The sequence below is a fragment of the Seriola dumerili genome, unplaced genomic scaffold, assembly GCF_002260705.1.
Source record: "Seriola dumerili isolate Sdu_G_001 unplaced genomic scaffold, Sdu_1.0 BDQW01000025.1, whole genome shotgun sequence".
Classification (NCBI taxonomy): Eukaryota; Metazoa; Chordata; class Actinopteri; order Carangiformes; family Carangidae; genus Seriola; species Seriola dumerili.
Genome location: NW_019174280.1, coordinates 15,286 through 148,936, shown reverse-complemented (window position 1 = coordinate 148,936; position 133,651 = coordinate 15,286). Strand labels below are relative to the sequence as shown.

At 41.6% G+C, this 133,651-nt stretch overlaps 1 protein-coding gene across 1 annotated transcript; it reads left to right on the top strand.

Annotated features, from left to right (window-relative positions):
- The first annotated feature begins 17,777 nt into the window (after positions 1–17,777).
- Positions 17,778–89,572, top strand: LOC111239764 (potassium channel subfamily K member 10-like). The gene is made up of 7 exons (XM_022769673.1): positions 17,778–18,077; positions 24,004–24,389; positions 56,580–56,697; positions 62,571–62,731; positions 86,223–86,415; positions 87,490–87,632; positions 88,604–89,572. The coding sequence occupies exons 1-7, from the start codon at positions 18,023–18,025 to the stop codon at positions 89,267–89,269; spliced, it is 1,722 nt and encodes a 573-aa protein (XP_022625394.1). The 5' UTR covers positions 17,778–18,022; the 3' UTR covers positions 89,270–89,572.
- Positions 89,573–133,651: the final 44,079 nt, after the last annotated feature.

Below are 133,651 nucleotides of genomic sequence, written 5' to 3'. Positions count from 1 at the left end.
ATACTAATAGTAATAATGCTCTGCTCTGTACTGTCACTAAAGATCTGGTTGGTCATCAACCATTCAAAGCAGTGGAGTGTGTGTGTGTGTGTGTGTGTGCGCGCGCGAGCGCGCGCGTGTGTGTGTTCCTTCTTTCATTCCCTTGGGCATTGTGGACAGAAGCCAGCTAGCTCATTATGTCTCCTTTGGAGGATTTTAATTGTTAATTCTGAACAAAGATTTGGCTCAGTAACCACTTCTGTGCTACATCAAATGGTGTGTGTGTGTGTGTGTGTGTGAGTGTGTGTGTGTGTGTGTGTGTGTGTGTGTGTGTGTGTGCATGCGTGTGTGTGTGTGTGTCCTGTATATATTAAGTTTTATCTGTTCTGTTTGTCCTATTGTTGGTAGGAAGGAGTGTATGTAAAGGATGACCGGGTTTTAAATGAAGCTGTAAATCAAAGATGGTCAATATAACTTCATTAGACACGGTTACATCATGTTGTAAAATTATTCTTTTACTGACACAGCACTTTAGACAATTTGATGACACCACTGTGAACAGTATAAATACAATGGACAGAATAATTGATTTTGGTCTGGTCAATCACACCGTTAAAGACAGGAGCAGTAAATGTCATTGGCTCAAAGTAACATACTTAAAACCTCATAATTGTTTTGCAGCCTCTGGCTCAGAGCTGGACATAAATTCAGTGCTATCACAACCTGACTTGTGCCATGCATCTTAATGGGATAAATGTACTGTATGAATCAGCTCCACCATGGGCTGGATTTTGTTGGCTCAACTGCTAACTAACGTTTCTTGACTAAACACAGCTCAACATCTCCATCTACTGGACCTACAACAATAATACTGGTCATTAGGTATTCATGCATTTATCTCTTTTCTACATTGATCCTATCAGATGTTGAAACTTCTCTCTGAGACTCTGCTACATGTTGACATGACTGCATCACATCATTTCTGCTGAAGGGGGTACTGAAGTTCACTGAACTCACTGTAATGTTGATGAAACCAGTTTGAGATGTGGAGCATTATTCTGCTGGAAGTAGCCAATAGAAGATGGTTAACTGCGGTCATGAAGGGATGAACATAGTCAGCAACAATACTCAAATAGACTGTGAAATTCAGACCATGATTGATTGGTATTAAGAGGCAAACATTCCCCACACTATTCAGATGGATACACACTGTGTGATTTTGGGCTGTCCCAGATGAAAGACACATGGAGAGATCTTTGGTCGTGGCTCCACGGTGGACCTACATTACACCACGAGAGAGGTTTGATGATGGCCATTGTCATGATGGCCATTGTAACGATGACCAAAGAGCCTGAGACAAAACTCTGACAGTGTCAGAAATTTAGGATGACCATCTCACAATGTAGCTGCTGCTACGACCCACGTCTAGGAAAAGGAAATAAAGCCTGATGTGGACTTAGACGTGTTGTTCACTCTAAAGCTTTGATAAAGAGTAAAAGAAATTCATGGTCACTAATTGTGAAAAAATAATGTACAATAGTAATGAGAGATATTTTTCCTGCAGTGTGCAGGTTGATTTTTTTTGGAGACTGAGAAATCTTTCTAAAGAGGAGGTGATCCAGTTGGCAAGGCTGGACCCAGACCAGGGGTGCAGGGAAAATATTCAGCCTTCCCTGACAACCCAGCTTTCCCTGACATCACGCCTGGAGTGACACCCTTGTTCAGGACAGATAAGCTTTTGAGATCTCAACATAACATTCTACCCGGGTAGCAACGGGAAAAAACATATCACACACCATACATCTAACTGAAAATAACTTTTGAACCTTGGAAGACTGAACTATATGCAGACTGACAAAAACACTAAGGGAACAACATATTGCTGTTGGGAACAAATTGTTATTTCATCCAAATGTTCTTTTTTTCTGAATGTAATAATACAATTGGGGCTGCTTTAACCTCAAATTAGCTATGTGTCATTCACTCCTGAGTCAAGACCTAGAGGAAATAGGCCCAAAGATCATACAGAGTTCTTAGCTCACATTTAAGTCATTGGTGGTGAGTGCACCATGTTACACCATGTCTAGTTTTCTATGGTGAGGAAGGGCACCCAGAATCTGTAAATCTGTACTCCAGAGATTTGATAGATGAATAAATAAAGATACATTTAATGGTGGTCTATCCTTGCCAAATTTTCAACTGTATTATCGGGCAGCGCATATACAAAAAATTGCATTCTGGTCTATGTCAATGGAACTGCCCTGGTATAGATTAGAAGCACGGTCATGTATATCGTCCTCCCTTGTAGCCTTAATAACCTCTCCTGTCCCAACCAGTCCCTCTGGCTTTACAAATAACCCAATGCTAAGTTCCACTCTCAAAATATGGTTTCAGTTCAGGAAGCATTTTAAAATTCTTCTTCTTTAATTCCATTATTGGGAAACCATTTATTCCAACCTACATTTACAGACTCCACTTTTACTTTATGGCATGGTAGAGGCTTGAAACTTTTCAGGGACCTGTATGAGGATGATGTTTTTTGTACTTTTGCTGATCTGTCAACTGAATTTCGTCTTCCACCCTCTCTTCCAATATTTTCAAGTTAGAAATTTTGTTAAATCTCTGTTTCCTACTTTTCCTCTCCCACCCCTCAAACAGGTATGGGATGAGCTTCTCCAGTTAAATTCCCTTCAAAAGTCACTTATCTCAAAAATGTACAATAACCCCCTATGCTACAGCTCTATGATTACGAAAATCAGGGAGGCTTGGGAGCGTGAGTTGGGATTGACCTTTGACTAGAATTGGTAGGACTCTGCTCTCAACAACTTTCACAGGAGCTCAATTTGTGCTAGTCTTACACTCATATAGTTCAAGGTACTGTTCAGGATTCATTTTTCCAAAGGTAGATTATCATAAATATTTCCTAACACTGCAGATATTTGTGAGAAATTTCATGGTTCACCTTGTGATCTTACTCTTCTTTTTTTTATTCTTGTCCACTTCTGGTCAACTTTTGGCAGAATTATTTTAATGCCATCGTCGAAGATACTCTCGGTCTCTATCAAGATTTCCCCACATATTGCATAGTAAGATGTCATCTTCTTCTCCACTGAATGTCAACTAAAACTCCCTCCAGTACTCAGTGGCTCACTGATGTCATGTCCTTCTTAAAGTTAGAGTAAAGTTAGAGAAAATAAGATAGATAGAAGATATTCAGCAAGAGCTAGTCCAAATAAATTCTACAATGAGTGGCAATCTGACATTTGACATTTTTCAACTCTCTTTAACTGTCATGCGTTGTGACGAAACCCCCCCCCCCCCCCCCCCCCCCCCCCCCCCCCTAATTTTGTCCTTTTTTTGTTTGTTTTGTTTTATTTATGTATCAGTTATGTATTTAATATGACTGGTTATTTGTTTTATGTGTTTTTTTTTTCCAATTATTTTTTTTACATTATTTGAAATTATTTCACTGTTGGATATTTAAAATTGTTTATATTTCAGATTGTACAATTTAAAAAAAAATTTAATTTTTTTTGCCACATACCATGTTTTCTATTAAAAATATTAAACAGGAAAAAAAATCCAGAGGCAGGAGAGTTTTGTGTGAAACCAAAGATCTGTCTCTTTCATACCAGGAAGGAACAAATGAGACAGACAGAGCAGGTGTCCTCCCCAGTTGGTCACACTCTTGATACAATGATGACAGTGATGAACTCTGTGTGACATACTGCTTGTCACTATGTATCTGAATGTTAGTGCAGTCATTAGGGCCAAAGCAGTAGGTAGGTTTAAACCTGTTGACTTTTATTTTGATGCATCACTTCTGGTTCCATATTGTCACATGATGTTCACGTAAAAGTGCAAAGGCACATAGTTAATGTCTCCAGCAGCAACAGCAGTGTGTTGTTTGCAGTGATAGGCCATAATATCAAAGGTCAAAGGTGAAGTCATCAAGACATTAAAGAAATCTCTGTTTGTTATACCTCTGTGCTGGCAGAGCTTTAACAGAACTTCTTCAAATTTGGCACAAACCTTCAAGGTAAAAGGTCAAGGTCACAGTGACCTCACACAACATGTTTTTGGCCTTGTGAATGCAATATCTCTAGAACACCTCAGGGGAATCCCTTCAAGTTTTGCAAAAATGTCCACTTGGACTCAAGGACAAACGGATTAGGCTTTGGTGGTCAAAGGTCACGGTGACCTAACAAAACACTTTTTAGCCATTACTCAAGAGTTCACACGACAATTATGACAAAATGGTGAATATTTTATATGACTCTGAATAAAAAGTAATGTAATCTGAAACTAGTCTGAGTGGAGGAGGCAGACAACCACAAGGAGATGATTCTAGTTTGTTTTGTTTTTACTGCCAGGACAGTTTGATTGACAAGGAATCTATAGATGTAGTGCAGTGTGGAAACTTTTTATTCAAGATTGTGTCAAAATAAATACACATTAAATAACACCTTCATCATCGTCTTCATCATCATTTATCTCTTTACTCAAGATTCTGACATTTCTCAGGGTCTGGTGGAGCTGCCCTGCTGATACCAGTGGGAACAATCCAGAGCTGTGGTGAGCAGCAGGCCCACTGCTGCCTCACTGCTCATGGTACTGACACATGGCCTAATTAGGTAAATAGGAAGCACAGTGTAACTATCCTGCCATGTTTCACTGACGCAACAAGCGGAAATGGTCTACATGTTAACATAAAGAGGTGGAGTCACCTGACCTCAGCTATGTTTTTTTAATGTGTGTGTGTGTGTGTGTGTGTGTGTGTGTGTGTGTGTGTGTGTGTGTGTGTGTGTGTGTGTGTATGTGTGTGTGTGTGTGTGCGTGTGTGTGTGTGTGTCAGGAGGAGTCTCAGAGGAATTGTCTCTGCTGGTTGATTATTACAGATAATTAGTAAAAAGTAGTTTTTACCTGATTACACCTCAGTGTAGTCTATCGTTTATACGTTTATAACCATCCTATAGGTATAACACACCTGTAGGACAACAGGTGGAAATCTATGCTGTTTGTTTTCAGCACTGACAGATATAGCTGCTCATACTATGACGTGGGTAATGTTAATGTTAATCTAAAGCACAGGATTGTGGTTCACTGTAGTTTAGAAACCAGAATGATCCCAGATAGATAGATAGATAGTGTAGCGTTAACGCTATAATTTAGAATTTACTCTCGTTGAAATGGGGCACCAGTCCTCTGGGAGGACAACAATGAATTACTTCATGTATAAATTTATCAATCTCATATCAGAAGCCATGACTTCTCGATTCAATGGATCTCTGGTCTCTACGTCAAAAGAACAAAACAGGACAACAGCTGAGTGTAAATAAAGGAGTTTATTAACTAAACTACTATCTACAGAGTAAAAACAAGGTATAATAATCTTATAGATGAAAATAATAATGAAATGAGCGGTGTGATGAGTGGGCAATGGTGGGAGAGAATATGTTATGGCTATACACTGTGGCTATACAGCTAATGATACTATGTCTATGAATGAGATTTGGTAATTAAATATTACTATATTTCGACATCAACCCAGTCATGAGCAGAGTGTTAAGACCAGCCTACTGTGAGTTGTGCTGTAGCTGAGGACTCTTGGCTGGGACCCAGGTGGCTGTGGTTGCAATGGTAACCCTGGAGACATGGGATCCAGGTGGATTCTCCTGGAGGTCGTGTCCCGTTATCACGGTGACGGATTCTGCTGGTGTCTCAGTGATTCAGCTCTGGTGGAGTTTGCCAGGAGACTTTCTGTCTCGGGCACTCTTGATTTCTGGTAGGCTTCTCTGCAGGCAGTCGTGCAGATGTATTATCTGCCGGCATCTCTTGCAGGTTGATGCGAAATAAACTCTAAGGCACTTCACTCTGGTTGGATAACTCTAGAGGAGACTGGCGTTGACCAGATGACTCTAATGTTGTCAAAATCTTCAAAAAGGAGAAACTTGATGATAATTAAAAGTTACAAAATTACTCTGAGGCACTTCTATTGTTTTGGTTCAGTTGGTCTTGGCTTATAAAAATAAAAGATTGCGCATGTACACTAAAAGAATGTTACTTGGAGCCTTTGGCAAAGAAATAATAAAGGACGTGGACAAAATGATCAAGTGCAAAAATGGCCAAGAGCCATGAGATTGTGGCTAGCAGCTTAGAGCTAAGAATTTACATAGCTACAGAGCCGGGCTTTGAGCTGGGACTCTGAGCTTTGAGCAAAGTTCTCAGCTTCTAGTTTCTGCATCGTTTTTCTAGTTCTAGCTTTCTGCTTCTAGCATTGTTTCTCTCTTCTAACTTATCTTGTCTTAACCATTTGTGAATTGATCACAACTGTTTTATCTCCTGGGGGCTGGTGCATGTTTCACGGGTGTCACCTGTCTTCTCCTGTGTTTCAACTTGGAGAAGAGAGTAATTTTCCGCTGAACTTTTGAATAGTTTAATTCTACAGTTTACCTATAAACTCACACGTGTCTTCCTCCATGACCATAAAACATTAAATGAAATATAACATATAAACCTAATGGCACTAATAATGACAGATAGGAGTAATACAAGTGTGGATTTCATATCAGATCATTCAAACCTGGAATTAATCATAATACAAGTGGTTAACTGATCAAACAACAATATAAACATTTCCTAAAGCTAATGGTCTATAAATGTGGATTACACAGCAGTTCTTTGATGGTAATAATAATAATATGGACATTCTGAATGTCATGTAGTGTGTGTTACCTTGTGTGAAGGATGCTGATAGTATGGTCACATGAAGCACATTGTCTTAAAGTCTACATGTTACATTTCAAACATTCTATTGGATAGAAGTTTGGGATTGACCTATTACATAGGAACATCTCATGAGTTACAGAACAGTTAGATATTTCATTATATATTCTTCCTCAGATCTGTGCCTGTGAAGAGTGTTCTGCTGGTCACTACTCAGGGTTGGAATGTTGGTTGTAGTTTATGACTCTTATCTTGCGAGGGACAGAGGAAGGGAGGTTGGTGTGTGTGTGTGTGTGTGTGTGTGTGTGTGTGTGTGTGTGTGTGTGTGTGTGCTCATGCATGGCACAAATAGGCCAGGATTCACACTTTAGTGATAATCAGACCTTATGATGTTACTTGTCCTATATAAGAAACAATCAAATATCATTAGAGCTGACCCTTTGACCCTTGGTCTTGTTCTGTGTCTCTCTGACATGCTAAAAGCATGGTCTGTTTGTGAGGGAAGGGTCCTTTGTCTCTGCTTCCAATCAATTTGATAGTTTGATGGTGGGAAGAGTAACAAAGTGTCAATTTTGGGTCTGTAACTCTGCATGTCCTTAGAATGAACTTCGTTAACGGCTTGTGATTGATGCCAGGCCAGGTATGTACGCTACAATAGATAGATCATCAGTCATGGGTGTCTGTGTGGGACAATGTAGAAATGTAAAAACATGACTGGGACATCAAACCTTTCCAGTCAGTGTTCAATCACAGATCACATGATGTGGTCTGCCTGTGTGTCTACTAATGAACAAAAGAATAGTCCAGCACTGGAAAATGAAGTTCATGAACAAGAGTTGCAAGAGGGCTGCCTCTACCTGAGCCTCTCCAACCACTATGTGGCCCTGTCCACTGAAGATCCGGTCCATCTAGTTGATGCCCCCGCGGCTTAATTTTCTTCTTGAATAAGCTCTCTGGACTGCTTATTTCCATCCTCCTAAAACCAGGTGATGTCCATATAGGGTGTAACAACAGTGGTCCCCTCCCAACAGTAGTCTGTAGTGTATTACATTTAGCAGAATCCTCAGTCTCAACACCTGACTTCCTCATTCCCCCCTCTTCAGCACCAACAGAGTCCACCCCAACTGGAAGGGTAGCTGAATGCTAGCAGCTAACATGCAGCACACTGTTCAGTCTGCCCCACTGACCCACATCCTGTCTCTTCCTCCTACAGTGACAACTGCTCAGGGGTGTGGCTAGGATCTCAAGAAGCCCAAATGAAAGACCCTAACGATGCCACTGGTACTGTCATTCATGCCTCCAGGAGCTACCTCCAAGCAACCTCTGGCCAGCACTTTCTACACTAGTACATGAAAAGCCATCTGGAGTGTTACGCTGCTTTACTGGATGTTGGGAGAACACATAGTGGAGTGGATGACATGAAGGGCCCTGTTGTGTAAACTGGCTATAAAATACACATTTCTGGTTGGAAAGAGATGGATTTAAGGTGCAAGATCAAAGCTGGCCCTCAAAGAAAGACTAATACAGCCCTTATTGAGGGCCACCTGTCCCTGCACCTCCCCCAAGACCTCCCAGTTGCTAAAGTGCTGGCTGATGTTAAGAGAGACTGCGCCCCTGTCAGAGTGATGAACCTATCCCAACATGCTATTACAATCAAGCCACACTCACATTTGGTCAGTGCTTTCCTGGTTGACAGAGTTATGGAATTCTCAGACAAAAAGCAGGGCAGATATCACCAGGGTGGGAGCACAGTCTGGATCAGGTGGTGGCAAGTTGTGCAGTCGACCTGAGTGAAGCAGCAGTCAAGAGTGACTACCAGCACTCCCTTCTTAAGGAACTTGTGAAGAGAAATGCAAGCATGTTCTCCCAGCACACCATGGACTATGGCCACACAAAAACAGCGCAACATGATATTCCCCTGGTCGATTCCAAGCCCTTTCGGCTCCCATACCGCCAAATTGCCCCCTTTTATTAGCAAGATGTGAAGCGATGGAGTCGGCAGGCATTATCAGGCCTAGTAAAAGTCCATATGCTTCAGTGGTGGTGATTGTAACCAAGAAAGATAGGTCACTTAAACTGCTCCCTAGGTACCAGGGTTGCAGAGGGATGTGGCCTTCACGGTCTTGGGAGATTACTTGCAGGTTGTATGGTTATGAACAAGTTCATACAATATAGCTTATATGGATTTCCCCTAGTTAAGGCTAATATGCCTTAAAATTTTTTGGGGATCCTAGTTAGGACCCCAATTTTACCGACTGACTCTAGGCCGGCAACAAAATAGGAGGCCACACACAGACACTTTGATCAAGAAATTATTTATTTAACTCAAATGCATAAACAAAGTAACCAACCAAATTGTGTGTGTAAGTAAGAAAGTCATCAGTCATGTCAGAAGTGTGTGGATGGGTGAAAATATGGTGTAGTGCACGTTGTAAGATGCAACAAACCAAACAAAGAGACAGGCCGTAGTGGCTGAAGTAGGCCCAGCTGAGAAAGACCGAGACTACCTGAGGGGCGGACCTTTATGCCTTTTGGGAGGCCCTACCCAAATGGTATTAACTAACCACCCTCCAAGCTCTGCCTTCCAGCCAACTCCCATAACTGCAGGAGAAGAGTGAGGCAACATGCCAGGAGAATGGAAAAGGGTCATCACAAGCTGTTACGAGTGGCCAAAATAACCTCACACTGATGGTTTCAAACCCAATTTTGTCCCCACAACCAAGACATGTATACACAATATATATGTACTGTATATAGTATTTGCTCTAACAGAAGTTGATCTGCAATAAAGCTATTCCGCTATGTTGTTTCTGTCAATATACCTTTCCTATATACCTGTCATGGCAGACACTTTTTGTTAGTTTGTTTGGACTTTTGTCACTTCCTGTTTTATTTTTGTAGTTGGTTTCCTTGTGTGTCTCAATGTTTTTACTTCCTGTCTTGGTCCTGTTTCTCTGTGTGGTGATTGCCTGCCCTGCCCTAATGTGTTTCACCTGTGTTCAATCAGTTCAATGTAGTCTATGTGCTCCCCTTTGTCTGGGTTGGTTTGTCTGTTCATCTATGGTTTTTCCTCAATCTGTTCATGTCTGGTTGGTCCTCGAGCTGTTCATGTCTGGTTAGTCCTCAGTCTGTTCTTGTTGCCAGTTCATGTCTCCTGTTGTCATCCCCTGTGGTTCCTTGTGTTTTGGCCTGCTGTTTAAGTTCTTGTTTAACCCTTGTGCTTCGTTTTCCTTTTGTGGTTCACCAGCAGGTTCTTAAGTTAATAAACTTTTTGCACCTCATTCCTCTGTGTTGGCTGCATTTGGGTCCAGCCTTACCCGCATCGTGACAGAACGTGACAATACCGAAGGAAAGTAAAGGTTAAATTCAATATGTCTGCTGTTCTGTCCAGTCTGAACGTGTGTGTGTGTGTGTGTGTGTGTGTGTGTGTGTGTGTGCGTGCGTGTGAGAATGACAAACTGAAATTAACTGCCAAATGCTTCCTGATTACAACTGGACTGAAACATATTTCCAGTGAAAACAGTTTCGAGGTGTGTATTTAGTGTTTGAGCAGTCTGTAGTGGGATTTTGAAAGAAACGTCAGTAAAGTGGTTGATAAACACAACAGATATCAGAAGAGTCTGCAATCAGGTAATTTGACCTAGCTGTGTATCCCCTCCCTGCACTCAGAGGTTGACATGGTGACAATGCTGTCTGTCTGGCTGCCTACCTATCTTTATCTCTGAAAAATTTAGCACCTGGAAAAACACTGGGTAAGGTAAAACAAAGAGGCAAAACTTTAGCTTCTTTATAGCTTGACTGCAAGATTTATTCTTTTCCTTTAACACAGAAAAATAATCAACAGGTCACTCGCTTAGCATAGCAGAGTGTAACCAAACATCTTCACTTATACACATTACATCTGAAAAACCACTTAGTTCCAAACACGACACATCATCAGAAAGAGTTATGACACTCTTATATTCCTCACTGGGCTGCCAGCACGTTATTCAGAGGAACAATAACCCACCTGTATGTATAAAAAAAAGAGGCAAAACTTTAGCTTCTTTATAGCTTGACTGCAGGATTTATTCTGCAGCACTGCCTCTATGGGGTTTCTACGTTCCTCAGGCGATATGCTCCACCTACTGACCTGTTTAAGTATTGCACTAACAATAAGTGAATAACAATGAAATTGGTATGGTCCGTTTTTAACATTTAAGTTATTTAACTTATCTTTTCAATCTTATCAATTAACTATGCTCTAGTCCCCTAATTAACTTTTTAAACACATTTTAACCCTTTACATCTGTGTACCTGTCAACCTGTCTGTCTGTTGTGTGTGTGTGTGTGTGTGTGTGTGTGTGTGTCCTGAATGAAAGTGTGTCTGTCTATCTTTCTATGTTTCCATTTAAATGTCCACACAGTTTAAATTCCGTTAGGCTCTTTGCTAAGGTTCACTTTATATGAAACAGGACAAATTTGTCTACTAACGAGGAAGAAATGATGTGTCAAGATCGAAATATGTGGCCATAAAGACGAGTTGCACAGATTTTTTTTTTAGAGCTTCTCCCACTCTAGCAATGATGTCATCTACTCTAGCCCTGAAGATTCCGTGCAATACACACCCATTATACACTCAAAAATGTAATGAAAATGGCATGAAACTAAAACTGTGATAATTCAAAAACTGTACAAGATATCAAAAAGTTGAATACAAGTCTAATAGATGAAAGTCTTGTGAACATTTTAATGTTTGAAAGAAGTACTGTATGTAGCTGAAAGTATGCTGAAGTAGTTGAAGCTCAAAAAGGCTGAAGATTTCAAGGTTGAACAGGAGTTGGAGTTGAACAGTCTCTCCATTCATTTGAATGGCAAAAATATTGCAGAAAAGCTTAATGTTTTGAAAATTATAAATAGTAGAAAAAAGTTGTATACATAGATAGATAGATACTTTATTGAAATTCACGTGTCCATTAACTCATTGTTGATAATAATAATAATAACGATAATAATAACAGTTAACAATAAATAAACAATAATAATTAGATTAGTCACCTTCCTTTGGCTGAGGTGTTGTATAACCAGATGGCAGTGGGAACAAAGGATCTCCTGAACCTCTCTGTTCAGCTGCGCAGTGAGATGAGACGTTTGCTGCACCTGTAGCTACTTCTCTCTCCTGCCAGAATGTTGTGGAGAGGATGGTTGGTATTGTCTAAGATGGCCTCCATCTTACATTGCATGCGTCTCTCCACAAGATTCCTGAGTGAGTCAGGAAAATATAGAATTGAGTATGAGGTCAGGAATTTAAGGTTATCTGTTTTCTCCTTTGTTAAAAACAAAGGAGAAAACAGCAGCCTCCTTGGCAATGCAGTAGCCACACAGCCAGACAGGACTTCAGTCCACCAGGAAGCTACCCAAATCAATGGCCTCTTCAACAACATTGGACAGGACCTTTGTTGCTGATCTAGCAACAGTGACCAGAAGAGATGTTTTCATGTCAATGGTGTCGAGCGTGATGCCTAGAAACTTGAGATTTGTCGCTGGACCGATGACAGAGGAACGCCGAGATGACTAGACAAGAGTTTTAGTTTTGACAAAGAAGAACCAGAGCTGTCATTTGGTGGGTTGATTAGCAGAATATCATCGAGGAGATGAAGCACGGATGGCAGTATAACATTGTTAAGCAGGATCCAAGAGTGCCCTTCTGGCAAAGAATTAAAAATGCATGGACTACAACCAAAAGTTAGTCTAACAGCCAAATAAAGCTTGGAGTTCCACAAACACCGAAGATGATTTTTGGTGATGATTTTGAATGCATCTGTGATGTCTGCCTTGGATAGCAATGCACCCTGATCTGCTACTTTGATTCATTTTTTCACATTATCCACTGTCTTGTAATGAAGAGAGAATGGGATTGAATGGATGAGACTGTTAATGCTGACAATGGGACTGGAGAGATGAGCCGATAAATCAAAGATTAGTCTTTTCTTGCCTGAGTATTTTCTAGTAGCTATGCCTACAGGACTAGTGCGAAACACTGGGAAAGGAGATTAATCAAAGTGTAAGGCTTTCAAACACACCAGGAAAAGACCCAAACGCACAACTCAAACACAGTCAGGTTTTCCAAAAATCAGGTCCTTTAATCCAAAACAGGTTGGGAACACAGCAGTCAGTCAGAAAAAGGCAACCATATCAAAAAGGGCTAGGCTGAGGCAGAGTAAAGTTCAGAAATAGGATTGAATAACATGAAAAACTAGAGGGTATAGGCTGGAACGCTCACAACTACAGGCAAAGACAGACTCGCAAAGGGAGAAGTGAGCACAGGGACTAAATACACAAGGAAAGCAGGGAAAATGACACATCAGGCAGGCAGAGATATTTATGGCGGGAGAGATGTATGGCCTACCTAGTAGAAGCACAGGGATGGCAGAGGCCAGAGAGTGATGAGAAGGCTCGAGTATGCTGACGGCGGGCAGAGGGATAAGACTGGGCGGAAAATTGGAGGCACAGGCAACGGCCGCTGAGGTTGATGCATTTTCGAGCACCTGAAGATGCAAAACGATGGCTTGAACTGATCTCATCAGGGATGCATAGTGACCAGTAGGGCATCGGAAAACAGAGGAGCCGCAGGAGAAACGGAGACACCCAGGTTAAAGGAAGGAGCCGAACTTGATGGCCTTCTCTTTTGTTAGGAAGTAGCTGACTTCCTGGTGCGTTTACAGCTGCGCTGGATTTCGGCAGGAACTGGAGGCTATTCTGCAGGAGTTGGTGAGGCATCGGCTGAATTGCTGCTGGTGATTAGGCTTGCCAGCTCATGCAGTTGAGCTAGATTGAGCCCTGGGGCAGGAGAAACGCCTTGGTCTTGTAGCTGGGACTCAAGTAGCTTGGCTTCTCTTAAGGCTAAAGCTGATTTGGTGGATGCAATGCGGGCAAGGAGAGAGTCTTTCTGACTGAACATTTGCTAAGCTTCATTTCAAATGTTTGCTGGTGTTGCACCTTTTATGATTAATGGACATCTCAGCCACTTGATAAAGTCTTAGAATATAAAAGTTTCAGTTTTAAAAATCATTGCTTTGTTTTATGAAATGCAAATACACTGTCCAACCTTAAGGCACAGAGCTGAGGTTAAATCCATCCTGCTGGAACCACACCACCAAGGACAGACACTGATTCTACAGTGAAGTTCCAATTGGTTGAGTTGTGATAAGAGGAACATTGTGTATCTGAGACACCATCATCCTTCTTATAGCAATTTTTTATACCATGAAGTAACTCCAGCAGCATCAAAATCTGACCTTATGAACTCTCCTTCATGTCCGTCCTTGACCTCATGACATTTTCCATCAACGTCAAAGAAAAGCGGTTCAAGGACCATCTGGCAGTAAGCAGGTGGAACAGGCCTGACAGCTGAGAAGATATAAATGCAGGGACTCTGACGGGCAGACAGGTCAGAATCCTGGCCTCGCTGTGCCACGCATGAATACCCACACACAAACTAGTCTTTCTCCCCTTTCCCTCTGTCCCTCTTTAGGGTTAGGGTTAGGGTCTTCAACATGATAAATGTTTCCTAAATCTAATAGTCCACAAATGTGGATTACACAGGAGTTCTTTGACTGTAATAGTAATAATATGGACATTCTGGATGTCATGTAGTGTGTGTTACCTTGTGTGAAGGATGCTGACAGTATGGTCACATGAAAGACATTGTCTAAAGTCTACACATTACATTTCAACCATTCTATACGATAGAAGTTTGGGATTGACCTATTACATAGAAACATCACATGAGTTACAGAACAGCTGTGTCTGTGAAGACTGTTCTGCTCAGGATTTGAATGTGGGTTGTAGTTTATGACTCTTATCTAGAGAGAGACAGAGAAAGAGAGATTAGTGTGTGTGTGTGTGTGTGTGTGTGTGTGTGTTTGTGTTTGTATTCCTGCATGGCACAGAGAGTCCAGGATTCACACCTTAGTGATAATCAGTCCTTTGGCGTTACTTTTCCATTATAAGAAACAATCAAATATCATTAGTCTTATTGTTACAAAATGGAGATTTTGCCTATGCTCTCCAGTTGCCTGGTGTCCATTCATTAATTCTCTGGAACTGACCCTTTGACCCTTGTTCTGGTTCTGTGTCTCTCTGACATGCTAAAAGCATGGTCTGTTTGTGAGAGAGGGGTACTTTGTCTCTGTTTCCTATCAATTTGATAGCTTGACGGTGGGAAGATTAATAAAGTGTCAGTTTTGGGACCATAACTCTGAATGACTCTGCATGTTCTTTCAATGAACTTCTTTAATGGCATGTGACTGATGCCAAGCCAGGTATGTACGCTACACATGTGATACTTCTATGTAATAAATCAATCCCCAGATCTTATAGAATGGTCAAAATGTAACATGTAGACTTCAAGGCAATGTCTTTCATGTGACCATACTGTCAGCATCCCTCATACAAGGTAACACAAATTACATGACATCCAGAATGTCTTTATCATTACTATTATAGTCAAAGGCCTGCCGTGTAACCCATATTTATTAGCTTTAAGGAATGTTTATTATTTTGTTTGATGTTGTATTATGTTAACCACTTGTGTGATTTTTAATTTACATTTTTGAGGGATGTAATATGAAATCCACATTTGTATTGTTCCTTCCTGTCATTATTAGTTCCATTAGGTATACATGTTGTTTCATTTAATGTTTTATGGTCATGGTGGAAGACAGATGTGCGAGCTTTATAGGTAAACTCTAAAATCTAACAATTCAAAAGTTCAAAGGAAGAAGACAGGAAATGCCCTTGAAACATTTATTATTTATTCATTTTTATTTTACCTTTATTTAGCCAGGCAAGACATTAAGAACAAATTCTTATGTTACAACCCGGCTCACATGGGAAAGGGAAGCAACACAAAACCCAGTTGTTCATAGGTATGAGGTTGTTTATTGTAACATAAATTTATAAAAATAATGGTTTACATGGACAAAACAAACCAAGGAACGGGGCTGGTGGGTGCTGTTCAAAGCAAAAACAGAATATAACAAAAGGAGGACTCTCTAGGAGCTAATCAGTAATATTATTTAACTAATTCAAAGTAAAAGGAAAAACAAGGCTGGCTACCAAAGCTAACTAAGAACCAAAAACACAACAGGAACAGCACCCCTGCATCTAGTGTATATAACAAAAGTAATTTCTATAGGTGGAGGAATCAGCAGAATCAGTCTGTTAGTAAAATCTAAACCTGACCCCACTTCCAGGCTTCAAAGACTACCAGATTACCAGGAGTACACAACACAAAACACACAACAAGCTACCAATATCTGCTATCTTGGCTTTTCACAAAAAACACTTCCAACAAAGAGGTGAGCTGCCACTAACAGTCAGCTGCCTGGACTGACAAGCTGGCAGGAGTTTTATAGCGCCTGGCTCCTGATTGGGCGGCTGGGATTGGCCAGCTGCAAACAGGCCGCACCAATCAGGAACCCAGGTGAGCTGAAGGCGGAGCTGGCAGGAGCCTGGAGACTGCACCAATCAGGACAGAGAGGGTGGAGCATCTGGGTGGACTGTGAAGGCAGCTTGGCAGACAGGGGAAAATTAGGCACAACAAAAGTGGACAGTGCGGCGGTGGTAACATCTTATTTAAATGGCGGCCTGGCTAAAGGCAAGAGCCTCTTGAGGAAAAGGGGGTAGGGACTAAAATGGGAAAAAGGTAAAAGACAGCAACACACAGAACAAACATTAGATAAAATAAAGACAGTCTAAAAATAAGCATGGCTAAGTCGCAGACTGGAGGAGCTGGGGATCGAATCACCGACCTTCTAATTAGTGGATGACCCGCTCTAACTCCTGTCGCCCAAGTAAGATTCCTTTTGTCTACATGCGCAATCTTTTATTTTAAAGTCAAAACCAACTGAACCAAAACAGCAGAGGTGTGTCAGAGTAATTTATGTGACTTTTAATTTCTATCACGTTTTCCTTTTTGAAGATTTTTGACAGCTTAGAGTGTTCTGGTCAACACCAGTCTCCTCTACAGCCAAAGTTAAGTGCATCAGAGTTTTATTTTGCGAAGAGACAGGCAGATCTGCCCATCAGCGCCTGCAGAGAAGCCTACAAAAAATCAACAGTGCCCAAGACAGAAAGTAACCTCAGCCACCTGGGTTCCAGCTTACAGCACAACTCACAGTAGGCCGGTCTTAACATTCTGCTCATTGATTGGGTTGATGTCAGAATATAACATTTAACCATCAAATCTCATTTGTAGGCGTAGTGATCATTAGTTGTATATCCATAACATATTCTCTCCCACTATTGCCAACTTGTCACACAGTTCATTCCATTATTATTTTCATCTTTATGATTATTACATGTTGCATTTACTCTGTGGATAGCAGTCAAGTTAATACATTTCTTTATATACACTCAGATGTCCAGTCTTCAACAGGACGACTATTGAATCTAGAAGTCACTGCTTCTGATGGTACCCCCTTTCAATGACAGCACCACCACAGGTTTTATAATTGACTTCGGTGACGACTATGATGAAACAGTAAGGGAAAAGAGCCATAAAACAAATAACAATCCTCTTTCTTTAATTCCCTATGCACTCCTTTCTCTTCCTTTCCTTTCTCTTCCTCTGCTTTCCTTTCCTTTCTCTTTCTCTGCTTACCCTTTATCCGGCTTTTTCTTTCATTTCCTCTGCTTTTCTTTCTCTTCCTTTCCTCTGCCTTTACTTTCATTTCCTTTCCCTCCTGTTCTTTTTCTTTCTTCTACTACCCTCCTCTTTCCTTCTCTTCACTTTGCTTCACTTCCTTCTCTCCTCTCCTACAGGCAACCTGTTATCTTTCAGTAAACTGACGTCGTGTCTTGTAGTACGCAGTCGCGCGACACGAAGGTGCGCCGCGGCGTGGAGTGCAGCAGAAGCAGCTTTGTGTCGGAGGGAGGTGGATCCTGATCACTGACGGTGTATAGCCGCGGATCCTGCACCATGACGTAAACACACAATAGAAAATTCATCAAGCAAAATGTAAACGTTAGATTCTTCAATGGGCATCGTCTCCCGCTGCGCGCGCCCATGATGTTGACTACTACACGATGCAGACGGTGATGCGGCGAGCAGTGGGTGTGCACTCTTGAACGCCGTGGGTGAAGAGAGAAGGAGCTGCATCCTACCAGCCTCTCAGCCGCTCTAACTGAAGCTGACGGCGCGGATGATATGTTGTTACTCCCCGCCGTCCGTCACCCTCTCTTGGTTTAAGTCGACGGAATCGACCGACAGGACCCTGAGACCATAGACACATTTCTTTTCCTTGGTAGCAGCTGCGAGAGCCACAGAATCAAGATGAAATTTCCGACTGAGAATCCAAGAAAACCAGGGAACTCGAACCCTGCACCAGGTTAGACCGTCAATTAGTCTCAAATCCTTTTGCAGTTAGTCCCAAGACTGTGATTCTATTTCCCTATTAGATTCTATGGATGTGACGAAAGTTGGTTTTGATATCATGTGATTACTGCGTGTTTTGAATGAAATGCTGCAGTCTGTGAAACTGTTCCTGTAGGACAGTCTTTACCGCCTTTACCTGGTCTTCTGCTCCTAGCAACTCCAGCGGCTTCCCAATGAAACATTAATGCTGACCACAATTTGACTTATCAGAGAAATAGGGAAGAGCAGCTGCTGCACGCTGATGTTTAGTGCAGCCGCATCAGAACACGACGGGAACATGTGTTGATGTGGTCATGATTCAGAGGACGGACAGGGGATAGACAGAAGGATGTAAACAGAGGCTGTCTGCCGCTTGAGTGTGATGCAGTGGAGAGATGTACACAGGGTCTGAAACATTACCTCATACACCGCTGGGGAGATGCCCCCCAAATCCTGCATGTGTGTCACGTCCTCCCTCAGCAGCTTCACCTGCAGGACATGTTTACCGCTCGTTACCGCCTGTACAGGCGATGTGCATGTTCATGGCTTTCGACAGAGATGGGACAGCCTCATTTGCTCACCCCAGTATTTCTATTATTTCTGACGCGTGCCGTTCATCGTTGCACCTGCACGTGAGCAGTGTGAAGGAGGGCTTTCTGTCCACATTACACTGATTGGTTACATAAATCAAAGCAGTCAACTGGTTTTTGTTAGAGATCCCAGTGCCATTGAATGTGCTACAGTGGTCAGGATCATAACATTATGTAATGAACAGATGATGAAATGTAAAATTGTGCATTGGTATAGTCTACTTTATTTTAGTGGGTATACTGTGGGTACCCCCCATTTATATCACTGAAGGTAGGGTAAATAACAGACGCCTCTGTGTAATGTAATACACACTACATCCTCTAAAATGATCATACAGTTGAATCAACTGTCTAAAATAATTTCTAATAAAAACTGAACATTATAACCTTCATGAAGGAGGATTTACTGCAGGAATGTTGTATTAGTTGTATTAACATCAGTTTAGCTACATGTTACTAATACACTGACAACTGATTGTATATTAGTAATTATCAGTTGTATACACAGGCTGCAAAGTGCCTGACTGGAATTAATAGATTGCTTTCGGTGCTGTTCTCACCTGGGAACTGATTCACCTGGCAGCCTGAAGATACTCTTTAATTTAATAGTTTTATCAAATATTATCACCATATAACATGTTTATCCCCTTCCCTTTTAAAGTGTAACACATTTACTCAGAGTAGATTTTAACTCACTCACTTTGTACTTTTATCTGAGAATATTTTTACAGTGATTTTACCTCTACTTTGTCTTTTCAGTTACAGTAGTTAGTGAGTGTTCACGTGCTGATGTGCTGCAGTCAGTGTAGTGTCTCATCTCCAGCCTCTGGAGTTTCTGTTATTGGTAGTGTTTTTTGCTGCTCTATCTGAACACAGTTGATGTTGCTGTTTTCTTCATCACAGTGACTAACTACCCGCTGTACATTTAAACTTACACTAGTTGTAATCTAGTCAGATCTCCTGATCCATTTTTTTTACAGAAACAAATTGCTGAAGTGCCAGTCCTGTCACAAAACTATGTTGTTACATATCCTTGGGCATTTTTAAGTTATAGGAAAATTTTGGAGCTTTCTTAGTCGGTATAGGGCATAATACCTGCGTATCACGTAGACTACACCCGTGAAATTGTGACTGGCTCATTCACACTAGGGCTGTGCCCAAAAATATATATGGCAATACATTGTGACGTAATCCTTGCTGATGCATGCATCGATGCAGATGCAACTGTATCGATACAGCATCAAATACTCTGACAGCAGTTTTGAAAAAGAAACATCACCTATGGTGCAGTGCACAATAAAGCCAATAGGTGGAAGCAAAGACAAACAGCACACATCTGAATTCAAAACAAACATGGATAAATAGTGAAGAACTCTACCACTGGCAAAACTGAAGGCAAAGATATGACCATTTTGGAATTTTGCAAACACCAGGAAGTCTGGAGTTGGACATGAGTCATGCAATGTGCAAGCTGTGCAGAAACAAAGCAAAATACTGCAAGCAACATGACCAACCTCTGTCCTCACATGACAACTTTTCAACTCAAAATTTCCCTCAACATCCCAACTGGCTCAGAAGATCACAAATGCACTTTTATGCTTTGTCTGTAAAGACCTGCGCTCGTACAGTGTTGTTGATAATGAAAGCTTCAGACAACTGCTTAATGAGTGTGAGCCACGCTATACAATCCCCACTCATCGGTTCATTACAGAAACTGCAGTCTCCCAGTTGTATGCAGATATGAAGCAAAAAGTCCAAAGCAATTTCTTCTGCAAACAGAGTTGCCATTACATGTGATGCCTGTACGTCAAGAGCAATCCAGTCATATGTAACTCTCACATGCCACCATATTTCTCTCGCTTTTTTTTTTTTTTTTTTTTAATATTACTACAAAAAGCACAATTGCAAGCCTGAATGCCCTGAACAAAAAGCAGAAGCTACTTAATCTCCTCAAGCACAAGCTCATGACAGATGTAGCTACGAGATTGAATAGCACCTGTGATATGTTGGTGCGCTTCTTAGAGCAGCAGCCTGCAGTTTGTGCAGCATTACTCTCCACTGAGGTACAGAGAAATACCAAGAAATTGCTTAAGTGGACCTCACCTCTACTGAAGATGAGGCTAAAGCCCCGAAGCAACACTCGTAATGTCAGGAGAAGAGCCCCTAATGCTTATTTTCTATAGCACAGCTGCATGCCCAGTTGTCCCACGGCGCTCACGTCCAAGCAACAGACTCCTCAGTTACGAGGGACATTAAAAACACTATCTGGGGATCTTGGGAAGAGATTCGTGAGTGACAGATCCTGTCTGTGCATGGCTGCAGCACAAGATCCATGATTTAAAGCGTTGACCTTCTTGGAAGAAGACAAAAGACAGGACACCCATACCAATGTGGCAGCACAGGTGGCGCGGATTTCTCAGTTGAGGGTTAATTAACCTTAATGAGAAAAGGTCCTCATGTTTAATTTACTACATGTGTTTTCACCCTTAAAACAAAACTACCTTTTCACTTGACCTTGGTGGAGCAGGTTGTGTAACAGGGTGTGGTATGACCCAATTGCAGCACAACCAAACGTGAACAGTTGGTAATGACTTTTATTGATTCTCTCAGCAGGCAAATAGTCAGTACACTTACAACTGAGAGTACGTGGATAGGGCAAAGGCACTATTGGGGGGCAGGCTGGAGACGTAGTCGAGGGGGCAGGAGGATCGGAACCGGGGGAGCAGTCAGCAGGGCAGACGAACCAGGAAGGAGCAGGCAGGCGGGTAATCGGAGTCAGACGAAGGATCAGGAAACCAGCAGGGAAATACTCACAAGACGACCGCTGCAACGTCGGAGCTGGAGAACACCAAACAGCCACAGGGACAGGCAGACGGGAACCAGGAAGTGCACAGGCAGAACTCGTGGTCAGGGACAGAAGGCTCAGGCATTTACCGGGGCAGAGACAGTCCGGAGAAGAATGCTGGAAAGTCCCACATGGATACAAAGAACAAGTGAACCAGGGATGTATATGTACTGGCTTGATTGGAGATGGAGTGCAGCTGGGGGCAACAGGTGAGGACAGTTAGGCTGATGAGGAGGTGTGGCAGAGTGGAGAGTGAGACAGAGGAAGGGTGAGCGGAAAAACACTGAGAAGCACAGCAGGCTGTGACAGGTTGTGCAGTATAATGTAATGATATACAACTGTGAGTTATTTTGTGTATTTATGAATGCTATGTGGACTTGGTTATTAGTAGAATTTTATGTTCTGATTTAAGAAGAACCAGAAGTATGTACCAGAACAAGAAAAGGTTGAAACAGGTTCTTCCGTACTCTGCAAGAGAAGAAAGGACTCTACCTGTGCTCTTGCAGATTTATTCGGAGACATTTTCTCTTCCCAAAAGATAGGACTCACCTATGTCAGTACATGATCAGGCACTGGATGAAATTAAGAAATACAAAGAGGTAGAGCCTTTGGCTCTTACTGGGGATCCACTCAGTTGGTGAAGGGAGCACCAGGATGCTTCCCTCTTACTGTCTAACCTAGCTAGAAATACCTTCTGCGTCCCAGATACAAGTGTAGCTGCAGAGCGGGTGTTTTCCACTGCTGGAGACATACTTACAGCTCAGAGAAGTGCTCTGAAACCTGAGCATGTGGATCACCTGTTGTGTCTGCACAAAAATCTGAAAACATGTTAAGGCTTAGCTGCCAGGACAAGGCCCCTTTTAAGTTTGTTAAAACAGTTTTATTTATTGTTTTAATTTTTTTTTTTTTATAAAAGAACTGATATGTCAGGTGGACATTCTTACAGCAAAGTGAAGTGCCCTTAAAGTCAAGTGAAACCAGAATATTATTGTTGCATCACAAAACTAAAAGCATAAGAGACAACAGAAAAGGCTATTTTAAATGTGAAAGTTTAAGAATATTTTATTTGCATTTATTAATAGCTCTGGGATTAGAGGCAGAATTATTTTTATTTTACTTTTAGGTGGAGCATTTCTATTATTTATTAACTCAAGGTCCACTTTCAAGCTTTTTCTGGAGCTTTCAGTTGTGTCTCACAATCCTCTCTAGCTGTTTCCACCTCTGAATCACTGACAATGACAAAAAAATCACCTGCTGATGAAGATCCTGAGACTCTATTTAAAGCTCTGGAAAAGGTAGTAAGTAAACATAAGTTCAGATTTTCTCTCCAAATATGATTCCCAAGGTTTTCTAGGAATGAAACTCCAGGAGCTGTAACCTCTGATTATTTTATCACTAATGATGTCATCAGTTACATTCTTGATTAATGGATGAATTATTTGATTTATAAAATGTCGGAAAACAGTTGAAGCCCAGTGTTCTCCAAGCTGTTTCTTTTGTTTGACTAAAAGTCTAAACATAGTCAGCATACAGCACACACATCAGGATGCACACCCTTTGTCTTTAGCATACAGCCCACACATCAGGTTGAACACCCTCTGCCTGTAGCATACAGCCCACACATCAGGGTGCACACCCTCTACCTGTAGCATACAGCACACGTCATGCAGACAGAAGAGGGATCAGCTGATCTGGGAAGTGAATGTGATTTTTCTGTTTTCTGTCTGCAATGATGCAAGTCAAGTTTGATGTTCAGGCTTACATGAAAGGTGCAGGGTGTTCTGATGTGCATCATACACTGTTCACGGGGATGGATTGTAACGGTACTACTACTGTTACGGACCCAGTAACAGCTATTAACCAAATACTTTTTGTTATTTTTAAGAAAAGAAACAAAGTAGAGACAGAGTAGCAAACTACAACAGCATAATTTAAGCAAATCACTAAAGCTTACATTGTTAACTCATGTTCATATAGTTTAGTTAACACATGTGGGCTCCAGGCTGCTAGCATACAAAATATACCTGTGGCAACGGCAGGTGAAGTATGAGCTAGACAGTGGAAAGCTCTGCAATTCCACATCTATGTGAAGGACTTTCACTGATGCTTCCACAGATCACTTCTGTTTCTTGCCTTACATAGAAAGACTTGTAGTAACGAATGTCATCAGCATCATAATGACGCTCCATTTGGTTCTCTCTGCAATCGTTAATGGTAGGGTCTCTCTGTGTGCGTTTGTGTGTGTGTGTGTTTGTGTGTGTGTGTGTGTGTGTGTGTGTGGGGAGATAAAATGTGTGAGAGAACTTTCATGTAGCAATAATACACAGGAAATCTATTATACCGAGTGGCAGAACTGATAACGATGTCCCTTCTGTTCACCTGTTACATGTCAGTGTTCATCAGCAGGAAACAGCACAATATCATGCTGATGTTGCAGCAGAGTTTTTCATTTGTCCTTTATCTAGTGGCAGTTCAGACCAACCTGGTCCCCCCGAAGAAGGTGCAGCCAGGCATGCTTCAGTCCAGCCTGGTGCAAGCCAGCGTGGCCACCATGCAGAACCCGATGGGCTGCGCTCTGCCACGGCTCTCTGTTTCCTCCCGCCCCGCGAGCATGGTGGCCAGCATGGAGGTAGTGGGTGATGGCTCGGCTCCCTTCACCATGATGAAACTGAAGACGGTGCTGGCGGTGTTTGTGGTGGTGGTTGCTTACCTGGTGGCAGGGGGCCTGGTGTTCCGGGCGCTGGAACAGCCCTTTGAAAACAACCAGAAGATCACCATCACAGCAGAGAAGGCAGCCTTCTTGCAGAAACACACGTGTGTGTGTCCAGATGAACTGGAGGCCATCATCAAGGTAAGAGCAGCCGCCGGTCGATATTCCAACCTTTCCTCACACCTGGTCCCCAGTGAGGACTCAGGTCCACGGAAACCTGAGCTTCATATTGATCAGCTGCCAATAATACTCCACACATACTCCACACTCTGCCTGCCACCCTGGAACTCAATACAAAACACACTGAACATTTTTAATGACTCCTATCCCATACATCCTTGAAACTCCTTGAAGTTGTGTGAATCTGAAAATAATATTGCCTGAGATGATTTGTGTGGATTAACTTAAGCTCTGCTGAGCCGAAGACGGTTAGCTGATGAACTGGAACTGTCTGGGTTTTGGAGATAAAGAAAAACTAAGTGTTACGTGATGATTTTTACTGATCAAAAAAATAAATGATACATGAACTGAAAAGAAAAAATAAGTGATTGTTGGAAGATGCACCACCTGCTCAACCCTCCTTAAAATGTTCTAGCTTAAACACAGATGCTAAAGCAGACTTGATTTTGCAATATATGACTTGCTTAGAGTGAATATTGTAACAACGTAATGTGGTGGTCATATCTGACCTTTATTACTCTTTAATAATTACCTGAAGTATTATCAGGTAAGTTCAACATATCCTTCCTCTTCAGACTGTTACCCTGTTATTATCATACCCCTTTTCAACCAAAATGATTAGGTTCTTTGAATGTGGGTAATTCAGTGATTTTGTGTTTTTAAAACTTTCGGGGCAGCAGCTCACTCTTTCATCCCCATGTGCAGTGTAGCTGGAGTGTTTCTGGTTTAACAGCACCGTGCTGGGCAGGTGACAGGTGTGTTTACAGTGTCTGTATCATAGTGTCATAGAAGGAAAAGAGGCTGAAATTACCATGTTCACCTGGGTGTTGTGTTTACATCAGTCTTGATTAGAGTCGATCAGAGCTGGAGCCGGAGCTGATATATACCCCCAGAGTAGACAGCCTTGTCCATTGTCGACAAAAGCCTGATGTTAGCAGGTCTTAGCAAGTTTTTTGGCCAGTGGAAAAGGGGCTTTACTTAAGGAAGGATGTTGTACCTTGTGATGCCACTCTTGTGTTCATAGTTACCTCTGATTGGACACTGATACAAATCTTTCCTAGTTTATAGATCATTGAGGTCCTCACTAGCTAAGGCCAGTTTTAACCTCTTGAGACCTAAGGATGCTGGGGGTGTGCCTTGCCTAGACAGACATACCCAAAATAGATCAAGAACAGCTCCACAACTATCAGGTCCATATGCAAAAACTTGGTCACTATGGATAGGTAAGACCTCAGAGAATTTATTCCATGTGTCAGTAACATCGTGACTGTTACTATAGGAGAGTAAATTTTGATAAACCAAAGGAAAAATTAATTTTAAATTTTTTTCTTCACCTAAAATTTATTTTAAATTAGACAAGAGCATTATAACAATGATCCCATGCAATGGGATGCCACTTATCTCAATTAGCAACTTCATGACTACAACTGTACCAATTTAGGTAGAAGTACCACAAAGTACACAAATTCTACAAAGGTTATAGTAGGGATGGGGCCAGGCGGACTCTCCATTTGGACACTTGGATAGCCACTTGGACAGTTTTAACTGTCTGTTGTTTTTATTATTTTTATTATCTCTCTCTCAAATTAAATCGAAGGCAACTGGACTTGTATTTGTCTGTGGAAGACGTTTCGCCTCTTATCCAAGCGGCTTCATCAGTTCATCATGTATTGGTCTCTCTAGTCCGCACTAGTCTGACCAAGAAGTGCGGACTAGAGAGACCAATACATGATGAACTGATGAAGCCGCTTGGATAAGAGGCGAAACGTCTTCCACAGACAAATACAAGTCCAGTTGCCTTCGATTTAATTTGAGAGAGAGATAACTATGACCTGGACGAATGAGAACATTCACAGACTATTATTTTTATTATGTTTTTAATCTTCTGTAAAGTGTCCTTGAGTGCTGTGAAAGGCGCTGCCAAATAAAATGTATTATTATTATTATTATTACCTAAAGTGTGCCAAAGGGTTGTTTTTTACCTCTTGAAAGGAAATCTGTCTAGAAAATAAAAATGATTTCCACTACAGGAGTACTATGTGCACACAATGCAACACTTAGCCATTACATTTACCCTGTGCATCATCAGATTCTACCATTGTGCACTACCATTGTGTGTAAAAAAAAAAAAAAACCCAAATTGTATAATTTTGTCTCCACTTTGCCTCTGAATCTCTTCCAGGGAATCTAAATTGCTATAAAGTGAAAAATAAACATAAAACATACTATATACAAAGTTCAAAATACAGTAAAAGTTGAATTGGTGTAAAATCCCAATCTGGGATGAAAGTCTCTTGTACTTATGTTTGGATGTGGTATCGCGAGGAAGCAAGTCTCATAGGAGTGTGACATACCATTTGAAACATTGCGAGATGTAGAAAACGATAGTGCTGTATTTTTAAACGGCAGTACCACCAAACATGCGCTAGATGGCTTGGGGCTCAGTCTCTGCTATCCAGGTCCCCATCTCGGCCAACTGGACTGGAGAATGGTATGGATAGATTCAAAATGACCTTGAAAGGGTAAGGAAACAATATTCATTACTTTTGATTAGAATCGCTTTGGTATTTGATGGAATATTTAGTCATAAACCCAAAATTTGAGATGTGGACTGTAAAATAAGAAGTTTGGCCCAGTGTTTGCTTTGGGGCTGACATGAGCTGGTTATGCTTTGCTTGCTATCACTGGAAAAAGTTAGCTTTTATAGTTTCATACAACACCCAGAATGGTGGGATGTAGCAAGCAGATTACATGTACTGTTGTGTTTCATTTCGATTGTCCGTTTATATTGATAGGGCTCTTATTTTGAAACAGAAATATTGAAATTATTGCCAAATATTTTTTGGACTTAACACTTGCTGTTTTAAAAGCCTTGTCTTTTAGAAGCATAAAAAAGAGACCACCACAGCAATCTATCAACTTTTTACAGGCAAATATGTATCTCACTGTCTCAACCTGTCCTTCACTGTGGTCAGGTCTGTTGGGCGACCACAGTAAAGGACAAGTTTACATTTTTAAGTGAGGTGGCCATTCTGTACAGATATTGCAGCAGTTTTTATCGCTGTAATCGTTCTTTCTTTTCTAGTGTTTCCCCTATGTTCACTCAGCAGCCTCTTGCTGCTGCCTGATTTTGAGCACCGCCACTAAAATTTCACACAATCATTAATATCAACATGCTACTAATGATTTTCACTCACACACTGTGTGAGCACAGCAACACCCAACGTTATCTTGGAATTGTTGATACCCTTAGAGTAGCATAGCTCCTTTAGGAAATAGGGCAGTGTGTAACAAGTAAGGGGCAGAAAAGTGACAGTGAAGTGGTGAATGCGAGCAGAGCAGAGGAAAAGGTTAGCAGTAAGTTGTCAATATCGCAGTAAATGTACAGTATGGGCTGCAGTATGTCAGTTAACGGATGCTGCAGCTTCTCAAGACCAAGAAAACTTGTATGTTGTTTACCCAACTGCTGGAAAAGTGAAGAGAAGCAAACATCTCCCCAAGAAAGGCTAGCGTTAACAGTATGTTTTTGGGCTGCTATGTAACGTTAGCTACAGTATATTCATAGGAAGTCACATTAATTAGCTGCTTGTCATTGCTACCTGCATGTCCAGTGTTCAGATCATCTGTTAGTATTTACAGCTCAGCTAGTGCGCTCCACAGGGTAAGGCAAGCTACCTGACTTAGCTGCAGTGATATTACTAGCTCACTTACTTGTCTAGTAAGTGAACGTCAGGTACAAGCTTCGACTAAACTCAAATTTGTCCTGTACACACACATCTTGATAGTTAAATTATGTTTAAGTTTTCAGATGAGTCTTTTGATGTACAAATGCCTATACAGAATGGAGTAAATAAAAATGGTGCTTACATGTTGCCTATTTAAGTGCGTCACATCCTCATGGACACTGGCACAACAGCATAGCTGCTGAAAAAAATTGTAGGGGAAACACTGTTCACACAGTTTCAATTTAAGTGATGGTAAAAATGTATTTCACTGATGACATGTGGTTAATATGTGACAGAGTTGGATCAATCAAGTGGATATCTGTGTTACTATACTGTAATACTAAAGAGACTGAAGCTTTGACTGTAACTAATCCACCTACTAATAACTGTGAAATGTAGTTCTGCACAATACAAGGACTGTTGATTGAAAGTACAGCCGCCCTCCTGAAGCTCTCAAATCATAGGCATACGATTCATAAACAACACGAGCAACACAGCCATGAGCCTTTGGCTGCTGTTAGCAGAAGGCTAAACTGTCAACAACATTAATACAGCCACATACCACAGCCACATACACTGAGTTCATGGGAAATCTACCAACACAAGAACAGCAGGTCCTCTCCATCTCTGAAACACTTCACTGATACTGCCACACGGATACTTACATGTATCCATCTGAAGGGACGTGCACAAACATCTGTATCTTTAGAACAGCCAATAGTAACTCTCTCTCTCTGAAAAGCTCTGATTAGCCAAAGTCTCCCATCACAGGCTAGATTTTCTACATCTGCAAACAGATCCAAGAGGTGGTACAGGCATCTGGTTTTGCCTCAGACCACTTGAATTATGACATGATGAAAGTTGATTATGGTATTTTTGCCCATCGCCTCAGGGTCCTGGAGATGTACAGGTCCTGAAGGTGTACAGGTCCTGGCGGTGTACAGGTCCTGAAGCTATACAGGTCCTGGAAGTGTACAGGTCCTAGAGGTATACAGGTCCTGAAGGTGAATAGGTCTTTGTGATGTACAGGTCCTTGTGGTGTACAGGTCCTGGAGGGATGGCGGATTGCAGCCAATCACCTTCTCAGCAGAGTGAATGATACACTGCAGTCTGCTGCTGTCCTTGGCAGTGGCAGTTGTGCACCAGGGGGTGATGGAGGTGAGGAAGGTAGTGTAGAAGTGCACTATCACTGTCTTTTGCAGTTTGAACTTCTTCTGCCACAAGAAGTACATCCTCTGCTGGGCTTTCTTGATGATGGAGCTGATGTTCAGTTTCTACTTTAGGTCCTGTGTGATGATGGTGCCCAGGAAGCTGAAGTACTCCACAGTGGTTAGGTTGGCTGTTAGTTGCCAAACCTCTCACACTCCATTTGAGAAAATGGTTTGGAAACAAGGTTTCTATTAACTACCAGTTGGCAGACCTTGATGATTAATGCAAGAGAACATGAAGCCAGATCTCAGAAACAGATCTTAATCTGACTTGTGCAGTAGCAGCCAACACCAGGGCTTTTCATGGCCAAATGCTCACAGCCACTCATAAAGCAGCGTAGTTAACACCCAGTGATTTCGCATGGACAACAGTGAAACCCTGTATGCTAATGGTAGTGTAATGCTAAGAATAATGTACAGCTGCTGCAGCAGAGACTGGAGAGCTGCTGTGGATTAGTATCAGTTCCATTTCACTGACACATTAAGTGGCACACAAGAGAAACAAAAAAACCCAGAGCTGCATTGTAGACCTGCCAACCTCTGTAAATAACAGTTCTCACATATGCCACAATTGGATGGGAGTGCTGTAATTGCATGACTTAGTTCTAAAAGCAAGCTCTGTGGTGTTCATTAATCTTGTTTAGGCAAAGTAGGGAAATGGGCAAAACCCAGAGAGCTATCAGGTATCAGATCAATTCCCTCTGTGGAAAAGATGTGTTGTAGATTGAGCTGCAGGCTGCAGGGAGACGGGCTGAGTGCAGCTGCTGATACTCACTTTTCACAAGATCATGTTGAAAGCTGCTATGCTGCCACATCACATGCAGTAAAACAATGTTAAAACAAGCAGTTTAGCACTTTTAAGGGCCTTCATTTAAAAGACAGAAATCTCATGTGTTTACTGTTGTGTGACTGCTGCAGTGCAGTATTGTGTTTTTTTCTGCGCAACAGCATCCTCTAAGCACCCGTGCATTTAAACCTGACTCTTATCTTAAGCTTAGTAAAAGCACTCTCTGTCTGCGGTGATGCCATACACCTGCTAACCCCAAAACTGATATATACATTGATAACTGCACATATTTTAGCTGAAAGGTTAAATCAAGTCTTTAGGTCCTGAAAGTTTCTGCCAAGAAATTAATAATTTATCATTTAGTCCAGGGATGGTGGCAACAACAGCAGAAATATTTTGAAAATCAAGACCACTTAGGTCCAAGTCACAGATTAACTAGAGGACATGAAATGCTTTCACTATGCTTGAAACAAACTAGTTATGTTGTCTCACCATGTCTTAAGTGTTCTGAAAAGCCATCACCTGACAATGGACTACAAAGCTGTCACAGGATCCTCCTGGCTGCATCATACTGCCCTCCTAATGATTTTTTATTCCTTTGTAGTCTCAACATGATGAATCCTACAAATAGTGATGAGAGTTAATACAAATATTCACAACCCTCAGTAGAGGTACATCTCCTTGTTGTAAAAACCTTCATTACACTTAATGCATTTTATCATTATTTGTGTAACATAATTTCTTTAACCATTCCCTGCCAATTAGTATGGCTAGAGAGATGGCAGTTTCGCAGTCTGGTAATTGGCTGGTAGAGCTCTCATTGGCTAACCTGACACTATGTATCCTATCCTTTTAAATTGACCCAAATGACCCTACATCCGCCAATGCTTGTTGGTTTCCAGAAATGCAAACTTGTCTAAGAAGACCTGGAAGAAGTCTGAGGCTGTGGATGAAAAGTCTATTTTTCTTGGAAGGTTCTTTACTGAATGAAATGAGCTGAAGTATGTGAGTGGCAGCCATGATAAGAGCTGGTCCATTTCTCTAAATGATAAGGAAAGGAGCTTCAGTGCTTCCTATCTTATCTCCTTTAGTATAGGAAACACTGGACCTTCCTTTACCAAAGGAAAGGAGAAATGCGGTCCCACACTTCCTTGCTGCAGCAACATTTAAAGTGACGCACCATTGTAAAAACAACAGAAAAGCTGTATTATGTTTGTGACACGATCCAAAATGTATGGAAATCCTTGTCTGATCGACTGAAGCCCAAATCCATAAATATAGATTTATCTTCTTTAAATCCAGTTAAGAGTCATCATGAAGAACAAGCATATTGAATATCATCATCATAACTAAATACTATAGTCTATACACAAATGTTATTTCACTAAATCCCCTCTCATTGTGTAAAACTAAAAATAAATTTTCTCTACTTAACAATTTTATAGAAATGTCAAAAGCTCCTATTACATACATATATGTCTGAATATGATTTATTCTGATCCCCTGCTTAGTTCCTTATTTCTATTTAATTGTATATATATTTCATATATTTATTTATATTTATATTTTTCTTTCATGATATCTAATTCAAACCTTTTAAATCCTGTTTGTTTGGAGGATTTATCCTCCATGCAAGTTAGCTTAAAAAAAACTAGTGAAAGTGCAGTCAGATTCTTTTCCAAAATCCTTTTGAATGTGGTCAATAACCCACTGATCCAAAAGCACTGAGCACCCCAGTTCACAAACTTTGTAAGTGGTGCACAACCTATCAGCAGTACTGTACAGCCTTTGCCCTCCCTAGTACAAAAAAAACATTTAAGCTTTACCTGTGAAAAACTGGTGGTGTTGCTGCCTGTGTGATGGCAGCACCATACTAAACCAACTGAGCTAACCAGCCACCACACAAATGACACACCTACAACAGGCTGTTGGGGTGGCAGAGGGACGATTGTTATATGCTGTGACATGAATGCTCTCTGTGCCACAGAAGCTTCCATCAAGGCTCGCCCAACAGCATTGATGCATTAAACCGTGATGTGCCCCAGAATAATCGGATAGGATGGGATGGGAGAGGAGTAGAAGAGAGTCTTGGGACATGGGTGATGAAAGAATGCATCCCCAGTGGTGGAGGGTTTTCCTGTGCACTCATGGAGAACCACAGTGCCCACTGTGAATTTTTGTGTGACATGAAAACATCCACCTCTGTTCTTCCTAACTTGTCTCACAACATCTTAGCCAGTGTGGGATTCAGCTCTGCCATCGACCTCCCTGCCACACCCAGTCCACAGCTCCATTCTGCTTGTCTGAAAGATACTCTATGGCTTTGATGGAGTACAGGTTCACATGGTCGTCTCCAGCAGTCAAGCAGAGTGGGTTTCCACTATGTGACAGGTACGACTGCATTGATCGAGGCAGTTGACAGTCAGTTCTTTGCCCTAGGGTTGAGGTGGAGACAGCTGAATGTCTCATGATGAAACTTTGATGCCCTGCCTATGTGATGGCTCCAGGACAACTCCATGGATTTGGAGAATGTGCATCGGTCCAGAAAAAAACAGAAAGGTATGAGGTTGTCTGAACCTGGAGCCATCTGAAAGAGAAACACCGGAAATTCCTATGTCTGGGAATGATAGGGACATGGATGTGTCTTTTGGATGGATGTGAACCAGTTGCTGTGGCAGTGCATTCCAGTACATGCTTTCTGGTCAACATGTAGAACGACCTGTTGGGTCTGAGCTCTACCTCATGAGCTGGACACCAAATATGTTGGATTTTGGTTGTCTATCAATTTATTTGCTATCATAAATTAAGAAAATATTAATATTACAAATATAAATATTAAATAATAACCTTAGAATTAATTAAAGTCCTCAGGGCACCAGCCTAAACTAATAGGCAAAATAGCCAATATGGTTTTAGTCTCAATTTATTACCATTAATCTGGAACTCTGATTAACAATTAGCTTACTAACTATAACCAAATTACCATATCAACAGTAGGTTAAAGTTGAAGGATTGGAATTCTACAAAGTAGAGGTTGGCAATATTCACGCTTGTGCAACATTAAACATACCAGTAGTTATACTTAAAGACATTTATTTACAATGGAGTAAAAACACAATGTCTAATCTAGTATATACAGGTGTGTGTATGTGTGTGTGTAGGTGTATGTGTGTGTGTCTGTGGGGACACAGACAAAGGCAAGATGGCTGATTGAAAGTGATCACTGTGACCACATGACCTGAACAAAGAAGACTACACAAGATGGCGGTAAACAAAGAAACTACTCAAAATGGCCGCTGAGGCCACCTGGTGTGCGTGGGAGGGAAGGTGTGAGTTTCTTTGTTAGCCTAGCTCATGTAATCTAAAGGTACCAGGTTAGAGGGAGGTGGCTAGCTTCATGCAGGTTCTAGAACTGGGACATACTACTATGTGTTTGAACATACGATTACCCGATTAACTGTATGACTGACCACAACCTAAGCCAACATTACAACAACAAGACATCAATCAACAAGTACAATAACAAAGTTAAGACTTCTACTACTGTGCTGTGCTATGCTGTGCTGGGAAAGGTTAGGCCCAGTCAGTTAACGTTACCCAGTTCTTGGAACAAACAAAGAGGTCCTTTCCAGTGTTGTTGTAAAGTCCAGTGAGTTGGGAGGCTTCCTGGTGGAGTAAAGTCCTGTCTGGCTGTGTTGCTTTGCTGTTATCTCCTTTGTTCTCCTCACAGAATTAGCTGTTCCACGCTGTTGCTTGGAAAATCAGCTGGCCTTGTGTCGTAGCTGCTGATTCTGAAGAGAACTTGGTTCACTCTAAGTTAATGCGAGGCAGGTCGCTACTGTTGAGAAGAGTGTTTGCAGGCTGCTGTGAGTAGGCCGGCGAGAGAGCTGGTTTCTCAGGTAGCAGGGCTGACCTGGGCTGGGGCCTTGTTGCCCTTTGAAGAGCTGAGAGGAAAGAGCAGGAGCTGCTCTCCAGAGCAAGCCAAAAAGAGAAGAGAGCGAGAAGAGGGACAAGAGATCTGGTTTTGTTTGGTGACACCCTAGGGGGTCACATGTCACATGCTGACCCATACTGGCTGGCCAGTGAGGTCTGTAGGGGGGGGGGGGGTCACCCCTAGGTGTGAACAGTGAGGAACTGTAAAAATATAAACAAATCAGCTTATATTGTCATTATTATTATTTTATTATTATTTAACTATAATTGAAGGTCTTCAGTATCCCACACTGGTGGAGCCTGAGCTGTGGTTCTTCTACCTACATGAAAGAGATTTCATGGTGACATGAGAGACAGAACAGCGGATAACACACAGCTTGGAGAAGTGCCAGCAGCTGCTCCAGGTTTATCCCTGGAACACACACCTGCTTCATGTGTGTGTGACGGCTTCAGATCTTGGTCTTCGTTTCAACACATGCAATGCAGGCAGTATCTCCCAGGTGTAAGCCTCAGCCACAGTCAAGGATCCAGAGCCAGATGAATATCTCTTTAGCCCTCTCTATCTGTTCCAGATCACAGAGGAGTTGACTTCACTCAACACTGTGTCAAGGCAGGATTGATTTCTCTACCTATCTTTTAGATTGGCATCTGTCCAAGATGAGTTTCAACAGAAAGTCAATGAGACATATGAAGGTCTGCAGGTAGTCATGGCGATAGTCAACAATGTCCTCATCTACAGCAAGTTAAGAAGAGCATGAAAAAAACCTCCATGCTCTGCTGCAGCACTCCAGAGAGTGGGCAGTTAAATTCAACCCAGAGAAGAGCATGATCTGTATCACTGAGGTTAGCTGGCCCACCCCAGCTGTGAGAGACAAGGAGCCACCAGAGACAAAGGTCAGCTGGAAACAGTCCTGAGCATACTTACCTACTAGTTTGCCCCTGGGCTCTCTGACATGCACAGCATGGCAAAGCAGTCCTAGAGATGGGAATCGATAAGATTTTATTGATACCAATGCCATTATCGATTCTGCTTATCGGTCCAATTCTTTATTGATTTCTGGCTGAACACATGATGGTTATTTTATAATATTATTTACTGAAAGATGTGCGTCCATATTGTCCAATATGCTCAGCTAATCCACATTTACAATTCAGTAATTTATCAATAGACAGTGACAGAGTTGGAACTAAACCTTGACTGAGAGACCAGATGATCATTGTTTTAAATTATGAGACATATGCTAATGATGCGCTGGCAACAAGCGGCAGCAAGTCCGTATAGCTTGTAGTTTTTTTGTAATATATTTGTATATATTAGTATATTATATTAGTGGATGATGCCATCCTTTACATGCTCCACCGGGCCCATTATTACATGGATGAACCAGGTAGTTGTATGAGGATTATGTTCTTTGATTTCTCAAGTGCATTTAACACCATCCAACCACCCATTCTTAAAGACAAGCTGGAAGGGATGGGGGTGGATCCCTGCTTCATGTCCTGGATTATGGATTATCTGACAAGACGGCCACAGTACGTCTGGTAACTGTGTCTCAGGGACAGGAATGAGCAGCACTGGGGCTCCACAGGGGACTGTTCTGGCTCCGTTCCTGTTCACCCTGTATATGGCAGATATAACTCTGAGTCCTGCCACATCCAGAAATACTTAGATGACACAGCTATTGTGGCACATATCAGGAACGGGGAGGAATAGGAGTACAGGGATCTGACAATGGCCTTCAGAGAATGGAGCGACAAGAACTGCCTCCTTCTGAACACCTCCAAGACCAAGAAGATGGTCATGGAGGTCTAGGCCCACCCTTCAGCCAGTCAACATTCAAGGGAAACAGATTTGCGGTTTTCTTGGTCCTCCAAATCTTATCTTGACTTCCACAGGTCCCTTTCCTTCCAATTCTTAACATTTCAGACTTCACCTGGCTCTGGAAAACATGCAGGCATCGATAAAAGGAACTTGAGATGTACAATTCTGGTGTTTCTGAAAATTTAGAACTGGTTCTCAACTGTATCCGGCAGATATTTTGATCTTCACAAGACAACAGCCTCTGCTGTGATGCACAATCTGAAAGCAACCTTTGCCAGACACGCCATTCTGGAGACTGTTATATTGGCTAACGGCCCTCAGCACAAATTCAGAGTTTGAAATCTTTGCTAGCACATCAGGGTTTACCCATATCATCACCCGTATCACCGACAGTCCACATTATCCCCAAAGCAACAGCCTTGCTGAGAGGTCTGCAGATTTGCCAAGTAACTTTTGGAATAGGCGGTGGTGGTCATGCCATGTCCATTGACAGAGAATATACCACGACAGGTCAGCCAAGCCGATGTCACCTGCATTGAGGAATCCAGAAGGATGAAAACCAGAAGTTATCATCCAGCCAGCTGATACTGACAGATGACACCACACCACACACAGCTGGAGGAGGACAAGAGTACTGACCAATCAGTAATCACCTCAACGAAAACCCTCAGTACTCAATTTGATGAAAACTGATCACAATAGGCAGCATGCATCACACAGCACACCTCACTCTGCAGGCAACAAGCTGTGTTTTACCTGACAAGGTTAAGGCTGGAAAACCCAGAATTGTCCTGGACTTGTAAACATGTAAAAGGGTGTAGGCAGTTCGTTGAGAAGTATACTTAATATACTCCACTGTTTAAGCAGGTCAAGTTATAGCTGAATAACAGAACTTTTGCGATGGTTTTGTTTAAGTGTTGCATTATTAATTTGACTTTGGTTTGCTCTATATGAAGTGGGTGTGGTTAGGAACACTACACTGATAATGACTGTTTTCAGAAGTATATGTATTGGTTGTCCAAATTGTGCTCCCCCTTTTCCGACTGTAGACCAAAGAAAATTTAATACTGCAGCTACCATATAACCTGGTGCTGTAAAATACTTTAGGAAATAAGTCACTAACTCACTATCTACTCTGACCCATCACTCTGCCTCTGAGGAGACATACATGCTGTGTATTTGTTGTATGCTGAAGTCTGAAATGTAATTAAGAAATGCAAGGAAAGGGACCTGCGGAAGTCAAGACAAGCTTTGGAAGACCAAGAAAACTGCAGATCTGCTGAGCTGAAAGGCTCCAGAATGAAAACCCTCCATATGACTACTGACAAGCTGCAGGAAGGTTCAGGTGTGCAGTGTTGATCCACAACAACCCTAACCCTCTACATGGAAGATTCATCAGGAGGAAACCTTACCTGCAACCTCATCCCAAAAGTCAACGTCTGAAGTCTACAGTACAAAATATTGATGAGTGTTTGTGGAAACAGGTGCTGTGGACAGATGAAGTTAGAGGTGCAAAGTGTAAGATCTTGTCAGAATTTTAGTTTAAAATGTTCAAAAAAGGAACACTACCAATAGTATGTGAAGGAGCCACAGTGATGATGTCATAACCAATACCTCCATCTATTGTATTTTATAGATATCTACTGAAATGAGCATGCTAACCAACTAGCTGCATCCCACCCCGTGTTGCAATACCACATTATGACACTAGATGCTGTGTTAGTCAGTGTAGTGTGTAGTCTTCCCTCAGTCCCATGAAGAACAAGAGCTTCCTCCAGCAGTTTAAGTTACGCTACAGCTTGCAACAAAAAAAAAATAAAGCTCCCGACTAGCATCACAAAAAACGCATAGATGGCTGAAGCTCCTAGAAAGTGATCTTTATCTCCATCCCAAAGGACCGCTCTGACAAGAAACCACGTTCAAAGGAATGAAGAAAACACAAGTAAATCTTGATGTGGCTTTCCACCGCCGGAGACAACTCTGGGCGAGTTAAGAGATGTGGTTTGATGACGAGCTCACAACTTTTCTTTTAGACTGGTGAGTAACATCTAATGTTGGTCTGTAGCAAAAAGTATCATTAGAGCAAATAACAAACCGTAATGACAAACATTTCAAGTGGCATAAATGTATTGTACATTTTAGCAGTAAGCAGAATTTAGCCTGTTCCTGCGGCTGTTGTCCAGCTAGATGCATCAGTAACTTTTCTTTAAAGTAAGACAAAGAGACTGTTTGATCCAGAACCAGCGAGTTCAGGATCCACTGCCTAATAATTTTTTTTTTTTTTGCATATTCATATCTATCCTTACTATATATTAAACACACAAAACAGACCTAACATGTTTGATTTTAAGGAACTTGTATGATCTAAACAAATTGTCCTATCACATGTTTGTATGTGTCAGGACCAGAATTCCAGTCATCCCCAATGTTGGACCAGCACCTGCTTTTGCTTCTGCATCTGGCCTCATCAATCATCAACAACCACATTACAGTAACACCTTGGACTGTTATTCCTGCATATAACAGATATTGTCTGTACTGTGATCTTTTGGGGTTTTGTCAACATTTTTGTTGTTTTTTTCATTGTTTTATTTTTTGAAATATATGTATGTATGTATATTCATACATATATTGTATATTGTAGCAGATTCAGCAAACAAAAACTCCCCTAAACAGTTCTGTTCTGTTGTGTAGGACTAGATGTTTTTTTTTTGTTTGTTTTTTCCCAGAAAGTGGCGGCCAGTTTGAATGAGGGAGGTAGAGTCAGGGAGAGATGCCTTGTTGGGCTAAACTCTCCCCCACCTGATTAGGCTGTGCTCTACCTCCCCCTACTCCCCCACTCTCCAAGACAATACAACTCACCCTACAACTCACCTACAACAAACAAACTCACCTAAACAGTCAAAGACACACTACAAACCAATTCAAAACAATACAAACAAACAATACAGGCCAACTCACTTGGACTAACCACATGGTCTCAAAGAGGCTCACACAGGCCACACCCCCCACTTAAAAACACTTCCTCTTCCTGGATTTCTTCCTTGCTTCTCTTAAGGGTCTGTCTATCCTAAGTGCTCCCCCTGCTGGGCCCCGAGCTAGCATTATTTCTTCTCATCCAAATCCACTGACTGGATCTTACTGCCTCATCTGACATGTCCTGTACTATTTTCCTCACACTCTGTCCACTTCCTCCTAACTCCCTAACCAAAGAGACAACAGACCTTGCTACAAATCCTCTACATCCTACTTCCACTGGACAAATCCTAACTTTCCATCCTCGCTGCTCTGCTTCTGCCCCTAACTCTACATACCTAAGCTTTTTCCTTTCATATGCTTCTACAACTGAAGCCTCCCACGGAACAGTCAGCTCTATGAAATATACTCTCATTCTACTCCTAGACCACAAGACTATGTCAGGCCTTAGCTTTGTACTGGCTATTTCCTGGGGAACAACAAGCTTTCCTCCTAAATCTACCTGCATTTCCCAATCACAAGCATCCTCTAAGCTGCCTTGCCTCCTTGCTGTCTTACCAACTTTCTCTCCCTCTTGAACAAACTTGATTGCAACTCTCTTTATTTTAGACCCTCCTAAATTTGCCTGCCTCCGTAAATCTTCAATTCCTGCAGCTAAGCTTTTTAAAACCTGGTTATGTCGCCACGTATACCGGCCTTGCGACAGACTAACCTTACAGCCTGACAAAATGTGCTTTAAAGTTGCAGTACCTGAACACAATGAACATAGCGGGTCTCCATTTACCCAGAGTTTTAGGTTCTGGGGAGTTGGCAATACATCATATGTTGCCCCTATCAAAAATCTAATACTACTTTCCTCCATACTCCACAGCTCTTTCCAGCTAAGCTTTTTCTTGTCTACACCTTCCCAATTCAACCACTGTCCCTGCTTAGCCTGGGCCACTGCCTTTGCACCCCTTAATATTTCCTCCTGTCTACGAACCTGCTCCACAACTAGCTTTCTCTTCTCTTTGGGACCTGCTCTACTCCAGACCGGTTTGCCTGGGCCAAGCCCCAAGCCTCCCCGGCCTATTTGGACATTACCCACAATCTCTGTATGCCTGAGCGTTGCTTCCGCTTCCTGCACTGCCATTCTTGGATTCCATTTTCTCCACTTGATTGGGTTTGGAACCACCTTACTAACTACCACATCTTTACTCCCAGATAACAGGAGCTCTGTCCTAACCTTAGTACATTTAAACTCCTCCACTAGACTAGTTACTGGGAGCTGAAGTATGCCTTTCCCATACAGTGCCACCGTACTTAAACATCTCATCATGTAAAAGCTAACTAATCTTTCAATTTTTTCTGCAGCAGATAATGGAATCTCATATACGGACAGTGGCCACATCAACCTGGGAAATAACCCGAACTGCAGACACCACAACTTCAACTTTCCTGGAAGCCCTGATTTATCTATTCTATCCAGTCCCTCAGCAACATCTTTCCAAAACTGCACTACCTGTTCTACGTCATTCAAGTCTGCCTTGTACCACCTACCTAGACTCTTTACTGATTTTTCCCTAATTATTGGAATTTCCTCTTCGTCTATTACAAACTTCCTATCACTTAACTTCCCTCTACTTATTGAGATACTTCTAGACTTACTAGGCTTGATTTTCATACTAGCCCACTTTAAGTTTTTATTAAGTCTCTCAAGTACTCTTTTCATACATGGCACCGTTGTAGTTATCAACGTCATGTCATCCATGTAGGCCCTAATTGGTGTAAGGCGCATCCCATCCTGCCGCCTCTCTCCACCTACAACCCACTTAGAAGCTCTAATGATTACCTCCATCGCCATTGTGAATGCCAATGGAGAAATCATGCACCCTGCCATAATGCCTATTTCTAGCCTCTGCCACCCTGTTGTAAAGCCTGCTGTACTTAAGCATAGTCTAATATCCTGGAAATACGACCTTACTAAATTAACCACTACTCCAGGCACTCTAAAATAATCAAATGCCTCCCAAATAAGGCTATGTGGCACTGAACCAAACGCATTTGCTAAATCCAAAAATATGACATGCAAGTCCCTTTTCTCTGTTTTGGCTGCCTGAATTTGATGCCAAATCATGCTAGTGTGCTCTAAACACCCTGCAAAACCTGGTATTCCTGCCTTCTGTACTGCAGTATCTATTAAGCTATTCATTTCTAAATAACTAGCTAATCTCCGTGCGACTACGCTAAAGAAGATCTTCCCCTCTACATTTAGGAGAGAGATCAATCGAAACTGACTCAGGTCTGAGGATTCCTTCTCCTTTGGAATAAAAACACCTCCTGCCCTACGCCATGCTCTGGGAATAAACTATTCTTAATTGTCTCCACAAAAACTTTAGGATATCAGGTGCGCTTTTATAAACCCGGTAGGGGACTCCATTCGGCCCTGGGGCCGAAGAAGCCTTTGCACACCTGACTACCTCCTCAACCTCCTTCCACCTGGGTGGTCTAACATCCATCTCATGATCTATCTTCCCTAATGGTGGCATGTCAGGTGGAAGGCCTACTACTCTATTCCGCTCAAAATTTGAATACGTGTTTCTTAGATACTTTTCCACTTCTAACTTTAATCTAAATTTCTTTGCAGGTAATTCATCTATTTTATTTCCTAGTATACACAAAGTGGGACTTTTATTGACAACAACCTGGAGGATCTCTGAGAGAGCATTTGTTACCTCAGACCAGAGGGAGTTTACTGCAGGGCATTCCCACAAACAGTGGGAAAGTCCTGAAACAAGTGAAGTTGTTTTCCTTCCCATGTCAGTTTGCCTTTAACAGACACTGCTTTCATCACTTCATTTCTGTCCTTCCATCTGAGAAAACGCATAATAATATTTCGATCCGGTCCGGGATGGGACGCAGCGTACGGTGGGCACGTTCAATCGCAGGTACTGGTTCTGTGTCACTGTGCCCCAGGATTTGTCGAATAATTTTTTCAAGTAGCAGGGTCATGCCACCGACCTCCGATCCCTCAGGCAGGCCGGCTAGTATTTCTTCGATTCCTGGCTTCCAGATCCAGTGATTTTTTTTGGAGAGCCTTAACATCTTTACACAGATCTCCAACTTTGCTCCCTTGTGAAATGGCTTGTTCCTCCATGGAGCTGATGCGCATCTCCGCGTTGTTGATTCTGTGAATGGTGGCCTTTGAATCTTTTTTCAGCTGTTAAATAACCTTATCCAAACAGTCAAATCTTGTGGTGCAGGTGTCTTTAATAATTTGCATTTCAGAGAGCAAATGGCAAGCCCAATTAGGGGTATCATCCGTGCCACCAACATTGTCTTTGTCTGCCATGCTCCGACTGTTTGGTGGGTCACCATCTATTTGAGCTGCTATTTTATTTTAAGACCGATAACCGCCTGCAAATTGACTACTACGCCAACCTGCACGCCGGCGTCATCACGTCCCGAGAGCACTTGATATTTGCTTCAGAGACAATTTAATGTCAGATGAGGAGTTTGTATGAATCTGTCTGTTAATTCAGCACCATGGACAGCGTCGTAGTTTCATCAATACACAGAGGATGGCAGGTTAACAACAGTTTGTGCTGACATGTCTATGAATAATCTGGAAAAATCACCTGGTAGTGCGTGTACCACAGAGGCTTAGTCCTGTTGATGATATGTTCAACATCATATTACAACATATTAAACATGTTAAAAATCATGTCAAAACATATAAAACATGTTAAACATCATTAAAGGTTCCCTGGAGTGTCTGACCAGAGGTTGCGCTGTGCAGCTATTTTTTCTATGTGTGTCCACATTTAATTGCATTCACACACAATGACACCATACATATACACGTCTGTGACTTTAGTGTTTTTACACATTACTTGCCGCAGATTGAGGCATTGGAGGTCCAGTGACCTAAAATCCTTTGTCCTGTGACGTAAAATTAATGTTTTTTTCGCAAACTGGAACTGCTGTCCATTTTGATAAATTCTTTTGCTGAATACAGCAACCTTTTATTATGACCCAAGAGAAGCTGATGTTGTTTTGTTGTTGTTTGGTGTTGTTGTTTGGTGTGTGCCAAAAAAGCACCTCTGCTGTAAAAATGCATCGCTGGGAGGGATAGGGTTAGAGGTCCTATTTTTGCAGTACCTGAGGAACTACTAAGTAATATCTAGAAATTTTGTCATTCAGTATTGAATAAATACCAACTGACTTTAAACTACACCTAGTAACTTTCAGTGTTTGGATGAGGCAGGTCAGCTGTGTCCTTGTGTGTTTGTCCTTCAGCTGGACACAGCTATTTGTCACACCCTGAGCGGGGCTCATTACACTGAGTCTCCATCTGCCAGGATGGACACTTGGAGAGCAGACTGGCACTGAGTGTGATATCACTGATATCATCCTGGTCTCTGTGCCCCCTCCCTGCACTTCAGCCAAAATCATACACTATGCAGGGCACACCGATAAGAAGCCAGAGTCTTATGTAACAGGATGAACACAACAGCTTTACCATCTCATTGTACATTTAAAGTGCATAGATCCTGTTTTAAGAATCACTAATTAAGAAACTGCTATAGTTACTGCAATACAGTGTTATATTTGTGCCTCATCCTCAGTATAGTGGGACTGTCTTTCTATTCTGTGCTCAACAAATGCATTTCCCTGTTTGCTGTTATCCACAAAGATGCACAATAATAATGACTCTTACTCAGTTTTAGTCTTTTGTTCTGTCACAGATCTCTCTGTACGCTGTGTAGCGGTTTCGTCCAGTTTGATTAATAAGTCTGTTAAATAACAAACCCTATAAAGGTTTGTTACAGTCACATGACCTCAAACACACACAGTGATAATGGTTTGCAGAAGCAGTGAAAGAAAAATACTCTCTTTAAATGGACTCAGCCACACAGCACACAGACTCAAAAATGATGAAAATGGAATTTAAGAAAATCGAAAAAAACACACACCCTGGGTTTTCCCGGTGGCCACAGTTCAATCCAATAAATCAAAATATCCTCTACAGGGTTTCCCAGGATCCAATCAACAAAATTCAAACAAAGAAGTTCGGTCAGTTTAGTTCACTCTCGAAATGAAAATCCACAAACCCCTAAAGTCACAGTCAGAAATTAAATAATACCCGAAGCAATCACTCTCGGCTTTCGTCGACTCACAGTTTCAGAGATGAGTGGGTAATTATGGTCCATGTACTTTCAGGCATTTTGCTTCATTGTTTTAAAACAAAAACAAGAAAACAAGTTATATTCTCTGTTTCTGTTTCAACAAAATATGAGAAAATGAGAACATTGAATTAGAAGAAGTGGTCCAATTCTGGTGTTTGCAAATTCCTTTTTTTCTTTTTCCTTGTTGAATTGAGGAATGAAGAAAACTAGTCAGGTGACACATAAGTAAAAGTAAATATTTCAAAATAAAAGCTAAGAGGACAGCATAGCCATTCTATAAAAGTACAACATTATGCAAGCACAGATAGATAAAGATCTCACGCTTTCACCTTGTAATAGGCTACCAAATAATATTCATGATCAAGCTAATGTTCACTTTTTATAGCTGTTGTTGGTTGAAGCTGACTCTAGACATCAGTCCTCAGTCAGGCATTACATAGTTGGCAAATCAATCTGCTATGCAGTGTAGATCATTATCATTAATTTTTACACTATTTAATCATTAAGAACAAAATAACTGAAACTACATATAATTTAGCTATTTTACGCATTGGTAGCCGCTAAGTTAGAGTCTACAGACGGAGTTACATCCATGCCAAGTATTCTATTTCTGTATTTAATTAATTGATTGTAAAATGAATTTACATCCATGTAATATTTTATATGCGAGTACACAAGTTACTAAAATACAAAATTCCATGATTCCAGATTAAATGTATGTTAATGTATGTAAAGACATTCTCATTCCAGACTTCCTATGTCTGGAATGTATGCTTTTACATTCCATAACTTTCCAGAATTTTAATGCCCTGGTGACAGCCACACAATCAGATTATTCATTAACTATACATTCATTAAGTGGTGCAGTTTCAAAATGTAGTGTCTAGTTTTTATACTATCTGATATTATTGTCAGGCTCATGTTGACCACAACATAAAGGCACTCATAGCAAGTAATGAAGTACATTTACCTCCCAGAGTAATTTTTTTCTGCACAAAGCTTGCTCTTCTATGGTTTAGGAGACAAAATTGATATTCTCATTCCAGCCTCATTTTAGTTTCTATTTTGTCTGATATGTTTCTTATATGTTTCTTCTAAAATTTAATTGGTTAACAACAGTTAGCAACAGGAGTCATACTTGAGACTTAAGGGAAATAGAACTTGAGGTACAGCTGAAACCGATGATCTCCCCTCCAAGGCTCCTCACCCTGTGATAGTGAGTCATGTGATGACCTCAGTTTCCTCAGCCGATGTCCATACATCCACTGTACCACAGCACATGATGTAAGATGCAAGAATAAAAGTAAGCACACATTATGAGTCTATGGGCTATTTTGAATAGTTTTGATTTTGCCTTAATATAACACATTTTAAAAAGTGCACCATGCCAATGTTTGTTAAAATCAAGCTTTATACAACTATTTACAACAAAATCAGGTGTGGCCATAGATGATTTCCATTAACTATGTTATTCTTAATAATAATAATGATAATTGATAATAAAAATTTTGTGTAAACATTTCATGTACACCATTGAACTGTATTACAGGCCTCACAGAGTGTGAGGGGTTCCTAATTAGTGTAAAACATGTAAGGGTAAAATTCAGATATACAACTATTTACAACAATAGTCAAAAATGGCCATAGGCGTGCCACTCTTGACAGGGCCACACCACAGGACTTCACTTCCAGGTGTCAGGTTCAATTTTTGTCCACCAGGTGGCAGCAGTCCTATGGCCTGTGGGATCATCTCTGTACATGACAATAACAAATTTTAAAAAAGATTCAATATTATACTAGAAATATTTACAGGTAGGAATACTCCTCCTTGAACCGTCACCTTACCGTGGTGGAGGAGTTTGAGAGCCCTAATGACCCTAGGAGCTATGTTGTCGGGGGCATTTTGCCCCTGGTAGGGTCTCCCAAGGCAGATTGGTCCTAGGTGAAGGGCCAGACGAAGAATGGTTCAGAAGATCCTTATGACAAATACTATCAAGAACCCGAGTACCCGGCCCGGAGGGACACCGGGGCCCCGCCCTGGAGCCAGGCCTGGGGTTGGGGCCCGTGGACGAGCACCTGGTGGCTGGGCCTTAGCCCATGGGGCCCGGCTGGGCCCAGCCCGAACCGGCTACATGGGTTCGTCTCCCAGTGGGCTCACCACCTGCAGGAAGAGTCAGAGGGATCCGGTGCATTGTGGATTGGGCAGCAGACCAAGGTGGGGGCCTTGGCGGTCCGATCCTCGGTTACGGAAACTGGTTTGTGGAACATGGAACGTCACCTCTCTAGCGGGGAAGGAGCGGGAGCTTGTGGAAGAGGTCAAGCGATACCGGCTAGATATAGTCGGCCTCACCTCGACATATAGCACCGGCTCCGGAACCCACGTCCTTGAGAGGGGCTGGTCTCTCCTCTTTGCTGGAGTTGCTCCGGGTGAGAGGCGGTGGGCCGGGGTGGGCTTTTTGGTGTCCCCCAGGCTCTCTGCCTGTATGTTGGAGTTTACCCCGGTGGATGAAAGGGTTGCGTCCCTGCGCCTTCGGGTCGGGGATCGGGTTCTGACTGTTGTCGGCGCTTATGCGCCGAACAGCAGTTCAGACTACCCGCCCTTTTTGGAGTCCTTGGGACGGGTGCTGGAAAGTGCCCCGAAAGGGGACTCCATTGTCCTACTGGGAGACTTCAATGCTCACGTGGGCAATGACAGTGTGACCTGGAAGGGTGTGGTGGGGAGGAACGGCCTGCCTGATCTGAACCCGAGCGGAGTTCAGTTATTGGACTTCTGTGCTAGTCACAGCTTGGCCATAACTAACACCATGTTCAAGCATAAGGATGTCCACAGGTGCACATGGCACCAGGACACCCTAGGTCGCAGGTCTATGATCGACTTTGTAGTCGTATCATCAGACCTGCGGCCGCATGTTTTGGACACTCGGGTAAAGAGAGGAGCAGAGTTGTCAACCGACCACCACCTGGTGATGAGTTGGATCAGATGGCGGGGGAAGACGCCGCGCAGACCTGGCAGGCCCAAACGGGTTGTGAGGGTCTGCTGGGAAAAACCTGGCGGAAGAAACCATCAAGATGATTTTCAACGCACACCTCCGGCAGAGTTTCGACCGCGTCCCAAAGGGCAGTGGGGGACATTGAGTCCGAATGGGCCTTGTTCCGCTCTGCTATTGTTGAGGCGGCTGTTGCAAGCTGCGGCCGCAAGGTAGCTGGGGCCAGTCGTGGCGGTAACCCCCGTACCCGCTGGTGGACACCGGCGGTGGGGGAAGCCGTCAGGCTGAAGAAGGAGGCCTACAGGGCGTGGTTGGCCTGTGGGTCTCAGGAATCAGCTGACTGGTACCGGCGGGCCAAGCGGAGTGCAGCCGCGGCAGTTGCTGAGGCAAAAACTCGGACGTGGGAGGAGTTCGGTGAGACAATGGAGGAAGACTATCGATCGGCTCCAAAAAGGTTCTGGCAAACCGTCCGGCGCCTCAGGGGGGGAAGGCGGCAACTCGCTCACACTGTTTACAGTGGGGGCGGGGAGCTGCTGACGTCAACTGAGGATATAGTGGGACGGTGGAAGGAATACTTTGAGGAGCTCCTCAATCCCACCAACACGTATTCCGTAGAGGAAACAGAGCCAAGAGACCTGGGGATGGATGATCTAATCTCCGGGGCAGAAGTCGCCGACGTAGTGAAACAACTGCGCGGTGGCAGAGCCCCGGGGGTTGATGAGATCCGCCCTGGGTATCTCAAGGCTCTGGATGTTGTAGGGCTGTCTTGGTTGACACGCCTCTGCAACATTGCGTGGACATCGGGGGCAGTGCCTTTGGAGTGGCAAACCGGGGTGGTGGTCCCCATCTTTAAGAAGGGTGACCAGAGGGTGTGTTCCAACTACCGTGGAATTACACTCCTCAGCCTCCCTGGTAAGGTCTATGCCAGGGTACTGGAAAAGAGGGTCCGATCGATAGTTGAACCTCAGATCGAGGAGGAGCAATGTGGTTTTCGTCCTGGGCGTGGAACTGTGGACCAGCTCTTTACCCTCGCTAGGGTGCTGGAGGGAGCATGGGAGTTTGCCAATCCAGTCCACATGTGTTTTGTGGATTTGGAGAAGGCTTACGACCGTGTTCCCAGGGGCACCCTGTGGGGGGCACTCCGGGAGTATGGGGTGGATGGCCCCTTGTTAGTGGCCATTAAATCCCTGTACCAAAGGAGTGTGAGTCTGGTTCGCGTAGCCGGCAGTAAGTCGGACCTGTTCCCGGTGAGGGTTGGACTCCGCCAGGGCTGCCCTTTGTCACCGGTTCTGTTCATAACTTTTATGGACAGAATTTCTAGGCGCAGCCGGGTGGTGGACGGGTTTGGTTTCGGTGGCGGGAGGATCTCGTCTCTGCTTTTTGCAGATGATGTGGTTCTCCTAGCTTCATCGAACGCCGACCTTCAGCTCTCACTTGGGCGGTTCGCGGCCGAGTGTGAAACGGCTGGGATGAAAATCAGCACCTCCAAGTCTGAGGCCATGGTTCTCAGCCGGAAACGGGTGGATTGCCCGCTTCAGGTCGGGGGGGAGGCTTTGCCTCAGGTGGAGGAGTTTAAGTATCTCGGGATCTTGTTCACGAGTGAGGGTAGGATGGAGCGGGAGATCGACAGGCGGATTGGGGCGGCGTCAGCAGTGATGCGGGCGCTGAATCGGTCCGTTGTGGGGAAGAGGGAGCTAAGCCGGAAGGCGAAGCTCTCAATTTTCCGGTCGATCTACGTTCCAATCCTCACCTATGGTCATGAGCGGCCGAAATGAGTTTCCTCCGCTGGGTGGCCGGGCTCAGCCTTAGAGATAGGGTGAGGAGCTCGGTCATCCGGGAGGGACTCGGAGTAGAGCCGCTGCTCCTCCATGTCGAGAGGAGCCAGTTGAGGTGGTTCGGGCATCTGGTGAGGATGCCTCCTGGACGCCTCCCTGGGGAGGTGTTTCGGGCATGTCCCACCGGGAGGAGACCTCGAGGTCGACCAAGGACACGCTGGAGGGATTATATCTCTCGGCTGGCCTTGGAACGCCTCGGGATTCTCCCGGAGGAACTGGTGGAAGTGGCTGGGGAGAGGGCTGTCTGGACCTCTCTGCTGAGGTTGCTGCCCCCGCGACCCGGATCCGGATAAGCGGGAGACGACGAGACGAGAATACCCTATACACACACTCATATTTATGTGTGTATATATATATATATATATATATATATAATGTATGGGTTTACACATACATACAGTATATACACATATTTCTTGAATAATCTTGAGTATATATGTACATATGTATGTGTAAACGTCTTCCTCTATGTGTGTGTGTGTATTGTGCATATAGTCAGGATTGCTCAAGAATTATATTATATACTTATATACGCACATAGAAGAAGAGTGTTTACACATACAGTACATATGTACACATATATTCAAGATTATTCAAGACATATGTANGGGATTATATCTCTCGGCTGGCCTTGGAACGCCTCGGGATTCTCCCGGAGGAACTGGTGGAAGTGGCTGGGGAGAGGGCTGTCTGGACCTCTCTGCTGAGGTTGCTGCCCCCGCGACCCGGATCCGGATAAGCGGGAGACGACGAGACGAGAATACCCTATACACACACTCATATTTATGTGTGTATATATATATATATATATATATATATAATGTATGGGTTTACACATACATACAGTATATACACATATTTCTTGAATAATCTTGAGTATATATGTACATATGTATGTGTAAACGTCTTCCTCTATGTGTGTGTGTGTATTGTGCATATAGTCAGGATTGCTCAAGAATTATATTATATACTTATATACGCACATAGAAGAAGAGTGTTTACACATACAGTACATATGTACACATATATTCAAGATTATTCAAGACATATGTACAGGGAGGTATATTTCATACACACATATGTATAGACATATAAGAAGATACACATGCACACATATTATATGAAAAGAGTAATAAGTAAAACAAAAAGCAATAAATAAGTTTTCAAGTCAGCACTTTCAACAGTTGCTCCCCGTGATTTTGTTTTCGTGTTTGTTTACATTGTATAATTTCATTGTCTCATAACAGTATAAATGGTCTCACTATAATGAAATAGCTACAGTGGGGTCTAAGATGAGTACACATGACTACAATTAGGCTCATTGGATCCACAGGAGTCTCTACGGAAGAGGAACAGGAATATGATTTTTTTTTTTTCAAATTCTGACTTTTTTTCTCAGAATTTTGAGATTAAAGTCAGAATTCTGACAGAATTTTGAGATTAAAGTCGGGCCAGATCTGGCCAGAATTTGAGTTTAAAATGTTCAAAAAATTGACCAAGATCTTGATCTATTGTATTTCAGAGATCTCTACTGAAATAAGCATGCTAACCAACTAGCTGTGTCCTGGGCCATGTTGTAATACCACTTTATGACACTAGATGCTGTGAGAGTCAGTGTAGCGTCTAGTCTGCCCTCAGTCCCATAAAGAAGAAGAGCTTCTTCCAAAGCTTGAAGTTACGCTAAGTCCGGAATAAAAATAAATAAATAAAAAGGGCCCGACTAGCATCACAGAAATGCAGAGATGCCTGAAGCGCATAGAAAGAGATATTTATCTGCATCCTGAAGGACCACTCCAACAAGAAACCACGTTCAATGGCAAAGAAGCAAAACACGGATGAATCCTGGTGTGTTTTTCCACCACTAGAGACAGCTCCGGGTAAATAGATGTGATTTGATGCCGGGCTGCAACTTTTCTTTTAGACTGGTGAGTAACATCTAATGTTGGTCTGTAGCGAAAAGTATCATTAGTGCAAATGACATATATGTCAAATGACATATAACAAACCGTAGTGACAAACACTTCAAGTTGCATAAATGTATGATTGATGATGTTGACAGACGTTTTACCGATGTAATAGAATTAAGCCTGTTCCTGCGGCTGTTGTCCAGCTAGATGTGTCAGTAACTTTTCTTTTACAATTAAGACAAACAGACTGTTTGATACAGAACCAGCAGGTTCAGGATCCACTGCCTAATGCTGTATTTATTTTAGCATATTCACCCTTACCACTTATTATACACACACAACAGACCTAATATGTTTGAAGAAGAACTTGTATGAGCTAAACAAATTGTCCTATTACATGTTTGTCTGTATCAGGACCAGAATTCCAGTCCAGTCATCCCCAGTGATGGACTAGCACTTACTTATCTTCTGCATCTGATCTCATCAATCAACAACCACATACTCCAATACCTTGGAGTATTATTCCTGGACAGAGCAGATATTGTTTATACTGTGATCTTTTGCACATCCTGCTCAGCAGGAGTTTTGTCAACATTTTTGCTGTTTTTTTTTCATAGTTTTATTTTTTTCAATATGTGTATCTTTGTATATTTATCTTTTTGACTGTTGCAGTATTTTACCTTTTCATTGTTATTTCTTGTTAATATGTTTATTGTATACTGCACCAATCACCAAACCAAGAACCTACCTGGCAATGTACCTTATTTTTTGATTCTGCTTTTGTGATGATCATCCCTTCCTCATGCTGCTGTAGCCTGACACCTATGTATCATGCAGTATCTCCTTGCCTTCAAATTTGTATATGTAAATAAAAACATACTGTTTGTATTACTTGTACTTATAATTTGTTTCAGTGCTATCAACAATTTTAACTATCAACAATAAATGCACATATAAATGATAAATTATAAGGAACATGGGGAAAACAACAACATGATTAACTGCAAAGGGGCGAAGAAGTGAAATGCTGCCCCCTGTGGAGGTGGATCAAGTAGCACAATCTTACACATTATACCTTTAGGGCCACAGCATGCAGAAATAATCAATTACACCATTACAGGATAGGGTTAAAAAGTAACACATTATTACTTGCATGCAAAAAACTGCATTGTTTTTACCCAAACTGAATGTTATTAACATACACGTTAAAGTAGGCATGTCTGCAGAGGGAAGACCTGTCAGTACCATAGATGCCATTTTCATTAACTTATCTTGTGATGAGATGTCAAGGGACCCCCTTGCCAAAATAATGCCTAACTTTGGAGCGTTATTTTGCCCACTTTCCAACAACATAGTATGACATGCTTTGTACCAATGAATTCCTAATACATATAATGATTTTAATTCCTGGCACTTTTACACATTGATGCCAAAAGTAACAAATTAACTACTACAGTAAACTGTTTTGCTCAATAATTTACAGCCTTGTGAAAAATAGTTTAATAATACAAAGATATTAAGACATCTACCTCAGTGTAAGCATTATTGCAAAAATGTCTGGATATTGCCCTGCCTGTATTACCTCCATAAAAGAGGAACATTTCACTTACAACATTAGAAATATAACAGTATTGCAAATATAGTGAAAAGGCCTAAACTGAGTGGATTAACAATGGTTTGTCACTCTTAATATATCCTAATAATATTAATGCCTAGAAAATCAACTGAGACACTGTATATGGATGAAATAACCAGATGGTTAAGTCTGCATATCAAATACCTTGCAAAGTCAAGGTATCATATTAATGCTTAATTTGCCATAACAATTCTGCTAAGTGATTTGACACACTACCAGTATTGGCCTTATGAACAAATAAACATCAAAGATATGGAAACTGCAGTGTAAACACGCCATCATTCAACTTGAGCAGTAACATATTCAAACAAGTTGAACAAGAATACTTTAAAAACAGATCTATAAAATGTTTTCAAAATAAATAAAACTACAACAAAAAACTCCTTTTTATTGCTTTATGGTATTCCCTTAAAGTAACGGAAGTCCAAGTGCAAATTAAGTCTTAAAGGAAGGCAATTTTGTGCATACAGTAAGATTACACAACTGCCAGAAGGTCATTTTTAAGACTCAACACTCTGGGCCTCAACCTCCCATCCTCCAAACCATCAAGACTTTCTGGGTGAAGTCAAATATGTTGCTCAACTCTTTAGGGTAACTCAGATGCAGCACATAGATGAGTGCAGAGAGCAGGACAAAAGCATCAGCCAATGTGGGGGAATCAATAATTATGTTACCCTCAATCATAACTGCAGTCTTCTTGGGGCAGAAGAAGGTGGCATCTGTTGAACTGGCACTCATTGAGAGTCTGAGTGGGGTGCCCTCAATGTTTGGTTCATCAGACCGTGTCACCTGAAGGCAATGACAGAACCGTTATCTGTTGCTACAAATTTCCAAAGCCTGATTGATAAAAAAAAATTGTGGCTGTCAAAGAGAGCCACAAAGATAATAAATCACACTCCATGAAATTGCAATTACTTTTCTATAATTCTAATGGTTATAATCAAAACCTGCAATTAGATCCTGAATTAGATCTGAGAGGCAAGTGAGATTAAAAAAAAAAAAAAAAAAAAAAGTTAATGAAATTAGTCCTCATAGACACAATGAAACTCTGATGTCAGCGGTGCAGATTAACTGTTTTACTTGATGAAAATAAATATAACTTAAATTCTGCATTGGAACAACAAAACAATGTAACTCTTTGACAGATCAATTGTATTCCATGAAATGACATATAATATATTGTAAACAATATGGTAACTTACATCACAGGTATTCAGAAAACCTGAATCATCCTCACACAGATAGGCAGGGAGAGCACGAAGAACAGCAGTATGTCTGACCTGGAAGTCAACTTGCTCTTTCAATGAGTACATATTCTCGATTTACTGTGAATGCTAATCATTACAGCCACATAATACTATGTATTATCCTACCATGTCTTCATAGATGACAGTTTAAAGCGTGTGTAGGATCCAAGAGAAATTCTGTAGCTCTACGCAATTTGAGTCACTGTCCGATCTGACTCGTGTTACATTTTTGGTTTCTTCCTGTTAAAGGAAGTTTTTTCCTCCCCCCTGTGGCCTCTTTATGGGAATTTAATTGAATAATTCTAAGCTAATGAATTCACAATTTTTAGTTGCAGGTGATCATTAACTAATGAAAACATAATTAGGAATACTATATTCCATTTCTGTCTTATTCCATATAGCCCTCTAAATCTTACACACTGCATCATTAACTAAAGATAAATCCAAAATCCACTGTGCTATATTTATCAGGAATCAAGAAGTGTAACAAAAAGACCTGGAGGTCATAAATATTGAAGAGCTGACCCAGAACTTCAGACTCTTTCCCTGTGCAAGCAGCTTTCTTCCTGAAAAGGTTCTGAAGACGGGGGGCATGTCAGTCATAGAAGTGGTTCTTCAGGTTCACGTTGGTAATTCTATGAAACTCGGCACAGATCTGCACAAATAAAATGAGTGATTAAGTCTGAGTGCATGTGTATAGTATATATGTGGCTCTGGAAAAAAAGACAAATATTGCAAAACTAAGTGACTCTCAGATTTAGCGGAAAACATGCAAATCCTTACACTACCAACTCATATGATGTAAATTTAAGTAAACTTTATCACTGAAAGAGCCACATACAGGAAATAAATGTAATACATCTGCTCAAATATGTGTACTAAGGAAAACATTTTAGCCTGTGACTCAATTTTCAGGGCAGGCCAGCATTCCAGGATCTCACAACAGGATCGTCATCACTGATAATCTCTTTGCGTCGCAAGGCAAAGGTGGTTTGCATTAACTTCATAATCATGACAAGATTTTTGTCACTCATCTTAACTTCATCTACAATTTGAAGTCTCAGTTGTTCAAGGCTTGCAGCATTTTCACATCTTGGGAAATTGGTAAGGAAATTCACTTCTGCCCTCTTGGGTCTTTTGATGTTAGTGTGAGGAGATCGTTTGTCTGAGTTGTTTCTGCCCCCATTCCCAGAATTTACAGCTACCTCCTGAAACCCAGCCCGACTCAATTTAGTGCAGAAGTTCCCTATCTTAAACTTCAGACTTTTCCAACCATATCACCCTGTCCAAGATCCTGGCTCTTTTAGACAAGGATGCTTGTGCTTGTGCTACCTCTAAAACTTCCTTATCATTTGAGTGCTTTGAAGTTGTGCATTTTGGCCACAAGGGTTTCAAGGATGTCATGCTTTTCTCCCCTAGATAATTGTAGAGTCTTTCCTGTTCTCTCATATGTAAGATTTCCCTTCCCAAGTATCAGTTCTAATTCATAGGAAAAAGTGGGCACTGGAAAATCTTGAGGCCATCATTCAGCCCTTATATTATTAATAATATTATTGTGTCATCTGATGCTACTGACCTGGCATCGCTCTCAGATCGTATAGCTTTTAGCACAGTCTTCTGTGGAAGTTCCACAATGTCTACAAGGGAACATAGCTGCCCATCAAAGTCTGGGTCTTGGTATGATAGACAGAAGTCGAAGTCTAGCTTGAACTTCTCTTTTATCATTGACTTCAGCTTATTCACAGATATCTGGAGGCGTATTCTGTGAATATCAATTTTGTCCAGACAGTTCTGAGAGGCTGTATAGGCCCCTATCTGTAAACACATTTTAAATCTTCTAAGTCTCTGATCAGAATAAATCTCTTCTGTGTTAACAGCAAGTGTCCATCGATTGTGAATGCTGTGAGACTTACTGTGTCATTTAGTTCTGACAGCTGGTGGACAACTTATCTGGTGATGTCAGCTCAAATGATCTTAAATGCTCATTGTACCAGCACTGGTAGTTCCTGCAAAGAAAGGAAACAGAGTTGTTCACAAGCAGTACATGTTCAATCCTGCTGAATTTTGAAAGTCCACCTGCCTGGCCAGTAGAAACAAACACTCCATTTGCATATTCTGTGTAATCTATGTAGACCTTTGATGTAATGTATATGTTTTGGCTATCTCGCTTGGTCTCTATGAAGTCTTTTGCTACTTGAGGCAGAGTAGCAACTTGGACAGAGGTGACACTTGAGGCTTGTGTGTGGGGTCCGAAAAATAGAGGCATATTTAGGTGATATGCTATTATGTGCTGATGCCTGGTAGCAAGAGTTTTCATTCTTGAAATTCTGTGTCATGTATGACCCTTTTGAAAAAACAATGTTTTCCTTCAAACCTCATGTAAATACAAATTAAAGCATTTGTAGTTTGTAGTCTATTAATAAATTTCTTTTTTACACTCAGTCATTTTACTGTTGTGTTATTTTGAAGTAGAGACTAAAGATCGTCAAGTGTTCTCATATGAGATTGAGCCCATTAATCAATGAAATAGTTCATTTTTGTCCTCCCTGAGGACTGGTGCCCCCTTACAGTGTAAGCTGAACCATGGTAGGATTTTCTGCTCAGTTATTCACATCATCCTGTACAGACAGGTGCTCCTGGTGTTCTGTCTAAACCTTATGTTTAATGTATCTGGATTTGTTTGTGTGATCCAAAACATTTGAGTAATAGTTAACACTATAAACAACTACACTACAGCAGTATCAACACCAGCAGCAAACAGATGATTTGATAGCATTTAGGGGTGAACCCTGTCTCCTCAGAGCCCAGCAGACACTAAGGAGGAGTCTGCTGAATCCAGATAACAGTAAGAGACAGTCCTATATAACAAGAGCAGGATGAAGCTTTTCTCATGTGTCTCTGTCTTTGCTTTTCCTTGCAGCACTCTGTGGAAGCTGTGAATGCTGGAGTGAATCCCATCGGTGACACTTCCTACAACTCCAGCCACTGGGATCTGGGCAGTGCCTTCTTCTTTGCTGGAACAGTCATCACAACCATAGGTACCATGGTTACAGCTGTATCCACCATCTTTGGAGAAATGATATGTATCAACAGTGATTACACCTGTATCTTTTCTAAAATAATTTAAGTATGGATGGTAAGCATGAGTTAAGTTAAACCAGTTTCTGGGGAGAATTCATTATATGTATCATTATTATTTTATATCAGTGAAGTCTGGTCCACATGATCTCTGTAATTACAAAAGTCCACATCATGATGTTTATTAGATGTATGTAGATAACAGTTGATGACTGCAGGTATTTCCTCTACTTCTGTCCTCTTTATTTAACCAGGATCTCAAAAGTTCAAAGTGTCTTTATTGTCCCTCACACAATCATCAAGGTCAAAGTTCAAAAGTCAAGTAAGCAGTCTATGTAAATAAGCTTAAAAATTAAACACTATTTGCTATTTAACAACTGAACAGCAGCAGGAACAAAGCTGGTTCACCTTCACACACTGAGACCTTTCTGTCAGGAAGTCTAAAATCAGCCAACTAGATTCAAATCCAGTTTAAAAAGATGAATTAGCGTTTCTGCTAACAGATGTGGCTGGATGGTGTTAACAGCTGAAGAGAAATCTATAAACACCAGCCTGGCCTGAGCTGTTCTCTGCTCGAAGTGGTGATACAGAAGATTTAGTAGTGTGATATTAGCATCCTCCACACTTCTGCCAGATCTGTATGCAAACTGCAGGGGATCAAGGGATTTCTCCACCTGCTATAACACCTCTTTTTTAATTAGCGTCTCAAGTGTCTTCATGATTAAGGATGATGTTATTGCAATTGGCCTTGAGTTATTAAATGTTGTTGTTTCAGTCCTTAAAACAGGGGCAATTGTAGAATGCTTCCATAGGAACCCTCTGTTTCTGAAGAGATAGAGTGAAAATAAAATGAAAGATGCTACATAACTGCTCAGCACAGGTTTTAAGACCCTGACCGCCAATATTTACTTACTTGGTAAGTCAGAAGTGTTTTTGCACACTTGTGGTATCAACAACCAAAGCAACTGTCTGCATTAAAACCAGCCAGGGCAATGTTTCTATTGACTTTGTCATCATATCCAGTCATAGATTACATGCCATTCCAGGCTTCCTTTAAGTTGTTACTGCTCAGTTCAGCTTCAGCTAATTTTATCTTTGTACCTGAGTTTAGCCTTTTTGATCTCCAAACTGAGCTCCTTTTTTTAAGTTCAGGAACATTACCCTCATCAAAAGCATTTTTTCTTTTCCGAATCAGACCCCTTCAGGGCTGATGTGGAAGCCCATGGTTTGTTATTAGGAAAAATTTTGAGAACTTGGGCAGGAATGACATTGTCTCTACAAAAAGAGGTGCAGCTCCACGTAACATCTCTCAACTTGTCAACATTGTCTGAGGATTCTGTGAACACTGACCAGGAATCCTCATTCCAGGCCTTCAGCAGCCTCTTATACACCTTCTCCCTCCTCAACACAGTCTTGTAGACGGGTAGAAGAAGCACAATGTTGTGATTGAAGGAACCCAGGACAGGGTCTGACTTATAGACTTATATGCCCCTTTTCTGGAGCCAAAACAGTGGTCCAGGGTTTTATTGTGGCATGTGGGACAACTAACAAATTGATAGAAATAGGGCTGGGACGATTATCCGATGTAATCGATGTTGTCGATTATAAAAATTATTCGACGTGGAATTTTAGTGTCGACGCGTCGCGTAAAATCACACAGGGTAAATGTTCATAGAACAAAACCGGAACTTTCTAATGTGACCGTTTATATCCATAGTCTTTGGTTTACCCGGATACAAGCGCAGTGCAAGGGCTGGGACAACGCGGTAACGTAATTGAAGTCAATGACTACATGAATGATTTGCATCTGTGTAATCTATTTGAACAACATGGCGGCGTCTACCAGCAGTACGATGGAGAGTGTGGAGCAACACGCGGCAAAAAAGGCTCGCACACGGTCCTCCAAAGTCTGGGAATACTTTAATCTTGACACCAACAGTGCGGTAGTCTGCAGACTCTGCAAAGTGCATCTGGCATATCACTCTAGCGCAACAGTCATGCACAAGCACATAAAGAGGAAACTAATTGCAATAAAATTACTGTTAGGTTAATAAAAAAAATAATCGCTAGATTAATCGTTTAAAGAAAAATGGTTTGGGACAGCCCTAGATAGAAACAATTCAACATTTTCTGAAGGTTACAGTGATTAAAATCTCCCAGTATAATAAAGGGGGTATCATCGGAGGTGGAATCGAGTGTCTACACCACTTTGAAGATGGTGTTTGCTGCTGTTTCTGTGTTGGCCCTAGGATGAATGTAAACAACAGTGACAAACAGCTGAGGGAATTCCCTTAGGAAATAAAAGGGCCTCAACGACATGGACAATAGCTCTATATCTGGCACACGCAACTGCTGTTGCATGGTAAAAGTGTGGCACCATCTGCGATTGATGTATAGACATACAACCCCTCCCTGTTACCTCACTGCCCAGAAACCATATATGTCCAAGGAAGTACCAGAGTCCAAGTCAGTGAGCCATGTTTCCATGAATGTTGTGAGACAGGCATCCCTGTATTCACGTAGATGACTGTTACTCCCATGTAACTGGTCCATTTTATTCCTCAGATTGGATGTTGGCCAGGATTATGGAAGGCAGGGGATGCAATTATTTTGCTGGTGTTTCTGTAAATGCTAATGCACGCTGCCTCTCGTCCCTCTTTCCTGATGTAGGCTGCTTTCTTGAAGTCAGTTGTGGGCTCATTAATCTCCTGATTGATGTTAAACATCTGTGAGGACGATGCAGTAGTGTAGAAGATGGGTCTGGAGACTCCACCACCACACACACACACTCCACCACTACACACACACACACATACACACACACACACACACACACCTCAGTGCGCATCTTTAACATCTCTCCCTTGGGAAAGTCTACAACATTAAATTTTCCCACACCCACCCCTTTCATCAGCATGACCTTAATGACCTCTACACCAGTGTTTTTCAACCACTGTGCCGTGAGATATTGTCTGGTGTGCCGTGGGAAATTATCCAATTTCACCTAATTGGTCTAAAAAATATTTTTTGAAAACAAATTAATTATTATCCGCAAATAATGTGCTGTTGTCGAGTGTCTGTGCTGTCTAGTGATCGGCAGAGAAACCATGTAATACTCTTCCATATCAGTAGGTGGCAGCAGGTAGCTAATTGCTTTGTACTTTGAGACAAGAGAATTAGTGATGTATGGATGCGACAGGTGGCAGTGACAGTGGCATTGTGGCTAGCGAGACTATACGGTGACAGTGATGGAGAATTTTTTGAAAAGGAAAGATGCTAACACCGAACTGGACCCTGGACAAAATTTGGGCCCAGATGAAGGCCCAAGTATGAGTGGAGGTCAAAAGAAAGCAAAGACGGGTAGCTCAAGCAAAGTCTCTGGCACGAGGCAATACCGCGAAAGCTATCTTTCATTTGGATTTACTTTCACTGGGGATGCAATGAAACCGACTCTGTTGTGCTTGGTGTGTGGTGAAAAGCTATCCAACAGTGCTATAGTCCCAAGTAAGCTTAAACACCATCTCCAAACGAAACACCCTTCGCTTCAAAACAAGAATGCGGACTATTTTGTTCGCCTGCGTGAACACACGGAGAAACAGGCAACTTTCATGAGAAAAACCACAAAGGTAAATGAGAGAGCCCTTAAAGCTAGCTACCACATTGCTGAACTTGTAGCTAAGTCAAAAAAGTTGCACACTGTGGCAGAGACATTAATACTTGCCTGCAAAGCCATTGTAAATGAGATGCTCGGACCTGAAGCGGCTGAAGAAATAGCCAAAGTCCCTCTCTCAGATAACACAATTTCCAGACGTATTGATGACATGTCTGCAGACATCGAAAGTGTGGTTTTGGAAAAGATCCGTATCAGTAAGAAATTTGCATTGCAACTTGATGAGTCGACTGATATTAGTGGACATGCTCAACTCTTGGCCAATGTGCGTTTTGTGGATGGAGACACAATCAGAGAAAACTTCCTTTTTTGCAAGGCATTGTCAGAAAAAACAACAGGAGGGGAAATTTTTCGCGTCACATCAGAATATCTTGAACAAGGAGGACTTAAGTGGGAAAACTGCACGAGTGTCTGCGCTGATGGAGTTGCAGCCATGGTCAGGCGCACCAAAGGCTTTGTAAGCAGAGTGAAGGAAAGAAACCCAGATGGGATTGTTTCGCACAGTTTTTTACACCATGAGGCCCTCGTAGCCAAGACTTTACCAGCAGACCTAGTTCCTGTGTTGGATGATGTTGTGCGCATGGTAAACTTTGTAAAGTCACGACCCATGAAAAGTCGCATATTTGCATCTTTGTGTAAGGAAATGAGAGCGGAGCATAAAGCCTTGCTGTTTCATACGGAGGTCCGGTGGTTGTCAAGCGGCAAGGTCTTGGCCCGTGTGTATGAGCTGTGGGAGGAACTTAAAGTGTTTCTGACAAATGAGAGGTCTGATTATGCAAAGCTGCTTGCAAGTGATGAGTGGTGTGCAAGGCTGGCATACCTGGCAGATATTTTTCATCATCTGAATGAACTGAACACACGAATGCAAGGCCGAAATGAAAACCTGCTTACAAGTACAGATAAAATAAACGGATTCCGTTCAAAGGTGCAACTCTGGCAACAACATGTGGAAAGTGGCAATCTTGAAATGTTCACAATCACCAAGCAATGGCAAGATGTTAACACTGCTGCATTGTGTGAGATAATAGTTAAACATTAAAAAACTCTTGAGGAGAAGATGTCATTTTATTTCTCTTCAGCCTCCACTGAATGCCTTGACTGGGTTAGGGACCCATATAGCTCAGCATCAAAGGACATGACTTTACAGGAGCAGGAGGAACTAACTGAACTGAGACAAAACCGTGGTTTAAAGCTAAGCTTTGCTGATCTACCTTTGGTCAGTTTTTGGTTGGCTACTGCCAAGGAGTTCCCCATTCTGGCAAACAAAGCTATTTTGACATTGCTGCCTGCAAACACTCTTCTCCTCAACAGCAACGACCTGCTTCAGATTAACTGAGAGTGAACCAAATTCTCTTCAGAATCAGCAGCTACGACACAAGGCCAGCTGATTTTCCAAGCAACAGGAGTCATAGCAGAGTTAGCGTGGAACAGCTAACTCTTTGAGGAGAACAAAGGAGATAACAGCAAAGCAACACAGCCAGACAGGACATTACTCCACTAGGAAGCCTCCCAACTCACTGGACTTTACACCAACTCTGGAAAGGACCTCTTTGTTTGTTCCAAGGACTGGGTAACGTTAACTGACTGGGCCTAACACACACCTGTATATACTAGATTAGACATTGTGTTTTACTCTGCTTCATTGTAAATAAATGCCTTTAAGTATAACTACTGGTATGTTTAATGTTGCACAAGCGTGAATATTGCCAACCTCTACTTTGTAGAATTCCAATCCTTCAACTTTAACTTACTGTTGATTTGGTAATTTGGTTATAGTTAGTAAACTGATTGTTAATCAGAGTTCCAGATTAATGGTAATAAATTGAGACTAAAACCATATTGGCTATTTTGCCTATTAGTTTAGGCTGGTGCCCCGAGGACTTTAATTCATTTTAAAGTTATTATTTAACATTAATATTTTTAATATTAATATTTTTCTTAATTTATGATAGCCAATACATTGATAGACAACCGAAATCCAACATATTTGGTGTCCAGCTCATGAGGTAGAGCTCAGACCCAACAGTAGATACAGCTGAAATCATAGCTCAGTCTTTAACTGATGTTGTCAGACAATGTCATGGTGTGTAAGTAAATGCCGAGTGCTTTTGTTTGCTCCATGTAGTTGTAAAAAACACCTTTTTTTATCCTTTTCTCCTCCAGGTTATGGTAACATTGCCCCGAGCACTGAGGGAGGGAAGATTTTCTGCATTCTTTATGCAATATTTGGCATCCCGCTGTTTGGATTCCTGCTGGCAGGTGTCGGGGACCAGCTTGGCACCATATTTGTCAAAAGCATTGCCAAAGTGGAGAAGATGTTCCGGGTGAGTCACACTGTAAATGACCTGTTGTAGACTCAGCTTTGTGGAAATTATATGGTGATTAGATTGATATTTTAATGTAGTCCATTGGTTTAAAATGAGGACAGACAAGAGGACACACTGAGCACCCTGTGTTCAAATGTCTGAAGGCTAGTGATATTTCTAGGTCCAGTTTGAAGTGACAGCTGCTGAAAGCTCTGCACCCATTTTATGGAACATCTTGAGGCCTGTATCACGATTTGGGGCTCAGTTATTTAAAGTTAATGTCAGAATGTGACACAGTTAACTTTATCTTATGGAAATTTTCATTGGTTGCTATATGAGGGGAAATTAATTTTATTAACCCTTTTCATGAAAGACAAAACACGTGTTTTGTCTTTGTTCACTTTGTACAAAGTTCTTGAGAGAGATGGCGGTGAATTAAGGGAAGGTTTGCAGCATAACTGATGTTGATGTCAGATAGGGGCACGGAGACGGAGAGGCTTGCCTCGGGAAAACACAGTAATGAATTGTGAAAAATTAATAAACAGCAGTATGGCCATGTTACAGCGTTTCAGTACGGACACAAGATGCATCTTTACTGTCTCATACTGTTCCCTGAAATACATTTATTATCAACTTGGTAGTTAGAAAATAGTTAAAGTATAAAATCCTTGTAAGTACCCAGATTGTTAGCTCTTCATTCCTGAACATCAAAAATGTCACTGTAAATACATTGCTAACCATAATCTGAGGCACAATTTCCTCTTTACTATGTGTCCCATAACATTTATATTCCCACTGCAAAAGCTCAGATACCTACTGTACCAGGGCCCAGGAAGAGGAGGCATTGTTTGTATTTTGATGTGAACTTGTTTACAGGGGGACTCGCTACTTGTTCTTTTTAATGGAAGGATGTAGCTCTCCTTGCACAAGCCGTTAAGAAGTTCATTGTAAGGACATGCAGAGTTACAGACCCAAAATTGACACGTTGTTACTCTTCCCACAATCAAACTATGAAATTGACAAGAAACAAAAACAAAGGACCCTTCTCTCACAGACAGACCATGCTGTTAGCATGTCAGAGAGAAACTCAACCAGACCAAGGGTCAAAGGGTCAACTACAGAGGATCAACAAATGGACACCAGGCAAACTGGAGAGCATAGGTAAAATCTCCAGGTTGTAATAATAAGACCCTGCCTATTGATATTTGATTGTTTCTTAAAGAAGAAAAGTAACACCAAAAGGATTGATTGTCACTAAGGTGTGGATCCTGGCCTCTCTGAGCCAAACATGAACACACACACACCAACCTCCCTTCCCCTGTCCCTCTCTAGTCATTAACTATAACCCACATTCCAATCCTGAGTAGTGACCAGCAGAACACTCTTCACAGACACAGATCTGAGGAATATGACATTAAATGACATTAAATATCTAACTGCCTGTAATGAAATAGCATTGAGGGCATATATTTATGTGCCTTGCATGTTATTATTCTGCATACTTATTATGTGCCTGCAATGCAATAGAATTGAAGGCATATATTATTATTCTGCATACTTATTAGTGTGAAGACACACACACTCACAGACACACATACAAACACACACACACACACACACACACACACACACACAAAAACAGATACATGCACACACACACAGAGAAAACTGTTAATACTCATAAAGGGAGATGACAGTTCAGATGGACAGAACAACAGTAAATACAGCACAAGACATATTGAACTTAACCTGCTCCACTGGTGTTATACTCCAGATCCTCCTTTTATTTCCTTTGGTTGTTAACTACTCCTGTATACTTTGTGCTACAAAAAACGTTCAACTATCAAAATGTTCAGCTTCTTCAGGAGATGTCTCCTTTCCTTAAACCTTTTGATACTATTCATAATTTAAATGATATTTAAAAAATAACTTTTTGCTGCATTTTTTTACAATGTAAGTGAATGGAGACTATGTACAACTCCTTCAAAACTTCAATGTCTTTGAAATTCTACTACTCAAGCATACTTTCAGGTACACACTTCATTCAAACATTCGGACAGTTTATATTTGAATTTTGTATTATGTTTGCACTTTGAGTTTGGTCATTTCCCTGTTTTATTTAGTAGTTACTTTCCTTGTGTCTCTCTGTGATGTTTTGACTTCCTGTCTTTGTCCTGTTTCCATCCTTGTTGATTGTCTGCCCCGCCCTAAGGTGTTTCACCTGTGTTCAATCACTCTTGCCTCCATTGTGTCTATTTAGTCTTTGTGCTCCCCATTGTCTGGGTCAGTTCCTCTGTTCGAGTCCCCCGTGCTTCTCTTTCTGTTTAAACCCCCTTTTGTTTCCTCATGCTTCTGCTACCTGTTCAAGTTCCCTGTGTTCCTCATGCTTTTGCTACCTGTTCAAGTTCTCTGTGTTCCTCGTGCTTCTGTTTCTCTTCAAGTCCCTTGTTACCTTGCGCTTCGGCTTACTGTTTCATTGGTTCACCAGTTTTGTAAGTTCTTCTGTTTATTAAACATTTTTCACCAACTCCCTTGTGTTGGCTGCATTTGGGTCCAGCCTTTACCTTAAAACGAGACAGTATGAACTGACCAAGTAATGGACCCAGCAGCCTGTGCCAGCTTTTTTGTGGTTGCCTCATGGTAAGCCTCAATCCTCTCAGCCAGCACCCCAGTCAGTCGTCAGGTTCCTTTATACGTTGGCTGACCTGTGTTGAAGAAAATTCACTCAAGTCCTTAGTTTGAAGTTTGCTGTAGAGAAGTAAGTTTAATGGTACCCCAGGATACGGTGAGCCAACTGACACAGAGCAGGTCTGAGGCAGTAGACTGACCCAGAGTGTAGGGCAGGGGGACAGTTATACAGTTCAAGACAATGGGATGGACATCTGTATTTGCATATACCTGGGGTTACAGACATTTGTTCAGACAGGAAAGGAAGTTACAACAAAAGGTAATGTTTATCAAGAGGTCTTGTAGTGTAGCACCTAGGTTCAAGTTATCAGGGGGTAGAAGGGGCTCTAAGGCTGGATCAGCATATACATGGATAGGGCAGACGGGGCCCCTAGACTGAATCAACATATGCACAGGTAAGATATTGTTGTAAAGACGATAAAGCATTGGTGATGTAAGGGGGAAGAAGGAGGTTTCTCCTTGATGAAAGGATCAAGGGGCCAACTCAGTAGGGTTATGGGGTTGTTCATAGGTGTCAGCAAGTCTACACTAAAGGATGTGTATTTTCTTCCTCAATCCACCCTTTTTTTTTTTCTTTTTTTTTTAAAGCAATACAAAACTGGGTGAAGATTCAGGATAATTGTCATTATCTAGACCATGTCATTAATGGAAATTCAATTAAGTAGCAAAATAAGAGATCATGAAATCAAATAAAGTAAAACAAAAGTAAATCAAGTGGAACAAAAAACAAAACAAACAAAACAAAACAAAACAAAACATGAGGTAATCATTATTACATAGAATGTAATAAAACAAAATTCGATCGAGTGATGTAAAATAAAATAAAACACAATTAAGTTGAGAAAAAAGGTATTTACATTGAAATGAAAACATCAAAAATCAATTGACAATCAAGATAAAACAAAAGTCATCTGTCCGAAAATAAAACAAAATATCAATTGTCAAACAAAGTAAAATGAAATTATCAAAAAGTCAATCGAAAAATAAAACAAAATGAAATGATCAAGTAAAACAAAAGTCAGTTGAAAAATAAAACAAAATCAATTGTCAAACAAAGCAAATCAAGTGAGCAAGTAAAGCAAGTAAAACGAAGGTCAATCGGAAAAATTAATTGTCAAACAAAGCTAAACCAAATGAAGGTATGAGAAAGAAAGACAAAAAGGTAGGATCTAAGCATAATTAAGTCAATAATCAATTTCAATTTTGAATAAAATCTGAGCTGTTCTTATTTGGGGTCGGGGTGAGACGTGGTGGAGTACATGATTTTAGGAGTGGGTTTTGACAAGAATGATTTGAAGACGGACTTGAGACAGGTGATCAGGAGACTGATGAAAACCAAGATTCCAAAACTAAGTAGTACACATTCCAAAATCAAATAACCTAATGTTCCAAGTTTTAGTTTGAACCAGTCAAACAATCTAGTGGTGACTGGCTCGTGTAATAGTTGGCGATATCGTGCATGTGGTTAGTTATTTCTTGTATGGTAGCATTGTTATTTGGTATGAACGTACAACATTCAGTCCCGATGATAGCACAGGTTCCCCCTTGTGAGGCAAGGAGGTAATCTAGTGCGGCACGATTTTGTAAAGTCATCATTCGTATGGCAGTCACTTCTTTTGTGAGTAGGGACATGCCTCTTGCAGTAGAGTTTTTAAGATCTTCGACAGCATGAGAGAGGTCTCTTATTTGGTCCAGTGATGCCATAACTCCGTAGCTTGGAATGAGGGCTCCAAAAGGTCTTGTCCATGTGGTTTGTTTGTGTGTGTATAGGTCTCTTTAAACAGGTGAACTTCAGGTTGCGCAGTAAGTACTCTCATGGCTCGTATCACATGACCCAAACCACATACACCAGACCAATCTTTTGGTAAATACTCGTAGGCCTTCATGCCACAAATCCAGTACACACCTTTTGGTAGTGGTATGGAGCAGTATTGGATCATGTTAACAAAGTGTCCATATTCATTAGAGAAATTAGATGATGGGTGTTGTCTTGGTGGAACAGTTAGTTCTTCTGATGAAGTGTATATGGTGTTGCATTTAGAAGTTTCAAGGTGATTGTGTCCTTTACCTTTGACACACCATTTTAGGGTGTTTGGGACTTTCATGAGGGTCAGGGGGTTAGGAGTGTTACAGGAATAACAGTTGGGGTAAAGTTGGTTGCAGGATAACTGTCTGATTTGGGTAGGGTTGGGACAGGCACGGTGTTCATAGGTGGAGTTGTAGTGTAAGATGTGGCGAGTGTCACAGGAGGTGATGGGTGAAGCCATCAATGGGAGTCCTTCAGTCGTACTGTGTGGGATGAATCCACACACGTAACAGTTATTAGGATTTGGGCTATTGTCAGCTACCAATTTTTGGCAATTGGAGATACGTGTTTGTCGGGGACTGTGGCATCTGGGAGATAGTTGGTTTTCTGTGGTGGTGTGTTGGTTGATGATAGTTTGGAGTCTGAAGTCTGTAGATTCCAGGTGGCTGGAGATGTACGTTGGTTTCTGGGGCTCCGGTGTTGGCGTTATTTTTCCGCAAAAGGGGTCCTTTTGTGATCCCAATGGTGATGAGGGAGGAGGTCCATAAGATGAGGAGGGTTCTTGTTGGCTTCTGGTGCATGGTGGAGCAGGTGTCTTCTTGCAATGGGAGGCGTGAATCCAGGTGGAACGGCCCTCACACTTCACAGCGGTGTTGCTAGTGAGCAGGACGTGCTGTGGCTTGGACCAGCGGGGTTTCAGGGAGGTCTTCCTCCGGAACTCTCTGATGTAGACCCAGTCCCCTGGTTGGATGTTGTGGCAAGGTTCGTCGCTAGGAGGAGACTAGACAGCTTTCACTTGTCTGTGGATGTACTCAGCAACAGCAGTTAGGACACAGTAAAATTCTCTTGTAGATGGTGTAGATCTTGACGCATTGTAGTCTTTCAACAATTGTTGACGCATTGACAAGTCATAAGACATGTAGGTTAGTCATAGGGAAAAGGTGTGGGAGCCACAATGCGGCCGTCATTGTGGATCCACAAGTTTACATATTTACATCCATGAGAAAGCCAAAACCTATGATCCTTCACATCAGCAGTCTTCTTGCAAAAAGAACCACGTCATAAGGGAAACAAGGTTGTTAGCGGGTGTGGGAGAATAGAAGTTTAAAACCTTGACAGGAGCTTTGGCCGCATGGTCGGCCAAACACCTTTTGCCCACAGTGTACGGATCTGTAAACATGTAAACATTCAAAATAGTCTGCAGTCTATGTAATTTGTATTACATACCTTAGGCTAGGTGACAAGCCCTCGTCAGTACGAATAACTCAGCTACTTGGGCGGAGCTTGAGGATGGCAGGACGACACTTTCAATAATTATCACAATCAGCACAAATTGCATACCCTGTCTATGGCACTCCATTGTCTCTAAGTCATCAGTGTAGGTACTAGAGTTTGGAAGGAAGACTTAATTAATTAAATTTCTTTGTCAAATTTTCTTTGAGTGAACTTACAGAGTACTTGCCTTTGACACACTTAAGTATTCAAACGTATATTCTACTTTATGTCAACATATTGTTGTATTGTTACAGGGTATTGACAGAACCTAATGACTCTGAGGCAGCTGACTGAATGTTTTGACTCACTGTAGAATCTGTAGAATAAAGTTTTGTAGAATGTGATACAAAGACTGTAGAAATGGCTATAAAACAACTGATTTCAACAAAAGGACAGTCATATCTGGAATTAGACAAACATCTGATACCTCGACATGCTTTCTAGAATTGGATGGCAAATTTTGTAGGTTGTAATGTATTTTGTTAAATGCTGCAAACATTTAAAGCTAATGGAATCTTAATTTAATTTAAATTCCAAGTGGACTTGACGCATCTTCTGCCTCATCTCTATCTGATATAGCCATCGTTAGGACAGTGCCAGGTTCAAACTGAGTTGTTTAAACATGCAGCAACATAACATGACTGACAGTGTAGAAGTTAAATGTGATTGCTTTGTTTTTGTTTTGTTAGTTTGATGCAGCAATGAACACATTGTATGATCTATCACACTTTAGAAAACAAAAGACGAGTCATTCATTGACTAAAAGCTCTACTTCAAAGTAAGAGTACTTCATAAAGCTGTAGTAGAGTCAAAGGTACACTGTCTTTCGTAAACGTCAGAAGTTTCTGAAACAATAATGTTAAAGTAAAGTAAAGATACTGGAAAATATACTCAAGTACAGTACTGAAATACATGTACTTTGTTACTGTCCACCACTATGTGGGACCATGACTGAGTAGGGGAGCTTAGGACATCAGATTTGTAAGTTGCAAGTGTAGTTCCAATTAGCTTACAAGGTAGAAGTTGGGTTTCTACTGGTTCAGGTCTGAAGGAAATATAAGGAAATATACAGGTTTGTAAAATGAGTTGGTTGTATCAATGGGTGTGAACATAGTATGTCAATTTCCATGAAAGATTGTTATAGTCAGGATTGGGGTGAGTGCACGTTGAGGGTTTTCACACAACTGTTACAGGTGAATTCCATTAACCATTTCCTAAAATAATTTATAATCCCTGAAAAGTTTTCATCTGTGACCTATCACTGTGCCTGTGTCACAGAGTCAGAGGGAGAGGCTAAAGATAAGTTATCATAGGTGAATGTAACAGATATACAGCTAAACTGAAAAAATGCTCTGTAGAGGTTAATTACAGGGCAAATTGAATCTTCTCCCTTCTTGAAAGGGATACTGTGTAGTCTTTGGCTCATAAGTCCTAATCAAGTTGGTGTCATTAGTGAAAGAGGTTAATTTTCAGCAAATCAAACTCTAAGCATCACAGATATTGAGTATTAACAAATCACACGGATAATCTAGTAAAGAAGTTTAACCAGAATTTTTTAGTAATTGTATATCATGGTAAAATCAAACAGTTCTACCCATACTGTAAAAACATAACTACATGCAATCATTCTTAATCTAACCATTAAATTTTTAATTTAATTTAACACTTGTTGCTCTTTTTCAAGTAGCAACATGCAGGAATGCATCAGTCAATCAATTTCGCTTGCACTGGTTATAGTACTAATCTATTAAACAAGATCCAATATCACATTAGAGAAACAAGCTCTATTGCAAATCTCAGACAGATGTACAAACTCTAGAGCCAAGGATGTACCTGTGACCACTGATCTCACTCCCTACGTCACTTATTTACTCTGTTTAGGTCCTTGTTATAGTGTCTATATAACTGTTTGTGCTTCGCTGATGTTTAGTTTCTGTGATTGTCTCTGTTCAATTCGTATTGTACTGTGTTTTGTAGTCTACGAGTTGTTTAAGATACCTTTAACTGATACCAGTTTAATGTTTCCATCTTAAACTGAATCTTTCATGGAGGTGCCAGAGACAGGGTGGGTTCGATTTACCTTTTAAATTTGGTAGCTGCAAATCAGCCATTTCTCACCACAAGGAAGGAATTTCCAAAGTCTTTATCCCAGGAGGGTGGCTTTGTCCAAGGTGTGAAGTTCCATAGGACTCCTCTGCCATTTTCTTTGCTCCGCCTGTTTAGAGAGACACTTAAAAAAAAACTATTAACATATGGATCATTGGAGGCTTTATCTTTCTGCTCAGAACGCCTCTTTCTCCATGTTAAACTTTGAAAGGCAAAAGACAACTCAAATGACAGATTCCACAAATATAACAAAGACACGCATGAAATGATCGATCACAATAAACCTCAAAATAATAAACATCAACACAAGTCAAAGCTTGATCTTTGATTTAGGTTTGTTTTTGGTGCTTCCGGAAGACTTATCCCAATACACAATTCTTCGTCCTAATTTATTTATTTTATTCTTTTTATTCATTCTTTGTTTAAATCCTTTGCATTGTTTTTGTGAGTTCTATTTTTTTGCACTAGTTTAACTTTTTAGTTAGTCCTAGTTTGGTGCACTACTTTAACTCTGCGTTGTTTTAGTCAGTCCTAGTTTGGTGCACTACTTTAACTCTGCCTTGTGTTTTTTTTTTTTTTTTTTTTTTTTTTTTTTTGTTTGTGCAGTTAACTAGGCTTAAAGGTTTAAAGTAGGGTTTTACACATAGTTAATTTCTTCGTAGTTTCAACATTTTTTATTTTGCTATAAATGTTGTCTCTTCAACATTTATTTTCTGCAGATTTTTATTTTGTTTTATATTTTTATTCTTGGTACCAGCTATCGTACATGGATTAATTTACAGGATTATTTACAAGACCGCTCAACTCCTTCTCTCGCCCTCTGCTGAGATACTTTCCCATTCTCTTTCTGCAAAGATCCCTCCAATAAATTAAATTTCAAAATTAAATTCAACTTGATTAAATTGAATTCAAAATTAAATTCAATTTCCAACTTTTTACTTACTTTTCCACCAATCACTTTCTTAATCCTTTCAATAAGCAGGTCAGCTTTAACTCTTTCTCTCTTACCTTCCACTAAATTAACTTACTGTTGTCTTTATGCAAGATCACTCCCAACAAAAAATTAGAGCAACTTTCATTTACTCTTACTTTTCCTTCAAACCACTTTCTAATCCTTCTACCTCATCATTATCAAAATACAAGTCTAACTAGACAAAAGGAAATATGTACAAGAGAATCTACTAATAGATGCAAAAATAAAATAAAAGGGAGAGAAAATTAAAGGGAATAAAACAAAATCAAAAGAACAAAATAAAATGAAACAAAATAAAATGACCAAACAACAAGACAAAACAGGGCAAAACAGGGCAGACGCAAGCCTTGTTTTTCAACAGCAAAACATCCAAACCACATAAGACAAACACAGGCCTTTTTTTCAGTGTTCCAGCCACTGGATCGGTCTTTTAAGAATCACAGGACTCATATATACCTGGTCTTTTCTATCTCAAAAATAGAATCACAGTGAATCAACTTCTCTTGCCCTTCTGACCAGAATCACAGGGCTTGATACCTGATCTTTTCTGAGCAAAATATCTAGGATCATCATGTATACCTGGTCTTTTCTATCTCAAAAATAGAATCACAGTGAATCAACTTCTCTTGCCCTTCTGACCAGAATCACAGGACTTTATACCTGATCTTTTCTGAGCAGAATATCAAGGATCATCATATATACCTGGTCTTTTCTATTACGAACAGAATCACAGTGAATCAACTATCTGGTGGTTCTGACCAAAGTCACAGGACTTTATACCTGATCTTTTCTGACCAGAAACACAAGCATCATATATACCTGGTCTTTTCTATTCCAATGGCTGGACTAATTCCTTGGCCATAATTTAGCATGCATTCCCAAGTATTCCTTTCCCTGGAATGTTTTAACCTTCAGAAGAGCGAGTCAGATTCTAAGGCTAGGCAGAAGCAGGCAACCTCAAAACCGAGTTTTGGGGTAATGAAGTTCGAGCATCCCTAGACATTCAACAGCGTAGCATGGACTCATAATCATAACAACATTGCAATACCCCTAGTCACAACCATACAGCAGACTTACGTAAAATGAGGATGGCGTCAACTTCTTTGGGACTCCGACCTCACAGACTCTCGAACAACACACAGCAACTTTGATTTGGGTTTTCAAAAGGATCCCTTACCTCTTAATGTAATTTGGATTTTGTTGCTGGTGTGTCCTTGGTCTGGAAGAAGGAGTCTTCGTTGAAGTATGTTGCCATCCGGGTCACGGCACCATTTTTTGAAGAAAATTCACTCAAAGGATCAAGGGGCCAACTCAGTAGGGTTATGGGGTTGTTCATAGGTGTCAGCAAGTCTACACTAAAGGATATGTATTTTCTTCCTCACCTGCTATGAGATTTGGATCTGGAGGACCCTGAGTCGTCTCGTTTTTGGGGAAACCAGCTAGCTTTTCCTGGGAGGTATCTAGGAAAGTAATGCAGGTCACGGAGACGCCAGTTCCCCAAGCAGCCTCAGCCCCAGGACTCCAATTCCCAGCCCTGGGTCTCCAGCTTTCAGCCTGAGCCACAGTCCCAGCTGGGACTGTGGCTCAGGCTGCCCAGTGACCATGAGCCTTCGGCAACCACCCTGGCTGACGCAATAGCTGTTTTAGCGTCGGGGGTTCCGGTTGACGTCTCATCTGTTCATGACTCAGTTCCTGGGTCGACCACCCTGGCTGACGCATCAGCTGTTCCACGACAGGGGTCCCGGGTGACATCTCCCTTGTTCCTGAGTTGGTCGTTCTGGGCAATTTCTCACCTGTTCCTGATTCCCATTCTGCAGTCTGGCTGAACCCTGCTCCTCATGTCCAGTCGGCAGCCCAGCCGATTCCTGTTCCTTGTGTCCTGTCGGTGGTCCGGCTGACTCCTGTTCCTCATTCCCGGTCAGCAGTATGGCCGACTCCTGCTCATCGTGTTCTGTTAGCAGTCCGCCCGAATCCTGCTCCTCGTGTCCCATCAGCGGCCCAGCTGACTTCTGATTCTGGTTCCCAGTCAGTGGTCCGGTGAAAGCCTGCTCCTCGTGTCCTGGTGGCGGTCCAGCCGACTCCTGTTCCTTGTGTTCTGTCAGTGGTTTGGCCGATTCTTGTTCCTGATCACCAGTCGGCTGTCCGGCCATCTCCTGCTCCTTGAATTTTGTCGGTGGTCCGGTCGACACCAGCTCCTGGTTTCCAGGAGGCGGTCCAGTCGACGACACCAAACAAAAAGACCATTGTCTATCCCTCAAACCCAAAAGAACTCCTGAAATCAGCACTCGTCATAGTTCCTTATGTAATTAGCATGTGGTGTGTTTCATTGAGCTCAATTATTTCAGAGTTCATCCGGTCTCTCTCTTTCTCTCTCTCTCTTTCTCTCTCTTTTACTGTAGCAAACATTTTATATACACTCTATGGTTGCAACTGGAGTGGACTGCCTAAAGGGACATCTTCAGGGCACAAAGGATTCTGGGCCTTGTAGTATGCTATTTTATACTTTTGAGCAATACATACAATTTCACCTCTTACTGTTACTTCACTTTAGTATTTCCATGTCATGCTACCCTACTTGTTGTTACTGTTGTTTATTGATTTTATTATTTCACGTTGTTAACATCAACCTGCCAAAGGGACTGCAGATGGAAATTAACCGCTTGGCTATAATCTGGCATATTTACGTATATGTATATATATGTATATGTTCATTAATATGTACTGTCCCTTGTTTTTAAATAAATAAACTCCAAACTCCAAACTTTATACTTCCCACTCCACTACAATTCAAAGACCTATGGTTAAAGACTGCATTGTCTTAAGTCATTATTATAGAGTTTCTGATTACAAGTATTCCGCCTTTAAAAAAAAAAAAATGTTTTTTCAGTCACATACAAACATCACTAATAGATCTTAAAAAGTGATTGAACCAATTTTAGTCATAGTATGAACTCATTAACTCTCATCATAATTAGCATGTGGTGTGTTTCATTCAGCTTCATTAATCCAGAGTTTATCTGGATTTTCTTTCTCTCTCTCTCTCTCTCTCTCTCTCTCTCTCCTCTCTCTCTCTCTCTCTCTCTCTTTCTTTTACTACAGCAAATGTTTTATATACACTGTATGGTTGCAACTGGAGTGGACTGCCTAAAGGGGGGGGGGGGGGTACTGATTTGTCTTGTAGATGCTCTCATAATTGAGAGTAATAAGAATCAGCTTTGTTCATTTCTGCCCAGGTACTATGTTACTACACACACACATACATGCTCTCATGCTTGAGAGTAGTAAGGTTAAGAGTCTAATTAGCCAATAGGAATCAGCTTTATTATTTTGCATGTCTGAGTGTGTGTGTCGGTGTGTGTGTGTGTGTGTGTGTCGGTGTGCGTGTGTATGTGTGTGGCTGTGTTTGTAAACATCACAGAGATCAAAGAGCCTCTTAATGAGCTGGTTCGTACACCTATGTCTAGCTGGAAGACACAGAACTGACACAGATCTGAGTGTCATTTTGGTTCGGCGAGCCTCTCAAACGTCAGCTATGGTAACTCCTATCAGAACCATGGGCAGACCATGACCGGCACAAGACCTTCGTGCACAGCATATCTGGTTTTGGTGTTTCTAGAGCCAAAAATGTGAACAAAGGAGCGAGTTACAGAAAAATGTCACTTCTGCATTTTTGGGGAAATCAATTTGTATTGCAGTTAATGGGAGAGGTGGAGAGGACTCCCATCATTTTTAGGCTCATGTTCAAATTCTGTAAGTCTCTGTGCTAAGGTAAGTTGCTCCGGGTGAGAGGCGGAGGGCCGGGGTGGGCTTTTTGGTGTCCCCCAGGCTCTCTGCCTGTACATTGGAGTTTACCCCGGTGGACGAAAGGGTTGCGTCCCTGCGCCTTCGGGTCGGGGATTGGGTTCTGACTGTTGTCAGTGCTTATGCGCCGAACAGCAGTTCAGACTACCCGCCCTTTTTGGAGTCCTTGGGACGGGTGCTGGAAAGTGCCCCGAAAGGGGACTCCATTGTCCTACTGGGAGACTTCAACGCTCACGTGGGAAATGACAGCGTGACCTGGAAGGGTGTGGTGAGGAGGAACGGCCTGCCTGATCTGAACCCGAGCGGCGTTCAGTTATTGGACTTCTGTGCTAGTAACAGCTTGGCCATAACTAACACCATGTTCAAGCATAAGGATGTCCACAGGTGCACATGGCACCCTAGGTCGCAGGTCTATGATCGACTTTGTAGTCGTATCATCAGACCTGCGGCCGCATGTTTTCAACACTTGGGTAAAGAGAGGAGCAGAGTTGTCAACCGACCACCACCTGGTGATGAGTTGGATCAGATGGCGGGGGAAGACGCCGTGCAGACCTGGCAGGCCCAAACTTGTTGTGAGGGTCTGCTGGGAAAACCTGGCGGAAGAACCCGTCAAGATGATTTTCAACGCACACCTCCGGCAGAGTTTCGACCGCGTCCCGAGGGCAGTGGGGGACATTGAGTCCGAATGGGCCTTGTTCCGCTCTGCTATTTTTGAGGCGGCTGTTTGCAAGCTGCGGCCGCAAGGTAGCTGGGGCCAGTCGTGGCGGTAACCCCATACCCGCTGGTGGACACCGGCGCTGGGGAAGCCGTCAGGCTGAAAAAGGAGGCCTACAGGGCGTGTTGGCCTGTGGGTCTCAGGAATAAGCTGAACTGTATCGGCGGGTTCCAAGCGGAGCCTGCAGACCGCAGCAGTTGCTGGGCAAAACTCGGACGTGGGGAGGAGTTCGTGAGACAATGGAGGAAGGACTATCGATCGGCACTCCAAAAAAGTTCTTGGCAAACCGCGGCGCCTCAGGGCGGGGAAGGCGGCAACTCGCTCACACTGTTACAGTGGGGGCGGGGAGCTGCTTGACGTCAACTAGGACTATAGTAGGACGGTGGCAAGGACATACTTTTGAGGAGCTCCTCAATCCCACCAACACGTATTCCGTAGAGGAAACAGAGCCAAGAGACCTGGGATGGATGATCGATCTCCGCGGGCAGGAAGTCGCCGAGGTAGTGAAACTCGACACTGCGCCGGTGGCAGAGCCCCGGGGTCTGATGAGATCCGCCCTGGGTATCTCAAGGCTCTGGATTTGTATGGGCTGTCTTGGTTGACACAACTCTTGCCAAATTGCGGTGGACATCCCGGGGCCCCAGTGCCTTTGGAGTGGCAAACCGGGCACGCAGCGTGGTGGTCCCCATCTTAAGAAGAGTGACAGAGGGGTGTGTTCCAACTACCGTCGGAATTACATCTCCTCAGCCTCCCTGGTAAGGCGTGAGTCCCACGGGTATCAGGCAAAAGAAGGGTCCGATCGATAGTTTGACCTTCAAGATTGAAGGGGAGGGCCAATGTGGTTTTCGCCTCGGCGTGGAACTGTGGACCAGCTCTTTACCCTCGCTAGGGGCTGGAAGGGAGCATGGGAGTTTTGCCAAATCCAGTCCACATGTGTTTTAGTGGAATTTGGAAGAAGGCTTACGACCGTGTTCCCAGGGGCTCCCTCCTGTGGGGGCACTCCGGGAGTATGGGGTGGATGGCCCTTGTTAGTGGTCCATAACATCCCTGACCAAAGGAGTGTGAGTCTGGTTCGCGTAGCCGCAGTAAGTCGGACCTGTTCCCGGTGAGGGTTGAACTCCGCCAGGGCTGCCCTTTGTCACCGGTTCTGTTCATAACTTTTATGGACAGAATTTCTAGGCGCAGCCGGATGGTGGACGGGTTTGGTTTCGGTGGCGGGAGGATCTCGTCTCTGCTTTCTGGTCCTCCTAGCTTCATCGAACGCCGACCTTCAGCTGTCGCTTGGGCGGTTCGCGGCCGAGTGTGAAACGGCTGGGATGAAAATCAGCACCTCCAAGTCTGAGGCCATGGTTCTCAGCCGGAAACGGGTGGATTGCCCGCTTCAGGTCGGGGGGAGGCTTTGCCTCAGGTGGAGGAGTTTAAGTATCTCGGGATCTTGTTCACGAGTGAGGGTAGGATGGAGCGGGAGATCGACAGGCGGATTGGGGCGGCGTCAGCAGTGATGCAGGCGCTGAATCGGTCCGTTGTGGGGAAGAGGGAGCTAAGCCGGAAGGCGAAGCTCTCAATTTTCCGGTCGATCTACGTTCCGATCCTCACCTATAGTTATGAGCTTTGGGTAATGACCGAAAGAACGAGATCGTGAGTACAAGCGGCCGAAATGAGTTTCCTCCGCAGGGTGGCCGGGCTCAGCCTTAGAGATAGGGTGAGGAGCTCGGTCATCCGGGAGGGACTCGGAGTAGAGCCGCTGCTCCTCCATGTCGAGAGGAGCCAGTTGAGGTGGTTCGGGCATCTGGTGAGGATGCCTCCTGGACGCCTCCCCGGGGAGGTGTTTCGGGCATGTCCCACCAGGAGGAGACCTCGAGGTCAACCAAGGACACGCTGGAGGGATTATATCTCTCGGCTGGCCTTGGAACGCCTCGGGATTCTCCCGGAGGAACTGGTGGAAGTGGCTGGGGAGAGGGCTGTCTGGACCTCTCTGCTGAGGTTGCTGCCCCCGCGACCCGGATCCGGATAAGCGAGAGACGATGATACGATACGATATGATACGAATATGGCCGCTGCAACATACCTGAACCCTGACACAGTTTTGGGTAGGACTCTCCTATCACAGTTTTGTCAATGCCGTCTACTCTGGACACCAGGTTGAGCTTGACTAGCTGGTCTGCTTTGTAAAGCTGTGTGTAGGTTCTCTAGTACATAGACTTTTTCCTGAAACATCAGCTGTCCTTTGGTCAGTGACTCTGTGTACATGCCTAGAACTGGTAACGGCTTATATATATTGAACACGACCACACACATAGCAAAGAAAGAATAAAGGACGCGGACAAAACGATAAAGTGCAGAAATGGCTAAGAGTCATGGCTAAGAGTTTGGAATTACATAGCTACAGAGCTACAAAAAGCCATTGAGCTGGGCTTTGAGCCTGGACTTTGAGCTGAGTGTGAATTGATCACAACTGTTTTATCCCCTGGGGGCTGGTGCACGTTTCAGGGGCATCACCCATCTTCTCCTGTGTTTCAACTTGGAGGAGAGAGTTATTTTCCACTGAACTTTTGAATAGTTTAATTCTAGAGTTTACCTATAAACTCGCACATCTATCTTCCACCATGACCATAGCACACAGCAGTTCCTTGACTGTAATAATAATAATATGGACATTCTGGATGTCATGTAGGGTGTGTTACCTTGTGTGAAGGATGCTGACAGTATGGTCACATGAAGGACATTGTCCTAAAGTCTACATGTTACATTTCAACCATTCTATAGGATTTAGATAGAGGTTTACATAGCAACATCTTATGAGTTATAGAACAGTTAAATATTTAATAATTTATTCTTCCTTAGATCTGTGTCTGTGAAGAGTATTCTGCTGGTCACTTCTTAGGATTGGAATGTGGGTTGGAGTTCATGACTTATCTAGAGAGGGACAGAGAAAGGGAGGTTGGTGTGTGTGTGTGTGTGTGTGTGTGTGTTCATGCATGGCACAGAGAGGCCAGGATTCACACCTTAGTGATAATCAGTCCTTTTAGTGTTACTTGTCCTATATAAGAAACAATCAACTATCAATAGAATAGTCTTATTGTTACAAACTGGAGATTTTGCCCATGTTTTCCAGTTTGTCTGGTGTCCATTCGCTGACCCTTTGACCTGGTCTGATTCTGTGTTCCTCTGGCATGCTAAAAGCATGATCTGTTTGTGAGAGAAGGATCCTTTTTTGTCTGTTTCCCATAAATTTAATAGTTTGATGGTGGGAAGAGTAACAAATTGTCAATTTTGGGTCCATAATGCTGCATGTCCTTACAATGAACTTCTTAATGGCCAGTGACTGATGCCAGGCCAGGTATGTACGCTACAGTACAGGGCTTTGAAAAATTAGATGCCAGAATGTTAAACTGGAGGAGCTGAAATCCATTAGCTGCAAAATAAGAGAACTGAAACATGTTGTTGAAACAGTTGAAAGCCAAATTATGTACGGGCAAAGGTGGAAGAAGGAATAAAGACTTAAAAATGAAAAGAAGGGAGCGTCATGTGGTGTAGTGGTCTAAGCAGGCGCCACATGTGTAGAGGCTACAGTCCTCGCTGCAGTTGGCCCCGGTTCGAATCCCGCATTGGACGGCCTTTGCTCCATGTCATTCCCCCTCTCTCTGCCTCCCCATTTCCTGTCTCTCTACTGTACTATCAAATAAAGGCATAAAAAGCCCAAAAATATACTTAAAAAAAAAAAATGAAAAGAAGTGATGATGAAAGATGAAGTGCATCCTAAACATTAGAAACTTTAATTTAAGATATCTATAAGCTGAATAATCGCTTAATAGCTGGAAGTGTTGTGAACACTTTCAAGTTTGAATGAAGCCTTTAGCTGAAAGTTGCTCAAGTAGTTGAATTTCAAAGACGTAGAAGTTTTGAAGGATTTGAACATTGTCTCCATTCACTTACACTGTAGAAAATTGCAGAAAAAGCGTATTATTTTCAAAAATGATGAATAGTATCAAAAAGTTGAAGGTAAGAATAGATCTCCTGAAGAAGCTGAAGAACATTTTGATAGTTTTATGAACAGTTTGTAGCACAAATTATGCAGGAAAGTAAAAGGAGGATCTGGACTATACCACCAATGGAGATGGTTCAATTCAATATGTCTTCAATGTGTCTCTGGTTCGTGTGTGTGTATGGGTGTGTGTGTGTCTGTGTGTGTGTGTATATATATCTATCTGCCTGTCCCTATACCTCTATCCTTTTCTGTATTTATGTGTGTTTCTGTGTCAGTTAGAATGACAAATTGAAATTAACTGCCGAATGTTTCCTGATTAAAACTGGACTGAAACATATTTCCAGTTAAACCAGTTGAGATGTTTGTAAATCATTGCAGAAATGTCAGTAAAGTGGTTGATAAACACCACAGATCTCAGAGGAGTCTCTACTCAGGTAATTTGACCCAGATGTGTGCCCCCTCCCTCCACTCAGAGTTTGCCATGGTGACAATGCTGTCTCACTGGGTGCCCATCTGTCGTTCTCTTTGAAAAAGGTAGCACCTGGAAAACACTGGTTAAAGGTAATCCACCAATCACAATGAGCTCCAAAAGTAAACCACCAATTAGAATTTATGTAATGTGGAGTCAGTTAGATTTCTAACTGAAATTAACGGCCAAATGTTTCCTGAATGAAACTGTGTCTATCTACCTGTCTATCTGCCCGTCTGTCTGTCTGTCTACCTTTCTATGTGTCCATTTGTGTGTGTGTGTGTGTGCGTGCATGTGTGTATATGTTCGGTTTGTGTGTGTGTGTGTTTGTGTGTAAGAGAGAGAGTCTGGCTGTTGAAGACAGAGCTTACAGATCTATGCAAGAAAGGGGTCTGCGAACATCTCAAACTCCTGCCATTTAATACAAAATGGTACATAATATCAGCAAATTATCACATGGTCAGCGCCACAAGACTCTCCTGAAAACCTCTGTGGTTTTGGTGTTTCTAGAGCCACAAATGTGGAAATAGGAGTGAGTTACAAAAAAAAGGTCAGTTCTGGTTTTCTCCTGAATTCAGCTCCTGAATTTGTATTGCAGTCTATGGGAGAGTTGAAGGGTGCTTGCATCACTTGGAGGGTCACATTTCAAAAAATATGTGGCAGTAAGGACGAGTTAAACAGATTTTTTAAAGACAAAATTTTAGCGCTTCTCCCACTCTAGCTATGATGTCATCCACTCAAGCCGTGAACATTCCATGCAATACACACCCATTATAAACTCAAAAATGATCAGAAAAAAGCTTAAAACTAAAACTGTGAGATAGAGGTATCAAAAAGTTGAATAATAGTTAAATAGGTGAAAGTCTTGTGAACAGTTTAAAGTTTGAATGAAGTCTGTAACTGAAAGTATGCTGAAGTAGTTAAAGTTCAAAGAGGCTGAAGTTTTCAAGGATTTGAACATGGTCTCCATTCATTTAAATGGCAAAAAAAACTGAAAAAGCTTAATATTTCAAGAATTAATAAATAATATTAAAAAGTTGATTTGAGCCGATAATCTACAGAAACAGTGTAACGTTTTGATAGTTGGTTTTGTAGGACAAAGTATGATGGAGTAGTTAGAGACCATAAAAAGGCACAAGAATAATAATAACTAGAAAATTCCAGGGAAATTTTGAGTGCCACGGGGACTACTGCCGGGATGAGTACATGATTTATTTCCAGTGTTCAAAAGCCACCCTGATCATATTCTGGTTTTGAGAAATGTCTTGATATAAAAGACTCTGATATAAAACAATGTCACATCCCTCCATCATGTATTATATGGGAAATATCTCATATTCTGTGTTGTTTTTTTTAATAAAACAAGAGGCAACATGTCTTCAAACCGGCATTTAAAGGGTTAAAATCCTGAAAACTAATAAACATTTGGTAGGTTTGAGCAGAACTGAAGTGGTTTAAGAGATGTATGCAAAAAAAAGCAGAAAAAAATATTGATATATGATGATTTTATAGCATTTTCTTTGTGTGTCCTTTTTTGGACGCGAGGAACCCCAGAGGGTACAAAATGTGTTACCAGTGTATAATAGACCTGTAACAGTAACTGACATTAGATTTTAAAAATATGTCAAAAAAGACACTTTCTTTCAGAAATCCATACCTTCAGCTGTAACACAGCCAAAATGATCATTCATTCATTCATTCATTTTCTACCGCTTATCCTCTAGTAGGGTCGCGGGGGGGCTGGAGCCTATCCCAGCATCCTTTCGGGCGAGAGGCGGGGTACACCCTGGACAGGTCGCCAGTCCATCGCAGGGCAAACACACAGAGACAGACAACCATTCACTCTCACAGTCACACCTATGGTCAATTTAGAGTATTCAATCAGCCTAGTCCCCANGAAAACACCGTGACAGGCACTGAAGCCAGAAGTTTCTTACAGTCTCTATTTTATTCAGATATTCCTTAAAATGAGTGAGTAAGCTCAGTGCGAAGACAGAGTGAGATTCTTTTGAAAAAAAAAGACGATTACATTAGGTGTCAAAATTTTGTGCAGACCCTGCCTGTCAAAGTTACATTTTATGAATCCCAACAACTATGTCTACATTTTCAGAAAGAATTATTTGTCTCCTTTTTACGGTTTGGCCGTGAGCTCGAGTTAAAAATAAAAATAAAGGTTATTTTTTACTGCTTCACGCACTCTAGCCAACTGACGCTGTCACTCTAACTTTGAAGAAAAAGTGATTTCCACTCCTCCTTTGAGTGCTCATAGTTTGAAAAGTTTACATGTTATGTAAAAACAGTTGCTGTGTTTTGGAGAGAGCAGAAGTTTTCCTCCGTTTTATAGTTTGAATCACATTTCTACGTGCAGGTATGAGAGAGCTGGGTGACTCGGAAAAAAGGTGAAATTTTGTAGAAAAAAGGTGAAATTTTGTGGTTTTTTAAAGAAAATTCCAGTGCATTCCTAATGCATTATTTATTCCCAGTATTTTGGGAATAACTTTGGGAAAAATTGGAATTTTAGCACCAAAAGTCATAGTACCTCTTTCGGGATCAAGACGCACGTTTTGATGTATATATTACTCGGGTTTTCTCAAAGCTGCGGGACGAATTACACGCCAAAATTTGGCGGAAGAATAATAATAAGCCCGAAGGCACTCCTCTCAGCTATTCTAGCTGTAGAGGAGTGCCTCGGAGCTGAGCACCCGTATTCACAATAGTGTGAATACCTCAGCATTACATTATTGCACTGGTGCTCCACAGGGGACTGTTCTGGCTCCATTCCTGTTCACCCTGTATAGTCGGACTTTAAATACAACTCTGAGTCTTGCCACATCCAGAAATACTTGGATGACACAGCTATTGTGGTGCATATCAGGAATGGGCAGGAAGAGGAGTACAGGCATCTGACAATGGCCTTCAGTGAATAGAGCGACAAGAATTGCCTCCTTCTGAACACCTCCAAGACCAAGGAGATGGTCATCAACTTTCGGAGGTCTAGAATTATTATTGTTTATTTATTATTAACTGTTTTTATTATTATCATTATTATCAACAATAATATTACATATGAATTTCCCCTAGGGGATAAATAAAGTATCTATCTATCTATCTATCTATCTATCTATCTATCTATCTATCTATCTATCTATATATCTATCTATCTAATAAAGATTTGGATAACAATAGTGTGAATGCTGAGTCAGCATTCACACTATTGTTATCCAAATCTCTAAGTATGCAGAATACTAATATACAGTATGCTTCCAATGTTATCGCATTGAAGGCATATAATAATAATATATGTCTTCAATGCTATTGCATTGCAGGCACATAATAAAGAGTTCGATAACAATAGTGTGAATACCTCAGCATTCACACCAATAAGTATGCAAAATAATAATGTATGCCTTCGTTGCTATTACATTGCAGTTATGCATTGCAGTGAGATGAAACGTTTGCTGCAGCTGCAACTGCTTCTTTGTCCTGCCAGAATGTTGTGGAGTGGGTGGTTGGTATTGTCTAAGATGGCCTCCATCTTACATTGCATGCATCTCTCAACAACAGTCCTGGGTGAGTCCAGACTTTTGCCAAGAACAGACCCAGCCTTTTTGACCAGCTTGTCCAGTCTCCTTGTGTTCATGTCTGACATGATGCTGCCCTAGCAGACTGCAGCATAAAAAAGTACACTGGCCACCACTGACTGATAAACCTGTGCAACATTCCACTGCAGACGTCAAAGGACCTGAGCCTACTGAGGAAAAAGAGCTGGCTCTCCATCAAGTAGATGGCATCCATGTTCAGGGACCAGTCCAGTTTACTGTCCAGGTGCACACCTAGGTATTTAGTCCTTTAAGTCCTTTCTTCTTGTCTTGATTGGCTGAAGGGTGGGCCTAGACCTCCGAAAGTCAATGACCATCTCCTTGGTCTTGGAGGTGTTCTTGACGCTCCATTCACTGAATGCCATCGTCAGATCCCTGTACTCCTCTTCCTGCCCGGTAATGGTAATGGGGCTCCTGTCAGGTAACCTACAAGCCAGCTGGGCTGCACAGTCCTTTAACAGCCTCAGACACACACCATCAGGGCTTGTTGCTTTTCCAAGACGTACCTTCTTGAGCTCCACCCTCACCTCCTCTGCTGTAAAGGAGGTGTGGAGAGAGTTGCAGCTATAGCCTACATGTGTCATGCAGTATCCCCTTGTCTTCATTTATAGGTAAATAAAAACATACTGTTTGTATTACAAGTATTCATAATTTGTTTCAGTGCTATCAACAATTTGAACAATATCAACAATAAATGCACATATAAATAATAAAGTATAAGGAACATGGGGAAAACACCAACATGATTAACAGGACGGGGGTGCAGAGGTGAAATGCTGCCCCCAATGGATGTGGGGCAAGTAGCATGATCTTACACGTTATACCTTTAATACCAGAAAAAAAACAATGAAAGGTGTTTGTCAACCTTTTTAATGTTTGTAAAGTTCATTTGATTTAAAACATTTAACATTATTTATATTTTATTTTTTTCCAGTAGCTATAGTAATCTGATGAGAGGGTTTGACAAATACACAGTACAATAAACACCATGCAATATTGAGACAGAATATAGTTATTTTTCTAAAATGTTACTATTGTAACTGTAGTACATTTGTTGCGTCTGAACACTTTTATCTATATTTCCTGTAGTTCTGACTTAGACACCAAATGTTTTGATATTTTGATCAAAGTCTTGAAGCTCTGGTGAAAAGTTTAATTCATTGGTGACAATGCTGAAGTGATTGACTGACCTTGCATGTTCGACACGTCAACAAGGTTATTATTGTTTTAGAGGCTTTTGCATCTGTGATTTAGTGTTATGAGAAATGCATGGACTGTTTTTAGAACTGCATTAAGAGTTGAGAAAAACTTTAATAGTTTATTCATGGTTCTGACAATGTTGCTTATAACTCTTCCTCTTTCACATGAATGGGCTGGTACCTGGACAGGTAAATCCAGCATTAACTGAGCCATTTGATAACCAGCTTCATAGTACGTTATAAGGACGATCAGTGTTAGTTTCAGTTAAGCCAGATAACAAAAAGTTACCCTAGGTATGTTGAACTTACTTCAGAGTAAAGGTCACGAGATGAACAACTGAAATAATGTGGCTGAAAAGCACACCAAAACAAAACTGTACAACTATTTGTCTACACACTGTGTACACACAGCTAAAAGGAAGCAAACTGCATCCTGTTGAAGTGATGAGCTTCCTTCTTGTATACACAGTGAACACAGTATTGTCTTCTTATCATCAGTGCTAATGCTGATAGGACAATAAAGACACTGATCCATCAGTGTTGCAGACTCTGTGGCATCCAAACACTATCAGAAGCTTCCCGACAATGAGAGGTATTATGACTTACACTGCTTTATACTGTGTGTGTGTGTGTGTGTGTGTGTGTGTGTGCGTGTGACTTTGTCTCACAGAATAAACACAACCAGATCAGTCAGACTAAAATCCGTGTGGCGTCCACCCTCCTCTTCATCCTGGCGGGCTGCATCCTGTTTGTCACCATTCCTGCTGTGATCTTCAAACACATCGAGGGCTGGACGGCGCTGGAGTCGACATATTTTGTGGTCATCACTCTGACAACAGTTGGAATAGGTGACTATGTGGCAGGTGAGAGTTTGTCATTCATAGCTGACCCCTTAATGAATTGACCTGTCCTGTTTTCTTACATGTTATTATTCATTAATAAATACATCACAATACATTTAGGTCATGATTACAGTTTGTAAATTAGGTTTAGTTTATGAAAACCTTTTTTTTTTTAATTCTACAAGAAAAGAAGAAAAAGTTCACCATGAACAAGAACTCTGAAACATGAGACTACATACATCTGCTGGGGGGAGTAGGTTTGCTGCAGTGTTCATAAGACTGAACATGTTCTAATCTGTACATACTGACAACTGTGTTTCTTTTTCACCAATTCAATTCAATTCAGTTTTATTTGTATAGCGCCAAATCATAACAAACATTATCTCAAGGCTCTTTACAGGGTAAGATCAAAACCTACAATATTATAAGACACCCAACTTTTCCACAATGAGCGGCACTTGGTGACAGTGGGGAGGAAAAACTTCCCACCACCAGTTACCAGCATTGCCCTCTATGGATGAGGATTAGGACCACATGAATAAAAAAAATAAAATACTTTTTTTTTTTTGCAACTCTGACTTTGGTCTCAGAATTCTGAAGGAAAAGTCAGAATTCTAAAAAAAAATAATTCACATGTGGCCCTAATCCTCTTCCGTAGCCTTCCTATTACAAGTGAAACAAAAACTTATCATCATTGAAGCATCATGCAGAAGAAAGTAAATTCACTTTTTATGTGTGGGTTGCTTTACACCTCCAAAACTTCTATGTTCTCAGTCAAACTGTGTAAATCATCTTCTACTTAGATAACAGTGTTTTTATTTCATACAGCAGCTCAGCTCAGCCCAGCTCGTTCTCTCTGTCTGTCTCACTGATGAGGTCTCCATAGAGGAGCAATTTCTGTGTTGGATGAAGGTGTCACTGCATTGGTCTTCTGTGATTATTTCTCTAATAAAGCAGAGTCCACTGTCAGCGTCTTTACCATTAAAGATGTTCACTGAAGATGATCTCGTTATTTGAGCTCCATTCCTTGAAGTGTTCAGCTGGCAGCAGCAAACTGATGTACTCTTCTGTATTCATGTCCTGTTCTTTAAATAGGGGGGGACCGCAGGATTGAGTACCGGAAGTGGTACAGACCACTAGTGTGGTTCTGGATCCTGGGTGGTCTAGCCTACTTTGCTGCTGTGCTGAACATGATTGGTGACTGGCTGAGGGTGCTGTCCAAAAAGACAAAAGAAGAGGTATGTTCTCATAAGGATGATGATGATGATGATGATGATGATGATGATGATGATGATGATGATGATGATGATGATGATGACCTCCACCTTGCAGTACCAGCCTTGCCTACCTAAATTGCATAATGAGATTAAATCCCATGACAATGCTAATGCTAATGAGACCAGATATAAATGCATGATGATGGGGTGTAATTATTCAGAAACAGTGTCCAGATACACATCTCGTGTTACTGGAGATGGAGTCTAAGAAAGCATTGCTGTTTCTGAACAAAAAGGATCAGAAGCAGAGAAGAAAGCTTCAGAACTGTGTGAACAAACAAATACTCATTTTGATTGATAAATGATTAAAACTATTCATATTTACATACTACTACAGTTTACTACAGTTTCACTATGAACAGACTATTAAATTACAGCTTATCAGCTTATATTACCATACCTTATACAATCTAGAGGATGTTTTACTTGTATATGTTTTTTTATAGGGGATCTAAGTAGCTTCTTCATTTTACACCTCTATGGCCTCTTGCTGCAAACAGTGTGATTATAAGCTGTAAACAGCCAAAAGTTGGTTTTACTTCTCAGATTGATTTATTAAAACAATTTGTTGGCCTGAGAAAATAAAGTTTATGGATAATTTGCTGGGGGAAAAAAGCCCAGTTGAGAGAAAACTGTGAAAAATACATTATTTTGTGTTGAAGAAATAAAAAAATGTTCTATCCTGTTATGTATCATCTCCTGGTTCTTTGGATGGGAACCCTTGATATAATATGTGGCAGCACTGATTGGGATGAGACTTTTTTGTCACTGTTGATGAAATTTATGTAGGTCATCAAGGTTGATAAAATATGAGATACTACTCCTTCATTTATCTTGAAAATGTCATTCTTGCCATTCTGCATTATTTTTGAGCACAGCATAAACACACTGATAACTGACATACTGATTTGTAATAACTGTCTTTGACTGAGGTTGGAGAGATCAAGGCTCACGCAGCAGAGTGGAAAGCAAACGTGCGAGCAGAGTTCCGGGAGACACGTCGGCGTATGAGTGTCGAGGTCCATGACAAGCTACAGCGAGCTGCCACCATCCGGAGCATGGAGAGGCGGCAGTTGGGTCTGGACCAGCGTGCCGTGTCACTGGACATGCTTTCCCCAGAGCGCCGTGCCATCTTCAACAGCCTGGACACCAACAGCTACAAGACCTCTTCCCAGGAGAGCATCGACACCAAACTGAACAACCTCCGGCTGCGGGGGGCTGAGCAGTGCGAGCGGCACTCCAACCACCAAACCACTTCTGAGGACAACATTTTCAACCGCCTCGGCTCCGTCACCAAGATGGCCAAGCGCAACAGGCATCGGGACCTGAAGAAGAACATCCCAGACGAGACTCGCCGGCCTCATAGCGAGGCATATGGCTACAGTACAGCCACCTTCGACTGCAGCACACACTCTGCAGATGAAGGGAAAAGAGAGGATGAGAATGAAGACAAGGAGTGCAACACTAGCTTGTCCGATTTCCCGCTGTTTTTGGAAGCTTGCAAGCCACAGAATGGGTTTATTCCAGAGCAGACCAAAGAAAATGAGAGTGAGAAAACACTTGAAACAAAAGAGCTGCATATTCAGATGGGCCCTTAGACAGTGTATTCCTACAAAGAGGTTTTAAATACCACCATAAGTGCCTTAGGTCTCCCTTAATCCAGTGTGTGCTTACAGAAGGGCAATATCTGTCCCTTTGTGCTATATCCTGTGTTGTTGACAGTATTCACTGTGCCCTATGAATCTGATGGACACACACTCTAAACTAGAAATGCAACACCTGTTTTCTATAAGTGTGCTCTGCTAAATGATGGTCATATTTAAAAAGTTGCCTGCTTATAGGCATTTACAGGATAATAACGTCTTATTCTGCAGCTGTGGACATTATTTCTCCCAGTTATGCTAACACTATACTCTGCTAAAGTAATCGCTTACATTAGCAACCAGCAGAAATCAACACACCTGCATCAGTCTTGTAAGTTTTGAGTCAGTTCTGTATCATCTGTATGTGGTGCACAGTACTTCACAGATTCACATGTATATTACAGTAAATGATTACAGACAGGTGAGGAGTCCCATATATTTAACCACTTTGTGGTTGTTATCAGGACCATCGATGTCACCTGGTTCGTTCGTGCTCCTGGCTGCTGTAACGACAGTCATTGGAGTTGTTGAAGTCACCTGAGGCCAGGTGTGAATGGTTGTTAAAGGACAGCATTGTAAGTGAGGGATAAGTGGTGTCGTAGACCTTGTTCAAACCAAAGAGGAGTGGAGGAGGTCATTTATGACCCTATTCAGAGGTGGCTTGGCCTCATGTGACTTTAACAACTCCAACTACAGGAACAAACCAAGTGAACTTCAATGGTCCTGATAATGGCCCCACAGAGGTTAAATACTGGGGCTGGGAGGTAGGCAGGCCCAGTGGTGGGAACAATAGAGACAAATCATGATGCTGTCTGTGTTAACACACCTTGACAGGCGTTTCTTTTGGGTCTCACACACTCATTTGCATTTTGAAACTGATTTTGTCACAAAGGTGTGTCAATGTTAACCAACATGTTATCATTGTTTTGTTGGTCAACATGCAGACCCTCTTGTGGACGGCACTTTTAAAAACTTGTGTGTACATTGACCCACACTTTGATTTTGGTGCTATTGCTTTGTGTCAAGTTTGTATTTGTGTTTTACTCTACATCCAGCATGTAGCTTCTGGTTATCTTCTCTGGACCTGCACACCACTTGTTGATGAGGTGATACTGAAAATACAGAGACATACTGATGGGTTAGTACTGTCAGGTTTAACCTAACTTAAAAGTGATTGGTCCCTTCCTGATGTCATCAGGTTATTTATTTAAGAATACCTCTGTTCTAATGTCTGACAGAGGACTTTGCCCTAGTGCCTTGTCAGACTTTGTGATGTCGGTGTGGTTGCAGATTTCGGCAGGTCATTTGGTGAGTAGTACATTATAGTCCCTGATAGAAACGATGGCCTAAACTATGCTACTTTCAGATGGATGCCATGAGATCATAGAAAATATTTTAAATGAGGCCTGACATGTGCACATGGACCTCCTACTCTGCGCTGTGATATGTGGCTCAAGTCAGAACGTACAGTAAGTTATACACAGACAAGTCACCTAACACAAGCTGCTGTTAAAGAGTAGAGTAGTACACGAGAGAAGCTTGATTTAAATGTAACACCTTCACTGTTTGTTGTCATTCTGTTTGTCATGTTGCCTGTTGAAAGTCACTTCTTAAAATGTGCATTGAAATGTGAATGAAAATGAGTGTGAACATGCCACATGTTGTCTGTGCATGGTCCCCAGTCTCAGCTGTTGTCTTAGTACAATGTCCAAAAATGCTACCTAGATCATGACCTCATCGACACTATCTCAGGGCCCATTGTCCTAAATGTTTGTTGTTGACATTGCTTGACAAGTGCTGCATTCACACTTTGACAGGATGGGGGGACAATGACTGCACCTATGTTCCCTGAAAATGAATGACAACAGAATGGAAGATAAGCCATAAAGTAAGAGGAGGGACTGCTCCACACTATATGAGCTCAAAGAGATGGTCTGAGATTGTAAAGCGTCCTGCTATTACAGTGAGGGTGCACTGTCTACTTTTCATCTTGACTCAAACATATCCACAGACTGTCAGACACATGAAAGTAAGGGGGTTCCTGAAGGGACTGTCTGATGCATGGATTTGGGTTAACCCCTCATCTACACCCTGGATGGAGCTAAATTAGGACAAGCAAGCGGCAACCACCACAACTGACATGTTTGATATGCTGAGACATCTGTCAATCAAGCAGACATGCCCTAAAACAATACTTCTCTAGAAGCCTTAATACCTCTTTGGTGGGTTCTCACCCTGATGATCACAGAAGAAGGGACATTAGCTCTTGAGAGCCACACATCGTGTGAAAGAAACTGTATTCCTGCAGAAAGGTTGTGACTCTTGAAATGGAATTCTATGCAGTCAGAGGTTTTTCACAGCCAGCATCTAGTGGCCGGTAATGGTACTGCATCTGAAGGCATTTCAGCCATGGTGGTGGCTGCTGAACAAGATTCTATGTCCACTATATTTTCATACTCACCATGTACCATTGAGGGACATGACATGTAACCTGTGTCACTGACTGTATCACAGTGACAGGTCATGTTCTCTTTTTCACATACACTCCCCCACCTCATGTTAATGTACTCACTATCTGTGTATGCGCATCTGCCTGTTCTTACTGTTCACATCACTAAGTGACGCTCTAGGCGCGTGTGAATGCAGCAAAAGCAAGGACTATATGTCTTTCAAAAATGCTTCTAAGAAATACAAAAATGTCAAAGCTTAAAAAGAAAACCAAGACACGGAACAAAAAAGGCATGCTACACTGCAAAACTATATTATGATATATATGGTGTTGATTGTATACCACCACGTGCTCCACAGGATGATGCTTACCATGGCATTTTGTTTTCACCTGCCTATGTTATGACACAAGCAGCTCATGCTCTGTACTTGGACGTTGCTCACAGTATCTCTTGTGCAACCATTACATTAAATGTAGTGATTGCCTTTTGGAAATAAAAGTCACTGAATTAAGTGCTATTTCTGAGTGTGCAGCAGTGTATTTCAGGGTTTGAAACTTGGTTTTGAGTCTCTGTTTTTCACAGCTACTATCAGTGGCTTTCATCAGGACAGAAGAGGAGGATAGATCAGTTTCATGGTCACTGCCTGTGACCTCTAAACTGACATTATCTCCTGGTTTGAGCTGTTATTTCCTGTCTGATTAGAATGTTCACAAAACCCTTATCACCTTCAGATGCACTTCCTGACTCTGTGTTTCAATCAAATACCTCATTGGTTGAAGCAGGTCAGATCCACAAGGTGAAATTGTGCCGTAGAGGAAACAGAATTGCATCAAAGTTCAGTTAGAACGTTCAGTTTTATATTAGTTATTTAATGTTACATGCACTGTCTATTAACACAGAAGATTCAGAAATAGTGGTGTGGAGCTACTTTGAAAATCAGCATCAGATCGGGTATGGGTCATCACAGAGTGGGTGCATCAACTTCATGTGCAAGACCCAGATCATGGACAATCTTGTGCATAAATCTGTACAGGAAAGTAACTGGCCTTTGATTTTCTTGGGTGTGTCCTGAAAGGGTTTTGATATAACCGAACACAATAGCCTTATATTGTGTAGATAGATATATTAAAGACTATAATTAAATGAAATGTCCCGTTTATTTAGTGTATAGTTTAATGTTAATGTTAATAGTAATTTAGATTCACTTCAGTCATAATAAATGAATTATTAAAGGTGCAATGTGTAAGATCTGGCCAGATCTGGCCAGAATTTTAGTTTAAAATGTTTTAAAAAATGAACTAACACTATCGTAATAGTATGTGAAGGAGCCACAGTGATAATGTCATGACCAAGACCTCCATCTATTGTATTTCAGAGATATCTCCTGAAATGAGCATGCTAACCAACTATCCATGACCCAGGCGGTGTTGTAATACCACCTAGACACACTAGATGCTGTCTGAGTCAGTGCAGCGTCTAGTCTGCCCTCAGTCCCACGGAGAAAAAGAGCTTCCTCCTGAGCTTGAAGTTACGCTACAGCTCCCGTCTTTATCTCCATCCCTAAGGATCGCTCCGACAAGAAACCAAGTTCAACGGCATATAAGCAGAACACGAGTAAATCCTGGTGTGTTTTTCCAACGTGGGAGACAGCTCCGAGCAAATTAAGAGACGCGGCTTAATGCCGGGCTCGCAACTTTTTTTTAGACTGGTGAGTAACATCTAATCTTGGTCTGTAGTGAAAAGTATCATTATGCAAATGACAAACCGTACTGACGAACACTTCAAGTGGCATATATGTATGATTGATGATGTCGACAGAGGTTTTAGCGATGCAGTGGAATTTAGCCTGTTCCTGCAGCTGTTGTCCAGCTAGATGCTGTAATAATTTATAATGTTGTAAACACACACACACGGAGACCTGTATTGCAGAACGGCTGTCTTTTATTTCCCGCTTCTTCCTCTCCAGCTTCCAACAGTTTGATCACAACACCACACTCTTACCATACTCCACCTAGTGGTAGGAGTCATACCCATATATCACAGATGCGTCAGTAACTTACAAGACAAAGAGACTGTTTGATTCAGGATCCACTGCCTAATACTGTATTTATTTTAGCATATTCATATCTATCCTTACTATTTATTATATACACACAACAGACCTAACATGTTTGAATATAAAGAACTTGTATGATCTAAACTAATTGTTCCTATCACATGTTTGTCTGCATCAGGATCAAAATTCCAGTCCAGTCATCCCCAGTGATGGACCAGCATATGCCTTTTCTTCTGGGTCTGGCCTCATCAATTAACAACCACATTACAGTAACACCTTGGAGTATTATCCCTGCACAGAACAGATATTGTCTATACTGTGATATTTTGCACATCCTACTCAGCAAGAGTTTTGTCAATACTTTTGTATATAGTTTTATTTTTTTGTGTATCTATGTATATTTATCTGTTTGACTGTTGCAATACTTTACCTTTTTATTATTTCCTGTTAATATGTTTATTGGATACTGCATCAAACACCAGGCAAAATATCTTATAAGTAAAAAACTACCTGGCAATGAACCTTATTTTCTGATTCTGCCTTTCCCTTCCTCATGCTTCTGTAGCCTGACACCCATGTGTCATGCAATATCCCCTTGCCTTCATATTTTTATAGGTAAATAAAAACATACTGTTTGTACTACAACTCTCATATACTCATAATTTGTTTCAGTGCTATCAACAATTATAACTATCAACTCAAGAGACTCAAGTGCCTGTTGTGTTAATTGTGACCTCTTTGGATCTGTGATCAATCGGTCAAGTGGGGGGTGTCAAGACTTCTGTTGTTTATTGTTATTTGAAGGTCTGAATAATTTATTTGAGGATGTAGTCTTCTGTCATTTTATTTTGAAATGGTTCAGTTTATGGTGAAAAGCCTCGGTGGCTTCCGGTTTATTGTGATCACGGCAGTTGCACCTGAGGTTTAGACAGAAGCACACCACCCATTGGTAAGCATGTTGAGAAATAGCCTGCTAATAATATGATTTGTAGATGTTTGTGTTTATGATACTAGATGTTAAGCTTTAAGATGTCTTGCTCTGATGAGACTTTCATGGAGTCTTTGGGGTTAGCGTTGCTAGCGCTAATTAGCAGTTATGCTAGGTTCCACTAGCGTGTTAGGCTAACTTCGTTAGCATTTCGGGCTAGCGCTTAGCTAGCTCCCATAAACATTTAGCTATTAATGTTAGAACTAGTGTTAGCTGAGAAAACACTAGTGTTTGGTTAAATGGGTCTTTGAATTTGATTCAATTCATTACATTTATTTATAAGCACATTTGATTGTGTATTTAAAGGAATTAATGCTTTGTTTATTAAAGAAGTGAATGTAGCTAAATAAAACACAATTTCTGTAATAATATTATGTAACCTTTTTTATTTGGGTTTAATTTCAGGTTTATGACCTGTGGCCACCTTTGGTGATTGTCTTAAAATAAAAGAACACCTAGGAGAAAATACCACGAGTTATAGCTTCAGTGTGCTTCTTGGTCTGCCTTTTCGGAGGGCCATGATTCAAAAGTCCGAACAGTAAGGCTCAGGTGATGTAGTCGGATCCCACTATTCAACCTAAACTAAATCAATTTTTAGTCCCAGAAAGTCACCTTAAACAGCAACATCATAACATTTGTACCAGCACCATGGACAGCATGTCTCATTATTAAACATAACCCATCACTCTCATTTTAGCAGGCAGGTAGCAGCCTAGCTGTGCACTTTGGGCACACTGTCAATTTGGTGGCAAATCATTTGTATCAACATGTATATCAATATCTATCTTATGCATATAAATTGTACTCTAATCTTGTACTTAGTATTACAGCACGTACTCGTGTTTTTGCCACGTGCTCTGGAAAATAGTGAAATGTAATAAGAATGTGACTGGGAATGAGCTGACACTGCTGGCCTGAAGGTCAGGTCATCATGACCGGGACAAGAGTGCTGGGAGGGGGGCCAGAGATTGTGAAATATAGTTATTGGAAAGAGAGAGACTGTTTTTCTTAGAACTTGGATCATAATCATATTCACCAGGGATGAAAGTTGTTTGTGCTGCTCTATAGAATGTATGATCTGGAGATAGTTGGGTGCGACTATCTGCAGATATTTTGTCTGTCATCCAGCACTTGTGTTTTAATAAACTATACTCTAAACTGGCAAGACTGTCTCAAGAATAATCGGTAAACTACTAGATCAGTAAATAAAAGCTACAACTCTTCAAGACCTAAGTTCGTCTTCCCTGTGCTTCAACTACAGTCCATAGCTCTTTGTTTGGCTCAGCCTGCCTATCTGGGAAGTCAATGAACACCACTGATTTGTACTTACCACACTTCAGTAATAAGATGTGGTTGTCACAGCCTGCCCTGCCTTCACCTGCTGCTTCAGTGTTTTACCATGGTCAGGATATGTGTGTTTGTGAACAGTTATGGAAGCTAACTGTCAAAAAGAAGCAGCTGCATGCTCAAGGACAAAGACCCCTTAGACAGTACCAAATAAGGAGTGCACATATGGAAACAGACAATACCAAATAAGGATTATATATGTGAGGACAGATTCATGTCCAGGGTAATACAAAAGCAGACCATACAAAGTGCAGAACCAGGTTATACAAAATGCAGAATATGATTTTTCTTTTTCAGAATATGATTTTTCTATTACATCTTCCTACATTGAACAAAATCTGCCAAGCTGTCATCACTTATTTGCATGTGGTGAAGAGGGACATTGTGCAGTGGGGTGCCTTAAGAGATGCAAGATAGTGGGAAACCAGCAGTGGTCACAGCCAAGGGACAACCTGTGACAAGCACCAATGTCCCATCCTGGCCAAATGACGGCAACATAGAGCAAGCCCCACACAGGCAAGAGCCTGCTGTCCCCCCCAACTCACCAGTCAGTAATAAACCACATCTGGAGTTGCACAGCTGAAAAAATGTCTATTGAAATGTCATATGAATGGTTATGTAGTGACTGCTCTGTGTGATACTGGTGCCCAGGTCAGCCTTATAGACCGAACTTGGAGACAGATATGATTACCTCATCAAGAAGTCCACCCTTTAAGTGAGCTGATGGGAGATGATCTCAATTCTTTGCTGCCTATGGGGAATCAATTCCCTACAAAACAGAAATAGGGGTATCGTTTTTGTACCCAATGGTACATTTTTCAGAAAAGTACCCTGCAAGGTGAAATGGTCCTTAGGCTAATAACTGTGGATCTTTGTTTAATTTTAAAGGTACAAAATTATTGCAGACAGCAAAGGGTACATAATTGTACTTTTAACAAGATTAAGATACAGGCAGTTATAATGGTTTTAATAATATTGTAGGGCCATGAGGCAGGCTTACAAAGCCATTGTTAAAACACTGACTTAATTGAATCTAATACAGTATGTGAGTTATGAATTTGCATTTTTAAAATGTACTTTTACTTAACTTTGTTCACGTTTTGTGTATGAAACCAAAATGAAATTTTGCTTGGTTGCACTCAGTGATTAGACCATGACTCTTTAGGTCTTATGCTTCAGCATAACATCGAAAAGCACTGCTTTTTTTGTGCTGGAACTTTTTTTTTAAGGACAAGTCAGTTCTATCAGAAGAATATGCACAGAAAATTACTTAGTTTACATATAAAATGTACATTTTGATAAAAGATGTAAACTAATTGTCAGTTTTTTAAATTAATTTTGGTCTCTGAATTTACGGTAATGTTTTTGCCTCATAAATGTAAAAATAACATGTCACTCCAACTGTACCTCATACAGTACCAATTCTTGGGGTGCCTCAGTGGATAGAGTGTGATCACATGTACCTTCCTTACCGCAGCAGCCATGAATTCGAGTCCAACCTGCAGTCCTTTTGCTGCATGTCATTCCCTCTCTCCCTCCCCGACTTTCCTGTCTTTCTCTAACTGCACCTGTACCAGAACATAAAAGTACATTTTTGGTACTAGGGGGACAGAATGTTCTTTTTGAGGTACAGACAGGAAGGTACAAAAAAGTACCAATGTTCCAAGGTACACTGCCAGGGTACAGCTGGAAGAACAAAGCCTTTGTACCTTTTTAGGTCCGTTCCTGCACTTTCATTTCTTATAGAGTATGATGGGTAGGTGAGGGTAATTGTCAACTTGCCTAGTAATGATGATCCATACTATTCCATCAAAGTACCATTCCTTGTTAGCCGAGTTACCCTCCACACAGCTCTAGGCAGCATCCAGCTGATTGACAGAATAGTTGAAACAGACCAAATACATTTACAAAAACAATGTTCAAGTAAATGAGGTGGGTACATCCTCCCCAATCAATGAGAATAACAAAATCAACCCAGCAACATTATGGTACCCACCAGTCAACATCAGCGACCTATGTGATTAAGAACAGGCAGTAGTGTAACAGCTTCTGTATGAAGAGTCCAACACTTTTGCCCATGACAATGATGATATTGGCTGCATTCCAAACCTTCAAATGACAATCACTGTGATGACATCCCTGTGCAATGTTCTTATGCCATTCCTAAACCACTTTATAAGGAAGTCACATAATATATTCAAGACTTGCTAGCCAGAAAGTCGATTGTGAAATCTAAGTCCCCCTATACAGCATATCAGCAGGGTTACATCTCAGAGGGATCCAGATATCTTACAGCATTCATCACCCCATGGGGCCTTCATGAGTGGGTCCGCATCCCTTTCAGCCTCTCAAATGCCCTGGCCACAGTATGGAGGAGGTGTTGTATGTAGGGATACGGGATTAATACTGCTTCCCTTACCTGGATGATGTACTGTGCTATGCGAAATCCTTGGAGGACCCCGTGGAAGGATTAAGGTGGGTCCTCAGGGCATTGTTGATAATGGTTGAGGTGTTGTATACCCTGATGACAGTGGGAACAAAGGATCTCCTGAACTTCTCTGTTCTGCATGGCAGTGAGATGAGACATTTGCTTCTGTAGCTGCTTCTCTGTCCTGCCAGAATGTTGTGGAGAGGATGGTTGGTATTGTCTAAGATGGCCTCCATGTCCTTGGTCTTGGAGGTGTTCAGGAGTTCTTCAGTTGCTTCACTGAAGGCCATCGTCAGATCCCTATACTCCTCTTCCTGCCTGATCCTGATACGCACCACAATGACTAGAGCAAGACTCAGAGTTGACTTTAAAGTCCAACAGGAACGGGGCTAGAACAGTCCCCTGTGGAACCCCAGTGCTGCTCATCACTGTCCCTGAAACACAGTTACCCAGCCTGACGCACGGTGGTCATCTTGTCAGGTAATCCACAATCCAGGACGTGAAGCAGAGATCTACCCCCATCCCTCCCAGCTTGTCTTTAAGAATGGGGGGTTGGATGGTGTTAAATGCACTTGAAAAATCAAAGAACATAATCCTCATGTAACCACCTGGCTCATCCAAGTAAGAATGGGCCCAGTGGAAAATGTAAAGGATGGCATCATCCACTCCAATATGTTCTTTGTAGGCAAACTAGGTCTAGCAACAGGTCTAGTGCATCTGTGGCCTCAGAAGATGGAGAAGCAGCTGCTCCAGGGTGTTCATGATGTGTTCAAAATGTGAGGGCCACCGGTCTGTAGTCATTTATCTCAGCCAGTTGTCCTACTTTAGGTTTCGGAACAAGACATGATGTTTACCACAGGACCAGGACCCTCCCTGTTTGTGGGCTTAAGTTAAAGATCCTCTGGAGAGGCCCAGCCAGCTGGGCTGCACAGTCCTTTAACACCCTCGGACACACACCATTCGGGCCTTTTGCCTTTCCAGGACGTAGCCTCTTGAGCTCCGCCCTCACCTTCTCCGCTGTAAAGGACAGGAGACTTGACCCCAATGTGGAGGGAGTTGCAGCTTCAGTGTCAGGTTGTGAAGGAGATGCTGTAGGAGAAGCTGCAGCTGAAGCAGTGGGAGAGAGAAAAGGTGAGGCTGTGTTAAACCTTTTGTAGAACAGGTTGAACTCATTGCCTTGTCCCCATCACCTAATGTTGCCTGGCTGTTCTTCTCTTTATAGCCAGTGATGGTCCTCATCCCCTTCCACACCTCTCTGGTGTTGTTGTCCTGCAGTTTCCTCTCTACTGTCTTTTTGTAGTCCTCCTTTGCCTGCTTTAATCTCCTCTTCAGCTCATGTCTTACACACCTGAGCTTATCCCCGTCTCCATCCCTGAAGGCCTCCTTTTTCTGGTGTTACTGGTGATCCAGGGTTTGTTGTTTGGAAAGCAGTGTACAGTCCTGGCTGGTATTACAGTGTCAATATAGATGTTAAGGTAGTCAACCATTCTATCAAGGTCAGGGTCCTTGCTTTTATCATTTTCCTGTGACAGTAAATTCCAATCTGTGCATTCAAAACAGTCTTTTAGAGACTCACTGGCCTCTGGGGTCGAGTTCCCCATGAGCAGGTGGTTGCTGCCTGCCTCAGTACACAGGGCTTGTAGGAAGACTGAAGAAAAACCAGATTATGATCTGATTTGCCAAGAGGTACTAGAGCTGAAGTAGTGTTGGCCTCCTTGACATTAGCATACAACAGATGAAGTGTCTTATTTCACTTGTAGGACAATGAACATACTGAGTGAAGCCAGTTAGGTGAGAGGTGAGAGTGACATGGTTCAAATCCCCCGATATTGCAATGAATGCATCAGGGTGCCGGGTCTGTACTCTTGCAACAGTGTTTTGAATGACATCACACACAAGTGAAGGCTCTGCTCATGGTTGAATGAAAACAACAATGGCAACGATGGGTGAGAACCCTCTCGGTACATAATACTGTCTAAGACCAACTGCCAACAGTCCAATATCCCAACAGCAGATCTTCTTCACTGTAATATGACCAGGGTTGCACCATCTATTGTTCACAAGCAGAACCAGTCCTCCACCTTTATTCGTGTCAAAAAGATGTGTGTCAGTTGTGATTTAGGACACTGTTGCACATGCTTTTGTTGACACTGGTGTATTTCAATTATCAGTGAGGATTTTAGAATGTCTACAACTGCTCTCCACAATAAGCCTATCCTAAAGCAGTTTGTTCATCTCACTGGTGTCAGAGATGACCCTTTGGACTCAGTTGGCACACCCTCAGTCAATTTAAGTATTACACACAAGCCAATGGCACATGCCCTTCAAGTTGTCAGGAACTGTGCTAAACCACTGATTTTGGGCTGGGATTTTCTGGTTGGGAAACAGCATTATCATAAACACACAAAACATGGCCTCGACTACCCATCGAGGCATGGACTCCACCAGACCTCTGAAGGTGTGCTGCGGAATTTTGCACCAAGACGTTAGTAGAAGATCCTTTAAGTCCTGTAAGATGCGAGGAGGGGGCTCAATGGAATGAACATGTTTGTCCAGCACATCCCACAGATTGGATTGGATTGGATTGAGATCTGGAGAATTTGGAGGCCAAGTCAACACCTTGAACTTGTTGTGTTCCTCAAACCATGTGGCACAGCACATTATCCTGATGAAAGAGGCCACTGCCATTAGGGAATACTGTAAAGAATTCTGTAAAGTGGGTATGGGAGAGAAACATAAAATTTAACGCTTATTGTTGTAAGTAGATTCGTGGTGGTTTATCGGGGTGAGAGCAACTCTGTAGGTGATCAAAGAGTTCAGCCATTTGTACTGGTGCAACACAATTATTTATTACAAGGTGTAGCATTAACGCCATATTTTAGAATTTACTCTCGTTGAAATGGGGCACCAGTCCTCTAGGAGGACAACAATGAATTACTTCATTGCCAAATTTATCAATCTCATATAGGAAGCCATGACTTCTCGATTCAATGGATCTCCAGTCTCTTCGTCAAAAGAATACAACAGGACAAGAACTGGGTGTAAATAAAGGAGTTTATTTAACTAAACTACTATCTACAGAGTAAATGCAAGGTGTAATAATCATAAAGATGAAAATAACAATGAAATGAGCAGTGTGATGAGTTGGCAATGGTGGGAGAGAATATGTTATGGCTATACACTATGGCTATACAGCTAATGATGCTACATCTACGAATTAGGTTTGATGATTAAATATTGCAATATTTCGACATCAACCCAATCATGAGCAGAGTGTTAAGACCGGTCTACTGTGAGTTGCGCTGTAGCTGAAGACCCTCGGCTGGAACGCAGGTGGCTGTGGTTGCCGTGGTAACCCTGGAGACACGGGAGCTAGGTGGATTCTCCTGGAGGCCGTGTCCCGTTATCACGATGACGGATTCTGCTGGTGTCTCAGCGATTCAGCTCTGGTGGAGTGATTTCTGGTCGGCTTCTCTGCGGGCGGTCGTGCAGATGTTATCTGCTGGTGTCTCTTGCGGGTTGATGCGAAATAAACTCTAATGCTCTTCACTTTGCTTGGATAACTTTAGTGGACACTGGCGTTGACCAGATGACTCTAATGTTGTCAAAATCTTCAAAAAGGAAAACTTGATGATAATTAAAAGTTACAAAATTACTGAGGCAGCATGCATATTAGCATATTATCGGAGCTCCTCGATCATAAAGAAAACGCTGTATTTTATTTGAGAGATTGTTTCATATTAACAGAAGAAGTTTTATAGGCGTTTACAATATGCCCAAATCGAAACAAAAACATGTTTCACAGACGAAGGAAAGAGCTCAAACAGCCGAGGAAGAATCGGTCGAGGACGGCACAATTAGCCCTCCTGACATGGCAGAGCCACAGGTGGATGCGGACATGGTTAGCTTGCAGATGATACTGCTAGAGCTGAGAGAGTTTCGGCGTGAAAACATAGACACTCTCTGAGAGATACGAGAAGACATAAAGGCAACTAACAGCAGAGTCAAGGAAGATGAAATGCAAATTTCAGAGACCGAAGAAAGAGTGCAGGGGCTGGAAGAAGCTACGAGGGAAATTAGGCCCTATTTTCCCACAGTCTTATATGTTCCCATAAGCCCATGTCCACACTAACCAGGGTAATATTTATCCTGTTAATATTTATCCACATTAGAATGGTGAATTCCGTAACTGAAAACGATGCTTTACAAAAACGATCGCTGAGGTGGATAAATGTGAAGATGCTGTGGAACGTGGATGCAAAGCGTTCTGAAAGGGTATAAAAGGGGAATATAGGACTGTGGGAACATAGGGCTGTGGGAACATAGACACGCTCCCCCACCCACGACCGAAGATTGAGCATGCGCACTGCGCACTGGGACCAAAGCCCCCGGCCCAGTCTCCCCCGAGATCGATAGTTGTTAAGTTCTTCAGCAGCAAAACTAAAGAAGAAATCCTGAAACTGGTGTGGCGGAAAAAGGGGTTTCTACATCAGGAGAGAAGAGTTTTTGTGGACCACGACTATGCACCGGAGACCCTCAGGAAGCGCCGGGAATACGTGGAAGCGAAAAAGGTGCTGCGGGAAAATAATATATGGTTCCAGACCCCTTTCCCAGCCAGAATGAGGGTGTTCTACGAGAGAGAGACGTGCCTGTACAGCTCTGCAGAGGAGGCCACGACGGACATGGTGAAGAGAGGTTTGTCCGTGACGATATATAAACCACCGGCGAGCTGGGCTGGTAGAGTGGAAAACCTGATGTGGCGCAAAGTCCGGTCCCCGAGAGGAGCGGAGCAGCAGCCAGAGACTCCGCAGGATGGTTTTAAAAAGAGACTGGACGCTTTCAGAAGGACTGACTGCTGAACTTGTTATGTCCCGGCGTGGACTCTCCACGGTAAGGAGGCATAGTAGTAGTGGCTGTGAAACAAACTATTAATAAACCACTACCATGGGAGGTGTTTGGGTTAGGTTAATGACAATAATATAACATATATGATCGGGGAAGATCTGACTAAGCTAAAAGCATGGACCATTCTGAAAACTTAAAGAAGAGCTCTCCACATTTGGAGATGAATGGAGAATTTCCCTCTGAGCCGGCAAAACATCCCGGCTCCTTCAGGGTCACAAACAAGACCCCAAAACAGGAAGTTCATCTTGAGACATTGGCAAAATGTTTTAAGTTCATGTTTTCTTGGGACTGTTCTAGTCATGTTCTTTTTTGTGTTCGTGTTCTTATAGTGTTTGAGTGGAGGGGGGGTGGTAAGATTAAAAGTGACATTTGATTTTATAATGGAAAGTCTTAAAATTCCACTTAGATTGGCTTCTTACAATGTGAAGGGCGTACTTAATCCGGTAAAAAGAAGTAAAATTTGGGGCAAAATGAAAAAAGACAAGGTAGATATAATATTCCTGCAAGAGACCCACTTAACCGATTCTGAGCACGCTAAACTTAATAGGCAGGGCTTTAACCAGGTTTACTCATTGTCCTATAAAACAGGACACAGAAGGGGAGTGGCAACACTGATATCGAAAAGAGTAATTTTTGAAAAGATATCAGAAATCTCAGACAAAGAAGGAAGGTATAATATGCTTGCAAGAAAATTAGAAGGGTCAGAAGCCACTCTCTTAAATGTATATGCACCCCCAGGTGCAACGTGGGAGTTCTATAGACAAATCTTTGACCTAATGATTACAAAAGCCCAGGGAATGGTGATCTGTGGTGGTAACTTTAATTTGAGACTGAATCCAGAGTGGGATGTGTCAAGAGTCACTCAGACTAATTCAGTAAGTAAAAAGGTGAGAAAGATGATAAGAGAGATGGGCATTTGTGACATATGGAGGGAGTTCAATCCTACAACTAGAGACTACACTTTTTATTCCCCACCACATAAAACTTACTCGAGGATTGATTATTTTTTTATGTACAGTAAAGATATTGGTTTTGTAAGGTCTTGTAAAATTGGTATAATGGATTTGTCGGACCACAGCCCGGTTTACCTAGATTTAAATCTTAGAAATAACAGAAACACTTTTTCCTGGAGACTTAATCTAAATGTACTTAAAGGAAAAATGAAGAAAGAACTTCAAGAGGAAATTCAGTTATACCTGTCAGAAAATGATAATGGGGAGGTATCCCCACTTATGGTATGGGATGCAGGTAAGGCTGTCTTGAGTGGGAAAATCATCGCGAAATTGGCCCTACAAAAGAGGCTTAGACAGGAAAAACTGAATAAACTAGAAAAAGAGCTAGAAAATTTGGAGAACAAACATAAAAAATTGTCCAATTGGATATTACGCAGAAAATTAAGGAAATTAAAAACCAGATCAAAGAAATTTACGAGGTCAATATTCAGAAGAAATTAACCTTTTTGAAACAGAAGTACTATGAAGTAGGTAATGAATCAAGTAAAATTCTGGCTTTAAATTAAAAAAACAACAAGCAGAGAGGGTAGTATATAAAATCAAAGACCCAATCACCAAACAAATGAAACTAGACTTTCAGGACATTCACAGTTGTTTTGAAAATATTACAAAAAACTATATACCCGGATGGTCAGTAAGGGGGATAAGTCACCTGAATCTCTGCTTGCTTCAGTTAATCTCCCCACAATTACAGAAGACCAGAATAAAGTCTTATTGGCCAATGTGACTAAAGAAGAACTCCAAAAGGCAATTTCTAGACTCAAACCTAATAAGTCCCCAGGTTCAGATGGGTTTACAGCAGAGTGGTATAAGACTTTCAGTGACTTACTATCACCATTGTTACTGAGAACATTCAATTGGGTCATTAAAAAAGGAGAGATTCCTCCATCTTGGAGGGAAGCGATCATCACTGTAATACTGAAAGATGGTAAAGATAAGACAGATTGCTCTAACTACCGACCAATTAGTTTGTTGAACCAGGATTATAAACTCTTCACATCAATTTTAGCAAAACGATTAGAAACAATACTTCCAGATATTATACAGTTGGATCAAACAGGGTTCATTAAACAGAGGCAAACACAGGACAATGTTAGGAGGACATTACATGTACAACCATATAAACAAAGACAAATTAGAGGCTGTCTTGTTAGGGTTAGATGTAGAGAAGGCTTTCGACTCTGTTGATTGGTCATTCTTATACTAACCCTAACCCACTAGAGAGGTTCCAGTTCCATGATGATTTTGTTAAAATAATACAAGCTTTGTACTATAAACCAACAGCTAAAATTCGGATTAATGGAGGATTATCAAATAATTTTGAACTAGAAAGGGGATGTCGGCAGGGTTGCCCTGTATCCCCACTCTTATTTGCCATCTTTATAGAGCCCTTGAGTCAGTGGATAAGGCAGAATGATAAGATAAAGGGGATCATGGTGTCGCAAGAAGAACACAAAATTGCCCTGTTCGCGGATGACATTTTGATATACTTGGGGCACCCATCCTCCTCCCTTCCAGAATTGCTCACAACCCTGAGGGAATATGGTTTATTATCAGGTTATGAACTAAACATCCACAAATCTCAAATTTTGACATTTAATTATTCACCTAGCCAACCCATCAGAGAGGAATTTAAAGTCAATTGGGAATCAAAGTCAATTAAATATCTAGGTATGATTATTCCAAAACACCTGAACATGATTATATCAGAGAACTATGACCCACTATTTTCCAAAATCAAATCCGATCTGACCAGGTGGAATCTTGTCCCTTTTTTAGGATTAGGACAGAGAGTGGAAGCAATAAAAATGAACTTGTTACCCAGGTTACTATATTTGTTCCAAAACATACCAGCTGAACTTCCAAAGGGGAAATTTCAGGAATTAGACAAATTAATATCATGTTTCATTTGGCAGGGGAAGAGGCCAAGAATTTGCTACAAGACTCTACAATTAACAAAAGACAAAGGAGGCCTTGCTCTCCCAAATATTAAAAATTATCACCAAGCGGTGCAGATAAAAATTCTGGTTAACATTTGCAACCCTTCCTATAAAGCAAAAGACATAGAATGTAAGATATCTAGTGATATTCCATTACAAGCAATTATAGGGGATAGTGGGTGGAACGCATCTTTGATCATGACAGTGAAATAGAGGAGGATGTGTCTGAAGATGAAGACCATCTTGAGGTCAATTCTGAGTCTAATGATTCTGATTATGAACCAAATGCTATTCATATTCCTCCAAGCAAGACATTCACATCAAAAAATGGTGAAACACAGTGGTCTTCATCCCCAAATATACGTCAGGCAAAACTGTCTGCAGAAAACATAATAAAGATAGTGCCAGGGCCCACTAGGATGACAGTGACTCGTGTGACAGACATCAAGTCAGCTTTTGAGCAGGTCATGCCCAACTCCATACAGATAATCGTTCTCGAAATGAAAGTGGAAGGAGCAGGATAAAATGCATTTACATGCATATCTGGGGGTCCTCATCCTGGCTGGGGTCTATAAGTCAAAGGATGAATTAACAGCCAGTCTGTGGGATGCAGAGACAGGCAGGGCTATATTTCGTGCCACAATGTCTCTGGAGACTTTTCATATTTTCTCCAGAGTAATCCGATTTGATAATCGAGAGACAAGGGCTATCAGATGGGAGAGAGACAAGAGACAAGCTGGCAGCTATCAGGACAGTGTAGGACAAGTGGGTAGAGCAACTTCAACTACTCTATAACCCAGGCCCTAATGTCACACTGGATGAATAGAAGAGGTGTCTCGTGTTAATTTATCAACATCACTCCATAAAAAAATTAATGTCATATAAAACTCTTGTATTTTATATGTAGGTCTTTCCAAAGTACATTAAAAAAAAGTTTTAACATGCATTTTTTAATGAAAAACGAGTGAATTATCCTCATTGAACCATGATCTGTGAGAGGTAAAGAACACCATTACACTAAATACTGATTGAAATGGTTAGTAATGGAGTTAATAATGAGATATAAACAATGTTTATTGGGATTTTTTGGTTTCTGACACTTTTGGATAATTAAAACATGCCCCAGATCAAATTGACCCAGGAACATCATTGCTGTTCCTGAGAAACGAACATAACAACCAAGACTTTTATAGATTTTTGCAAGTTAGACATTACCTAGAGAAAATAATGGAAAAGGAAGAATTGCTACAAATTAATTTGGGACTAGTGAAGATATTTCTTCTCAGCTACAGGTCAGACCCTGGACATGGAAACATATCAAAGATATATAAGGTATTGCAAGAACTAGATGGAGGGGATACATATATAAAGGAGAAATGGGAGAAAGAGAGTAACATCACGATGCAGATGGAAACATGGGAAAAAATAATTTTACAACAGTGGAAGAGTACATCCTCTCTGTCTTGGAGAGGATTTGGGTGGAAAAACGTAGTTAGGTTTTTTAGAGTTCCAGCACAAAGGACTTCTCTGGGAGGAAGTACATCTTGCTGGAGATCCTGTGGTGAGAGTAAGGCAACTCATCTTCATGTTTTTTGGGACTGCCCGGTCATTTCAAAATATTGGGAAGAAATCAAATTGAACATAGAGAAAATCATGAAAATAGTGATCCCATCAGGGTTTGAGACCTTATGTCTGGGGCTAAGACTGGACACTGTTAAGGGACCTGAAAAAAAATACAGTACATGTATAATATTTTACTATTAGCAAGTACAAAAGCAATCACAAGGAAATGGTTGGCAAAAGACTCTCCTACAGTCGAAGATTGGATCAAAGTGGTTAAGGATATTTTCATAATGGAGAAGCTAACATTCATTCTGAAGCTGGAACAAGATAAGTTTGAAAGTTACTGGAAAGTCTGGATCAATTATCTAGCAACTGATAGGCAAGATGCTGGTTAAAGTGATAACCCCTCCCCCCTGGTTTTTGACTCCACTCATCTGGTTCTGTTTTCTGTTTCTGGTGTAGTAATACACTATTATCAGTCAGTGTTATACATGTATGCAGCAAGCTATCTTTATTTTATTTACTATTTTTATTACTATTTTATTACTATTTTTATTTGATTTACTGTTGCTTTTGTCATCACTGTTATCACCCCACAATAAGGTAATGTTCACAGGAGAAACCATGGACTAAGGAAGATGAATATGGGGTACATAAGCTCATTATCATTACGGTTATTAATGTTATTTTGTAATTATCATTTCTCATTTTTCGGATACACAAGTTACCTATAAATGCAGGTAGTATCAGTACCTGTTCAGGAGTGCTGTGATAGAGAGTATAGGGGCTTTTGTAATGAAGGAATTTTGATTTTGTTTTTTTTTCTTTCCTTTTCTTTTTAACCTATTTTCTTTCCATATATGCTTTGATGATAAGACTTGACAAGATGTACATGTATGACCTGTTTTTTTTTCTCTTCAAATAAAAAATTTAATAATAAAAAATAATAATAATAAAAGATCGCGCATGTAGACAAAAATCATGTTATTTGTAGCTTGTGGCAAAGAAAAATAGTTTGTGGCTAGCAGCTTAGAGCTAAGAGTTTACATGGCTACAGAGCCGGGCTTTGAGCCGGGACTCTGAGCTTTGAGCAAAGATCTCAGCTTCTAGTTTCTGCATCGTTTCTCGCTTCTTGCATCTTCTTGTCATCTGGGTTTCTCTGACTTTTCTTTCTCTTCTGGTTCTCTTCTGAACTGATTTTTGGAAGTGCCCTATGTGAATTGATCACGACTGTTTTATCCCCTGGGGGGCGGGTGCATGTTTCAGGGGCGTCCCCAATCTCCTGTGTTTCCACTTCGAGAAGAGAGTAATTTTCCTCTGAACTTTGGAATCATTTAAATCTAGAGTTTACTTATAAATTCGTACATCCGTCTTCCACCATGACCACAAAACATTAAGTGAAATAACACAGAACTACTTGCACTAATAATGTCAGAGAGGAGTAATAGGAGTGTTGATTTTATATCAAATCCTTCAAACCTGGAATTAATCATGATACAAGTGGTTAATTGATCAAACAACAATATAAACATTTCCCAACGCTAAAAGTCTATAAATGTGGATTGTCGGCAGTTCTTTGACTGTAATAATAATAATATGGACATGCTGGATGTCATGTAGTGTGTGTTACCTTGTGTGAAGGATGCTGACAGTATGGTCACAGGAAGGACATTGTCTTAAAATCTACCTGTTACATTTCAAACATTCTATGGGATAGAAGTTTGGGATTAAACTACTGCATAGGAAAATGAGAAAAATGAGTTACAGAACAGCTAGATATTTAATTTTACATTCTTCCTGAGATCTGTGTCTGTGAAGAGTGTTCTGCTGGTCACTACCTAGGATTGGAATGTGGGTTGTAGTTTATGACTCTGATCTAGAGAGGGACAGAGGAAGGGAGGTTGGTGTGTGTGTTCATGCATGGCACAGACAGGCCAGGATTCACACCTTAGTGTTAATCAGTCCTTTTGTTGTTACTTGTCATATATAAGAAACAATCAAATATCATTAGACAAAGTCTTATTGTTACAAACTGGAGATTTTGCCTATATTCTCCAGTTGTCTGGTGTCCATTGGTTAATCCTCTGGAGCTAACCCTTTGACCTTTGGTCTGGTTCTGTGTCGTTCGGACATGCTAACAGCATGGTCTTGTTGGGACTCATCATTCAAGGGACCAGATGTTTCTTTGCTCCACTAGACAAAGGAACTCACACTCCACAGTTCCTCACCGTTCACACCTGGGGATGACCCTTCCCCCAACGGACCTTACTGGCCAGCCAGCGTGGGTCAGCGTGTGACATGTGACCCCCAAGGGTGTCACCAAACAAAACCAGATCTCCTTCTCCTCTTCTCTCTCTCGGCTTGCTCTGGAGAGCAGCTCCAGCTCTCTCCTCTCGGTTCTTCAAAGGGCAACAAGGCCCCAGCCCAGGTCAGCTCTGCTACCTGAGAAACCAGCTCTCTTGGTGGCCCGCTACCAGCAGCCTGCAACCGCTCTTCTCCTCAAGAGCAGCGACCTGCTTCAGATTAACTGTGAGTGAACCAAATCCTCTTCAGAATCAGCAGCTACGACACAAGGCCAGCTGGTTTTCCAAGCAACAGGAGTCATAGCAGAGTTAGCATGGAACAGCTAACTCTGTGAGGAGAACAAAGGAGATAACTGCAAAGCACGACAGACAGGACTTTACTCCACGGAAACCTCCCAACTCACTGGACTTTACACCAACACTGGAAAGGACCTCTTTGCTTGTTCCAAGGACTGGGTAACGTTAACTGACTGGGCTAACCTTTCCCGCACAGCATAGCACAGTACAGCATAACTAAGCAACAGAAGTCTTAACTTTGTTAATGTACCTGTTGATTGATGTCTTGTTGTTGTAATGTTGCTTAGGTTTGTGGTCAGTCATACAGTTAATCGAGTACTCGTATGTTCACACACATAGCAGTACGTCTCAGTTCTAGAACCTGCATGAAGCTAACCACCCCCCTCTAACCTGGTACCTTTAGATTACATGAGCTAGGCTAACAAAGAAACTCACACCTTCCCTCTCACACACCCCAGGTGGTCCAGCGGCCATTTTGAGTAGTTTCTTTGTTTACCGCATCTTGTGTAGTCTTCTTTGTTCAGGTCATGTGGTCACAGTGACCACTTTGAATCGGCCATCTTGCCTTTGTTTGTGTCCCCAAACAACACAAACACACACACCATACACACACAAACACACACACACATACACACACCTGTATATACTAGATCAGACATTGTGTTTTACTCTTCTCCATTGTAAATAAATGCCTTTAAGTATAACTACTGGTGTGTTTAATGTTGTACAAGCGTGAATATTGCCAACCTCTACTTGGTAGAATTCCAATCCTTCAACTTTAACTTACTGTTGATTTGGTAATTTGCTTATAGTTAGTAAACTAATGGTTAATCAGAGTTCCAGATTAATGGAAATAAATAGAGACTAAAACAATATTGGCTATTTTGCCTATTAGTTTAGGCTGGTGCCCCGTGAACTTTAATTAATTTTAAAGTTATTATTTAATATTAATATTTTTAATATTAATATTTTCTTAATTTATGATAGCCAATAAATTGATAAACAACCGAAATCCAACATATTTGGTGTCCAGCTCATGAGGTAGAGCTCAGACCCAACAGTCTGTTTGTGGAAGAGGGGTCCTTTGTCTCTGTTTCCTATCAATCTGATAGTTTGATGGTGGGAAGAGTCGGAAAGTGTCAATTGTGGGTCCGTAACTCTGCATGTCCTTATGATGACCTTCCTTAAGGGCTTGTGACTGATGCCAGGCCACGTATGTACGCTACAAAGGTCTGTTATGTTTTACACAACACCAAGTTAAACCCACAAAAATAATATAACCAGACCTGCAGTTTTGGAGATGCTCTGACCCAGTTGATTAGCCACCACAATTTGGCCCTTGTCAAAGTTGTTCAGATCATCACGCTTACCCATTTTGCCCGCTTCCAACACATCAACTTTGAGGACTAAATGTTCACTTGCTGCCTAATATATCCCACCCACTGAGAGGTGCCATTGTAATGAGATAACCAATGTTATTCACTTCACCTGTCAGTGGTCATAAAGTTATGGCTGATAGGTGTATGTGAAATTAGCTAATCCCTCCAGTAAGGAATCCATTTTATATTGTTCCATATAGGAATTTTTCATACTACACCTGGCAGGGATATATATATATATATAAATATATATATATATACATATAAATATATATATATATAAAATAAGTCCTGTCCCATACATATATTATGTAACTAATGGTTAAGATCAGGGGAGTGATATGATGTATGGCACCGATGTGATATGTGACGGTTGTCAGTGTTCACATGTCCTACTGTGGAAGTGGACATGAAAGTGGACCACGTTGGCCAGAAGAACACTGTCCCCATGTTGTTGCTAATATATCCCACCCACGACCTAAATGTATATTAATATACTAAGTGCTAAATTTATACTTAACGCTAAGAGTAACCAGCATTACACTATTATAGAGCCTATGTCCAGGACTTTGCCAAGATTGTAAAACTATTGCAGGTGATCCTACAAGTGAAAGGAAACCACACAGCAGTAACTCAGTTACTCAGATAAGTAAGCCGTCTTCAAGAGCTCCCCACAGTGGACCCAGGAACATCAGGGAGTCCTTTACAGATAAACATCTTGGCCAGCCCACCTGTGTTGGCCTACCCGAACTTCAACCTGCCATTTGTGTTACATACAGATGTGTCAGCAGAAGGCCTTGGGGCTGTGTTGTACCAACGTCAGGATGGGAAGTTGAAGGTTGCTGCCTATGGATCACGGCGACTGTCAGTGTTGCACCCTCAAAAACGAACGAGCGGAAAACGCATTCTTCTTCTTCTTATTCTTCTGAATATTTATTAACACTGTCCACGGTTCAAAATCAAGCACAACTTAGCCTCACTACTGCTTTACAGCTACAACACTGTTTTTTGTGTGTGTCTCTCTCTTAAAGGGATAGTGCTCCCTTCCTAAAGGGTAAGTACACCAACTTTCTCATAGGTAAGTATTAACAAATTATGTTTGTAACCATGGTAATAAAAACAATACTGACTGAATTAAAGCACTTATTTAAACGTATGTTTAACTGGACACACTGATATGAAATCAGCAAGAAATAAAGAATATTATTTCAGTGCGCTACACCCTCCCCTACTAAAAAAATAAAATGTTGGTGTCACGGATGTAAGGGTTTGAGGGGTAAAGGGCTGGACCCAAATGCAGCCAATGCATGGGAGACTAAAAAGGCAGACATGAACAGACGACGTGAACTGATGAGGACAAACCCAGAACTAAACAGACGAGCCGACACAGACAAAGGGGAGCACAAAGACTATATAGACAAGGGAGGCAAGGGTGATTGAACAAAGGTGAAACACATTAGGGCAGGGCAGACAATCACCACACAGAAAACAGGACCAAGACAGGAAGCAAAACACTGAGACACACAAGGAAACAAATTACAAAATAAAACAGGAATTGCACAAAGTCCAAACAAAACTAACAAAAGGTGTCTGCCATAGCAAACCATGACAGTTGGCAAAACATTTTTCTACAGGTAAACAAGTATGCACTTATCATCAAAATCAAAATAACACATCTCAACATCTTTAGATGAATTATGACTAGTATACAGTTATATAATACCACAGCATGAATACAGGATAAATAGTTACTCTTTCTTTTCCTGTGTAGTTGTATTGTCTTAATCCATCGGTACATTGGTAGGCCTCCCAAGTCCATTAAGTCACATGTGGCAATATCTACAACTCCAACATTCTTAATTATACACATTATGCATGTATAATGTATAACTACACATTATACATGCATAATGTGTGGTGCTATTTATTACAGAATCCACGTCATGTCACCCCGTTATACTGTAACAACCTAATTTCTGTAAATAAACCTATTTATCTTATGTGTAGTCTCTTGTTTTTGTTTCATCTCAAGAAATAGGTTTCTGAAACATGACTAATACCTTACTGTAACTGTATTAACAAATATTCATCCAAATATGAACTCTTAAATGAACATTAGCTGTGTTAAAGGCTATAAACTCAAACAACTACTATTTTATTTCAGTCTCTACTTTCTTAGGGGTGTAATACTAGGTTCTCCTAGTTCATCATATGTAAGGATACATCTCAGTTGGCGTGTCTGAAAGTCTTAGATTCATGATCCTCCTCTGGGGACCCTGCATCTTCCTCAGACAACTGAGATTCTGGTTCTTGGACTTCAGAATTTTGATCCTGGCACATCTCCTGCTCCCGCTGTCTTGTTTCCTCCACCTGACCTCTGTCTTGAATAGTGTCCTCCTCATCTTGTGGCTGGTTCCTTCTTTCTGAATGAGTCTTTCAGCCTGAGTTCCTACTCTGAGAGGTTGTTTTGCTGTGGGTTTGACAACTGGGGCTTGCAGGTTACGGTGTGTGTTTTGACTCGGTCTACATATCCACACCGCATATTCTTCCTCACTTGAACTTTTGGAGCCTTCCTGGGGAATCTGAGCCTTTATTGTCAGTTTTTGTTTGCTGTTCTTTCCTTTCTTATTGTCTCTAATTTGTTCTTTCAGGTTTTTGGTGCTCTGCTGATCAACAAGGTAAGGGCAAGGCAACAGAAGATTTCTGTGTAGAGTTCTCTTTCTACCTTCTCCATCCAGAGGTTTCACATCATACACTGGACTGTTTCCTCCTCTTTTTTTCCTTAACCACATATACTTTGTTTTCCCAGTGTGCACGTATCTTTCCTGGTCCTCCTCTCTCTGATTGGTTCAGGACCAGTACATGATCTCCAGGTTCAAGAACAGAACTCCATGCTCTCTGGTTGTAGAGTTTTTGTCCTCTTTCACCAGCTTTTCTCATGTTTTCCTGTGCAATGGTATAGGCTTCCTGCATTGACACTCTCCATTTCTCAGCATATCCAGCATACGACTGTGGATTTGCTCCTTCTCTAGGAAACATCAGGTCAATAGGCAATGTAGGCTCTATCCCAAATAGCAGAAAAAAAGGGGAAAATCCTGTTCATTCATGGACAGTGGAGTTATATGCATGCACCACTTTGTTCAAGAAGTCTTTCCAGTTAGGTTTTTGTATCTCCTCCAGTTTCCGAAGCATACTTAACAGAGTTCAGCTAAAGTGCTCTGCTGGGTTGGACTGGGGATGATATGGCGTTGTCCTTGAGTGCAGTATCCCAATGTAACTTTGCAGTTTCCTAAACAGTTCATTTTCAAATTCTCTTCCCTGGTCGTGGTGGATTTTGGCCGGGAAGCCAAATCTTAGAATGAAGTCATTAAAGATTTTGCATGCAGCTGTCTTGCCAGACTTATTTGGTGTTGCATAACTCTTTGCGAACTTTAAAGTGGTCGACTATCAATAGGATGTATTCCACACCACCCTTGCTTCTTTCCAGATGTAGATAATCAATAGAGATCATTTCAAAAGGGGCTGATGTTGTTATGTTTTGCAGAGGTGTTCTTGTTTTTCTATTTGGTTTCTTCTGTTTCAAGCATTGGCACACTTTTGTCACATAATGTTCGATTTCCTCTCTCATTTTTGGCCAAAACAATCTCTCTCTGGCTAAAGATGTCATTCTGTAAGCTCCCAGATGGCCAATTTCCTCATGTAGTTGCTGATAAATCAGTGACTTGAACTTTTCAGGAACCACAAGTTGGGTTCAGGAAGTTTTCTTTCGCCGCAGAATTCCATCCTTATCAAGATGAAGACAAAGCCACTCAGTAGGTGTTTCACTGCTGTTGGCTCTTTAAGCTTATCTTTGTATCTCAGGCGCTCATTCTGTTGTTTTGGCGTGATGATTCTGCCTAGCACCTCATCTTCTCTTTGAGCTGCCTGAATCTCTGAATCTCGACTGTCATCAGTTGGACTGTAGTTTCACATAAAGTGTTCAGCTCAGGTAGCACATGTTCATTGCATATGTTGGCTGATATCCAGTCAGTGTTACCTGTGCTCTGGGCTTGCAGTCCTTCTCCGACTGCTGCAATATCCTCTGGTTTACACTTTCATAATTTTGTCCATTTCTGCTGGTCGACGGGAGAGGAAGTTTGCACCTCGGTTGACATTTCCTGGTCTGTATTTCAGAGTGAAACGGAAATCTGCTAACTCAGACACCCAGCGATGTCCCACAGCATTCAGTTTCGCTGTCTTCATCAAGTATATCAGGGGATTATTATCGCTGTATACTGTGAAGTGAGGGGTATGAAAGATATAATCACGGAATCCCTCAGTCACAGCCCACTTGAGAGCTAGGAATTCCAGCTTCCCTGAGTGGAGCCTGTAGTTCTTCTCTGTTGGGGTGAGTGTTCATGATCCGTATCCTATAACTCTCAATACTCCTCCTTGATGCTGATATAAAATGGCCCCAAGACCTTTCTCAGATGCATCAACATGTAACACAAATGGCTTCTCAAGATCAGGATATGCCATTATTGGAGGGTCTGACAGTGTGTCAACTAACTTGTCTAACACCTGCTGGTGTTGAGCTGTCCACTCTACTGGCTGAGATAGACAAAGAAGGGTCGGGGATGTCGCTCCCCCCAACTGCCTCTGTTTCTTTTCAGTTTTTGGGTGGGGCAGTAACTCAGAGAGGTCTGGCAATCCTTGAGAAATTAGCGATGAATGATCTGTAGTAGCCCAGGAAGCTAACCAGAGGTCTTACCTCCCTGCCTGTTTTAGGTCTTGTATCCTTCAGGGCTTGAACAGCCTCTACCTCTGTTGGGTTCATCCGATATCCCGCCTGTGAAATGGCACGTCCCACGTAGCACACTTCTCTCTTAAAGAAGTCACATTTTTTTGGTCTAAGTTTGATTCCACAGCTCTTTTGTCTTTGCAAGAATTTCCTCACATTCTCCATATGGAGGTCAAAGTCCTTACTGAAGACCAAGACATCATCAAGGTAGGGCACACACACCTCATCTCTCAGGTCTCCAAGGCAGCCCTCCATGTATCTCTAAAAAGCAGCCTGAGCATTTGTCAGCCCATAAGGGACCCTGAGCCACTCGTATAATCCCCAGGGTGTGATGAAGGCGGTGCATGCACGGCTCTCTTCACTGACAAAACCCTGATGGTATGCTTTACCTTGATCAAGCACTGTGAACCATGAATTTCCTCCAAGATTCTCTAAAATATCCTGGATTCTTGGGATGGGGTGTTGATAAGGGTGTGTCTTTTCATTTAGCTGTCGATAATCTACACAGAGTCTGATGGTAGAATCCTTTTTCCTCACAATCACGATTGGTGATGAGAAGTTGACTTCTGGATCCATCCTTTGCTGAGTAGATCCTGTATGGGTTTTTTCACTTCTTCATATAGGTGACAGGGGATCGCATTATATGTCTTTGCCACAGGGATGTCATCCTTCAGATGTATTTTCATCTGCAAATCAGGGATGCATCCAGTGTCCCAATCATCTCTAGCGAAGACCTCACTCTCTTCCTTCAGCATTTGTCTCACTTTCTGCTGCTGCTCTGATGTTAGGTGGCAAAGGTTGACAGGTGGGTCCCAGAGTTGCTTCTAATGTTTCCTTTCATTGCACTCGTTTACTGTTGTTGTCTGATACCTTTCCATCTGGTCATTCTTTTTCAAATCCCCACTTTCATTTTGTGACTCAGGTGCTGTGGGTGTGACTTCCTCCTGAAGATGCTTTACTGCATCTAGGGCATACAGTCAGCCAAGTACAGTTCTGTTATTTAGCCTGATGTCATTGTCTGTGTTGTTTTCAACCACAACTGAGATAGTGGCTTTATCCTCCCTGGGTAACTGGAATAGCTGCTGTTTTACCTGTAGTCCAGCAGGCCACGGTAAGTCTTCATTCGGTTCCAGTATCACATACTATTCCTTTAAGATGTTCTGGTTGAGTTTCCCAGAGACCACTTTTATGAATTTACGTTTTGGAATGACAACATCCTGTCTTCCTATTCTTGCAATCTGGCTCTCTGAGACGCCCTTCTGCCTTTTCAGTATTGAACATACTGCTCCTGCCTTTTTATGGCCAACATCCAGTGCTGAGCTGAGACTGTGTACAAACTTATTTGTTATTGCTCTGTTGGTAGAGGTGTTGGTCTGGGCTAGTTCTTCCATGACATTAAAACCTATTATTGTGGGCTAGTAGTAACCAGTAAGGGCACTAGCAGTTCGCTGTCCTTGTTAGCTGGTAGACTGAATTCTACTCCGATCCAACCTTCATAAGGCACCTCTGTTCCATTTGCAGCATATAGATCCAGTATATCATCATCAAGGAGCTCCTGCACTGGTCGGATCCGTGCATCAGGTAAGTGTGTCTCTTTCCACTTTATATCCACAATGGACACTTGGGATCCTGAATCCCATAGAACTGTAGTTGGGATCCCTCCAAGATTGCACTGGATGAGACTCTTGCGTCCTACTAGTTTAGCTGTCCTCTTGCTTTCTTGAAAGTGGGTCTTGACTCATTAATGCAATAGCATGGTTCAGCTTGTTATTTGAGACCTCTATTTTACAAGTGCTGGCAGTGGTATCTTTTCTTTTTCACTACTACCACACTTGTAGCAGTGTATACATCTCCCCTCTGGATTTCACTTAATGCACTCAGAGCATTTCCTTTGGTTTCGTTCACTACTGCCAGGGGCATTTTGCTTAGCTTTGGCTGGTTTGTCTTCCTCTCTCTTTGTGTTAGCTTGGCTGAGACTAGCAACATGAGTGGTGAGACTCTGGAGGGCTTCACAGATTACTTTATTACCAGCATCAAGCTTCTCAAGTATTGGGGGGCTTAGGGGTGTGGGTTTTACTTTTCCTTGAACCACTAACCTGCTCAACTTCACTGCTTTCCTCTTTTTGAACCATGGCCACTTTCACTCCATTTTGTTTTGTGACAGATGACAGTTTACCTCTCCTTTCCAGCTCCATGCTGTAAGCAACACTCATTTTTTCTAGCAATACTTCATCTGACACAGCTGGATCATGAAGGTAAGGTTTGATATCTGCACGCACAGCATCATCTTGTAACCCCGTTAATAACGACTGCAGAAACTGAGTCTGTATGAGTTCAGGGTTATATTTCAGTCCATCTTTAGCTCGCTCAGATGCAAACAGAACTTTCTGTCTGAGATCCATGGTGCAGATTAGAAACTGGACAGGGGTTTCTTTTTGCTCTTGAACAGCACGGGTGAGTGAATGATACAGTTCTGTAGATTCTTTCTCTATGAAATGAGTCCTCAGGACTTGTCTTAAAGAGGTAAGTGTGAGTTTCTGTCTGCTTTCCAAGTAGCTTTTTTGTTTGACCTCAGGTGCGATGGACTGGATGACTGCCTTTATAATTTCACCCTCATCATAGCCTTTTTGTAACCCACATTCTATTTGTCTTTCCAGGCTGGTGAAATTTAGCTTGTCTTTTTGTCCAACTTCCCCTATTTGTCCAATTATTCTGAAAACTTTTCTGTACATGGGATGCAGATTCACCTGGCTTCTGGTTTGCGCTGACTCCCTCTCTGAGCCTGTTAAACTGCTTGGTTTCTGTGGTGATGAAGCTGGTTGAGGTGTAGTACCACTTTCTGTCACCAGGGGGTGCTCCATGACTGTGTCTGGCCGCACACTCATCTGTGCTGATACACATTCTCCACATGCGTCATCAGTCTCTCTTTTTAAGTTGTCAATAAAGTAATTAGTGGCTAAAAGCACTGACATTCCTGCATCCTCCAAACCTGTAAAATCCTCACTCTCCAGGTAATTCAGGATCAGCCTTCTCAGTAACCGACATCATGATTTTGCCGTTTCACTGGGCGGGAGTCCTACCTCCTCACTCACTGCTCTGAGATCAGCTAGTGATAATGTTACAAGTTTCTTCTCCACATCAGTCAGCAGCGATTCCCACTCATTGTCCATCCTTATTTAGTTCTTTGGGTTACTCACACTGTGGGCTGTGTGCAATGAATTTTTGTGATTACCTTTTTCTACCTTTATTTTATTTTATAATATAACACACAAACACTGCAAATGTAAAATAAATAAATCATGCAGCAATGAGCAAAGCAAACTAGTAAAGCAAGAAAAACACAATTTGACCCTAGCATATGGGGGGTTTCAGGTTGCTGTGTAAATTCCCTAAGGAACACACTAGCACAACCAATATGTAGGGCTTAGGAGAGGTACTTAGTTGGACGGCGAGTCAACAGCGCCTCCTCTCACATCTCTGTCTCCGTTGAGCTGCCCCCACAATGGCCTGCTATTCCATTGCCGTGGTAATTACACCACCAGATTGGTCCCTTTTGGTCCCAAATGCAACCAAACATTGGTCCAACATTGGTCCAACTGTTCTGCCACTGTACTGTGGTCACCTGCTGGGCTCTGTCTTGCTGGTCTCTCTTCCTCCTGACACTCTCCCTCAGTTGGTTGCTTGCCACCGGTCTTGGTCTCCGTCTTCACATCCCGCCGGCCCTGTACACCCATGCTGACACCAGAAAGAAAGACCCACACTGCCCACCCAGTCGACCAATCACCTCTTTCCTTCCTAAGTGGACAAGTGCTCTCTCTTAATCATGTCACAACATACATACACACACACACACACACACACACACACACACACACACAGGTAATAGGAAGGAGAGAGAGACCGACAAACCCCATGCACGCACACATACATACCCTGTGACATAATGAGCACTGCCAAACTTAATGCTGTAGGTCACAGGTTGGTTGGGGAGCTCAATATTTTTTCTCAATTTGTGTGAACAGATTGACAATCCTTGTGTAAAAGTGTACTCTGTAAACAGCCTCCACAAATACAAAAAATAAATTTGAAAAGCATTTGGGAATATCTTCCTAAGATTTACAGCTTTCAAGAACACATTTATGAATCAATTTTCTTTCTGTGAAGCGAAAAATCATTTGTGGATCTCAATTCTACACTTCTACACCATTACAGACAAGTAATGTGAATTACGTTAACGGTTATAAGATAGGATAGAACCTTGTCAAGGTCTCTGATAGTATGGCTGCTGGTGTTGATATTTGTTTTGTTAAGAAATTACATATCGCAATTTTATTGTTCATTGTTAAGATAATGTGAACTATTAAACCAGCACTTGTTGCGTGATGGACTGATGTGGTCTCTCCTCTTGTTTCTGGTTCAGTTTTGAATGAGCTGAAGTCTTTCAGTTTTTTTCAGGAGCCCAGTAATAAAGTTTGGAAAGATTTCACTGAGGAAGAATCATCTGCCTGTAGGTAGATACATACTAGTGGAGCAGCAGCATGTGATCCCACATACACTGTCTGAAATGTGAACACTGCAGCCTGTCAGTTGCCGATGAAACTCAAAACTCCCTTTACATTAAAAGCTTTCCAGCTGCTTCTATTCTTGTAGACTTTAAATTTGAAAACAATGCTGGAAGTTTTTTCCTGCTGTTACGACTGCGGCCGTATATTGCTATTTTGTTGTATGTTTTCTTCTTTTTGTTGATTGACAGGTGGCGTAATGTGAGTGTATAAGTGTATGCCGGGACCAGCTGATGATTGGGGCCCAACTTTCACAGTGGCAGCTGACTGGCTCCTGTCCATGTCCACCCAGACTTAAAGAGCCAAGATGGCACAGCTGAGCAGCAAGTGTAGGGAACCACTTCTTCCGTCAGTCCCAACCACCACCATGCCTTGTGATATTTTGAGAGTTAGTAGGGGTGGTATGCCTTTTTCTTTCTGATCACTTTTTCTCCTGTTTTTGTTAGATATTGAGCTTAGTTGATGTATTTTGGTTTGGTTATCTTTAGGCAAGTTATGTTGATGTTTTGTTTTCAGGTAGACTTATTTTGTTTGGTATTTTGGCCTGTGTCCACCCTGAAGTTATAAGTCACTCTGTCCTGTAAATAAAAACACTGGTTGTTACATCTGGCAATTTGTTTTGTGGCTACTTGGTATTTAGGGAAGATGGGGGATTCCTGTTGTGTCCTGGCCACCCCTAGATGGGACATAACATCTGCAATAAACAATAAAACCAGTCAAAGCACACACACTCTGTTTGGCTCCTCCAGGCAGAGTTGGACCATGTGTTGGATCATTCTCACAGAAAGGTCAAAGATACAGATTAACAGTTTTAAACCTGTCTGACATGATGACGGCCCTGTCAGCTCTGAAGTACAGGATTCAGATGCTCAAAGCAGCAGCCAAGTGATGCAGATATGGTCACAGTTTGGTACAGTCACACCACAGTAGTGGTGTTTACAAGATGACAATGCTAAAGATGCAGCAGGAAGTTTGACTGGTACCTATGAAGATGTGTAGCCTGCTTCATCATCAGTGACATCAGAAGTGAGGGAAAAGCCTGTCTGTGATTATCTACAGTCTGAGGGAGAATCAGAGTCCATCACTGACCTGCCAAACTTGGCTCACTACATCCATCACACTGGCTAATCTAAACTGTCTAGACAGTCTGAAGTCCAGTTGTGATTGGCTACACAGCCATATGGTCAACAGAGGATTCCAGGATTAAAAATGATGAATGAATTCTGATGTTGGCAGCGCCACAGGTGCTGAAATACCTTTTTATATTATTACCAACTTAAAACGAAAATATTTACACTTACAAAAATTACAAATGTCAATTTTGCGTTTTGACAATTCAGCAACCCCTTCCCGCCCCCCCAGCTAAAAGAAGGGGGCTTTGAAATGGAATATCATGTAACATGTTGCAGTTGTTTAACAAAACTTGTTAATTTTATGTTCACGTTTATCTGATGATAAAATAAATAGATAGATAGACACTGCAGACATCAAAGAACCTGAGCCTCCTGAGGAAAAAGAGCTGGCTCTGCCCCTTCTGGTAGATGGCATCCGTGTTAAGGGACCAGTCCAGTTTACTGTCCAGGTGCACACCTAGGTATTTATAAGTGTGCACCACCTCAATGTCATTCCGGCTGCATCTTCATGATGTGTGATGTGAGGGCCACAGGTCTGTAGTCATTTATCTGTCCTATTTTAGGTAAATGTTAATATATTATTATTTAACATGTGACGGAATTTAAATGTAAAAACGTAAATGAATCTTGTTATGTGTTTATGTATGTTGTGTATATCATTTATTTATTTACTTTAAACCCCCATCCTGATTTTTTTATTCTCCTATATTTTGAAGTCTACATGTTGGCAGGTATGAAAGTCCCATAAGTGTAGATTCTCACCAGGAGTAAGTGAATTTCAGATTGAGTATTGTGGACTATCATGGCAGGTAAATATGACCAGATAAGTTTTTATTTTATTTTATTTTGTGGGAGAACCAATAAAAACAATAAAGACATTAACACTTCAAATAACACTAAGTAAAATTGTCTTATACCTTTATTTTATTTCGCTTCCAGGCTGCACTGAGTCCTAGATGGATTACAGTTTTTCTATCCAGAGACTCTCCTGTCTCCTTATCTGGTCACTTAGTGCACATCTTAAGGCCAGTGATGGAAAGATGTGAACAAGGTGAATCTGAAGTACTGGTCTACTTTAGTGGTTAGTCTGCCCTCCCCAATGTTGTAGAGGTTAGAGTTCTAGTAGTAGGTTTAAGTTGTCCTGTCTCTCCCAAATATACAGTAGCAGATTGTAAGACTGACATACAGTACTATGCAGTAAACTAAGTTCTCACTCTAGAGGGTTAATCTCTCCATAATGGGAGCACCTACTCCATTATACTAATTTATTTTCCAATAGATTTTGTAGCAGCAGGTAGGATTTAGAGTAGGTTGTGACCAGAGGGACTAGTTTGTGCTGTTCCTTTCATGTTGCTGCTGCCCATCACCACAGTGGGAATGAGAGAGGCCAGCAATCTAAGAAAATATTTAGAATACCCTCTCTGTCTGAGGCTCTGGAGGAGGAGGGAGGTGGAGTTGCAAAATCTGTTTCCTGAGATGTAATTCTATGGAATCAAGATGATTTTGGGATTTATTTACATTGATGATTGAAGCCCATTCTGATAATGTAACCCTCTGTTGCCAATTATGCTCTGACCAGCAGATAAGCAGTACCTCGGATGTGCTTAATATTAGACTGGGCTACTATTTCAATTTTAAATGATCAGGATCCTGAGTTCTTAGCTATTGATGTTGAGCTGGCTCAAATGTCCAATTTACCACTAGATATTCAATCAGGCTTAAATGGAAATGATAGACAATATAGAATGTATGTAATTACAATCTAAAGTAAATAACCAATAAATAATAGTGTGGTGCCTCCAAAGAAAATGTAGAACTGTTAGCCTCATACACTATGAGCTAAACCTGTATTCCCCAGAAAAATGGTAAATATCTTAACTCAAAATATAAACCTTGTGACAGGAAAATATTCAGGACAACAATCTAAAAAGGAATAACAAAGTTAAATTTATTTACATGCATCTTGTTTTTGTTAGGTTATATATATTACTTTCAAGTATCTTTCATTACTGGTATCTTCTCCAATAATTTTATTAAGTTTCAAACAAATCTCTTTTCTTTCCCCTTCACAAAAGATAAAAAACACAAAATCAACCCCAGTAGGTTAGCAAAATAAAAGTTTTCAATACCAGTTAACTTATTCACCTTGTATTGACCCTATAACAAAAGTAAAAAAAATTACAGGGGGAAGTGAAAAGGCACTAGACTGCATTTTAACAATGTTAAAAGGGTGTGTATGAAGCCAACTCCCTGTGAACATTGTATTGCGCTGGATGGATTGTAAATACTATATTATGCCTCATAGACTGCTGTTTGCGCTCGGGACGCTCAGAACAACACTTTGACCTTATCTGTCCATACTGACATAATGTGACGGTAGAGTCTGTTTTAACTTCATAGTTGTCCTATTTGCCACACATACACATGGGAACAGCATGCTGAGGCTTTCCTGAGACAAAAGACAGGGAAAGTGAAAAAAGGCACCAGACAGCGTTTTAACCATCTTAACGTGTGTATGAAGCTGACTCGACTGAACACTGAATTTCGCTGAATGGATTGTAGACTATATTACGCCTCATAGACTACTGTTTGCGATTGGGACGCTCAGAGCAACACTTTTACCTTATCTGTCCATACTGACATCATTTTACAGTAGAGTCTGTTTTGACTTCATATTCATCCTATTTGCCACACGCACACACGGGAAACAGCATGCTGAGGCTTTCCAGAGAGAAAGGACAGGTGACATGAAAAAAGGCACCAGAAAGCATTTTAACCATGTTAACTGTGTGTATGAAGTCGACTGGACTGTGAACATTGATAGCGCTGAATGAATTTTAAACATAGTATTACGCCTAATGGACTGCTGTTTGCAGTCAGGACGCTCATATCAACACTTTTACCTTATCTGTCCATACTGACATCACTTTACAGTAGAGTCTGTTTTGTCTTCATATTCGTCCTATTTGCCACACGCACATGTAGCACTGTAAGTATGACTACTAGGACCAGAGTCTAAGTTCTAGGTTCAGGTGAGTGATTGATACTAGTGCTCGGGAATAACAGACCACAGACCAGTGAATAAGTATTAACTGCCGGCTTGTTTATATAGTAACTGATCAGAAAAAAAAACAATAATCATATGATGGTACCAAATGCTTTTACACGCACAAATACAAAAAAAAAAGAACGGTTCAATTTCCCTTCAACCAAAATGAACCCAAGATCTCAGGAAAATAAAGTTATTGACCCCTATTTATCTCTTTTGGAGTGAGGTATAATTTTGTACCTACGTTTCTTATATCAGTTGTTTAGTCCCTGGTATCTCCTTTGAGTTTACTCAGTTTAAGTTCTCATTTTATCTCAGTTATGCCTATTTATGAGTTTAGTTCTATTTTTCTACTTCCTCTTTAGTTTGCTTAACCAGCTCTACTCAAACTTTACTCACTTTACACAACCCATTCATGTAATACCAATTTGGCACACAATAAGGAAAAAGTGAATAAATAAAAGAAAACACATTTCGATAAAATATCAAATACAACTCAAATTTCAGATCTCACAGATCTGGCATTTTAGCGTCACATATATCAGGAAAATAAATGAAAATAAAGTCCTAGCACTAAACTACAGGTTAACTATCAATTTAAATCCAAACCACGACCTAAAATGGCGGCTCGGCTCTCGCTTTCACTCCACTGCGAGGCAACTTGACCGTGTATGCTCCCTTTTAGCTACACATTGCACAAATGAAAAACACAAAATACACAGTATAACACTTGTTCAGACTGCCTTAGCTTAGCTGCTAGTAATATCGTCTTCACATTGAGCTTATACAACAAAGGAATAACCCGCTAATACACACGCTGAAAAAAATAGCTTTTTGACTAACCAAATCCTCATTCAAAACTCAAATAAAACAGAATCCAGCAACGTGGACAGCAGGTGAATACAATATCTTCCCAAAAATCAAAGAAAGACAAGATGTAAAACCTCAAAATACACTTCTTTTACTCCTATTTACTTTCTCTTTCCCTCTTGTTTTTGACTTTTCCGTCTGCCATCTCTAATGTTCTGCTCTTGCTCTAATTATCTCCCCTCCCTCCAACAAGCGGCGCTGGAGTTACCTGATTGGCTGTTACCGTGGCACTTGCTAAAGGAGCAGTACACACAAAAATAATGATAAATGGAACAGTCTAACTATTTTTAAGGCTTCCTGTTACCTTAAACACAATTGTTATTTTATTTGCTTACATTTAGTATCAATACTAAATGTAATGTTAGTTTATTATCATATTCACCTAGGTTACACACACACGGGAAACAGCATGCTGAGGCTTTCCTGAGAGAAAGGACAGGCGAAGTGAACAAAAGCACCAGACTGCTTTTGAGCGATGTCTGGCTGGAATCTGGAGTCTTAATGCTATATTGCTCTGAATGATCTTTAAACATTGTATTACGCCTAATGGACTGCTGTTTGCACTCAGGACGCTCATATCAAGACTTTTACCTAATCTGTCCATACTGTGATAATTTTACAGTAGAGTCTGCTTTGACTTCATATTTGTCCTATTTGCCACACGCACACACAGCATGCTGAGGCTTTCCAGAGAGAAAGTACAGGTGAAGTGAAAAAAAGCACAAGACTGCTTTTTAACCATGTTAACTGTGTGTATGAAGCCGACTCGACTGTGAACATTGAATTGCGCTGAATCAGCATGTCTGGCTGGAATCTGGAGTCTTAATGCTATATTGCTCTGAATGATCTTTAAACATTGTATTATGCCTAATAGACTCCTGTTTGCACTCGGGACAATCAGATCAACACTTTGACCTTATCTGTCCATACTGACATAATTGTACAGTAAAGTCTGTTTTATCTCCATATTTGTCCTAATTGCTACTGGTACAAATGGTAAACACCATACTGATTCTTTCCTTTTAAAAAAGAGAGGCGACTTGAAAAAAGGCACAGAGTGACATATAATGATGTTAACGCTGTGTGACTCTGAAGTAATTGTGAACAATGTATTGCGCTGAATGGACTAAGAACATTATATTGCGTGGAATAGATTTCTTTTGTCACTATAGATGCTCAGATCAACACTTTCACATTCTCAGTACAAATTGAAATAATGTTACAGACAAATCTTTTTCACTTCATATTCATCTTATTTTCACTTAGCACAAAAGGGAAACACCTTACTGAGGCTTTCCTGATATGAAAGATAGTTGAGTGAAAAAAATGGATATGTTGATGATGATGCTGAATAACGTTAATTCCATTAAGTGAATGATAATAATAATCATAATATAATAATAATATCATAAAGTGATCATCATCATCAATTAATGTTACTAATAGTGCAATTGTTACCACACAAATAGTGTAGTAAAAGTTTTTTTGGCATGACTATATATCATATATCATATCATGACATTAACACAGCCACATGATTGCCAGGGAGTCAGTCAAGAGTGAGTGAGTACACTGGTCCTTTTTTATCACCAGGCAGTACACTTGTCCATGGCACAAAAAAACAGCTGTAGTACAATACCCATATTTAAGGGGACTGTAAATGAGGTGTTGTTGGATGGTGTTCGACCAATTGAGAGGGGGCTGTTCCAGGCTGAAATTTCCAGGGCCGATATTTTGTCCCAGTCCAGCCCGGGTCCCAGTCCAGCCCTGGATGTAGATATAAAACACCAAAACAATATGAACTGACAGTTTAAGATGAAGACATCAAAAGAAAGCTCGCGGATGGAGTAAAAATTTAAAATTTGCAGATCATGGGAAAAGAAATTAAGAATGATGAGCTGGTGGTATCATTTTTGAACTTGCCCACATAAACAAGCGATTAGGAAATTCTAGACAAACTAAATGACAGGGGAGTTAAAGCTGCCTTTCAAATTAAAACAAGGTCTTGGCCTGGCACAGATATGGCGGATGGAACCAGGTTTATGAAAGTTAAATTTAGAGACACTGCCAGGTCACTTCCATATTCCACGAAATTTGAAATGGTTGCTGTGGCTGAGTATTTCCGTGTTATACACGATAAACAAATTCGAGTTTGCAGACTGTGTATCAAACCTGGACATGTGCTCAGAGAACGTCCTGATTTCACCTGTTTTCACTGTGGAAAAATGGGCATTATTCCAGGGTATGCTGATGTGTAAATAATGTTGGAGAGGAGGACGGGAATGGCTTTATATTAAGTGATGATGAAAAAGCAGGATGGAGAGAAGGATGTGACTGCTGTCTCAGAGACTGCGAGAAGTGGCAGTCATCAAGAGATTGATGAAACACTGGTGAGGAAATATGCCACAGATATGAGTATTCTGGATGATGAGATTCTGCCCAACACTAAACAGAGTAGGGCTGATGGGGGGAGAGATTGTGGTGAGTGGCTCAAATGGACTGGGTTGTCTTCTGGTCGTATGGTTCATTGAAACAAAATGCACCGCTTGGGGAGGAAGAGGAGACAAGAATACGAGAGATATTGGTGGAGTCAAGTAATATTATTATTATTATTAATGGAGGAAACAGGGAAGCAGGGTCAGCAATGTAGTGTCAGCTATACATTCATGGGGTTCGCCTTCAAACTCAAATGGGATGGTCATTGTTGGATTTAGCGTCGCACACCGTTTAATGGTAACATCTGGGTATGTTAACAATGGCACATATTGCAGGCAACGTGCCTGGGTTATCACAAAACGTCCTTCGTTAATTAGCTCAGCTATCTTGTGTGGTGTCATAATGGTAACTGGATATCCCATTGTTATGACTGATGCTTTCTCATATGCATAATGGGCAGCTGCCAGCCCTTGATAGCATGGGGGCCATCCTTGTGCTACATTGTCCAACTTTGTACTGTAGTAAGCTAGAGGTTGTTTCTTCCGGCCTTCACATGTCTCTTGCATTAGCACCGCAGACACATATTTATCACTTCTATTAGCTATGTACAGGTAGAATGGCTTGGTGTAGTCTGGTGTGCCTAGTGTCGACTGCATGTTTTGCTTGAGTGTTTCAAAAGCTATCATCGCCTCAGATGTCCCTTTTAACATGGCTGTCATAGTGGCATTGTCGGATTGTTTGATTAAGTCTCTGAGAGGAGCCACTTTTTCTGCATAGTCCTCTATCCACTCAGACTTGTATCCTCTCATCCCCAAAAATGTCATCATTTGTCCAACAGTCTGTGGGCGTGGAGCTTTGCTTACACCTTCTAATTGGGACGGTGGCACCGTGCCATGGGAGACAATTCTCCCCAGATACTCAACTTGTGTCTGACAATATTGAAGCTTTGCTTTGGACACCTTGTGTCCTCCTTCAGCCAGTCTCTGTAGGACTTTCATCGAATCACGATGGCATTCCTCCAAAGTGGCTGAACAGATCAGCAAATCGTCTACATATTGTAGCAATATACTGTTCAACATCTGACCTTCCAGGTCATTCTTTAACATTAAGTTGAACATGTGTGGAGACCACGCAAAGCCTTGTGGGGGCGTGTATAAGTATACTGTTTACCTTTGTATGTGAATGCGAACAGATACTGGGACTCTTTGGCCAGTGGAATACTGAAAAACGCAGAACACAAATCAATTACTGTGAAAAATTGTGCTTCGGGTCCACATTTATGAGCAATGTGTGGGGGTTAGGCATTTCTGCTGGTAACTCTTTTACCACATCATTTACCATTCTTAAATCATGAACCAGCCTGTATCTTGCTTTATCTGCTTTCAACACAGGGAAAATGGGGGTGTTGCATATGCTGCGTGTTTCAATCAGGACTCCTGCTTTGAGTAGCCCCTCGATTGTTTTGCTTATTCCCTGCTCTGCCTCCGGTTTCAGTGGGTATTGGGCTCGGCGTGGCAGATGGGCGTTTGGCTTTAGTTCCACTTGTACTGGGTTGGCAGATTTTACAATGCCAACGTCAGTATCATGTTTTGACAACAGCATTTCTAGAATGTGTTCTTGCATGTCCTCCAACAGTTCCACATTTACCTGTTTTTCTTCGCTGATTGTTTGTACAGCTTGAGTTTGCTTGAGTACCTCTTGGGGTTTTGCCAACATTGATATGCCACATAATATCTTTATCATATTTGCCTCTGATGATTGGAAAATAACTGGGTTATCAGTTTTCTCCCACTTGAGTGTAGAGGCAGTCTTCATCATTGGTCCCAAATCTTTTTCTTTGAAGTTTTTGTTTTTTAGCAAGGTAATGTGTGGTATTGACCCTGGCACATTATACCATTTACTGAGGAATGGATTGCTTTCTACTTGTAAAGCTGCTCCTTCCTGTCCAATTATGATGTTTTCGGAGATCAGCTCAACCTTGACTCCTTTCGTCATTTTGTCCCATTCCTCTTTTTCATTTTGTTTCATCATAAAATACAGTACAGTGGTAATCAAATGATAGCTTGGAGGCTCCTGGGCTTTGGGCCTGGATGTATTTTCCCCATTTCTCTAACACCTGCATTACTGGTGCAGAGATATCTCCCAACCAGTAAACCTTAGCTTTTTCTGCTTGGTTTTGCATCATCATCTGATAATCCAGGCCGTCTTTATCAACATAAATTCCCAAAGGGGTGCACCAGATTTTAATTTTTAGTTTACACAACACATCCCTTCCTAACAGGTTAATTGGGGTTTGGTTTGACACTAATATTGGTATTTTGGTTTCAGCCTTATTAGTGGTAATTTTCACTGGAGCGGTCATTGGAATAGCTGCTTTATTCCAGAGAATCCTACCGTCTCTACAAATTTTTCAGACATAGGGAGGTGAGTGGCATACTTTGGACTTACACATGTGTAAGTTGCTCCAGTGTCTACCTGCATAGGCGTCTGTTTGCCTTCTATATGAACCTGCAGCATTGATTCTTCATCAGTTCCTATGATGACTGTCGAGAACTGACCCTCCCTGCTAGGATTCTCTGGGCAGCCCTAGTAGCCAGAATTGGGCCCCGCCCATGGGTTCACCGGGCCTCTAACTCCACCCTGCTGGAACCGGCCACCGTGCTGAAAGTCTCCTCCAGTTCGGGTTTGCTGGCAACGGTCAGCATAATGTCCGTGCTCGCCGCAGTTCCAACATCCTCTTGGGCGAGCACCGCCTCCGCGTCCGCCCCTTCTATACATCCCCTGAGGCCGGTATGGCCCCTGATAGCGGTTAGGGATTTGCTGTCTGTCGGGTTGTTGTTGGTAAACATTTACCACTGGTGGCGGCTGAGTTTGGGGAGCCGTCACCATTGTCTGTGGTGGCTGTCTCTGTGGTTGTGGTGGCATAACATTTTGTGCTTCCATGACCATTACAGATGCTGTGACCTCATTTGGTTGTTCTTTTACCACCTGCATGTCTTTAGTTGTTCCTGCTGCAGCCTGTGGCTTTGTTTTGTTTTTCACTTGCAGCTCACCCAGTTGCAGTTGAGCAATTTTTCTCTGGATGTTTTTATCTTGTTTGTGCATCCGTCTCTCATCTCTCCGGTGTCTGTCCACCGCGTGTACCACATGATCAAGAAACTGTTCGTGAGGCATGGAGGTCAGTCCTACCACGTCATCCAACCTGCTTTGGACAGGGGCTGGTAGAGCTTCTTTTACAGCGTTACGGAACAGTGTGGTCAGTAACGGGATCTTCTCTATTTCTTCCTCTGTCTCATGTTTCCATTTCCTCATTTGATGAGTTATGTAAGCTGCAACATTCTCAGTCTCTGCTAGTGGCTCTCCCCTTAATGCTTTGGGGTCTACTTTTGCTGGATATTCATTACGAAGTGCCTTCCAGAGTGTGGGTCGATAAGCATTGAACTCAGTTCCATCTGCTCTAGGGCTCAACATCCACTCACTGTTGTTGGCCTTTAGTATGTTTTCCATGGTGGGTACCCCACAACACTGTGCCCATAGGGCTTTAATGTCTCCCAGGGCCAGCAGTTTGCCCACAGTTTCTTACTCAAAAGCTCTGATCCATTTGCTCGCACCTTCATGTATGTCAGGCAGCCGGCTGACCAGCCCAGCAAGGTCGAGTGTTTGCCACGGTACATAATGTCCCTCAGCGCCTTTAATCAATATGGGATATTGCCCATCAGTGTATCGCTCAGGTTTCTTTAAGTTTGGTTTTAGTCTGAAGTTGTAAATTTGGCCTCCATGTCGCCCCTCTGTTGGTTTTATTGTTGGTTTGTTTGCTCTGCTGGCAGCCTGTGTATCTTTTTGAGTGCATAGTCTATCTTCCAGGCTCTCTATTTCATTCTCCATTTCCTGAATAACCGTGCGGTTCATTCTCTTTTCAGATCTACACCTGTGTTGTCTAGCTCTAGCCAGTATGAGGATCCACCCGCGCACCCATTATGTTTCGCATAACAGTCTAACACCTTTGGTTGTTTTATTTCGGTGCTACAGTAGCGTAGGGGCAAATCCCTTGGTGGCGTCTGATTTTGCATTTGGCCATCTGTTTTGTTTAGCCCTGCTTCAGGGTCTCTGCTAGCTTGGGGGCCTCCTTGGTTTCCTGTGTTACCACTACAGCATTTCTCCTCTGGGAGTTCTCCAGATTACTGGAGCTGCCGCCTAGGCCCAGCCCTAAACCTGGGCTTGGCATACCGTCATTATTTTCTCTCCGGGCCTTGCCATGGTTTTTTGAATTATTTGAGTTATCATTTGGGGCACCCTGACTTGGTTTCACTTCTGGTACCCACCCAAAATCGCCCGTGAAATTAACTATTCCAGCCAGGGATGGATACACCCCTGCTGTTCCCTGCTGACTTTTGCTGCGTTTATTTTGCCTTTCCTTTAATTTGGCTAAACCTTTCCTCAGGATTGTCCTGTATTGTTCTCCTTCTTCCTTAAACATTTTTAAAATTTTTATCTCTAATTCTCTCTTTTCCTTCCTTTTCATGCTCTTGTCTTTTGTTTTGTGGTCTCTGAATCGCCTCTCCATATCCTCACACACTGCTACATCAAATGTGCCATCTTTCGGCCATGCAGAGGTAATTTCCTTTGTCCGTTTCTCCCATTTTGCAGAAATTTTAGAAATTTGTTTCAACAGTTCAGTACAACAGGAAGCAAAACACTGAGACACACAAGGAAACCAATTACAAAATAAAACAGGAAGTGAGAAAAGTCCAAACAAAACCAACAAAAAGTGTCTGCCATAGCAAACCATGACACTCTAGTCGCAAATATGAAGAAAGAAATTGGATGGGACCGACCTG

Coding starts and splice junctions, on each gene's coding strand:
- LOC111239764 (XM_022769673.1), top strand. CDS start 18,023: ATGAAATTTCCGACTGAGAATCCAAGAAAACCAGGGAACTCGAACCCT. Junction 56,698..62,570: donor AACAGTCATCACAACCATAG/GTACCATGGTTA, acceptor TTTCTCCTCCAG/GTTATGGTAACATTGCCCCG. Junction 86,416..87,489: donor AATAGGTGACTATGTGGCAG/GTGAGAGTTTGT, acceptor TTCTTTAAATAG/GGGGGGACCGCAGGATTGAG.